The sequence below is a fragment of the Chanodichthys erythropterus genome, chromosome 14 (assembly GCF_024489055.1).
Source record: "Chanodichthys erythropterus isolate Z2021 chromosome 14, ASM2448905v1, whole genome shotgun sequence".
In the NCBI taxonomy this organism is placed as follows: domain Eukaryota; kingdom Metazoa; phylum Chordata; class Actinopteri; order Cypriniformes; family Xenocyprididae; genus Chanodichthys; species Chanodichthys erythropterus.
Window position 1 is genome coordinate 19,235,987 of NC_090234.1, and position 130,113 is coordinate 19,366,099.

Genomic DNA, 130,113 nt, shown 5'->3' on the forward strand with positions numbered 1-130,113 from the left:
GAGATTTCCTAGAAGGGGTATATTGTATGCACAGCTGGATAATAAACTACTAAGTACCATGCAGAATCGGCCTGTCTGATTCACTGCATAACAATGTGGCGATAAACACTGAGTGTTATGGACACAGTGAGCAGGAGATTTCATTAGACAGTTCTTAGGCTGCCCACAGGCCTTGACTGATCACAAAACTTCAGAATGATCTTACATTTTTACTCATTCTCTGACTTGCATTCAGTATTCGTCTCCTCAAATAAATTACTAATGAAAATGTTTGTTGATTAATAGTTTTTAGGTTTCATCAATGATAAAGAAGACTAGACTAAAAACATCCACCAGTGATTTTAATTGACCCTTCACCTGGTTGTTTGATTGACAGGCGATCTAACCAATCATAACATCGAATCCACCATTTTGTCTGACAAAGCAGTCAGGAGAGTTAGTAGATTAACGCCGGTGGACTTGAACTTGAAAAATTGTGTGTACTGACATCTTTATGATGTTGAAACAACATTCCTTATGATGTTCATTCATGTTTATTTTATGCTATAAATGAACTAGTAGGAAGAGATGATCGGTTCACAAGCCGCTTGAACTGAGGCGCTACAGCCGTCTGTCACGACACATTAAAGAGCCACAACATGGTATTTATTGTTTAAATGTCTTTAAAAATGACAAAATTTGAAATGTGAGACTTTGTTTCATATCAAAAGTAACCTGCTTTGTCTTGTCTGTCAACACATTGTCTTTGCTCTGCAATGTTTTTTTAACTGTGTGAGAACATGTGTGGCGAGAGATCGGCATGGCTTGTCGGACATAGCAACAGTAACTAAAGGGGGCGGGTCTTTGCGAATGGTCAATAGAAACAAAGTCCTTACAAAAATATTATGAAAAAAAAAAATTCTAATCCCCATGCATACAAATTTCTCATCCTATATTTTTTGTCTGCAGGTGAACTTGAACCAAGTTTACATGCTATTTAGAATATGCGCCATTGCAGTAACAACGTGCTATTTGTAATTCAATTACCTAAACCATCAACAATATGGAAAATAAACTTCAAATACACAAAGAATTTACAACACAGTAGCTTCTAAGCTATAAACAAGACATGTTCATTACATATTATTTCTAACGAAGCAGTTTTCGCTTGCTGATGTAGTTTGTTTATGTTGATACTATTGATTTTAAACTGAACTAATATGAATATGGCAATGACATAAAGAAAAACAAGGTTGTACAAGTCGCATTGCTGTTAAAGAAAATAATTCTTAATAGCTGCACACACCAGTATCCTACATGCATTTCTATTCCTGTTCAAGTCAAAACAAGCAGGCAGGCTTGTGCTAAATCATTCTGGAAGCTGAGAATAATAAGCCCAACAGGGGGTGGAATGAACAGTGAAATGTTGTCAATTATCGCAAAATGTAGAACAGTTGGGTCCAAATTTAAGCTGAGAAAGTTTTTACTCAGTCAGGTAGGTTTTAATCACAGCTCTCATACAACATATGATTTAAGCTGAATTCAAATGCTCTTGTAAGTTAATTCTAAATTAGTCGAGGGAGAGAGGGAGGAGGAGTGGATGGATGGATGGATGGGATATTAAGTATACTCAACATTTTTTTTTTTTTTTTACAGTAATAACACAGAGGAGTCTAAAAGTCTGAGACTACATTTAAAATCAAGAATTTAAAATCTAATTTAAGTGAAGCTCTTAAATGTAATTTCGGGAGGAGTGAATCCATCTAATCTTTCAATTAACTGCTGGAGTACATAAGCAGCAATTCACCTTGCTCTGGAATCAGCTGTTTTGGAATCCCTCCACCTCCCGATCTCCACTAAAATAATTTAGGCATTTTGCTACCATACTCATCTTCCAAGCATCAGTAGTCCAACTGGGGGGTATATCTAAGCTTGAGTCGAAGCTGCTTCCTCAAGTCCCTCCACTTTGGACAGCAAGCCAAATATGTTTAACCTTAATAGCTTGGCAAACAAACTCATCAACTAGGGTAAAATGGATGTTAAAAACTTTAAAACACCCCATCACCAAACATCACTGTAACACAGTTTGTATATAGGCGGCAACTGGCGAACAATCAACATAACTTTAATGACAAAATAAACAAAGAACAAAACGAAAGTAATGCCGGCAGACCCTCGCGGACGTCTGCCGGCCACACAAACATAATAAAACATAAAATAAAGTCCAGGCCTGGTCCTCTCTTGTCCTTCACTGTTGTCGCTCCTCCTTTTATGCTCCCGGAGCTCCTCCGTGAGAGACTCAAGGCCGGCACGCCTCGCAGGTGATGCTCATTATCACTTGCGTCACCGGCCTCGCACCGTTCCCTCACGGCTCTCGCCCGCCCTGCTCGTCACAATCACCAACCATTTGGTGTAGATTACTATGAAACTTGCAATACACATAGGACATTGGCTCAATTTTACCCACAATCAAACTGTCCCAACTGTCTATAGTATGGTCCTGTGTTTTATGCATGTCCCTATGCCATATTAGCTTAGTTATACCTTTGTAGTTGCAGTAGCGAAGCTCCAAATGCTTATATCCAGGTGTAAGTATGTATCACTGTTTTTAATTGTTGCAGACCCCATCTCTTTGGTATTGAAATAATCCTCTTCTCGTGTCTTAATTGATGGCGTATAGTATGTTTCATACAATAATGCATCATACACACTTTGGTGTAACACTGCACAAATTCTCCAAGCCACCATAAACATGCAAATACCATGTGAAGAAAGAGAGAGACCTTCCCTGCTCAAAGGTTCACACCTCTGATTGGCCATTTAAAAAAAAAATGGGTGTGAGAGGGCCTTCAAAGATCCCTACTAACACACACCTCTGCTCAATCTCTTTTGAGGCACAACGTTTCCTGACTTCTTCTGGCTACTTTACCTTCAAGTTAACTTTGTTGGATTCAACGTGGGCCATCCAGAAGAATCCAACGAATGCTTCAGCGCACTCCTAACAAAATCATCAAAAATGTTCGGACTCTATTGCATCTGGACTTGTTCAGCAACCAAAGTCAATGCAAGTATCTGTTTTGCAGCATGTAGATGCATCTTTAAGTTGTGCCCTTTTTAAGGTGACCCTAAATTTTTGATGTTTCTCATAGGCCGTGGTTAACTGATTGTAATCTTGCCATTGTCTTCTCTCTCTCTCTTTCTTTACTTTCTTTATATATTATGTTTATAATCTTTGCGTAGTTTAGTTGTATGCAGCTTGCCTGTTGTTTCATCTATTAAACCATTATATCCACGCTTTATTGCCTCTGTGTTTGCCACTCACAAGTCAAAGTCACTAAAGCCCGGAACACACCAAGCCGATGCTGACAAATTAGTGGCGATGAAAGCAGACTGCGGGGTTGGCTCACATTGGCAGTGTAAGGCCTGATTTTCCTGCTAAACAAAAACTGAGATAAAGCGTCCTGCAATAAAGTAATAAAACTTTAATCTGGAAAGAAGATCTCAAAGAAGTAGCAATGGACAACACCTTGCCCCCACTCCAAAAGGACAACGCCTCCCCCCACCACACCCACACACACACACACACACACACACAAACACACACACACACACACACTCTCCTTCCCCCTGCCTCAAGTCACTGAAAGTTATTCAAAACATATAATGTAACTTTTGTATCTATTGTTTTTCCCTTTTCATGTTTGGTATCATTTAATTTGTCTCAGTGCGATTGGTAAAACGGTCTCAATTTCATAGCAGTCACTAGAATTATGAAGAAGATGGAAAATTAAGGAAAATTCTGTCCTCTTTTTGGGTGGTGTCTCTTCTCCTCTCCCCCAAAACAGGTGTTGGTGTAATAAACATTTACGATCCTTTTGTTCTGATTCTGGTATAAAAGGTAAAGAGCAAAGCAGTCATGGGGGGGATCATCTGTAGGAGAGGCCCCCCAGAGATGGGTGAATGTCTGAGGACATTCACCCATCCCTGTGTATATGCATTTCTTTGAGTAATCGATGTTATGCATTTATCATTTCTGAATTGGCTTCTAATTGTCTAATTGTAATGTAATTGGCATGATATATTTTTACTTGACAAATAAAATGTTATATTTGGTTGATTCTGTATTATTCTTAATCCATTATTTCTAGTAGATCAAAGCGAAGGTATTACCTCAAATCTGTGTTCAGGATTGTTCATACGAAAGGTTTAATAGATGGAGCATAGGGCACGTCAATTAAGTCCATTTCGATTTCTGACAATCACTGCCTTAAATAAGTTGCAGTTTTCGTAAATATATCAAAACTATGCTTTTTGTTACGAGTAAGCAGAGCGCGACCGACTTAAAGGTAGATATTTACCCTGCATCCAATGTTTAAGGTCAGACTGACGAGTTTGTGTCCGGGAAGAGTGCTCAAATCGGCCGAAGTAACTCTTCTAAAGCGATACCGGGACTGCAGTGAACGAAATAATTTAAGATATAAGGTAATCAGAATAATCGAATATCTAAATTAATACATAACAAATGATTAATTTCTAATTGGAGACACAACCCTTAGAATAAGAATCATTTGAAATTGGAGTCAGATTAAACGAGTGAAATTAAGTGAACTTCACAGAGACGCTGAAAAGGCATACACGCTTAAACCTTCCCCGTCCTGTGGGAAACCGTCATTGGACCTATTAGGCGGGCCTTACAAAGTGGTGACATTCCCTCCGTGATCTCCCATCTTGTTGGCGAGTGTCTTTTCAGTGGAAAATTGGGATTTGCAACAAGTAAGGGGCTTGATCATCTTCTTTTTCTTCAGCTGTGGTAAGTCCATTCTTATTTGCCTTTTAGAAGTGTTGAGGGAAAGATAATTGCATCCTACACATTTGTAGAATGGGTCGGCATACCCATCGATTTAAGACCGGAGACCGAAATCCGGTGGGGCTGGAGAATTAGACAACCACGTTATCAGGGACATGATAGCAGCAGCATAGATGAGAAATGATATCCCTTGCTTTAACTTTAAAGATCTCCTTGTTTGCCTACGCAACAAGAGATTAACCTTAAATTGGAATAACATCATCCAAATTTTATTCTGGTATTCAACAGAGGGCTGTAAATTGAAACCTAAATTCTGAAGTAAAGAATGCCCAGCTACATGTTTATTTGTCTTGCTGCAACGACGTTGCAATGCTGAAAATAAGCAAATGGTCACGTTGTGAAAAAATCTTGTGATTGGATAAGCCAAAAGATAACAAGGGAGAAAATCTCACTGAAATCCTTTGTGTGTGGAATGTAAAGCTGGACAAAACAATGTTGTAAAACTAAAAAGTTTTCAAAATATAAGATTTGGACATAATTCTGTCTCAGTCCTGGAGAACTGCTGCCATGCAGAAGTCCTAGAGACTGCAACTGGGAAAATACACTAAATGTTAAAATTGATGTGTATAATGATAATTATGATATTACTGAGAGACTTGTAACCAAGCTTGAGGGTTTCACCCAATCAGAGGACATGCCCAGCTTGTCTTTGTTTCATAAAATAAATTTCAAGAGGTGCTAAGAAAGTTTACAACTGATGTCACAAATGGTGTAAACAGCACTGGTTAAGGCTCAGTCTTATAAAACATATATTTTACCTTGGTCTTATCAGACCTTAAAATTACTGCACTCTTGTACGTTGTTCAGTGTCTCAAAAAGAAACTGAAAAAACAAACAGACCAACAATTAATCTTTGTGCTCTCAATCAAACCTGTGTTTGTCCAACCTTTCTTTTCATATCCAAATAGATTCACAGAGGAGTGTAATTGATAACATCTTAGCCCAAAAATAAGAAAATTGTGTCCAATTCTATATTGTTGTCACAAAAATCTTAAAATGGAGCAAATGATTTGACCCAATATTCACAGCATCAAAGTCTATAACCGTTTCCAGTTTAGCCTGTTGCTGTGAACACAATGTAATGCCATCACAGCTGTAGCTGCAGGGCCAGATGCCTTCTAAAAGATCAGTGAGGTGACAAGTCACTCTTCACAAATTACTCAGCCAAGACCCTCTTGATACCAGCAAATAAAATTATTTTTAATTTATACTATTTTAATATAATATAATTTATATTATGATCACATCATGATATATTATATTATGATGGCCAGGGATGGCCTTTAATCTCATGATGATTCAAGCAATGGTTTGGAAGAAGAAAGGATTTTGGAGAGGAGCAGAAGGAATTAGAATGTAGTAAGATGGAACCAGAATGTAGACAGAAGTTGGAAGCACTATCAGTGCTGAAAGAACTATGAGGAATCAATGGAAGGATTCAAATTTGTAATTGTGTTAGACACATTGTTCTCATAGAACACACATTCTAGTTGTTTGTGCTACTACATGTGCACCTAGACTAGTTGAGTTTATTCTTTAAAACACATGACTGCTTTACTGTAAGTGATGAGTTGACACACTTAGGTTTAAGGTTGTAGATGCTATGCATTCTAGGCCATGTGTCTTGTGTAAGTTGGAATAACTAGTACTGAAATTGTACAACAATTTCAAGTTGTATGTGGGTCTATGTTGAATTAGTTAGTCTCCTAAGTGGAACACTCAGCTATCTTCCATATAGCTGCAGTTAAACCATGTACAGGAGCATAGAATTGCCATAAGGCTACAATGTGCTTCACAATTGCATTAAACTGTTAAGAAAGAAAAATGGAAGGAAGGAATCAAATTAATGGAAAATAACTTCTTTATCTACTATCTGTGCAAGAATCTTTAATGAGAAAATTACAACGCCCAGTATTTATTAACTAAAACAATCAACCCGATTGTCATATCTTGAATAGGCTAAATCCATTCAAGATCAAAACCTGAATTAAAAAAAAAAAAAAAAAATCGATTCTATTGATCTGTAACCCAGTGACAAGAGGAAGTATAAATTTTGATTTTCCTTTGCAACAAAACCACAAACAAAGTGGACAAGTGTTAGCAAACTCCTCTCTGAGGGCACTGGATCATATGGGATCTGATCAGGGAAGTTATTTTACTGGACATGTAATTAAAGTTGTGTGAAATGTTAATATCAGGCAGAGACTCTTCTGTTTTTACAGACCACAGAGGTCCAAATGGTCAAGTATTTGAATGACACCATAAAAGCCAACTGCTAAACAAACAGCACAGCACCACAAAAGGTGATCTGGTGTCCTAATCACAGATCTGATAAGTGTGAGATTCCCCCAGGAAACCCGGGTGTGATAAAACTCACAACACAACAGACTGTGTAAGCACGGCTGCAATAGCAACTCAAGGTGTAAGATTCTCTGACAACGCTTAACACCAGCAGTCAGATCTGACCACTAACATTCAGTTTTATCTGGCCTTTTCTTTGCAGAAACAAAATCATAATAATGATCTATGTCTCTGTAATCTAAAACACATTTTCTTCTAATGGCATACAATCTTAACAGATTAAAGCCATTTGCAACAACTGCCTGGATAAGACCATCTAAGAAAAATTAAGATAGCACCATCTATCTTAACATAATTTGTTTAAAGGTTCAAGATAAACTGTTTTTCCTGTGTGTCTGTTTCCTTTTCAGGATTGACAGCTGCCATTTTAAAGGCCATAATACACAACTTCACACACAGGAGATGGGGGTGTAGAAACTTCAAGAGGCCATCTCATGACACTAATAGATACATGGCCTCCCAGTGTAAAACTGGAACTAAATTATGCAACACAAATTATGGTAGGATAGACACCACCCATTTTCTCCACAAACATACAGAACACACACACTACAAACTCACAACATCTCTACCTGGAATAGATCATAAGACTATCCAGACGAAAATTATTCACATAATGCAAACCTAACATACATCATTCACCTTCATACATAGGACAAGGGAAATTATTGTTGTAATTTCTTTTCCTTTTTAACTGTATCCATTTTGAGGTATAATGGAAACACTGTAATATGCAGGACATGTGCATGGCTTCAGTCACACATCAATTAATAGAATTTCTGATCATTCAAATTACAAATTCAAAATTTAAATGAGACCTATTCAGTGATGTAACTGGTCTCTTTGGACAAAGCGTTTTGGCATTGTTGCAAACTAGGAGGGCCCCCTAGTTTCCAACACATGACTAATGAAAAATTGAACTAAACAGTTAGAACTGAAATGCAGGCATTTCTATAAATCAGTTACTCAATTCCCAGACCTCTATTCTTGAGTGTGACTTTGCCTGTACATCAAATGCACAGATAATGGTTGTAAAAGCTTAACAAGAGATTTTAAATTTCTGTTCCTGTAAATTCCATTCTCTAATTGACTTGATTGAAGCCTAAGTTCTGCATCAAGGATGTGCAGTTAAAACAACTATTATAGACAGTTTTATAATGGTAATTATGAAATTGTGTATTTCTATGTTTAAGTATGTGATATATTTAATTATTTATACCACTGGTAATATACTGGTTATTTAGACTCTTTGCTAATTGCCTTTAATGCATCCAGACCAAGTCTAAATTCCACTATAGTGAAGAATCTGGTGATTAAATGAGACCTGCTCACTAAAGATAGTACTCTGAAAGGGAGACCTTCTTTACCATTCGCACTTCTGACATGTTCATCATGTGTTATTTTGTGTTATTATGTTTTTCCAACAACCCTTTTCCTCATCTTATGATAACACGTATCATCATTGTTCAAGTATTGAATGGTCACTCAGAGGTTGTTCAGGTGTCCTGCACGCAATGGAGCATCATCAGATAAATGAATCCTTCACCCATGGAGATTTGACCTGCCCGGCAAACTAGACCTTCTACTTGAAGGTAACCGAGGATTTCTCACAGGATCAATTAAACCTGGGGCGGACACAGGTGTTTCCGCAAAGTGTAATGAGACTTTCCTGACACGTTCTGCTCATGCTGACCAACACAACAGACTTGGTACAACCAGTCATTCTACAGACAGAAAACCACCACAGCCAAGTGCAGGTGGAAGCAAACCTGACCAAGAGGATCACAGACATGTCCAGCTGCTACAGCATCCAGTCAGCACAGTACACATCTGAAGGGACTGTGTGCCACAGAGATGCATCCTGCTGTACTTTCATCTTAATGTTCAACCTGCCTTAATGATGTTATTTCAGGTGACGACTTGACTCCTGCACCCATCGACTAATGAGCATATGAAAGCATGCACCCAACATGTGGAAGCAGGAAATGTCCAAAAGTGGCCCCTCAGGGACTCATTGAATTTGCCCCAAGGGGCCAGGGGCCATCTGTAAGGCCTGATTTTCCTGCTAAACAAAAACTGAGATAAAGCGTCCTGCAATAAAGTAATAAAACTTTAATCTGGAAAGAAGATCTCAAAGAAGTAGCAATGGACAACACCTTGCCCCCACTCCAAAAGGACAACGCCTCCCCCCACCACACCCACACACACACACACACACACACACAAACACACACACACACACACACTCTCCTTCCCCCTGCCTCAAGTCACTGAAAGTTATTCAAAACATATAATGTAACTTTTGTATCTATTGTTTTTCCCTTTTCATGTTTGGTATCATTTAATTTGTCTCAGTGCGATTGGTAAAACGGTCTCAATTTCATAGCAGTCACTAGAATTATGAAGAAGATGGAAAATTAAGGAAAATTCTGTCCTCTTTTTGGGTGGTGTCTCTTCTCCTCTCCCCCAAAACAGGTGTTGGTGTAATAAACATTTACGATCCTTTTGTTCTGATTCTGGTATAAAAGGTAAAGAGCAAAGCAGTCATGGGGGGGATCATCTGTAGGAGAGGCCCCCAGAGATGGGTGAATGTCTGAGGACATTCACCCATCCCTGTGTATATGCATTTCTTTGAGTAATCGATGTTATGCATTTATCATTTCTGAATTGGCTTCTAATTGTCTAATTGTAATGTAATTGGCATGATATATTTTTACTTGACAAATAAAATGTTATATTTGGTTGATTCTGTATTATTCTTAATCCATTATTTCTAGTAGATCAAAGCGAAGGTATTACCTCAAATCTGTGTTCAGGATTGTTCATACGAAAGGTTTAATAGATGGAGCATAGGGCACGTCAATTAAGTCCATTTCGATTTCTGACAATCACTGCCTTAAATAAGTTGCAGTTTTCGTAAATATATCAAAACTATGCTTTTTGTTACGAGTAAGCAGAGCGCGACCGACTTAAAGGTAGATATTTACCCTGCATCCAATGTTTAAGGTCAGACTGACGAGTTTGTGTCCGGGAAGAGTGCTCAAATCGGCCGAAGTAACTCTTCTAAAGCGATACCGGGACTGCAGTGAACGAAATAATTTAAGATATAAGGTAATCAGAATAATCGAATATCTAAATTAATACATAACAAATGATTAATTTCTAATTGGAGACACAACCCTTAGAATAAGAATCATTTGAAATTGGAGTCAGATTAAACGAGTGAAATTAAGTGAACTTCACAGAGACGCTGAAAAGGCATACACGCTTAAACCTTCCCCGTCCTGTGGGAAACCGTCATTGGACCTATTAGGCGGGCCTTACAGCAGTGTCTGGGTCCAAAGTTGCCCTGACACACCAAATTGAAGCGCGACACCTGACAGTCAAGTAGCACGTCCGTTCTGCACCTGTCTAAGAAGAAATGCCTTTCCGTACCAGCAGGTAGCAATAGCTTAACAGCCAATCAGAATGATCAGATGGCCCGACTGACCGTCGAACTTTGACGATTCGATTGTCGAATCGGCCAAAAAAAAGCTGTCGAGGACCAACATCAGCCGACGGTGAGGAACACATTGAGAAAACTTATTTGGAACAAAAACTGCCCGATGGCCGGCGTGGTGTAGATGTGGTGTATTGCGGGCTTTAAACGTTTTGATTTTGCTACATGCTATTACCCTGAAAGTACTGTATACATTAGGAAAAAGTAATTATTTCTTGGCCAGGAAGATAATTTATTTCCTAGAATTGATAACTAATCATGTGGTTTGTTTGGTGGATGAACTGATTAAATAAGTGTAATATTATTTCTGCTACAGTCAATTCTGAAACTAGTCCAAATATTTATTCACTATGGTCTCAGACATTTGGACTCCTCTTCATATATTTAAAATTATGTTTCTAAATGGGAATAATCTCTTATTATTGCAAACAGAAAGCTTTTGAAGTAGTGTGTGCCTCGTGGCAAGATTCAAGTCGAGCATCTACGCATTCCCCAACAAAAGTAAGTTCATGAACTGCTCATCAATTTTAATGAAATATCAAGCACTACAGATGCACTACAGGAGCAGTTCGACCATATCTCAGTGATCATGCACATATTAACAGATCAATCCAGCAGCTGTGTGTTGTATTGACAGAGAGCCTTTAAAGTAGCTTTCCAATCAATGTAAGAGACACACATGTATGGGAGTAAAAAACACTTCTGCAAATATGTTCCTTAGCCAAAATCAACTGATTTCTTTGTACTCCATCCTAAAGGACAGGTTGCTAACTGGTCCAGGACTTGAGTGCAACATTATCAGCTTGCTAAATATAATATAAAATGGTTTATCAATCAAATTAAAATAGACAGATAGATACATAGATAGAATGACACATAGAAAGATATATAGACAGACAGGCAGACAGATAGAACGACACAGATAGAACAACAGATAGATAGATAGATAGATAGATAGATAGATAGATAGATAGATAGATAGATAGATAGATAGATAGATAGATAGATAGATAGATAGATAGATAGATAGATAGATAGATAGATAGATAGATAGATAGAATGATAGATAGATAGATAGATAGATAGATAGATAGATAGATAGATAGATAGATAGATAGATAGATAGAACAAAAGACAGACAGACAGATAGACAGACAGACAGACAGACAGACAGACAGACAGACAGACAGACAGACAGACAGACAGACAGACAGACAGACAGACAGACAGACAGACAGACAGATAGATAGATAGATAGATAGATAGATAGATAGATAGATAGATAGATAGATAGATAGATAGAACAAAAGACAGACAGACAGACAGACAGACAGATAGATAGATAGATAGATAGATAGATAGATAGATAGATAGATAGATAGATAGATAGATAGATAGATAGATAGATAGATAGATAGATAGATAGATAGATAGATTGAACGACAGATAGATAGATAGATAGACAGACAGACAGACAGATAGATAGATAGATAGATAGATAGATAGATAGATAGATAGATAGATAGATAGATAGATAGATAGATAGATAGATGATAGATAGATCTATTTCTGCATAACTAGTGACTCCACATGCAACAGCAAAAATAGTTCTCCTGAACACTCACCCTGACTGCTTTTGGTTGGATACATAGTCCTGTCCCAAACTCACCAATGATGCATCTGTGTCGAGCTGGATGCGGTGCTGAAACAAACAGAGCAATCTGTTGATAGCACCACGGAGACACAGTGTTCACAAAAACCCACCTGCATCACCTTGAGTGCCATTTGCTCTCCATTTAATCTCATTGCTGTCTAGGAGAAACAAATAAGATATTAACAAGATCCACTTTATGATTTTTCACTCCTGACTCAGGGCTAGAAATGCAGAGAGGAAAGGATATTTTAATCTAGAAGTCAAACTGATGATCAAGGGGTGAGAGTATATGTATGAAGGAGACAGCGAAAGCTACACTCAGAGTGTGTTTGTATAGTGTGTATGAGTGTGTGTGTGCGCAGAAGTGAGACGCACTGAAGGATGAGGCAGAAACTGCTGCTATTTATATCCCCCTCAGTAGCTACAGGGAACAGCCACCATCTGCATAAAGCAGGCAAAATCAGAGCCTAAATTTCCACCAAATACTCACGACTGGTATCCACACGGCTTCTGAAATAGCAGCGGGAGCCGATCTTAATAATGAAAAACAATGTTCAGTTATACTGCAGTGTTATTAAAATTGGATTCATTCACAGGGCTCCATTCACCTTTAGCTTAGATGGATAGCGTGCTCGCTTACATCAACAGCTTCCTGCAGGGAGCTGGCCGCAGCATCTAATACTGCCAGAGTCGTTGTTTATACGCATGGGCTATTTATACAGCAGCAGCAGCAGCTTTTAATAGCTTGTTTCGCCCCTGCACACCATCCTGCTGCTGCACTCATACACACTACTGCAGTGATGTATACTCAAAACAGTTGCACACTGAACGGAGGTGGGGAGAAAGATGGAGAGAAAACAGAGACGAAAACAGGCCAGAAATGCATTCAACAGTTTTTGCAGTGTATAAAGTGCAAAATGTGCAGCATTCAACAGATCATCGAGCACTCGCTATATCCCACAATGCAACGCAGTCAAATTGACTGTTCTATTTACAGAGTGAACATGAGTGAAGAAGAAAAAGGTAAATCAGTTGCTAAAGCAATTTAGGCCACATTCTGAATAGCATAATAATGTTTCTGTAGTTTCTGTAGTGCCCTGGTTCCGACAAAAACCCAATACAATTTTTCCATTGGTTTTTGGATTATTGCAGAAAATGAGCTGTGTGACCAAAAAAGGTTTATGATTCTTACAGGTTTTTTCATTGTGATAATCTTAATGAACACGACTTTTATGAATTTTTGAAGCCACTGTATAAGTCATTTTTTTTTTTTTTTTTTTGGCGCACCAAAAATATTCTTGTCGCTATATAATATTAATATTGAACCACTGTACTCACATGAACTGATTTAAATATGTTTTTAGTACCTTTATGAGGGCAGGAACCGTGATCGTAGAGAGGGGGCGGGGCACAGCAGCTCATTTGCATTTAAAGGCACATGCACGAAAACAGCATGTTGTCAACAAACAGTTGTGTTTGTGCATTATACAGACTGCAAGTGTTTAAAAATGAAAATAGCGACGGCTCTTGTCTCCGTGAATACAGTAAGAAACGATGGTAACTTTAACCACATTTAACAGTACATTAGCAACATGCTAACAAAACATTTAGAAAGACAATTTACAAATATCACTAAAAATATCATGATATCATGGATCATGTCAGTTATTATCGCTCCATATGCCATTTTTTGCTATTGTTCTTGCTTGCTAACCTAGTCTGATGATTCAGCTGTGCACAGATCCAGACATTATTACTGGCTGCCCTCGTCTAATGCCTTGATCATGGGCTGGCATATGCAAATATTGGGGGCGTACATATTAATGATCACGACTGTTACATAACAGTCGTTGTTATGTTGAGATTCGCCTGTTCTTCGGAGGTCTTTTAAACAAATGAGATTTACATAAGAAGGAGGAAGCTCAGTGGAGTTTGAAACTCAGCGTATGTCTTTTCCATCTACTGAACTCTTGTTATTCAACTATGCCAAGGTAAATTCAATTTTTAAATCTAGGGCACCTTTAAAAAGCGACTGTCATAACTGATTTATTAAAAAAATGCATTAAATATTGAAGAACATTAAAAATTATAATGAATATATCTATATTTATCAGAATGTTGCTCTGTAGAGTTCGTTTTTCTAGCTGACTGAGTTTACGGTCACTGAATATGTGTTTCTGAGGTAAATGTGACGTTACCTGACATTAATTTAAGCCGTTTTTGACGTCTTTCCGAGGTTGAAACACTGATTGAGCTATTACACGATACGTATTTCAGTAAAGGGGGTCGCACACCGGACGCGAAGCTCGGCGCCGCGCCGCGTCTCAGGTATCTCACACCGGCCGCGCACATTATATACGCGCGCGCTCAATTTTGACTCGACTCCTGATAGAAGAGCTGCACAATGGGAGTGTTTTACGTCAACAAGGAAACGTTACATGCCTATGCTTTAATATTTCGCACTGAGGTTAGTGTACATGGAAAAATGGCACAACAAAGCAAAAGGAAAGAAAATGCTACGTTTATTATACATTTTTAGACTTTATTCAAGCTGTTAAACTAAGAATGTGAAACTGATGTATCTTGCAGCACAGGGTGAAGTCAGTATGTACATTAACGATGATTTGAGAGAAATATAATATACATTTAATGTAAAACAATGTACATGGCGCTGTGTGGCGCGGCAGGATTTTAAACAACTTCCTGAGTCGTTGCTGGGCGCCGCGGACAGGCGCCGAATGTCGCCGCCGGTGTGCGTACTCTCATAGAAAACAATGCGTTCGAATTTTAAAGATTGCGCGGCGCCGAGCTACGCGTCCGGTGTGCGACCCCCTTAAGTTGTACTGTATATTTTAACATACCTTCAGATGTTTATTCAAGTTTATTTCGCGCTGTAACTGGTATTAAATCGGAGGAGAGGATGTTCACATGCGCTCCGTGCTGCTGTTTCTCTTTGGTGCTAATCTGGATCTTCGGATCTGTCACGCCACATTAAACAGTGCCAAAACTATATTTATTTTTTGAATCTCATAATAAGATGGAAGTCATCTGAAATCTGAGACTTTGCTTCATATCAAATGTAACAAAGCACAAAGATTATTGCGATTTATTGGATGGGAGGCGCTACATATTCTGCTCATTCATCAACTGAAAACAGACTAGACTAATCAATTCTTGGGATTAAGAATCGATATCGTTCGTAAAAATGAGAATCGATTAAAATTGTGAAATCAATATTTTTTACCCAGCCCTAGTTTTTTGAATGGGATTTTGGTTAAATGGCTGAAATTAGGTCTGTGGTGAATGCAAGCTCAAAACAGTTTCACGTTTTATTCTATGACATAAAATGCATCAGTATTACCCTACTTGTGATTTTTTAAGCTGTTGTGTTTTGAAAAAGGCAGTTGCTAACAAGTGGGTAAATGGGACTACACAGGCAGTCAGGGACATTAATTGTAAACACTCGGAAGGTAAGCTCAGTCTGCTTTTACAGCCTCATTATTCTCTCTTATAAACTATTCTAACTTAAATGTGCTGGGAAAATGTTTTTAGATAAAAACTGAAAGAGTTGTCGGAAGCTTAGTGATGGTGACGTTGAAGTCGAGTGACCGCGGTGTAGTTCGTTTATAGCCTAGGCTACTTTTAGCTTTTTACTTCTGGCATTTAGGCTTCAAACTTCATAAAAGTTATGTTCATCTGTGGAAATGATATTGATGGACAAAACGTGTAAGTATCATAACCCTTTTTAAACACAGAGCTTATTTTTTGTGATTTTCCAAAAGTCTATGGGAAAATTGCATAGGCTTTCGATCGAGGGTACCCGTGTGCCGCTAACTTCCCGGTTGGCCTACAAAGTGACATCATACCTGCACCACTCTATTTACAACATGTATTTATAAATGATCTGTGAAATATTTTAAACTGAAACTTCACAGACACATTCTGGGGACACCTGAGACTTAAATTACATCTTGTAAAAATGGAAATAATAGGTGCCCTTTAAAATGAGCTTTTGATTCAAGTAAAATCCCACCATTTTCTTTTAGATATGATTATGGATGTTCCTTGATATATTTATCTTATGATAAATGAACACTAGCAAAAATCTGTGCAAAACCTGAGCAGTTTCAGATCACACGGTTTAATGGCACAGCTGAATTTCTCTGGCCGCCAGCTCATCTTTTTAGGCAAACTAAGTTCCACAGAGAAGCCAGTTTTCACAACATAATGCCCTTTCAAAATGAAGTGACGAACATCCCAAAATAGTGTAATCCATTGTCGTTCTGCAGTGTAATGGGCTACAGTCTATTTTGGGTATACAATTTGTACCTTGCTAATGTAATTAAGTACCCATCCCATCTAAACTTGAAATTCTGGAACAATAATGTCTGGTTGTTGGCTAAAACTCTTTACAATAAACTAAAGCTAGAAAATGCTGCCATCTAGTGACAGGCCATGAACAGTTACCATTTTTAAGAATTTTAAGTGAACAGCATACAAGGTAGCAGTATTAGTTTGGGACACAAACTGTTTTTTGCAAAACCATTTGGGTTGTCAAGTCTGACTACACAAGACCTAATTCTGGCAGCATGATGTAAACTCATGCATCTGAAGGGGGTGGATTCTGGAATCTTCTGTCAATGTATATCTTTTGATTTATAATAAAGTAATATTCAATATAAACCTAAGTAGTAAATGGATTTCAATGACTTCCAGCATGATTAAGTAGCCATTTTTACTTTGTCTTTAATCGCTAGACTACCAAGATAGATACTTATCAAGATGTTTTGGGGATGTATCCCGTTTAAGCCGAGTTCAGACTGCACGATTTTACCCCCGATTTTGGCTCGCCAACAAGTTGAGAAATTGCCGACAAATGCCCTAAATCACAGGCAAATCAGTGCTCGTTCACGCGAGTGACAATCACGCAGTGTGAATGAGCAAAGACGCAATCTGAGAGAATCGCAGACGAGTCACCGACACCCGATATTTGGCATGCTAAATATCTGGACCTGTCGGCAATTCAAAATCCTGCAGTGTGAAAAGTGTTCTGACTGAAAACTACATCGGCAATGACCGACAGCCAATGAGAGAGCAAGATACAGAGCAGCGGGAGTTCGAATTAAGAGTTATAGACCAAAATATCAGCAAGCATGGCTTCGTACACATAAACATTACAATTCTATCAAACAGAAACAAAGCACAAACATTTGCTTGACCATCCGCAACAGCAGCACATTGAAAAGTTATTTACCTCCAACTCTCGTTGCAGAACACACAATCCACAGTCTCCCCAACCATTTCCTCCTCCAAATTCTTTTGTTTTCGCTGCAAATCAGCGCACAGGCAATTCGTATTGCAAGCTTCTTGCGGGCTACCGTTTTTAATAACTCAGGTCTTGCACTTGTGATATCGCGTTGTTTCCTTGTCACATCTCGCGTGTGTTTGGTTGTGAAACAGTTTGTGTGCCAGACAGAGTTGTCGGCGATTCTTCCTATTGTAAAGTCATGCAGTGTGAAACCTGTCGCCGATCCATCGTGCAGTTTGAACAGCAGCGACTGAATGCTGGCCAAGATGGTCATGCAGTGTGAAAAGAACAGTGACCCGACTACTTTGAAAATCGTGCAGTCTGAACTCTGCTTTAGTGTGAGCTCACCAACTTCAAACTTGAAGTGGCAATATATCTGTATGAGTGTTGGTATTGTTACAGAGCAGTATTTGTGAGGTCACTCTGACTAAATTAGGGTCGTCTTTTCATCTGTATAATTTGAGATGTGCTTCTGCCTATCAGCCCATGTGGACATTTCAGCTTATTTCTTAATCAGAATCAGTCAACCTGAAGTAATGACAGTGTGTTCAATGTGTACGCAGGATGGCCTATGAACTCCTTGGGAGTGTTGAAGCAGACTACTGAAACTACTCTACAGGAAGATTCTCGTCGATATTTTTAAACCTTGGCTCCGGGTTTGTATTCATCATCTGGTCTCTAACTGTAAATTCCACTACACATCAATACCATATATTACCAGGAAGACCTTGTGCAGTAGCCACAGCTTTATTCAGAGTTGCAACAGAGGGGACAGACATACAGCAAATCAAGACACAGAACAGCAAAAGGATAGTCATTAGACCATAACTTTTCTTGTATAGATACAAGAAATACAGTCTCACTCTAGTTTCTTGACCGCCTTCCTCTTAAGTTTCTTTTGTTGGAGCAGAAGGTCAACATACAGACAGTGATCCACAACACTTGAAGCACAGAGAAGACCACCATGCAGAGCACCAGAGTAGCCACCAGAAAAGATATCTTGTCCTGTCAGGGGGAGGGAAGAGATACATGTATACACATTTTAGTTTTATATAGAGTATACAGCCAGTCATATGCACTCAAGTAGGCAAAATAGCTACCCGAAGAAACCACTTTTAAACAAAGTTATACGGATTATTACCTGACAGGTAGAGGTTCTTGACGGGAGTGTTGCACCTGATCTTGGCAATGTTCAGAGGTACAAATCTCTCCAGACTGTGTTCTGCAGACAGCATGGACCCATATGTGGCCCCCAGCCCATGCATGTTGATGGGACTGACTGCATGCAACATCACCAACTACAAAAGTTGGGAAACAGATCAGTAAAGGTACATTTGTCACTTTAGTTAATCAAGCAGCACTCATAGGACAGGACAAAAAGTTACCTTCTCTTTCAGCTTGGGAAAGTGGACACAAGCCCAGTCAAAGAGATGATTAGCAAATCTCATCTTGTATCTTTCATATTCTTCATCACTTTCAGTCTCACTGAGATTGTTCCACTGTCCAAACCACTTTGGATTGACCATAGTATGGATCACCATCCGTGACTGCCCTAAAACAAAACCAATAATAAAGTGACACTATAGTTGGTTTACTTTGATGGTCCTGGGTGTACAAAACACAGAAGAAATTAACCTGGGAAACGAGTGCATGAGGTGGGATCCTTTGCAGAGGGGAAGGAAAGGTACATCATGGGGATGCGGTCAGGTGCGTCCCCCTTGTCGGAGTCGAAGTACTCCTCCATGCTAAATAAGAAAGTCAATTGTTAGAGTTAATGGAGTGTATAAAGATGAACTTAACATACTGAAGAAAGTGATTGGACTGAATGCCTACACTTCATCCATGTTGTTGCTCTTATAGAGACGCATGTTGGTTGAGGAGATTCCCAGTTCTTCCCTAGTGGCATTAAAGCCTGCAAACACCTGGAAAAAGCCTTTGCCTGGCTTTAGAATATGAACATAATCCTGAATCTCTGCAAAAAGCAGAAAACGCTTATTAAAACATGGGGGGGGGGGGGGGGTTGGGGTTAATTAAGTACATTAGACCACTTGAAGACATGTTACTTCGATTTGCTTGGATCTCTGGAGTCAGAAGCTTCTTGAAGGTGGTGAACATGCCAGCATTTGAAATGATCACAGGAGCCCAGATTTCAACATCTTTACCTCCAGCCTTCACAGCCACTCCTAAGCAAAGAGACAGTCCTTGTTTGTGTCATGCATCTGAAAGTAACTGGAGCCAAATATATAGTGGGTGCTACCACTTTTGTTAGGCCATTTTCAGTACAAATAAGCTTACTGCCAAAAGAGCAAGACAAAACATTGCAACACGACCCTAGTTCACAACTCACCACATGCACTTTGTTTTCCATCAACTAAAATTTTGGACACAGGAGCATTGACCAGGACTCTTCCTCCATGCTTCTCCAAAACCTGAATGATGTGGTATGGTATCTCACTAGCGCCACCCTTAGGATAATACACACCACGTTTGGAGTGGTGCAGGAAAAGGGCATCAATCATGAGGCTGGAGTTTTTGGGTGGGACACCTTGAAGGTAGAGTTAATTCTATTTAATCTCAAATGCATTAAAAAGGTAAAATAAGTTGGGAACACAAACGTTTACCATAAAATATTTGAGAAAATACAGTGAGGAGGTCCTGGTTGCTGGTAAAAGTCTTGACCATGTCTGTTGTACTGGTGCGGGAGTATCTGAAAACTGGGGAGATCAAGTCAGCGATTCCACTCCACAATATGAAGCGAGCAAACCAGAGTGGGACCATCTTCAGCATACACAGCAGATGGATCTTCTTGGAACAGATCTATAAGGAAAAGACAATTCGTAACAAACCATACTCTAATGCCTGATAAGAAACTTCAGAGCCATCAGCTAAATACCTTCATGATTTTGAAGAACTCCTCTACTGCTTTAGTATCACTGGGAAACTGCTTCTTCAGATGAGCCTCCATCTGTTTCTTGCCACTGTAAATAGTGTATTCTTTACATTGAGTTCCTTTACCAATAACTACAGTGTCCACATGGGAACCCTGCTCAGCAAAATCCACCTGGCCATCAGTGATCAGATCCAATACAACTTTCAGGAAGCCATTCTCATGAAGTTGTCCAACATAATGGAAGCCTTTGACAAATGTACATTGTGTAAATAATAGAAGATATTCAACATTTGTTCACTTATGCAACTCCATGAACATCACTGAGGTTCTTACCACAGTCAAACTCAAAGCCTTTCTCAGTGAAGGTCTTACACAGGCCTCCTGCCTGCTTGTCTTGCTCCAACACCAGGACTTTCTTTCCTAGTTTGGCTAAAGTTGCTGCTGCAGTCAAACCACCGATACCACTGCCAATCACAATGACATCCAAGTTTCTGGGTACTTCAAATTCATCAAATTCTGTAGGTCGAGAAATTTTATTGGTTAACAATGGACACCTCTCATTTGCAATCAGCTTGGTTCACTTGCATGCAACACCTCTAAAGTTTATATACCTTTCCGGAGCACTTTGTACTTTTTCTTCTGGTCTACTAGTGGGCCAGGAGGACTGATAGTCTCCTTGCACAGTCCACTTCTCCTGCCAAACAAATACCAGAACGTGCCACGAGTCCAATCCACCAGCCATTCTAAGACAAGCAGAATCCACCACATCTTTGATCACTGGAAAAAGAGCAGTTGGTGTTTTCAGTTTCAAGAATAACTGCTGGAGATTTCACACTTTATAAGATATTAAAAGCTCAAGCAGCAGCTCTTTCCAGAGACTGCAGGCAGCTGTTACTGGTGATTGAGATAAGGCCCTATTTACTAGTCTAAGTTGTGGGAGGAGACACTTAATTCAATCAGACCTGCAAACTGACTGCTTTACGTTAGTTGTTTATAACGATTAACTGCTGTTTTGCATAAAATGTGAACTAATGTATGTGGATGTCTGCATCTCAAGAGAATGCAGAATTCAACTGACAAAATATGTTTTATAAACAAAGTTTGGGAGAAACCCATTCAAACGGTCTTTCTAATCAGCACGTGAAGAGGAATAAATACACAGACGAGATATATATATATATATATATATATATATATATATATATATATATATATTTTTTTTTTTTTACTCTATTAAATTATTTGTAAGTGTGAACCCATGAAAACCATTGCCACAGGTAATCAGACAATATTTATTTATTTGTTAAAGATTTATTTTTGGTGTCTCATTGTAGATTCAAATCTATAAATCAAAATGTATTTCATTTATGAAGAAAAGGTTTAGCACCCAAGGCTCTGTCGCTATTGTCTCAATGGTGTACAGTGTCTTTGGGTGGATTAGGACTGTTTGTGATTTGGTCTCAGTGATTTAGGAGTCCTCTTGACTACTCCTAATGTTTCACAGATTTAGGAGCTAGTTTTAGCGCTAAAATGCTTTGTGAAATACTCTTAGAGCAAAAATTTAGGAGTCCTTAAATTAGGATTGACACGCCCATTATTTTTAAGAGTTTCTCCTAAATCGGCAATTTAGGAGCTACTTTTAGCCTTAAGATGTTTTGTGAATACGGCCACTGGTCCAGTAAATAAATCAGCTTGACATTTTGTATTGACTTGGAGAAATGTTTCCCTCCTTATCAGCTTACTCTTATGTAATCTTTATAATATCACTTCATCTGTACTTGGATCAATGTTTGTAAGTTGTGTTGGTGATAAATCAGATAGTTCATTGATGTACTTTAAAAATATTTTAAGAATATTTTAAAAATATTTAAAATATTTTTTGTAAAGTGATAAACTGGCACCATTGATTATTATGGAAAATGAGATTGAGCTGACTTTAGACAATAATGCTTATAAAGCAAACTCTTCCTCAGGATAATCGACTCTGAGGTGGGCAAATGTGTTTATATTGTGAGTTACTGCATTTCATCATGCAAATATGCATGTGTAAATACTGGCCTACTGGCTGCATTTGAAAGCAAAGGAATTGCTTTGCAGCCCATTCAGTCAGTGGCAGTTGTGTGTGTGAAGGCAATTCAGGCATCCAAAGCACCAAAACATATACAATGAACAATATATCAAGCAAGTTAGATCACAAAGCAAATTTTTAGTGATTACAGTAGAGTCATACATTTAAAAAAAAAGTCAATTATACACTTTTCTCCATTCTGATGAAAAAAGGGGAGATGAAGTGAACTTAATATAACAATAAACATAAGCTAGACAAGTATAATTTGCAATCATGATTGATGGATCAATAATATCTTGCCATTTTTTGGAAAAAAAAAAAGTCTTTAAGCACAGTAGCTTATAAATTATGCTTTTGTGTTGTCTTACCTGTTGTTTAAAAACAAGATGTGTTGATTTAGCTGATGTCCATTCAATATCTGTACTTTAAATTAGATAATTCAATGTTGTTTAGACTCAGTGAACAACCCATAATAAATTGAGTGACTGATTCAAAGATTCCCTCACAATACTAAAAAGCAATATAATTCAGTAACAGTTTTAGAGCAAAAAAAAAGTTCCACCTAGAAAACAGGTTTTACAACAATGTGCAACCAAAACAAAGGGATGGACATCCCAAAAATAGTGTAATCATTTTAATTCTGCAGTGTAATGGGCTGCAGCCTATTTTGTGTACAGAATTTCTTGCTAATGTAATCAAGTACCCCTCTCATTCCCAAATGAAATTCAGGAACAGTAGGGTCCAGTTGTTGGCTAAAACTCCCTAAACTAAAATGCTGACATCAAGTGACAGACCATGAAAAGTTACCAAGTCAGTGAATTAAGAACTTTAGATGAATTTTGAGACACAAATTGCAATTTTCTCCAAAATCATTTGGGCTGTCAAGTCTGACTACACAAGACTCAAGAAGACCTAGTTATGGCAGCTTGATGTAAAGTAAACAGTCAATGGAATATGCACGGTTAGTTCCTGGTTGTTAAGCCAGCTCGGGCATTTCTGGTGAATTGTTAGGGGTTCATTCTGTAGTCACTGTACATTGACACAAAACCCATCAATGGTTGACTTTTTAATGTTGTATTCATATTTTAATGCACTCATCACATTTACCTAGTTTTCCAATAAACCAGTTTTATTGATTGCAATAAAGACAAAGCTACTGGGACCATTTAAAAACGTTTTCCATCAACTAAAATTCTGGACACAGGAGCGTTGACCAGGACTCTTCTTCCATGCTTCTCCAAAACCTGGATGATGTGGTATGGGATCTCACTAGCACCACCCTTAGGATAATACACACCACGCTTGGAGTGGTGCAGGAAAAGGGCATCAGTCATGAGGCTGGAGTTTTTGGGTGGGACACCTCGAAGGAAAGAGTTAATTCCATTTAATCTCAAATGCATTAAAAAAGGTAAAATAAGTTGGTAACACAATATAGACCTTTTACTATAAAATATTTGAGAAAACACCATGAAGAGGTCACGGTTAAAAGTCTTGACCATGTCTATTGTACTGGTGTGGGAGTATCTGAAAATTGGGGAGATCAAGTCAGCGATTCCACTCCACAATATGAAGCGAGCAAACCAGAGTGGGACCATCTTCAAAATACACAAAAGATGGATCTTCTTGGAACAGATCTATAAGGAAAAGAAAATTCGTAACAAACCATACTCTAATGCCTGATAAGAAACTTCAGAACCATCAACTAAATACCTTCATGATTTTGAAGAACTCCTCTACTGCTTTAGTATCATTGGGAAACTGCTTCTTCAGATGAGCCTCCATCTGTTTCTTGCCACTGTAAATAGTGTATTCTTTACATTGAGTTCCTTTACAGATAACAAAAGTGTCCACATGGGAACCCTGCTCAGCAAAATCCACCTGGCCATCAGTGATCAGATCCAATACAACTTTCAGGAAGCCATTCTCATGAAGTTGTCCAACATAATGGAAGCCTTTGACAAAAATGCACATTAAGTGAGTGAAAGTAGTTGAGATACTCAGCATTTGTCTACTTATGTAACTCCATGAACATCATTGAGGTTCTTACCAGCATCAAACTCAAAGCCTTTCTCAGTGAAGGTCTTACACAGGCCTCCTGCCTGCTTGTCTTGCTCCAACACCAGGACTAGAGTTCCTAGTTTGGCTAAAGTTGCTGCTGCAGTCAAACCACAGATACCGCTGCCAATCACAATGACATCCAAGCTTATGGGCACTTCATATTCATCAAATTCTGTAGGTCAAGAAATAACATTAGTTAACAATGGACACCTCTCATTTACAGTCAGCTCATTTCACTTGCATGCAACACCTCTAAAGTTTATATACCTTTCCGGAGCACTCTGTACTTTTTCTTCTGGTCTACAGCTAGTGGGCCAGGAGGACTGATAGTCTCCTTGCACAGTCCACAGTCCACTTCTCCTGCCAAACAAATACCACAATGTGCCACGAGCCCAGTCCACCAGCCATTCTAAGAAAAGCAGAATCCACCACATCTTCAATTGCTGGAAAAAGAGCAGTTGGTGTTTTCAGTTTCAAGAATGACTGCTGGAGATTTCACTCTTTACAAGATATTAAAATCTCAAGCAGCAGCTCTTTCCAGAGACTGCAGACAATGGTTTAATACTAAGGCCCTACTTACTAGTCTAAATTGTGGGTGGAGACAATTCAGTCAGATTTGCAAACTAATTGCTTTGCGTTAGTTATAACGATTACCTGCTGTTTTGCATAAAATGTGAACCAATCTGGAAATGCAAGTATTTGTTTTTTAATAATCTGGTCGAGTAAATAAATCGGCTTGACCTTTTGTGTTGATCACTTTATCTGTACTTGGATCAATGTTTTAGAGGTGATAAATCAGATTAATTACTTTGTTCATTGATTTACTTTAAATATGTTCTGATTGTTTGTAAAGTGATAAACTGGTACCATTGAATTGAACAAGACAAGTATTATCCTTGTAAAGCAACCTCTTCCACACACTGATAGGCTATACATTCAGACCAAATCCAATTTTTGTGCATATCCTGTTTAAATCCGATCAGATTTAGCAAGTGTGAACAGCAAAAAATCATATGAAATGCAATTACATTCACATGTGGTTTGAAATCATATTCAAATCGCATTTCTGGATATTCGTTTCAGTCTGACTGTTCTGATTCGGGGGGTTATGTGACTTTCTCATACCATGTAAAACTAAAACGTCAGATGTTTTTTATCAAGTTAAATACTGAATTAGTAAACAATTCAGAACCATATCTAGTCCAGAACGAGTCTTTTTGCTGAAAAGAACCAAAAGATTCGAGTTACTGACAAGGCTCTACTGATCACGTGTAAGACGACTCAACGCCTCAGAATCAATTCCAGCCCTACTTTGGATTTATTTACTTAAGTAAAGTCTCTTTTACAAAGCTTACAACGAAACAACAAACAAAGATATTTAAATATTTATAGAATATTTCACGTAACTCCCAGTGATTCAACTCAGCTTTCAAAAATAATCACCAGGATGCGATGATCATGATCATAAATGGAAAAAATTAATTTAAGTCCGCACCCCCCAGTGCCGTTCAAGGGGTGCAAATACAATTTGAATTTCCTCCACTTCGCTTTGGTTTGCTTTCGCTTTTAGTTCGCGTCTAAAAGCTTTTTTTATGCGCTTTGACAGTTCAAAATCGTGTTACACTTAAAACACTATCCTAGAGCAAGTCTTTGGGGGATCCCAGGAGAGCCTTAACAGGAAGTGTTAATCATTCCACTGACTCAACTATATATTCACCTTGATTCATTCAGTGACGCTTGGTGACCAGTTCGTGTCATTTGTATTATGAGGGAATTTTTTTAATCAGTCACTAAATTAGAGTTTTTCACCGAGTCAGTGGTATCAAGACACATTCTGACCTGACTAGTACTAGGTATTCTCCCAACACAAACATTATTTTTAGAGAATAAAAGGCCTATTATGTAGACTTCCTTTTGTGTGCTAAGATATTGAATAGCAGAGCCTATGTTGTCCTGGTTGGCTATATAAGTATAAGTAAGTAAAAATGTATTTAATAATGTGTTTGCAGTTGAAAAGTCATTGATGTAGTAGTCTTAGGTAGCCCATAGTCCATGCATGTACTGATCACATATTGCACACACAATGTCAAAACACTGGCTGTCTGGTCATTTGCACATTTTTAAAGGAGGGGGCCACAGATAAATACCCAAATATTAAAATATTTTACAACACCTTTTAAATGGTAAATCATTCAAAGCTTTATTAAAATATTGCTATAGCAAAGATAACTGCAACAGAATTTGCAGCACAACAGACAAATGTACATGAAAAGAAATGGTACTAATCTAGAACATTGTATGCATGGAGAACAGGGCTGCATTTCCAAGAAAGCATCGAAAGCCTAAGTAGTTTGTAGAACCATTGGCACCAAAGGTCTCTAGCTCGCAATGTTTTCGAGAAACACAAACACATTGCTGCAAACATTCAGTACATACAAATGTAAAACTTAGTTTTTCTTGTTCATTTTTATTCTTCAGAATGATCACTGTGTGGATGATGTACATGTACAACTATAATAAAGAATGAGATTAAAAACATTCAAATTTTGTACTTAAGATTTACCTTGATTTTATAGCATTTTGATCAAAGCAAGCAGTTGATGTCACTGAATATATGAGGTTTAGATAATGAAACTGACAAGCCCTCACTCTTTGATCTTCTGTTTTGACATATTTAAAAATGCTAAAATGGGAATTAAATAGTTTAACAATTGATACATTCATCTGAGCAACAACTCACTTCTCAGTTGTTTTACACTTTTCTCACTCTAGTTTCTTGACCGCCTTCCTCTTCAGTTTCTTTTGGAGAAGCAGAAGGTCAATGTACAGACAGTGATCCACAACACTTGAAGCACAGAGAAGACCACCATGCAGAGCACCAGAGTAGCCAGCAGAGAAAACATCTTGCCCTGAGATAAAACACAAGAAAAGACATGTATAAGTACATTTCACAAAACATGCCACTGTCTAAATCCATTGATGCACTATTAAATATGCAATATTATTGTAAAGGTGATGATACACAGGGCATCTTTTTGAGCAATGCTGCCGGGCAACTTTGCCAAGCGATGTTGCTTGCGCACTTTCCCATTGAGAATGGGCAACAAATTTCTATCTGGATACTTTAGGTCGAAATTTGTTGCCCATTCTCAATGGGAAAGTGCCCAAGCATCATCGCTCGGTGACACTGCCCAGCAACACTGCTCAAAAAGTTGCCCTGTATATCATCACCTTAAGGCTCTCTGAATAATTCTGACTGGTCAATCACGGCATTAAGCAGTCAAATATTTCTGAATAATGACAGCTGATCCAAGAAAACCGATTTCCTACATAGCTGTGCTTATCTAATGTCTTAACACTCAAACTTGGAATATTACCTGACAGGTAGAGGTTCTTGACGGGAGTGTTGCACCTGATCCTGGCAATGTTCAGAGGTTTAAATCTCTCCAGACTGTGTTCTGCAGACAGCATGGACCCATATGTGGCCCCCAGCCCATGCATGTTGATGGGACTGACTGGATGCAACATCACCAACTACAAAGGACAATAAACACAGATAACTTATCAAAGCTTCCAGCTTTATTACAGTTTGGTTATTAAGCAGCACTCAAATATGACACAGGACAAATTTACCTTCTCTTTCAGCTTGGGGAAGTGGACACAAGCCCAGTCAAAGAGATGATTAGCAAATCTCATCTTGTATTCTTCATATTCCTGTCCTCTTTCAGTCTCATTGACATTGTTCCACTCTCTAAACCACTTTGGATTGACCATAGTATGGATCACCATGCGTGACTGCCCTAAAAAAAGGAAAAAGGTATTGAGAAATAATTTTATTATATGGTTCTGGTTGTAATAAAAAAGAAAAAAAATGATGAGAGTATGCAGAAAGGACATATGGGAAACCTGGGAAACGGGTACGGGAGGTGGGATCCTTTGCAGAGGGGAAGGAGACATACATCATGGGGATGTTATCAGGTGCGTCCTCCTTGTCTGAAGCAAAGTATTCTTCCATCCTAATCATTATGAACACATATTGTTATGGTATTATTCACTGTAAACATAAATACTTAAACAGCACTGAAGACTGACTTCAGTGGACTTATACACCTACACTTCATCCATGTTGTTGCTCTTATAGAGTCGCATGTTGGTTGAGGAGATGCCTAGATCTTCCTTAGTGGCATTAAAACCAGCAAACACCTGGAAAAATCCTTTGCCTGGTTTCAGAGTATGAAGATAGTCTTGGATCCCTGTAAGGAGCAGGAGATGAATGTGTTACGACAGACCACCATTTAATTTGCTGTATGGTTCATAACACTGTTCGTAGTTGGAAGATGTTCACTCCCTTACCTTGATTTGCCTGGATCTCTGGAGGAAGAAGCTTCTTAAATGTGGTGAACATGCCAAGATTTGAAATAATCACAGGAGCCCGGATTTCAACATCTTTACCCTCTGTCTTCACAGACACTCCTAGTCAGAAAAAAACAAGGAATTTTAAGAATGCAACATAAGAAACAGAACTGGGTTTATTGAAATGTACTGAAATATTAATTCAGGCCTCAAGCAGTGAAGTCATCCCAGATGGCTAAAGTGCTAAGTAAGTCCCATTCACTAGTACCAATCACCCAAACACATGGGTAATTATTTGTTTCATCTGTCTGCTAGTAATGGAGAACCCATTGGTTTCCAGTGTAGCTTTTGAATGTCCACTGTTGTTTAACAATCAAATAACAAACTCACCATATGCATTTCGTTTTCCATCAACCAGAATGCTAGACACAGGAGCATTGACCAGTACTTTTCCTCCATGCTTTTCCAAAACCTGGATGATGTGGTACGGGATCTCACCAGCGCCACCCTTAGGATAATACACACCACGCTTGGAGTGGTGCAGGAAGAGGGCGTCGATCATACAGCTGGCTTGTTTGGGTGGGACACCTTCAGGAGAAAAACAATGATTCTAGTTAAAACTTCTCAAAGAATGCAAAATTAGTTGGGAACAAAATTGACATTCTACTCTCTTACCATAAAATATTTGAGAAAACACAGTGAGGAGGTCCTGGTTGCTGGTAAAAGTCTTGACCATGTCTGTTGTACTGGTGCGGGAGTATCTGAAAATTGGGGAGATCAGGTCAGCGATTCCACTCCACAATATGAAGCGAGCAAACCAGAGTGGGACCATCTTCAGCATACACAGCAGATGGATCTTCTTGGAACAGATCTATGGGGGGAAATGGAGACATTGATAAATAATTTTAGGGCCATAATCTGTGAAGTCTGCAAAACTTCATCTAAATACCTTCATGATTTTGAAGAACTCCTCTACTGCTTTAGTATCATTGGGAAACTGCTTCTTCAGATGAGCCTCCATCTGCTTCTTGCCACTGTAAATAGTGTATTTTTTACATTGTTTGCCTTTACCGATAACAACAGTGTCCACATGGGAACCCTGCTCAGCAAAATGCACCTGGCCATCAGTGATCAGATCCAATGCAACTTTCAGGAAGCCATTCTCATGAAGTTGTCCAAGATAATGGAAGCCTTTGACAAAAATGTACATTGTGTAAATAACAGAAGTTGAGATACTCAGCCTTTGATCACTTATGCAACTCCATGAACATCATTGAGGTTCTTACCACAGTCAAACTCAAAGCCTTTCTCAGTGAAGGTCTTACACATGCCTCCTGCTTGCTTGTCTTGCTCCAACACCAGGACTTTCTTTCCTAGTTTGGCTAAAGTTGCTGCTGCAGTCAAACCACCGATACCGCTGCCAATCACAATGACATCAAGGTTTCTGGGCACTTCAAATTCATCAAATTCTGTAGGTTAAGAAATGGAGAATGAATTAGTAGCACACATAGTTGTATTAAAGTTGTTTTACCATTCAATCCTTCTGAATTAAAGCTTACTTACCTTTTCGAAGCACTCTGTTCTTTTTTCTTTCATCTATATCAAGTGAGCTTTGAGGACTGATGGGCCTCCCGCACAGTCCACTTCTCCTGCCGAACATGTACCAGTATGTGCCACGAGCCCAGTCCATGAGCCATTCACAGAAGAGCAGAAACCACCTCATTTTTAGTTGCTGGAAGAAGAAGAGCAGTTAAAGAGCAGCTGGTGGTTTCTTCTGGAAGATTTGCGCTTTGTAAGGTGATAGGAGCTCAAGCAATAGTTCTTTTCAAAGCCAAGAGTCTAGTGCTGATGGTTGAGTGCAGATCCTTTTTATTCGTCTAAACTGTGGGTGGAGAGAATAAACATGTTTGATCAACACTGGTGTACCTTGACTCGATCAGATTTAAAATGTCAATGTGAGAATACAGATTTTTTTTTGTTGTTGTTATCTTTTAGGTAAATACGTCAACTTGACTGTTTGTGTTGATTTGTAGAATTGTTTCACTCCGTATCAGCTCCTAGTAAGCTGGGGACAGATCTCAAAACAACAAACATCAACCCATGTACTTTCTCAGTATCACTTCATCTGTACTTTGTTCAATTATTGTGAATCGAGTGAGTTGTGACAGATATCGAAAGACTACATTCAAGATACTTGTGTTTTGCAGAATCAGGCCTGTTCCCTCTACCAAACATGAGAAACCAAATCAATGTTGTTGAGGACAACGGCCAAACTGATCTTCCATATACTGACTCCATGCATATATGAGAGTTTAAGAATATTAAAAATAATAATGGGTTTTGGTATCAGAAGCTTTATAACAACTAGGAGCTTTTTAGTCATTTCAGAGGTGAATGACTTCATATAATGGCATTACTTTGATTTTTTTTCTCTAAACCACACAACCTTTCTGAACAGATTTTAAAAACACTAGACATCATACATTTGCTGACTTTGTAAATGATTACAGAGAAAAACTTTTCTCACGCTGATTCATAACGCTCCGAAGCTTCCTGAAGCAGTGTTTAGAAATCGGCCATCACTATATGTCGTTTTTTTTGTTTATTTTTGGCGCACCAAATATATTCTTGTCACTTTATAATATTAATACTGAACCACTGTACTCACATGAACTGATTTAAATATGTTTTTAGTAAATTAATGGATCTTTAGAGAGGAAATGTCATTGCTCCCTATGCAGGCCTCACTGAGCCATCGGATTTCAACTAAAATATCTTAATTTGTGTTCCGAAGATTAACAAAGGTCTTAAGGGTGTGGAACGGCATGAGGCGAAAAGTCAAAACGTTTGTCATCTTTATCTCCTGTGTACCATGATTAAAGTGCTTTAGAGTGCAGACCTTTTTGGGGTTTTTATATTGATTTATAGGTCTCAGCACCTAATTAGCTTGGACAGCGGGGTGAATGCTTTGATTAGGCTAAATCTTAAGAAATGTGCATTGTGCACTAGTACTCAAAAAAAGTTTAATTATAATTTTTATATCATATATAAGTCTCAAGCGACATGTTATATGAAATAAATGTGTTATATGAAATAAATATATTACTTTTTTACTAGGGAGACTGCACTTTTTTTTTGACCACATACTTCAGTAAATCTCTACAATACTGTTGTATATTAAAATTAAACTTTGTAATCCACTGGGACCATGTCCTGATGGTCGTTGGATTGCACTAATTACAACTTTTAAATTCTTAAGCTTAGAACTATGTAATATCGTGTAGTATCCTTCCATACTCATATGCAAATCGCACCCTGCAATGATATCGATGGTCAACTAAATCGCACAGTGACCTGTCAAGAAAAGTTCAGATTTCATTAATTCAGAAAAATCATGAATGAGTCTGCTTGCACAGTCTGATAGATCGCCTTATTGTTTGTTGCCAAAAATAAAATTTGCACTACCATTTCACCCATAATTTGCAGGTGTATTCATTTATTACTCACCCTAATGCCGTTCCACACCCATAAGACCTTCGTTCATCTTCGGAACACAAATTAAGATATTTTAGTCTTAGTTCATTCTCCGCTATAAAGGCAAACATCAGTTTTTAATGTTCTTTTCTCTCATAAAGACAAACACATAAACTTGTATAAACTAAAGTTCTGATAAAATGTGTACTTACTGCAGTTTGCCTTTGCAGTTTAACCTGTATGAAAGATTATGGTGATTGTACAGCATTTAAAAGAATTGAGATACTTTTAGAGCTTATAAAGTGGACACTATTATGTTCCTGTAAGAGAGACAGTTTGAGACAATCAGTGTTGCCTGAAACCAATCAGAAAATGAAACATCTCTTTAATATCACTTCATGTGCACTAAGATCAATTACCTGTGATTAGTTCATTCAAGTCTGACTGTAAAGAGATAATCTGGCACCACTCATTGTTTGCGAAACGGGGCAGAGCTGATGTAAGACACAAGTATCATGAATGCAATCTCAGTATTGTTGAGGACATTATCCACACTTGCACTCAGTTATCAATACAAGTATTATAGGAATCATCTTCAAATTCAAGTTTTACTAACACGAACATTATGACTGAAAGGCTTTATCTTTTCAGATGTAATGCCCTTGCTTCTCAATAGATGGTGCTATTTCCTCAATTCAGAAACATGCAGAAACACCCAGTTTGTGTAAACTGAAGTTCAAAAGTTTGTTGTGATCTGGGGGTGGGTCTCATTTTTTTCCACAGCCCATCGGAGATAAAGGTCATAATCAAAAAGGTCACAGTCAGAATCTTACTGACAAACCGATGTCTGTGGTTTGCACATTAGGGCAGTGTTGCAAATTCTTGGGGGGGAGGGGGGGCTGTTTTGTGCTAGACAGGCAGATTTTTTGTTAGTTGTTAATGATCCACTACAAATAAAAGCTTTAAAGCAAGTAAATACTGACTGTGAGTTCTGACATAAACAGTCAAAAAAAAAAAAAAAAAAAAAAAAATCTAAAAATCTACCCAGCTCTACCCAAACTGTTGCAGGATTTTTCTTTTTTCTTTTTGTATGTAGGCATGCATACACATTTTTAACAAATTACACACTATATGGTTTAGTAAAAAAATATATTCATAAACGTAATTTAACAGAAAATGTTGCAATAGATATGTGACTGTCAACAGCTCTCCACCCACTTTTTAAAATATATTTAGAAGAGAACACCAGCTTCCCTCTTTGTGGTTTAACTTCCTTGTTCAGAAACTGGTAATCATCATTTTCAAACCACCACAAAAGGAGACAGAAAGACGACTAGTTTAAGATGATTTAAAGTTAAACAAACACGGTCCTGTTTTGCTGCGAGGTGTAAAAACTTCACAGGAAGTCAGCAACAAGAGTGCTATGTCTATCTCGCATATGCCTGCTGAGAATTTTGCCATTAAAAATTCATAAAATGAATCTCAAATTTTCCTTGATTTTCAGAAATAAATGAGTACTAATGGAAAAAATGTAAGAGAACACAAAACTTCCTCCCTAGACCAAAAAGACCATAAAAATAACCTAAGCTGCAAAAATTGGCAAGTTACAAACCTCCACAACTTACTAACAACAAATAAAAACATTAACACAGTGGTTCTCAATCCAGTATGAAACGGAAGTTGTGATAGTCATTTCTTCACTATTGTGATATATATATTTGGTCAAACAGCTTCTGGAATAAGAAAAATGTAGGGCGGGTTTTGATTTCATCATTCGGGATTAATTGGAAGTAAGTTGGGTGTTGCAGACTAAATGAAGGCGGATACCAGTTTGCAGTCAGTTGTGGAGGATATATATATATATATATATATATATATATATATATATATATATATATATATATATATATATATATATAGCCCCACACTCAACCGAGAAACGCGTCATGAAGAAAACAGAGGTGGTTTCGAGGGGGTGGTTAACGTTTTTGATTAAAGATTACAAGGGAATTTTATAATAAGCACAGAAACATTCTGAAATAAATAAGAATTGTCCATTTTGATTTCATGGTGACTTTAAGGACATTTAACAGCATACACAATATTTTGATTACCAATATTGTTCCAGTAGTCACCTGATGCTGAAACTCTCATGAATTCCTTGATTGGCTCTTTGCAGATCTGTGAAAGATACCAAAGCAGCATCTTAAATTAACACAGATTAAGTTATGCAATAAAATTCAAACATATTATTTCAAAAAGCATTTCAAATATTGCAATCCAGTTTAAACACACCAATAAAACATCTTTCTCATTCATTTATTAATAAAATATTAAAATGTAAAAAGGTGTAGTCATATTGGTGCATAAAGTTGTATTAATATCAGGGGTGTAATGATACTCTGATCACGATTCGATACATTTCACAATAGTAACATGGTTACTATTAGTAACATTTTCACATGGTAAAGGTTAACAAAAAATTAACTGTTGACATTACATTGGGAGTGGAAATGAATAGGCTTGGACTTAGTGCTGGTCACCAATGGTTAAACCAGAATAAAAATATTCAAAAACTGAAAATACAGAATTATTTTGCACTAATATACTTGCACTCAGTCGCTGACGAGATATATTTAATATAATGTAGGCTACTTTTACTGGTAACCAGACTGCAACTAAAATAGTATATGCAACCATTTTTTGAGAATGTGCCAGTTAAAATTAGATGTGGTAGCATTTGTACGAGTTTCGTGCGTGCGCAACAGAACGGCATTGTATCAGCAGCTGCTGCAGTCCGTAACTTTTTTGTGCTCAAAATGAAGAAAATTTATATAATGAACGAGTACATCATGAATCTATTTTCCAAACCATGCTTTTTTCTTATCCTGAATCACTACGGCACGCCTATAATAAGTGTTTATATTCGGACTATTTTAGACCGGTCGGCTCGGCTCCGCTGCAGAGTAGCACAGTACCTGCGTGACTCGTCATAGACATAAATAGAGAGAAGTAGCTCCGGCTACAATGTTCTTCTGCAAGACACATGCAGTTCTATTTATTAACTGCTAGAGAGCCAATCTACATGCGCATTGCACAGAGATGATGAAACGTGCCAGTTAGGAATTCGGGAAATTTAGGAATTAAAGTCATATTAAAATGAAAATCGCTGAATACTTTAAAAAGCAAAGTTTGGAGGTCAAGGATGCTGGTGGAAGGACGAGCCAACAAGCCAGCATACAGACACAACTGATGATGAGAGCACAGGTGCGGACATGGAGGAACCGAGTGAGCCAAGGAAAAAGAAAAGGCACAACTTCCAGCAGCAATGGCTCAGACCAGTGGTCGCCAACCCATCAATCACAATTACATATTGTAGTTTAATATAGTACTGACACTAAAACTCTGTAAACTTGATTTTTTCCTCACACAGTAATTTTCATTTCGGGTGAACTATCCACGATACATATTGTTGCATTTTTGTATTGCGATATATTGTGACATGATATATTGTTACACCACTCAATAATGTTAGGACATTACAAATAAAACTTAAACAAATAAATAACAAAACATTTTGAATGAGATGTATATTTTATTTTGATGAATTTCCTACCACTACCACAGTTTCATAGTTGCTGTAAAGTGTTCAGTGTTACTGTAAATGTTGGCAGATTTGGTTATATTCAAAGCAATCACAAATGAGGAACATCAATGGGTTTTTCATACAAAAGCCAACAATACTCACAGTACCACAAAATTTCCTAGTAAGCTAAAGGAGAAGTAGAAGTAGCAGAAGTTGTTTTTTTCTTTTTTTTTTTTCTAAAAGGCACAATAGCAAGAAACCGTCTGTTTAAAAACTCTAAGTCACAAAGAGAAGATGGAAAATGGAGATGAAAAAGTAAATTATGGCAGTTTCAAAAAATGGGTATAGTAACGTGCTCAGTAACATTTTCTATTGTAAAACTTCCCACTTTATATTAGATGGCCTTAAAGGATTAGTTCACTTTCAAAATAAATTTCCTAATTTACTCACCCCCATGTCATCCAAGATGTTCATGTCTTTCTTTCTTCAGTCCAAAAGAAATTAAGGTTATTGATGAAAAAATTCCAGGATTTTTCTATATATAGTGGACTTCAATGGACTCCAAATGGTTGAAGGTCAAAATTAGTTTCAGTGCAGCTTCAAAGTGTTCTACGCGATCCCAGACGAGAAATAAGGGTCTAAAGGCTTGTGACTAAACAAAGGGCGCCAATGTGAGTGTGCACACCGATACGAAAGACGTGAGGCTAAAAGCGTCATTTAAAAAAAAGACGACTCTGGTTTGTTTTTTTGGTTTGACGCGCCAGTTAAAATGCTGAAGTTACAGTAAATGGAGATGCTGAAGTTACAGTAAAACACGACTTGGTGGTGCTCAAGCACAAAACGGTCTTGCCGAGCACACATTGATACAAAGATGACGAAGAGAAAGTAAGTAGACGAGGAAGACCCCTACAAACTATCCATGCGTCTCAAACAGCTCCCTAGCTTCCTATAGGTCGTATCAGTATACCGTGTAAATGAATGTGGGAGCCGATTGAGATGCATGCTATGGGTGCTCTGCCACTTCTTGGCCACACCAATAGATGTGTATTATTTCTGTATTTTTACTGTTTGTTTTTTTCTTTTACATTCAAGAAATTTAGTTGAGAATGTGTTTCATAAATATATTTATTTGCACTACCGTTTACTTGCACTGCTGTCATTGTGACTCATTTGCACTACTGTTTCTGACTACCATCTCTCATGTCATATATATATATATATATATATATATATATATATATATATATATATATATATATATATATATATATGCCATTTTATATCTGCATTTTTATCTTCTTTAACTTTTTATTAATATCATAAATATGTTTATTTGCACTACCATTAAGCACAAACACCACATACTAAATGGGAATGAATTTTCATGTCCACTCTGCGCATCGCCAGTGAAAATCACTTGGGTATGAACACAAAAAACGTCTCGAAAAACGCTGCGATTAACGCATGCGATATTCGTCCTGGTGTGCACAGGCTTTTATCTTGAGAAACCATCACTCATTTTCTAAAAAAAAAAATTATACATTTTAACAATAAATGCTCATCTTGAACTAGCTCTCTTCTTATTATATATATATATTTTTAAGTACAATGTAAAACATGCATGTACACAATAAGTACATTGTATCAAATGATTAATTTAAATATAAGTACATAGTAGATAAGGCCACCTAATATGGCATACAAATGGGACCAAAACTTTTATTGTGAAATAAACTCTAGTTAGTTCCAACTCTAGTTGAACATGTGGTTTTGATTTGCATTATCTCAGCTCCCCGTTGCCCCAACGCCCATTATTTTTCACAGGACTTACATCATGTACATCCTCTCTGCTTTCCTGTCATGTGTGCAGAAGTTTGCTAACTTTCTCAGTTCTGAAGCAACTGCATTCGGTTTGAGGAAACCAAACTTCTCATAGCCACTTATGACGGTTTTATCTTTCTAGGGCGTTGCATTTCAAAAACAGTAAGTAAGGCTTGTTAAATACTTGTTTTTTTAATGGTTATTTTGGTTTTAAAAAAAAGAATGTGCATGACTATATAATTTTGTGAAAATTCTTATTCTTATCAGTTCTTTTTTGTTTTGTTTTTGACGACAGTTACTGTAGCTTTAAGGAGCAGCTCTATATTTCTATCTGCGTAACCGTTAGTTCACTAATCCACTCAGAATAAGTATTATCATGAGGTTGATTTTACAACATCATTGTTATTTAATTGTTATTGATATTTGGGTTTATGTAGATCTCAGAAATTCAGTCTAATTTAAATGGACTTACATTTTATCACTTTATACAAGGAGAATTTCCCTAAAGAACTATATAATGGCTATATCAACTGCATTTACTGAATTTGTGGAGGAATCCGGTAGAAGTTGAAGACAGAAATAATCACATCATAACCAAAAATGAATATTCTGTCATGTCGTACCAGCAGAGTATTATTTTCTTCCTTCTGTGTAAAACAAAATAAGATATTAGGCAAAATCATCAAGCTGCTTTTTATCATTAAAAAAATGGATGGTTATTTATACAGTCAAGCTCAAAAAATGAGTAGTACAAAGTTGTACAGTTTGCATGATATGTTTCTGAACTGAACTTGACAGTATACATCAAAACATCCATTTTATGGAAATCAGAAAGCCATTCTGCCTAACACTTTCTCTATTGTTTCACGGAAGAAACAAAGTCTTGCAGGTTTGACTTAATATGAGGATTACAAAATGATGGCAAAATTTTCATTTTCAAATTAAATATCCGTTTAGGTCACTGCACGGAAAGTGGCGGATAACACTTACATCTCACTATAGAATTTAAATATACATACAGCTCTCTGTATAGAGAGCATGTTTCATTGGGTGATGTGATAAAACCGTGACGAACCAATAAATTGCAAGCACACAGATCACTCGACCATCTATGGCATTTATAGACCATTTTTATCATCCACTTCTGAGATGTGTCACCCGCACATTATATTGACTTCTGCTAAATACATCACCTGCTTTTTTTCAAGTTCACACTTTTTCTGTGCAGCACCTTGCACAGCTTCTGCAAAACTACACAGGAACAGAAAAGGTTCATTTGCAATTTAAAACAGAGAGCAACCGCAAATTAATTTCAATTTCAATAGTTTTCAGTAGTTGTTTGAGATGCTGAAAATAAGGAACTGTGATGATAAAGAATGCTGTTTTACACTAGGAAATGCTTCAGTCAGTGTGTCTGAGGGGACTTCTGCTGTTGTTGGTGGGAAGACAGGGTAGGTACATGAAATACACCTAGTGCAAATGTCCTTAAATTGGATTCACAGCTGTGTTTGAAACCTGAAAAATACTGCCTGTGCAGGTGGAAAGTCATTATGCCAATGTTTGCGAGGCCTCTTTTGCTGCCTATATTATCCCATAATTATGCTAGTTTCTCGCAGTTGCGAGTTTATAACTCACAATTCTGACTTTTTTCTCATAATTGTGAGATATAAACATAATTGCGTGTTATAAATCAGAATTGCAAATTATAAAGTCAGAATTGCGTGATATAAAGTCAGAATTGTGAGATATAAACTTGCAATTGAGTGTTAAAATGTGCAATTGTGGGGGGAAAAAAGATGATTTTTCTCAGAATTGTGAGCTTGCAATTGCATGTTATCAAGTCAGAATTGCGAGATATAAACTCACAATTCTGAGAAAAAAAGTCACAATTATAAAATTACTTTAATGACTTTATATATCGAAATTCTGTTTATATCACGCAATTCTGACTTTATATCTCGCAATTCTGTTTATAACTGTTTATAACTGACTGTATATCAAGCAACTGCGAGTTTATATCACGCAATTCTGACTTTATAAGACGTAATTGAGAGTTTATATCATGCAATTCTGACTTTTATAACTCGCAATTGTGAGTTTATATCTCGCAGTTCTGAGGAAAAAAAAAGTCAGAATTGTGAGATATACCCCTGGTTTCACAGACAAGGCTTAAGCTAGTCCTAGACTAAAATGCATGTTTGAGCTGTTTTAATTGGAAGTAACTTGCCCTGATATATCTTAAAATATGTCAGTGTCATTGTTTTGTCTCAAGATGCACACCAGTGATGTTTTTTTATATAGGCCATGTTCATAAAAGCTACTTAGATGCCCTAATTAAACTAAGGGCCTAATCCTGGCTTAGTCTAAGCCTTGTCTGTGAAACAAGGCCATAAAGTCAGAACTGCGTGATAAAAAATTGCAATTGTGAGAAAAATTTTATAATTTTTTAATCTTTATAACACGCATTTCTGACTTTATAACTCGCAATTGCAAGTTTAAATTTCACAATTCTGAGAAATGAAGTCAGAATTGTGAGATAAGTCGCAATTACCTTTTTTATTTTTTATTTAGTGGCGGAAACAAGCTTCCATACATAATCCTGTGCCAGCAGTTCATACAAAAACAAAAATGGTGTCTGATGTCATGGTGCATTGGAAGCCAGTCTAAAAACCATTTCAGGAGAGCACAGGGCAGCTAACTTCAGATTTGGACACAGCTGTCTATCTAGGCCTCATTTAAAGAATTGTGCCTCTGTTCCAAAACCTAGTGAGCTGCAAAGAACAAGACTCTCATCTCACAATTGATTTCTATAGTTAGGCATTAAAAGTTTGTGGTCAGTAAGATTTTATTTTTTACTTTTTAAAAAGATATAAATACTTTTATTTAGCAAAGGCACATTAAAATGATCAAAAGTGACTAATGAAATTTAAAATGTTAAAATGTTTCTGTGGTAAAGTTCGTAGTTGTGGGAGGAAAGAGGACAGGGATCGGCTTTTAGCTGCTGACAGTCGCTTTATTCTTTCTCAAAGAGAAAATGTCACACAAAGAACACAACAAAACAAAAGCTCGGTGCAACGCACACTTCAATTCTCCACATCCGAAGACGGGCTTCACTCCAATAGACCGGACGGCATACACGACTGTCAGCAGGCTCTCTCTCTCCTCCACTCCTGCTTCTCCTGGCGTTTTATCCTGTCTCCACGCCAATTACTGGAACGAGAAACAGGTGTTCGTAATTTGCATCTAACCCGTTCAATCACCGCGCCTCCCCTGACGCTCCCTCCTGTTGCAGAACCCGCTAAACCACCCCCCTTGCCACATACCCCCACCGCCCGACTCAGGCCGGGGAGCCGTCCGGCCTGTAGCCCCCCCCCCCCCCATTTCTGGAGAGGAAGTCGGCCACAGCCATCTGAACACCCGGCCTGTGGATCACTTTGAATTTAAAAGGCTGTAAAGCAAGATACCAACGAGTGATCCGCGCGTTGGTGTCCTTCATGCGGTGGAGCCACTGCAGAGGGGCATGGTCCGAACAGAGGGTGAACTCCCGCCCCAGGAGATAATAGCGGAGAGTGAGGACGGCCCACCTGATGGCTAAACACTCTTTCTCCACGGTGCTGTACTTAGCCTCTCTCTTGGAGAGCTTGCGGCTAATGTACAGCACCGGCCGCTCCTCACCCTCTATCTCCTGGGACAGGACTGCACCCAGCCCCCTGTCCGACGCATCTGTCTGCAACAAAAAAGGGAGAGAGAAATCAGGGGAATGAAGTAACGGCCCGCCACATAAAGAAGCCTTCACCTGGGTAAAGGCCTGCTGGCACAGCTCCGTCCACTGGACCGTATCTGGTGCATCCTTTTTAGTCAGATCAGTCAACGGGCTGGTGAGGTCCGAATAATTAGGAACAAACCTTCTGTAATATCCCGCCAGCCCGAGGAACTGTCTTACCTCCTTTTTGGTCTTGGGACGCGGACAGGTTGCAACCGCTGCTGTCTTATCAATTTGGGGACGCACCTGTCCATATCCCAAGTGGAAGCCCAGATACCTTACTTCCACGCGCCCAATTGCGCACTTCTTCGGGTTGGCCGTGAGCCCAGCTCCTCTCAGCGATCTCAGTACAGCCCTCAAATGCTGCATATGCCGCTGCCAATCATTACTAAAAATAATAATGTCATCCAGATAGGCAGCCGCATACGCAGCATGGGGCCGTAACACTTTATCCATGAGTCGCTGAAAGGTAGCCGGTGCCCCGAACAGCCCGAACGGAAGGGTCACGAATTGGTGTAAACCAAACGGCGTCGTGAAAGCGGTCTTTTCTTTGGATAATGGAGACAAGGGGATCTGCCAATACCCTTTAGTTAAGTCCAGTGTCGAATAAAAGCGAGCTGTACCAAGCCGGTCAAGCAATTCGTCCACGCGCGGCATTGGATACGCGTCGAACTTCGACACTGCATTCACCTTGCGATAATCCACGCAGAACCGCACTGAGCCGTCCGTTTTGGGAACCAAAACTATCGGGCTCGCCCAATTACTGCTGGATTCCTCTATTACCCCCATGTCAAGCATTGCCTCTAATTCTGCCTGAACCACTTTTTTCTTGTGTTCAGGTAACCTATACGGCCGGCTGCGAATCACCACGCCCGGCTCGGTCTCGATGTGGTGCTGAATGAGGTCCGTACGGCCCGGTACGGGAGAGAACACGTCGGCAAACTCAGCCTGTAATTTAGAAACCTCAGTGAGCTGTGAGGGCGAAAGGTGATCTCCCCCTGGGGCCAGAGCGAGGGATTGTTTTTTTACATTCGCCTCTGGCCCAAGATCATCCTCTCCGCTAATCACCGTCGCCAGCATCACTGATTCCGCCTCACTCCACTTTTTCAGGAGGTTGAGGTGATAAATCTGACGTGCCCCTCTCCTATCGGACCGTATTACCTCATAATCGAGATCACCAATTCGTCGTGTGACCTCAAATGGTCCTTGCCACTTCGCCAGTAATTTTGAGCTTGACGTGGGAAGTAATACAAGCACTTTCTCTCCCGGTGCAAATTTACGTAGATTCGTTCCCCTGTCATACAACCGGCACTGTCTGTCCTGGGCTTGTAACAAATTCTCCATAGATAGCCGCCCCAAAGTGTGGAGTTTTGTTCTCAAGTCCAGCACATACTGAATTTCATTTTTTGATTGAGACGGTCCGTCCTCCCAAGATTCTCTTAGGACATCCAGGACCCCGCGGGGGTGGCGCCCAAAGAGAAGCTCAAAGGGGGAAAACCCCGTGGAGGCTTGCGGAACCTCTCGCACAGCGAACAACAGGGGTTCCAACCATTTATCCCAATTTTTGGCGTCTTCTTGCACGAACTTACGAATCATGGATTTAAGCGTGCGATTAAAACGTTCGACCAACCCGTCCGTTTGTGGGTGAAAGACGCTGGTTCGAATCGATTTAATGCCCAACAATTCGTACAGTTCGCGTAACGTACGTGACATAAACGCCGTGCCTTGGTCAGTGAGGATTTCTTTCGGAATCCCCACCCGGGAGATTAAACTGAAGAGGGCGTCCGCAACACTCTTAGCAGAAATGTTGCGGAGAGCCACTGCTTCTGGATATCGGGTTGCATAGTCCACAATGACTAGAGCAAACCGATGTCCTCTCGCTGATCGCTCTAATGGCCCGATGAGGTCCATACCAATTCGTTCGAAGGGGACCTGCATTAATGGAAGGGGGCGCAAAGGCGCTTTTGGGGTGGCCGGCGGATTTACCAGCTGACATTCACGACAAGACGCACACCACCTGCGCACGTTCTCGTGAATGCCCGGCCAAAAGAATCGGGTCATGAGGCGATTTAGTGTCGCTGTTTGTCCTAAGTGTCCAGCCATTGGGTTAGAGTGAGCCGCATGGAAAAGCATTTCCCTGCGGCTCTTTGGTACTAACAACTGGGTTGTATCTTGTTTTGATTGAGCGTCTTGGGTCACTCGATACAACCTATCTTTAATAATCGCAAAATAGGGGTAAGTCAGTGGTCGTCCAGGCTGGAGAGACTGACCGTCGATCATGCTGACCCTCTCAAACGCATTTTTCAGCGTGTCATCGTGAGACTGCTCCAGGGGAAAATCATCACGGTCCGAGAGAATCAGTCTCCCGATTCCGCTCGGTTCCCCTGAAGCAGACACCACTGGTCCCTGATCAGTCTCCCCCGCCTGCACTCGCACTTCCTTCCCCCGCGAACATCTCTTCCAAGAGGCACCCGAACATAAATGTCCCAATAATTTATTAAACGCGGGCCAATTTGTCCCCAAAATTATCGGGTGCCGGAGGTGGGGATTAACTGCCACCTCTACACTATGCTTTTGACCCCTAAATAGAATCCTGACCGACACCAACGGATAACTCGCGATATCCCCGTGCACACACCGTACCCTAACCATGCGGCCTGTATCCAATGCCCCGGATGAAATCAGGCTTTGATGCACCGAGGTTTGGTTACAACCCGAGTCCACCAAAGCCTGATATGTACCCCCTTGATACTCACTGGTATCTGGTACTGACCAGCTTGACCGGGGGCAACCTGCAGGTCGTCCGGGACCCGGATCAATGTCCCCACCTCCATCATTGGACACCGGTCTAAAAAGTGATCCGGGTCCCCGCAACGCCAGCAGGCCGGCCCAGACCTGCCCGCCGCTCCAGTGGCGGAGAACGGGCCGGATGATTGGCGTGGAGAGAGGGGAGAAGCAGGCGCGGGGTCCGGTCCGGCGGTGGCCAGACCCGCCCCCTGGGCGGGGCTCTCGGAGCCACGAACGGCCGGAAATCCGTTCCACCCCGCCCCCGGGGTGGACCACGAGGCGGGCCGGGCGGACGGGACCTAGGAACAGGGACAGGTCGAGAGAGAGAGAGAGAAGGGGGAGAGGGGGAGAGAGAGACAGATGGTAGGGGCTCGCCGACCCCTGGGCACGCCACCAAGTGGTCCTCCGCCAGTTGGATGGCCGAATCCAGCGACGTGGGCCGGTGGCACTGGACCCACTCGGCGGTCTTCCTCGGGAGCCGAGTGGTGAACTGCTCCAGCACCACACGATCGATGATCTGCTCCACGCCACCTCCGTCGGCCATCAGCCATTTGCGGCACGAGTCCCGGAGCTGTTGGGCCAACACGAAGGGCCGGCCCGCTTCCCCCAGCTCCAAAGACCGAAATCGCTGACGATGCTGTTCGGGGGAGCGGCCGACCCGCTGCAGGATGGCCCTCTTCAGGTCGTCGAAGACCAGGAGGTTCTGGATGGGCAGCTGCTGGGCTGCCACCTGCGACTCGCCCGACAGCAGGGGGACGAGCCGCATGGGCCACTGGTCCCGGGGCCAACCGGACACTTCAGCTGACTTCTCAAACAAGTCGAGGAAGGCCTCCGGGTCATCGTGCGGGCCCAACTTCTGGAGTGGCAGCTGGAAGGAGGCAGCAGCTGCCTCGGTGGTTCCCATAGGAACCTCCCGGTCTATCCAGCTCCGGAACCTCTCGCGGTCCTCCTGCTGGCCCTGGATGATGGCCTCGAAGCGGCGCTCCTGGTCGTTGCGAAGATCCACCAGGGCCCGATGTTGTTCTTGGTGAAGGACCGCGAGGGATGCGATGATGTCCGCAAACGGCTTTCCAGCGGCGGGGGCTGCCTGCATGGCGGCGGCTTCCGTCTTTTCCTCCCGGGTTTCGGCACCAGTGTGGTAAAGTTCGTAGTTGTGGGAGGAAGGGATCGGCTTTTAGCTGCTGACAGTCGCTTTATTCTTTCTCAAAGAGAAAATGTCACACAAAGAACACAACAAAACAAAAGCTCGGTGCAACGCACACTTCAATTCTCCACATCCGAAGACGGGCTTCACTCCAATAGACCGGACGGCATACACGACTGTCAGCAGGCTCTCTCTCTCCTCCACTCCTGCTTCTCCTGGCGTTTTATCCTGTCTCCACGCCAATTACTGGAACGAGAAACAGGTGTTCGTAATTTGCATCTAACCCGTTCAATCACCGCGCCTCCCCTGACGCTCCCTCCTGTTGCAGAACCCGCTAAACCACGCCCCCCTTGCCACAGTTTCTATTTCAAATAAGTGCTGTACTTTCTATTAAAGGTGCTAAAGAGGATCTTTTCGTCGACTGAGAAACCAAAGACTGTTAGTGACTGATTACGTTCTCTCACAAGGAACGTAATGGCAGTGATTGACAAGCCAGAGGGCCAATCGTTTACGGGATGATTGCATAAATGATTGGCTGATGTATTTAAGGCCCTACCTCGTGCACAAATGATGTATATTACTATTATTACTTTCAGTGCACTTAATAAATAGTCTTTTATCAGTTAGTAAAGACAGTTTCAAGTAATATTGCAAAAATGTATAAAACAAAACATCCTCTTTAGCACCTTTAATCTTAGAATCCTGAAAAAATATCACAATTTCCACAAAAATATTAAGCAGCACAACTTTTTTCAACATTGATAATAATAAGAAATGTTTCTTGATCACCAAATTAGTATTATATTTCTGAGGGATCATGTGACACTGAAGGCTGGAGTAATGGCTGCTTTGCCATCACAGGAATAAGTTACATTTTATAATATATAAAAATAGAAAACAGTTCAACTGTTATAAAAATTTCACAATATTTCTGTTTTTTACTGCATTTATTGAAAACATTTTAAAAATAAAAATCGTACCATCCACAAACTTTTGAACGATAGTGTACTTATTGAAATTTCTCTTTAGAATTTGAAGAAGGTGTCATAGAAGGTATAATACTGCATACCTTATGGAAAAGTCTTCAGTCACATGCTATAAAATGCTGCCTACACCAGGTTTTGGAACAAAGCATGTGTCTCACAAATAAATGGATTTTGTGTCTTTTAACTACACCAATCACAACAGATCAAATATCCAGGATGCTGATTCATGCAAACAAATTGTTTAAATACATAACTGATGTTCAAACTGTTTGTTGCAGTCTACACTCAGGATCAATGCTTAAAAGCTTCAGTAAACACATGTGGAGACTGTATCAAGTCCGGGCCCGGCTGTGCCTGGTGTAAAGACTTGGTAAGCCCTGCTTTATGGTTCAATTTGTTTGGCCTTCAGAAAATAACTGGCTGTCTGAACTCATTCCAAATGTATTAATACTACTCATGCTAATCAGGGGCTGTGTTTACATATGGCAGAGTATGGCACTTGCCATACCATGGTATTCAGACAAAACAAGGGAAATAAACCGCTCATGATGCTGCTTGTTAGTTCTTTTCTTGTATTGGCCTTTGGCAGAAATTGCAAATTGAAACAACCTAACATAGTGTCCTGACCAGATGCGATGCGATAAGATTCCAGTGGCGAGCATTTTATCTGTCCAAACTAGTCTCAACTTGAGTTGGACAATATCAATCAAAAATCACAGCCAATCAAAAGAGCGTGTGGGCGGACTCTATGCAAGCACACTGCACTCGCAACTAAATGTATAAGTGCATTATAAAATTCCTAAATCTTGTAACATGATTAAAAATTCATACTGATTGACTGATCTGATCATTTTTATCATAGAATACACTTCACCTCAAGTTGACAGTTTGAACATTGCTGTTTCCTTTAATTTATTTTTAAGATCTGAGGTGATAGCCCAAAGTATAGTGCACTTTTTATGTGCACGCGAGGGACAGCGTACAGTGCGCGTAAAGCGAATTTCGTCAGAAGAGTATGTGCAGATCGCACATGCATTTTTTTTGCAGTAATTAGTTTATCCACAAGGTGGCAACCGTGGCCTGGGGGCATCGATTCACAAGGTAGTCAAAGAAAAACTGCATAAACAGAACAGACCAGAACGAATGCAAGCTACAGCGACAACGGAGGCCTACAAAGACGAGAGTAGTACCCTCATTTGTACAACTCTAGCATGAAAGAATACAAAAATGTTTACATGGGTTGTAGCTCATGGCGAGAGACTGCTCAAAACTGCACATGCATCGAGCGCCTGTGTATGCGTATGGGTCTAATGAAGTATAGTTTCGCGTAGCCAGACCTTCAGACTGACGGCAGAAGGTCTGGACTCTACTGCAGCTTTCGTTGGCCAAGGACCACCAAAGAGGATTTTTGACTGACATGCCATGCAACCAATCACAGTTCGTTTTGTTACGAGTCATGTTTAGGGGCGTGAAAATGTAAAGTCGATGTCCTTACAATAACAGACCGGCGTGCATCTAATAAAGTGGCCTGTTTAGGTGCATGTTTATCAGAAAATACCACACTAATTGACTAGCATAGAAAATGATTTCATAATACGGCACAGCAGTTCGGAAGTAACAAGTGATGATAAGTTCTGCTCATTTAGCTTGCTACTTAGTGCCTTAAGCAGAACTCCAGTGCAAGCACTTATAACATCAACCCAATAACTTTTAAAAGCTATTTTATTAAATGATAAAAACACAAACTCTCAAAGTTTTATCACTGTCAGACAGTCTAATTGGAGCCAGCAACGTTCAAATGCCTTCAACTTTTGTTTGCAATATATTTCAGATGGTCAGTTATTTGATCTTTATCATTGATTATCTTGTGTTGGTTCTCAACAGCCTTTTCAATTAAAAACCTACTGAATTCCACATTGCGTCTCCTTCTAATCCTGCTGTTTGTCTTATTTAAACCACAGAATTTCACCAAGACTGGGGAGCAGGAAGCAGCACGTTGTGACACTGTTAACGTGCTTAAGGAAAGAGGATGTCCCGCCGATAACATAATCAATCCTAAAAATTATTATGAGAAAATATTAGATAGGCCCTTGACTAAGGATTTACCTCCAGTGCAAATCAAACCTCAAGAAGTACAACTACATCTTAGACCAGGTATGTTATATCCTTACAAACTATTGTATAGACCAAAACTATGACTTATTTGTTTAATGTAAGTTTGATCCTGACTTTCAAAGAATAGCAGTGACTAAGTGTGTTTTTTTTTTCTTTTTTCTCAGGGATGCCCCACACTTTTCAACTAAAATTTAAAAGGGCAGAAGGCTATCCTGTAGATCTTTACTACCTAATGGATCTCTCATACTCTATGAAAGATGATTTGGAGAATGTGAAAAAACTGGGAAATAGTTTACTTGCTGAGCTCCAAAAAATTACTGGCAATGCCAGAATAGGTAAGCATATATGTGTATATATATATATATATATATATATATATATATATATATATATATATATATATATATATATATATATAATTTCAACAAATGAAAAAGTCATCCAGCTATTTATTATCATCATGTTAATTATTGTGCCTTTTGCCCCAACAGCAGGGGCGCCTTTCACCACAAATTCCATACTTTTACATATTCTTCTGTGAAAAACTGTCGCTTTAATTACCTTAAACAAAACCGAAATACATTAACAAGACCTGTGTCTCAAAATATATTCAATAACTTTAGCGATTCTCATTTGCTACTTAAAGCGCTGCGGCAAGTTTTTGGGTCATCTAATGGCTTAGAGGAAAATAAAATCAAATGCACCTTTTACCCCAGGGCGCCTTCATATACAGTGTTGCTCAGAATTATTGGCACCCTTGGTAAATATGATCAAAGATGACTGTAAAAATAAATCTGCATTGTTTATCCTTTTGATCTTTAATTCATAAAATGAGTAAAAATCTAACCTTTCATTGAAGGAAAAGAATTAAAAGTGGGGGGAAACATTTTTATGAGTAAAATATCTCTGAAGTATATTCCCAGTCATATTTACATTTTTTTTTAGCACACCAGGGTGATCATAAACATGAAATTGTCCAGCCATGACTTCCTGTTCCACAGGAGTATAAACATGAGGAAACACAAAGGCCAAATTCCCTTAATCAATCATCACAATGAGTAAAACCAAATAATGTAGTTCAGCAAAAGATTGATGAGCTTCACAAAAAAAAGTAGCTGTAAGAAAGTAGCTAAAGCATTGAAAATCCCCATTTCCACCATCAGGGCAATAATTAAGAAGTTCCAATTAACTAAAGATGTTACAAATCTGACTGGAAGAGGACGTGTGTCTAAATCGTCCTAATGCGTGGTGAGGAGGAGAGTTTGAGTGGCCAAAGACTCTCCAAGAATCACAGTTGGAGAATTGCAGAGATTAGTTGAGTCTTGAATCTCAGAAAGCCTAGAAAAATGATCAAACAGCACCTACATCCCCACAAGTTGTTCAGGAGGGTTTCAAGAAAAATCCTCTGCTCTCATCCAGAAATAAACTCCTGCATATTCAGTTGTCAGACAAGACTGGAACTTCAAACGGGACCGGCTTCTATGGTCAGATGAAACTAAAAAAAGAGCTTTTTGGCAGCAAACCCACCAGATGGGTTTGGCGCACACATGGATAAAAAGTACCCCATGTCCACAGTTAAATATACTGCTGGATCTTTAATGTTGTGGGCCTATTTTTCTGCTAGAAGTCCTGGACATCTGGTATCATGGATTCCTCCAAATATCAACAGATAAAAAAATCAAAACCTGACCGCTTCTGCTAGAAATCCTATAATAAGCCATGGTTTGATCTTCCATCAGGACAATGATCCAACACAAAAATGTGTCACTGAGCACAAAATGAAGCTTCTGCCATGGCCATCCCAGTCCCCTGACCTGAACCCTAAAGAAAATGAGTGAAGTGAACTGAAGAGAAGAAGCACCAGCATGGAGCTGGAATCTGAAGGATCTGGAGAGATTCTGCATGAAGGAATGGTCTCTGATCTCTTGTCAAACTCATCAGGCATTACAGAAGAAGACTCGGAGCTGTTTTCTTGGCAAAAGGAGGTTGCAAAAACTATTGAATAAAAGGGTGCCAATAATTGTGGCCAACATGTTTTGGATATAAACATTTATTTCATAATGTGATTTTCCCCCAGTTTCAATTCTTTTTCTTCAATGAAAAGTTAGATTTTTGCTAAGTTTATGAATTAAAGATCAAAAAGGATAAACAATGCAGATTTATTTTGACAGCCATCTTTGATCATATTTACCAAGGGTGCCAATAATTCTGAGCATCGCTGTATATTTAGAGAGAGAGAGAGAGAGAGAGTTCAAATGTTATGGCAATGGCTTCATTAACCAACTTTTCTGATGCAGGATTTGGTTCGTTTGTTGACAAAACTCTTCTTCCATACACCGACACCAATGAAGCGAAGCTCCAACGGCCATGCACGGATAAAAATGAACCATGCCAGCCAGCATTTGGCTTTCAGCATGTGCTTCCACTAACAAAAGACGGGAATAAATTTAGAGATATGGTAGCCATGCAGCATATATCTGGAAACCTGGACCCTCCAGAGGGAAGTCTGGATGCCATCATGCAAGCCGCTGTCTGTATGGTGAGACTTAGAACACTTCACACCACATGCATAAGTAGCACAAATTTATTTTGGCAACCATATTGACAGACTGCATCATCCACACTGTGTACAAAAGAATGTGAATTTTATGTCATGCTGTGTGAAACAGGCTTGAATACTTACATAAAACCTGTTTACCTTCATTATACATAATGCAAAGGAGCAAGAGGTTATATGAAGCCTGATTCATGCATGACGTTCTATATAATATATGTAAATACAAAGCAAAATGTGTTACCTGTGCACAGAAAGAGATTGGCTGGGGAAACAGCACTCGGCTGCTGGTGCTGGCCACTGATGACGGCTTCCACATGGCAGGGGATGGAAAACTCGCTGCCATTCTGGAACCAAACAAAGAAACCTGTCAGATGGTCAACAATAAGTACACAATGAGCAACATCTGGGTATGATTTAATACTTCTGAATATTTATGTTTAAAAAAAAAATAAAAAAATTAAGTACACCAGAAAGTCCAAGGCAGGATTATAATCATTAAATAAACTTAAAGCATAAAAATAATTTAATTACATTAACTGGAATAAAAATTGGTCCAAGGTGTACATGTTTGTACATTTGGATAGACACTAAAGCCATTTACATTAGTAAAACTTTAGGGACATTATACAATACATGGTCATATTGATAAATTATACTGTACAATCAACCTTTGAATTCCACTAATTCAGTACATCCAAAACCTCACCCAAATTGCAAACATGTGCATCTCTAATGTTTTCTACATATGCAAAAGGGTTTATGTTTTAGATGCTACTTATCTTGATAAATGTGAAAATATAATATGATCTATGTTTTCAGGACTACCCATCTGTTGGACAGATAGCTCGCAAGCTGGAGGAGCAAAACATACAACCAATTTTTGCTGTCACTAAAAAAATGGAAACTGTGTACACAGTAAGTAAATCCTGCTTAGCTAAAATAAGCAAATATATTAAATGGGGGGAAAAGGCTATAATAAGTGTAAACAAGTGACTCTGTGTCACTTTAAAAAAAAGTGCCCAGCCACTGGCAGATTGGGAGTGTCTGAGAGTGATTATGTTCGTAGTTCTGTTTGGTGAACAAATGATAACACCACTTTTTACTTTGTGTCACTTACGCACAATCCACATTAATATTCCTAACAGTGGAAGTACAATGGTGTACCTAACCACAGCTGTATGTTCTTTAATAGGAGCTGAGCAAACTGATCCCTAAATCTGCAGTAGGAGTGCTTTCTGACGACTCAAGCAACGTTGTCAAACTAATTGTGGACGCATACAATGTGAGTGCATGTGATTTGGACAATCCTTGTCTTTTTAAAGTCTCCCTGAAAAACTTACATTTTTTTAGTATGAATATGATAGCCTTAAGGTTATATGGTCCGTGTACCTTTAGATAATTTGTTTTTTAGTTTTTGTTTAAAAAATGTAGGGTTTGTATTGAGCTATTCATTAATCTGGTTGTTTGATGAGAAATAGACCTAGATGAAATGTCCGAGTTAAGAATCCATACAACAGTAACTGATGAACAATTCAGTTGCGCTGAACTGAGAAAAAGCTGCTGACAGCTTATCTCATTTTACGAGATTAAATGTAGTTGCAATAAACTCTAATAATCCGTACAAATGTATCGGATAGATATAGGCTACTATTCTGTTGCGCAATGCGCGGAGCTGAGTTCTGGAGCTAAGAACTGATGCCGCGGCTTGATCTTTGGTTGACCAATCAGCGAAAGGGGCGTTTTATTCCCACCCATGTAGAGATCGAATATATTCAAGCTGTTTATCCATTTTGGGTTTATTGTTCTTACATTTGGTGGATTAGAACAAAGTGTGATTAAAATAAAAATATGAAAAAACGACTCAAGATTTGTTTATGTATGCTCATGAGGAGGCTCGCATATGTGATAAATTAATGCTTTCTCTGTTTTTCCATTTAGAAGACAAAAACGAAACGACAAATTATCCGAAGGTACACGATGAATAAGCTGGTGATAAGATATGAATAAGCTGGTGTGTTCCAAAACAATGACAAAATTCGAATTTAGGAGATATAAGCATTCAAAACTTGCTGTCTCTCACTTCCGCTAAAACGGATCACGGATTTTCATGACTTCACATCGCACTTCGGCTTCTCGTCAGATCTTCTGTCCAATCAAATGCTCTCTAGAATCTGAAATCCCGCCCCCAACACTATAAAAAGACGCTGAAGCTGTGGCTGAAATCGGACATTTGTTCACACATTTAGTTTCTATATGTTGAATGGCACATAGTGCACTATATAGAGAATAGGTAATGATTCAGACAGTGTAAAAAGTGCTTTCCACCGCAAATGAAGTCTGTTTTCGTGTTAGTGTCATGTGATCCACAGAGTGGATCATATCTGCGGACCGTGAGTCGGCTCAGACCACAAAAGGTATCGGACACATTTGAATTCTGCACAGAATTCTGTATTTTAAAGTGATATAGAGGACATTAGGAGGAGAAACGGTTAGAGATTAGAAGGAAACTGATGTTTTACCGAGTTTAACGGCCCTGGCCGAGCTGTGGTATAAACAAAATGCTATTGGCTATTTTAAAAAAAGGGGTGGAGCTGTTCGATATGTCCCACCCTGTCTTCCTTTTTCAGTTGAAATTACATCAACACATTGAATAATGCTGTGCGTTCCATTGCAATTCAGTGGACCTTTACAGGCTAAAGAAATAAAAACATTATGATGTGAGAGTTTTTCTGTGTTTAACGCTTTTATTATTGTCTCGTGGGGTTTGAACAGAACTTAACCTCTGAAGTGATCATGGCTCATGATAACCTCCCAAACTTCGTATCTGTGAAATACACATCAACCTGTCCAGGTGGAGAAAAACCCAGTGACAGGGGGAAGTGTGATAATGTGAACATTGAACAGGAGGTGAGTAAATACAAACTAAAGATAGAGAGATAATTAACGCAAGTGCAGATCTAAATCTTGATTTATCCTTTTTGCAGATTTAGCAAATGCAATAATACATGACTTTACACTGTGTAAATAACCTTACTCTAATCCTTAATCCATTCAGGTGACTTTTACTGTGACAGTAACAGCAGAAAAATGCATTAACAGTCAGAGCTTCTTCATTGGGCCATTGGGCTTTAGTGAAAAACTGAAAGTAACCGTTCATACTCGATGTGAATGTGAATGTGATGATTCCAAGGACCTTCATCCTCACTGTGGGAATCACGGTAAAGTCGTCTGTGGCAGCTGCAGGTAACAGAAAATTTTATTATACATATATACAGACACACACTGTATATGTGCATGTATATGGCTATGACTATACACTTCACAGGAAGCTATCCCTAAACCTATCCATCACAGGAACCTAATGTGATTTTAACATTCTTATATTCTCATATACAGTAGAACCAAAATTTATTCAGACACCTTGAACATTTTATTCATTAATACAGTTTATTCACTATTGTTTTAAAAAATGGTAATAAAATATGACAAAATCTCTGAGTTAATCTGTGTCAGAAAAAAATAATCTTAATGTCAGATAACACTTAAGCAAAACATGGTCAGGTCAAAGTGTCTGAATAATTTTTAGTTCCAAATGTTTATCAATTTTACTGGTAGTCCACTGTATGAAGAATTTTTGGGTATAATATGTCACAGTTTACTTTATTTTGTTGTCCTCACTTACATAAAAACGTACATGTTAAAATGTTAGAATTATGTTAGGTTCCTGTGACAGGATGCAGATGCATACATTGACATCCAACAAACCTATTTAGCCTTGTTTGAAGTACACAAATACTGACTGTAGTGACAGACAATCCATTACACATGACTAAAATTAGCCACCTCCCCACATCCACAGGTGTGAACCTGGTTTCTTAGGACAGCGCTGTGAGTGCCAACTAGGCCAAAAGGACGAGGCCTCACTGAAAAAGCAGTGCCGGAAGGAAAACGGGACCGAATGCGAAGGGAAAGGAGATTGTGTTTGTGGACGGTGTCAGTGCCATATCACAGAGGGGGGTGGCAATTTCTATGGCGAACACTGCGAATGTGACGATGAGCACTGTGAAAAATTTGACAATAAACAGTGTGCAGGTGATTTGTGTAGAAATGTTTAAGTGATTTATAGTTTGTTTTTTAGAATAAGTTCTTACGTGTGCTGTTTTTACTTTTTACAGGACATGGCAAGTGCAAATGTGGTAAATGTGAGTGTGAACAAGGCTACGAGGGCACGGCGTGTCACTGTGCAAAATCCGACGAGGACTGCAAGATAGAAGGGAGTGTTTGTTATAACCGTGGTAAATGTGAATGTAACCAGTGTGTATGTGAGAGAGGATACAAGGGGCCCTACTGCAAAACATGTTCTGCTTGTCAACCTCCGTGTCAACAGTCAGGGTAAGAAAACTTGTGTGACCTTGACATTTACAAAGCTGCCCTATCAATAAAAATTTTTTACTAAAAATACACGTTTTTCCATAATTTCATAACCCCAATAAGAGGATTACAACCTAAAACTACTAGCTTAGAAACAATAATCTGATTAATTTAGTAAATCAGTTCATATGGATGATTTATTTCAATGAACCATTATTCTAATGATAATTTTCTAGTTTTTTTTTGTTGTATTTAATACAAATGTATTTATTTTTTTGCAATATATAAGTAATACACATATATTTAAGATAATAATATACAATTTGATAACATACGGAACACATATAAACTATTCACTATGACTTTTCCCTCAATAAACCCCTAATTTACTGCTTATTGATAGTTAGTAGTTAAGTTTAGGTATTGTGTAGGATTAAGAATGTAGAATATGGTCATGCAGAATAAGGCATTAATATGTGCTTAAGAAGTACTAATAAATAGCCAATATTCTAGTAATATGCATGCTTATAAGCAACTAGTTAAAAGACCCTAAAATAAAGTGTTACCTGCAATTCTATATATTAAATTAGATTTTTTTTTATTTTTCTATGTATTTATATATTATTTAAATATAACTGACCTATTGCAGGAGTTGTGTTGAATGTCTGGCCTTTGGGACCGGTCACTTTGAAAAGAACTGCTCTTTAGCCTGTGCCCATTTGGAAGTTACGGCGGTTGAAAAATTAGTCAAGAGCGACTGTCGAGTCAGAGATAAAGAGGGCTGCTGGATGACATTTACAATGACAGAAAGGCTTGGATTTGACACATACTCTATCAATGTCCTGAAAGACAGAGGTATAGACACAGACACCATACCTTAAATACTGTAACATATACTAGTTAATTGAGTTCTTTCATCATTCACCCTCATGTTGTTCCAAACCCTGCAGATTTATGTGTGTGTGTGTGCTTTAGGTACACCCTATTTTACGGACACAAAATCTCCACACAAAGATGGCAATAACTGAAATCCTTGTCCTTGTGGGCAGATTTTTTGGTCCCCATGACGAAAACAGCTTATAAATCATACTACGTGATGTTTTCTTGAAAATATAAAAATGCAGTTTTCTGTTTGAGTAGGTTTAGTTAGGGGATAGAATATACAGTTATAAAAATCATTATGTCTATGGAATATCACCATAAAACATGACAACCCAACATGCATGTTTGAAGAATTTTTAAGGTACAGTGTGTACATTTTGGCAGCATCTAGCGGTGGGGTTGTGAATTGCAATATAAAAGAAGCAACGGTGGCCAGCACAGGACAAAGATGTCGTCATCTGAGACAGCAGAGAGTTGCCAGTCAAGCAAATGCACTCTGTAGAGAAGTTTGTCCATTTAGAGCTACTGTAGAATCATGTCGGTGCAAAATGGCGACTTAACTTGCAAGGGGACCCGCGGTGTACGTAGATAGAAATGGCAAAAACATAACGGCTCATTATGTAAGGTCTTTATACACCACTGAAAACACAGTTCTGTAAATTATATTGCATTTCTGTCAAAATTTACACATTGTGCCTTTAAAGGGTTAGTTCACCAAAAATGAAAATTCTGTCATTACTCACCCTCATGTCATTCCAAACCCTGTTTTTTTTTTTTTTGTGCACAAAAAGTATTCTCGTCGCTTTATAAAATTAAGCTTAAACAACTGCAGTTATGTTGACTATTTAACAATGTCTTTAGTACCTTTCTGGGCCTTAAAAGTGGTGGTTAAATTGCTGTCTATTGAGGGGTCAGAAAGGTTTTGGATTTCATCAAAAATATCTTAATTTGTGTTCTGAAGATGAATGAAGGTCTCACAGGTTTAGAACGACAAGAGGGTGAATAATTAATGACAGAAATTTCATTTTTGGGTGAACTAACCCTTTAATATTTCTTTTACATACAGTAAGTAGTTTATAATGACAAAAAAGTAAAACTGTAAAAGTAGTTTTTATGGTAGTAAAAGTAGTAAATGTGGACTTTTTATGATGCTTGACAGCATAAGAAACAGTATAGATGTTTGCAACAACATGATGGTGTGTTTTTGGACAAATATTCCATTTTAAACAAGCATCACATTTGAAACGGCAAAAAGAAAAGCATTCTACCGTCATGTTTCTTGTGTTAGAATGTCCTGAGGGGCCGAACATAGCAGCCATCATAGGAGGATCTCTGGCAGGTGTGGCGTTGATTGGTCTCCTAATCCTCCTCATCGTCAAGGCAATTCTGTATGCAAGCGACCTTAGAGAATGGAGGAGATTTGAAAAAGACAGAAAACATGAAAAAACATCTGTAAGTTCTGTTTTCTTTATACATAAACCCCCTACCCTTCATATTCAGTCAAACTGCCAAAAGCGGTTCATTATTCACAGTTGACTTTTTTAGCAGATTGTTTTCCTCTCCTCCCACAGGGTACCAACCCATTATTCCAGAATGCTACGACCACAGTTCAAAACCCAACATTTTCTGGAGATTGAGAAAACTTGTTGGTGCAGAAACACAGATGAATGTGTGGTAAATAATCTATAGGTTTGATACATGATCATGCAAAAAAAAAAAAAAAGCTTAAAATGTCCATTGCAATCTTTGTGTGAAATGATAAAACCATACACTGATTTTATTGCATTAGTAATTATTCAGATTAAATGTTTAACTGGATTAAATAACATAGTTTATATTTAACATGCTTTTTTATTTTCTGTTTTGTCTCATTTATAAAGATTTTTTGTCTCATTTATAAAGATCACAATTTTTTCAAATTTTGTATAGAGGGAAATACAGAGAAATCCAATTTTATACCCGCTGAGCTTTGATTATTGTCATTTAAAGAGTGCAAAATTTACTTTTATAACAAATTCCATCTGGGATTAACTTGTAAATAAATGTGTCATTATATTTTTGTATCGCTTAATGATAAACAAGAACCTTCAATTGTACTGTTTTCTGAGGACTCTTGGAATGGTTTTGGCAATTTGAATTCACAAAGGCCTCGTAAACATTTCTGTTTCTACAGTTGTGCCTTTGTAAAAGCATTTACATTTTAGAAAACTCTCAGTACCCTAATATTGTATGTTTCAATGTCTGTCCAGATGCAAATCCCTATGAAAACTAATGATATCTCTATGCAATGCCTCTATACTACATTTCACATATTCTCCATTATGAAACATGAGCACTGAACACTGAAAGCTGGCTTTCCACAATGTTCATCAATGTTCATAACATTCAACTTAGGTTATATAGGATATAGAATATATAGAATATGTGTGTTTGTATATAAAGGCTCTGTAAATGTCTAAAATATAAATAAATTACAACTGTACTTTGCTGTGTTCTTTCATGAATTTGAGCTATGCATTTGGGTCTCTGATGGCACAATGCCATTTTAACACTGAAAATAAATCAAAAAGGTACATCCTATGGCTTCAGACTGGCTTCCAATGTCCCATAATGTCATGTTTCTTGATCTAAAAAAAGAAAAGGGAAAAAAGGTTTTAGACACAAACAACTAAATATTTAATGGCTGCATCACTTAATTCTCAGTAAAAACTGAATCATAAGTAGAAAACATTGGCATACAGTCCCTCAGATGCCATTTTTATCCTTTCTTGCATAGAATAGTTGGATATTGTAGGCAGTTGTGAGCATCTATGCAGAATTGTTGCAAATTTGTAAAGACATAATAAAAACATTTTTGATTACACTGATCAAAAGTGACAGTAAAGAAATGTATAATGTTACAAATTATTTCTATTTCAAATAAAAGCTGTTTTTTTTTACTTTCTATTCACCAAAGAATCCTGAAAAAAAAAACATCACAGTTTCCAAGAGATAGTTCACCCAAAAATAAAAATTCTGTCATCATTTACTCACCCTCAAGTTGTTAGAAAGCTGTATGAATTTCGTACTTCTGCCAAACACAACAGAAGATACTTTGAAGAATGTCAGAAAGCAAACAGTTGATGGATCCCATTGACTTTCATAGTATAGAAAACAAAATCTATGGAAGTCAATGGAGCCCATCAAATGTTTGCTTACTGACATCCTTCAAAATATCTTCTTTTGTGTTCAGCGGAAGACAGACATTTATTTTAAACTGTAATAATATTTCACAATATTTCACAATATCTATATAATACTCTTTTACTGTATTTTTGATCAAATAAATGCAACCTCGGAGAGACTTATTTTAAAAAATGTTACCGACCCCAAACACTTGTGTATAAAAATATTATTTAATATTTAATACAGATTTTTAATATTAAACATTTAAATATGTGTAATTATTTTTCTTTAATTAATAAACTTGAATCTAAAAAAAAAAGAACTGAACCTGACCAGAAACCCTATCACCCTATCAAAAATTTTGGGTTGTTTCAACCCAAATTTGGGTCATATATGGACAAACCCAACCGCTGGGTTAAAAATTTTATTTAAAAAATTTAACCCAACGGTTGGGTTTGTCCATATATGACCCAAATTTGGGTTGAAACAACCTGCCCTAGATCTTTGTAGACATGCTGTTATGCAAACATTTGGACCTGCCTTGATGCCGTCCTACTGCCTTTACCTGTAAAGGCAGCATTTTTTTTTTTTTAGATTTGAGAGCACATGGTTGAAGCCCAACCTCCACTGAGGCCTAACTCACTCTGCAGCACAATCACAAAAGCAGATTCATTGAGCTGAACTAACACCATGTTACCATGTGTCCTGGATTATGTAAGAGAAGGGGGTGAGTTAGAACTGAAGTACTGGTGGCTGGCTGCTTTCTCCCTGGGCAGCAGCGGCTGGTTAATGAGTTTGAGGAAGGACAGGGGAGCGGCCGCATTCTGGAGGCTGAAGTTCACCTAGAGACAATCTGGAAGTAAAAAGATAGGAGAGGAGCCCAACGCTTGGCTATCAAGGACAGAAACACACTGCCTAAAGAAGGTAGGCAACATTCCCTGGCAATGCATAGTTTTACAGTACTTTTAACTGTAAAAACAGAACAACTATTGATGGGAGTTTAGATGATTTATAAGGTAAACGTTAGTCTACCATGCTTTATGGATGCTTTATCTAATGCAAGAGCTTGTGCAGCCATTTTATGGCGTAATGTGTAAGGGAAGTCATAAATTAGTAAATTCACAGAAATGTCATTCTCAATTTGCCCTGTTTCCCATACATTCTTCATAATGTCCTTCACAAAGGCTCTACTGTTGGTTGCAAAGGGTCGAGCACAGCACAACAAACAGTGGTCACTGGTAGACTAACAGTGAGCCACTGTACATCTCACTAATAATCACCAACCCACTTTTGATGGTCTGTTTAACTCTCAGAAGATCCAGCCAGCTCATTGCTGCCTGTGCATTTTGTAACCTACTTCACTTGCCAAATTAACGCAGAAAAAACTGCCTGCATTGATGCTATACACAACATTAATGCACTGAAAGAACTTGCTGAGATTCACCAAGGAAGTTCCATGACCAAAGAGGCTTTAACTAGATCACAGCACAGGAAACATTTGACTTAATTACTGCAGATATATTTTTAAACCTTTTTTCCCAAGTTTCATGGCATACTTGATTCATTCAGTAACTATGCATGGACTTTGGAGTTGTAGTAAGATAAACTACCAGTCAAACGTTTGGACACACCTACTCGTTATTTATTATTACTATTTTATTACATTTTATTATTACAGTAAAAATGTCAAAACTATAAATGGAAATACGGAATTATGCAGCCAAAAATGTTAAACAAATCAAAGCTATATTTTATTGTATCTTCGTTTAACTCTTAATAATAAAGGTTCCAAAAGGGTTTTTTCACAGCGATGCCATAGAAGAACTATTACTGGTTCCTCAAAGAACCTTTCAGTGATTAGTTCTTAAAAGAACCATTTTTTTCTTAGTGTGAGGAACATTTTAAATGTCTAAAGAATCTTTTTCCCTATGAAGATCCTTTTGTGCATTGGAAAGGTTCCATGGATGTTGAAGGTTCTTCATGGAACCATCAATATGCCAATAAAGAACCTATTTATATTTACAAATATAAATGTAATTATTTCATTATTAGACTTGGTCAAAAGGGTTTTAACATCATGAGAAATATAAATTCAGTCAACTGTTTCCAGACATTTGACTGGTTATAGTTGCATCTAATACCACAAAAGTGAAAGAGTTAACCAGTAATACATTCCAGTCCAGATTAGAGCGTGTTTCCTCACTCTTTAAATTTAAGCTTCAAATCAGGGTTATTTTGGTTGGAGAATTGTTTTTGTCTGGAATCCTTGTTAGAAGAGGAGTTTTTGCATTAGCTTTTCATAAAAAGTCCACGACATGAAAGGTCTCCAGTTTAAAGTGTATTTCACTCAAAAAATCCTGTCATCATTTACTCACCCTCATGTCATTACTAACCTAAAAACATCATCATAATATATTCTTTTGTGTTCTGCAGAAGAAAGCCATCGTAAAAGTTTGGAATTACATGATGACAGGGTTTTGCTTTTTGGGTGAAATATCCTTTAACGTTTCACAGTCATATAAGCTCATCATATAAACTCATCTTACTAATCGCCAATATGACCTCATGCTTTGGAGCCTCTCTTTCTCTTTAAATGTATATTTTTCTGAGCAGATTAGATATGTAGTATGCAGAACTAAAGGGAATGTGTAACTTATGAATTTGTAAAAAGGTGTTATTCTTCCCAGAAAACAATTCAATCTGCTCAAGCAAAGAAATACAGACTGCACTGGTTTCCTGGGAAAAAAAAAAAAAAAAAAAAATCAGGCAAAAGACATGGACCTCTTTGGAATATATAAAAATATAAAGGCATTTTAAAATGGATTTCAAAATGACAAAATGAAATTTAAAGACAGACCAGAATTGTTTTTAATAAACTAATGTGCAAAGTGGTTTCTCTGTGGTTTTTATATATAATCCCTGAAAAAGAATATGGAACTCGCCGGAATATCAGAGAATTGTAAAATTGATTTTCATATGAATAAAGCCAATAAATGTCATGCCTGGAAATTTTTATAAAATCATTAACATTTATATAGTGCATATCATTTTTAATCATCATAGTGCATAACTATTTTTACTGAATGAAAAAATTACAGGAAAAGAAATTAATTGGTCAGAAGGAAGAACTGGTCGGTATACAGTACACAGTCATTTCAACACATTAAAGTAAAATGCAAAGGAAAAGTATGTGCAGCACCAGAAGGGCTGGGGGTGGAGAGGTACACAATAAATTTCTTTTGCTTTATTGCTCAGAGAGATCTACTGGGGAGGGGGCTGAGATAAACACCTCATGCATGTAACTACAGATATGACACACCTGTATGCATATCACTTGCTCTTGCCATATATGGCCCTGAGTGAATGAACAGAGAGAGAGAGATAAAAGTGCAAGGGTTGTAAAGTAGAGAGGGAGGGAGTTGTACAGTCTCCACCATTGTCTGTGAACCAGCAGCACCTTTACCTGGCTGCGTCCTTTTCAATTGCTCCGGTGGCAGGTGAGTTCCTCTTACTCTCACTCTTTCCATTGCAGAAAAGACATTTAGCTTTGAAGATGGCCATTAAAGTGATTCATTAGCCAAACAGACTGTAAAAGTTGACCCTGTGAAAGAAGTAAAGGGAAAACCAGTTGTAAATTTGGTGAATAATACAACAGTGCTTCTTATTTGAAATATATAAGCAAATTATTCTGTGAATATTTATCATGAATAACTATTTTTAATTACCCTTCTAACATTGGCGGCAAAAAATATTCCTGTCTTCTAACATCTATTGAATCAATTAACTGATTCATTTGAAGCATTTGATATAAAGGGACATCATGTACATTTATATCTAAAATATTTCCCAAAAACTTTCCTCAAATCAATTTGTTTCTGACTGTCCCTTCCCTTCTAGGATCAAATGTCCTTATGAAATGTCCTTCTCTTAATATTGTACAGTGTATCTGGCAATACCAATGTCTGTTTGGTGTTTAAGCTTATTTGCTGCTATTCATAGTGAAAGGTCATGGCAAACGAAATCAACCAAAAGCATCCGTTTTATATGCTGGCTTTATGCTTGAATAATGCTATTTTAGCCTATATTACATTATACATTATAAGTTTGCAGTGCATGTTCTGATGTGCTTAGGACTGAAACAGAAGCTTGGATATGGAAGAGTTGGAAGAGTTTACAGGAAGAATATTAATCAAGGTTATAGGGAAGGAGGTGGAGATGAGCCATGTACACAGCACTGTCAGGCCTGATCAAACATCGGGCGATTACATAAAAACTCGGCACACTTTCCTGTTTGTTCTGACACACCGCATCTAGTAATACTGGAGGGCAGATAATTCATGATATGCTGTTATAATTGTAACAGGGTTACAGAGCCATTATTGCACCAACGACATAACTTTTAGGATTTAGTTAGGAAATATGGACCTTTGCACTGGGCAGAGGGATTGTGATCGGTGACTTAAGGGTCAGTGCAATCTGCTCACACTAGAGACAGCGATACAACCCCCTAATAAAACCCAACCATCCAATCAAACATGAGAGATTGAGTCATCTGTATTATCACACCATATCAACATGTACGCTGCAAGGTACCAGGCAAACATAAAAAGATGATGATAAGGAAGCTCATAAATTTGGGATATGCAAACAGAAAATGATCTTCTAGGGCGTGTGTGTAGATACATAAAGTGTGTGTATACTGTATGTATGCATGTATGTATATTATTTGTTGATAATGTACATGAGCTGACGTTTTACATGGCTTTGGTCCTGGCGGACTGGATCTACTTCACTGTTGATTATTGTTGAGTATGGACTTGCTACTGCTAACAGATATGTAAGATACACTGCTGCTGCATAAATAGACATACATAAATCATGTAGCAGATCTAGGCAGGTGGAGCTGGGGAGGTGGAGGGTTACTCTACAGCAAACACTAAAACAAATTTAAATGTTGAGAAAGCAATCTTATTGGCTGCAGGATTAGCAGAGGCCAATCAGCTTGTGGCATATGGCAATCATGTGATTGCTTGCAGATGACTGAACTATATTGTGATGATGAATATACATCACATTGGCTGAAAGGCATCATTAAATTACAATAATGTTTCCTGTAAGAGCTATTATCAGGTTCGATGACACCCCATATAGTAGCTTCCTGCCTCATTTGTTTAGCATAACACTACAGAAATGCTGTTGTCTGAAAATAGATGATAGCAATCAAGCAATGGAAAGTTTTTTAAATCAGTGGAACCAGGATGTGGAAAAAGCAGAATGTGGAAATGAGGATAGAGATAGTGGAAGTGAGGATAGGATAGAGAAGATTTGGTTAATGCTTTAAGATGAGATGCCATGGCTTTGAAACAGAGACACTATATACCACACTAACCACATCGTTTGCAACATATTTAAACAGAGGGGTAGTACACACACAACAAAGACAAAGCAAACACAATATAATCGAATTTGTATAGTCCCCTGACTATCATTAACCATGTACAACTTCCTTTAGATTAGAACATAATAAGCATTTTTTACCTGGGTCAATGTAAAGAATATTCATATAATAAATAATAAAAGTGGATTGGATAGAGCAACAAAAATGATTGGAATCTTTACCATTAAATTATCCATTAAACAAGATTTGAAACCAAAAAATACATATTTTGATTTATTTTCAGAGAATATATCTCAAGTTAAAAATAAAATTATGCATTAAAATTAAATAAATATTGTGCATAAAAATGAAGCCTATTTTTAGGAAGCTTTTTGCTGTTTGAATTTATTTTCATAACAATTAAGGACCTTTTATACACCTATAATATATCATGAATTAAGCTTTTTTTAGTTTTACCACATGCATAAATCTCAAAAAACACTTTATAAACAAAAGATGTCATTTTAAACAGTTTTCCTTCTCAAGTAAAAAGTAAAAATAAGTTCAAAAAAAGATTATTTGTAGTTAACAGGGTTTGAACTATGTGCTCACTTCCGCAGATTAAGTGAAGGATTGTAGGGCTTGAACACACCCTGACATCTCAACCACACTTAATGATAACTGCCGCAGATGTGAAGGCGTAGTCTTTACTACAGATTTGCATGATATATGACAGGAGGTTTTCATTTCCTTTCCCAGGGGTGGCTGACTATCTTTCTTCCGTCAGCAAGATTTCAACTGTTGCTTTAGTGTCTTGGTTTACTAATACATGAACTGAAGCACACAGACTTCTGTTTAGGCCGCACCCACTTTTGTCTTTGAATGACACTGAAGAAGCCTGACAGGAAAGAAATCATTAAGCAACTATTTATATGGAGACCATGGCCATAAACAACAAAAAACAAGTCATCTGAAGCTGCTTTACAGCTTTGTGGGATGAACATAATTCATTGATATTTCAAAAAGTCATTATTCTTTGGAAATCTTTACTTTCATTACAAGTCTAATATCGAATACAGCATTTTTTTAACTGCATAGCTGAATGACATGAGGGTGAGTAAATAATGACAGAATAATCTTTTTTTTTTTTTTTGAGAACTGTAACTTTTACTATAGTATACTTTGCTATACGGTGAGATCAGGAAAAGTGTAGATACAAAAAATGGGTTTGGTAAACAGCTTGTTGCTTTGCATTAGATATAATCCAACTCAATGTAATATTAGATGCATACAAACATTTATGAGGAAATAATATACACAGGATATGTAATTCTAGGAAACATTTTGTCTCACTGAATTCAAGTAATTCCTATCCAACCCTCCCTTTTTCTCTCTTCCAGGTATTTCATTGAGACTTAAGCTGGCACCATGCCACAGGACCAAGTCAAGACCGATGTTCCCAAAGTCCTCAATAAAACCACACCAGGACTTCAGATATGGAGAGTGGAGGTAAGCAGTAATGATAGACAGCACAGCTACTTTGTCAAAATTAACATATGAGATACCAACATCTTTAGCAAATCACTAATTAGTCTTCTTTTTAATCAATGGTCAGAACATGGAGCTCGTGCCCTGTCCATCTAAAACATTCGGACAGTTTTTTGAGGGAGACAGCTATGTAATACTCTATGTAAGTATCAGCACTAAGTGCCCTTTAATTACCTCAAGTGCTTTCAAGCTGACAACCCTTTATAGATCAATGAACAAATTGTTGCACTAATAAGAAATAAAAATCATTTTCAGACTCACAAGACCAGCAACAACTACTCCTATGACATTCACTATTGGCTGGGCAAGGCCACCTCCCAGGATGAGCAGGGAGCAGCAGCGATATACACCACACAGATGGATGAGCACCTAGGGGGCGTTGCTGTGCAGCATCGTGAGACCCAAGGCCACGAGAGCGCCACCTTCCAAGGATACTTTAAACAGGGCATTGTGTAAGCCATCTTGGATTACCTTGGATTAATCTACGGAAGAGGATTAGGGCCAAGCAATAATAAAAAAATAAAACCAGCTCTAGAAAAAAGTCGAAATAAAATGTTGAGAATAAACTTGTTAAATTACGAGAAAAAACTCGTTAAATTATAGGAACAAATTTGTAATTTAACAACTTTTTTCTCGTAATTTAATGACTTTATTCTCAACATTTTTTCATGAAATTTTTTCTATAAATTTAACAACTTTTTTCCATAATTTAATGAGTTTATTCTCAACATTTTATCTCGACTTTTTTCTCGAAATTTAACGAGTTTATTGTCAACATTTTATTTAAACTTTTTTTCTCAAAATTTAACGAGTTTTTTCTCAAAATTTAACAACTTTAATCTCGAGATGGTTTTATTTTTTATTACTGCTTGGCCCTAATCCTCTTCCGTATTAATCTAATCAAAAATTATATATATATATATAAAAAAAAAGTCACACTTTTTATCAAATAAATTTAGCTTTAGCACCATTAGGATTCATGGCTAATAAATCAAATAAATAAATATAAAATGTTGCATGAACAAATGAAGCCTGTTTTTTAGAGAAATTTTTGTATTTTGACATTAAAGGGATATAGTCAAAACAAAATGTATTCAGACACCAACATTCCATTTCATTTATTACTACAGTTTATTCACTATAGTTTAAAAAAAGGGTAATAAAATATGACAAGATCTCAGAGTTAAACTGTGTCAGAAAAAAAATCATCTTAATTATGTCAGATAACACTTGAGCAAAACATAGTCAGGTCAAAGTGTCTGAATCATTTTTAGTTCCAAATTTATTTATTTTTTATCAATTTTACTGGTAGTCTACTGTATGAAGAATTTTTGTGTATAATATGTCACAGTTTACTTTATTTTGCTATCCTCACTTAAATAAATGAACTATAGTGTCCTGCACCCACTAGTAAAAATATACCAAAAATATCAAAAACATCTAAATAATTTTTGGTTTGACTGTAGTTCACCCAAAAATGAAAATGCTGTCATTAATTACTCACCCTCATGTCGTCCCAAACCGTGAGACTTTCAATCATCTTCAGAACACAAATTAAGATATTTTTGATGAAATTTGAGAGCTTTCTGTCACTCAAAAAGGTAGTGAATACATTATAAAGGTAATCCATGTGACCCCAGTGATTTAGCCTCAATTTTATGAAGCGACACAAGTGCTTTGTTAAACATAATTTACCACTTTCTTTACAAAATATTAATCTCCAACACACTATGATGCATACGTGTTGTGTTGATGCAAGAGCTGATCTCACTGAAGTTTAATATTTTGTAAAAAAGTGGTAAATTATGTTTTTTTGCTCTAACGAAGCACTCACGTCACATCGCTTCATAAAATTGAGGATAAACCAATGGAGTCACATGGATTACTTTAATGATGTCTTTACTACCTTTCTGGGGCTTGAATGTGGTAGTTGCATAGCTGTCAATGGAGGAACAGAAAGCTCTCAGATTTCAAAAAGATCTTCATTTCTCTTCCGAAGATGAACGAAGGTCTTAGGGCAGTGGTGTCCAAACTCGGTCCTGAAGGGCAACTGTCCTGCAGAGTTTAGCTCCAACTTGCCTAAACACACCTGCCTAGAAGTTTCTAGCCTATAGTAAGACCTTGATTGGCTGGTTCAGGTGTGTTTAATTAGGGTTGGAGCTAAACTCTGCAGGACAGTGGCCCTACAAGAGCAGGATTGGAAACCCCTGCCTTAGGGGTTTGAAATTACATGAGGGTGAGTAATTAATGACAGAATTTTAATTTTTGGTGTGAACTAACCCTTTAATTTAATAACAATTAAGCATATTGCCCACATGTTCACCCAACTGTACTTTGCTCGCCAAAGCAGATGTTTTTTGACCGTTCAAGTGCAAAAAGACACGAAAGAGCAAAATTCAGCATATTTCAGGGATTGACACACTTATCATTGAGGTACTATAGTGTTTGTCTAAAATTTTATTAGATTTGATTTTTAGTTTTAGATTTTAAATTTTTTGTGTTTATGTCTTCTAGTTTTCACTTTTAAATGTTTAAGTTTTTATTTCTGTTATTTTAATACCTCAGGTTAAGGTAAAGCTTAGAAACTAGATGAAATAAAATAAGTTTACATTTTTTATACATATTTATTTTTTATTTCAGTTAATTTATTTCAAATAATGAAGATTTCTTTGGTTTTAGGTTTAGTTAACTATAATAACCCTTATATTTGTAAAATATATTGAATAATATGTCAAATAATGTTCTTAGTCTTTCCTTTCTGTGACAGAAGATGCAGTAGTTTACTATGAATTATATAGAAATTAAATTAAATACAGTTTATTGTGTAAACAAAATAACAATAATGACCAGGAAAAAAAATAATAATTATAAACCATCCCGAAATACACCGTGACTCTTATTCTGAAATGTCTGCAGCCTGCGTTGTAGCCTATTGTAGTAGCAGGCTACTAATGAGGGAGATAAATATGCATTCTTACAACCTACAACACATTACCACATAAACATAGTGTAGTAAACATTGTCGTAATTCATCAATATTTGTTTATAAGCAATCTCTTGGCATAAATGTGCGCTATTCATTAATTACTAAGCAGTCTGAAGTGCTGCTGGGCGAGCCTGTAGAGCGCGCAACAGCGCCGCGTTTCCCGCTGTTAGATCAGCTCGTTACACTTCAAATGTGCGCATCTTCCACACAGGACAACATTCCTGACTGGATATCTTCCCAAATCTTCCCTCTCTTTCATTTTCGTCTCGTTTTTATTCGTTGGCGAATATTAGAGTAGATTTTAGTCATAGTTTTAGTCATTCAAAACACATTTTTATTTAGTCATCGTCTCGTTTTCATCTGTGAAAAAATGTCGTTGGCGAAAATTATGATGGAAATTATTCATAAACGAAATTAACACTGGTTTCCAGATGTTTTACTTTTGACGTTTTTGTAATTCTCCCATTATTCCCAAATGATCTCCTGATTATAGTTTGATTTTATGTTAAAATAAGAATATTTTAAAGGCTTTACCATTTAAATAGTATGTATGTTACATTACTGTTGCCCTGAAAATAATGTCAAAATGCAAAAAACTTCAACGATCCGAAAAAATACCCTTAATTTTATTTATGCAAACTAGAATTTCTAATTTATTTCGGTGAAATTTGACCCTAACATGATCTTGACAGGAGTCATCCCTTTCTGTAATTTATGATGTATAAATGACATTTTCAAGGAGAGTTCAAATTCATGTTATTTCATACGCTTTGTATATATTTTCCATCAATAGTAATTTCCGCAAATGCCGCAAATTCCGCCTATTTATTTTAAGATGCTGTGAGAAGCACATGACTTTAGAATGCTTCTCTTCTCTTAGTCACAAACAGTAAAAAAAAAAAAAAAAAAGTGGAAGATTACAAAAAGTTTCCAAGAAGTGATAAACTTTGACTGAGTGAAAATGAGTAACAATTAATCACCCTGTTAATCTCTAGATACAAAAAAGGTGGAGTCGCATCTGGGATGAAACAAGTGGAGACGAACACGTACAACATTCGCAGACTGCTGCATGTTAAGGGAAATAAGCATGTGGTTGCAGGAGAGGTAAGAATAGCTCCAGTCAGACTGCAACAGAGGAACTCTGACCCACTACAACACTGCATGCTGGTCAGTGGTGTAAAAAGCCGCCTCCTAGACTGTGACATTTTACTACTCCTTTTTTTCATATGTCAACCACACAAAAACCAACTACTCAGATCATGCCTAAAGTATTAAAACCCACAATGGTTTAAAATCATCCAGTTCATGTTGATTTTAAACACATTTAAGCACCTCGGCATTATTATTGAAGTAATTTACATAATATCTAAATGATTTCAGGAATAAGATCCATATAAATATTAACATAATATGCACGCACATGAATTAATTAGTATTATATTGATTATGTGAATGTATTAGTATTATATGCATTATGTGTCTTAGCTTGAGAGGCAGTAAGCATTGTTGTCTTTTAAAAGAAATGCGTTACAATTCTGCATTACTCCCTATAAAGTAACTAATTGTATTACTTAGTTACTTTACAATGATTAATAAAGTGAGATTAAATACATAAAGTACATTTGTATGGAAAGACTTACAGTACCTATGGGAACGTAGTCGCGAGTCGCAAAAATACGTACCAATACATATCACTGCAGTTTCCAACAGAAATAAACACTAGAGGCACTTTTAATTGTTTTCATACACAGTTATGATTACAGAGTCAGCTTATGGATTAATAAAGGCTTGTTTTCACGTGTCCTTGCACAATATTATGTTATTACTTCAAAACGCTTTTTACCAAAGTGCACGATTTGTAAACAAATATATTTTGGACTTTGCATCCTTAACCAGCTCCATATGTTTCGCTTTTCTGACATAACAGGCTTGCCCGGTTGCTCAGCTGATACGGAGTTGTATGAGAAAGCGTTGGGTACGAATCCAGGGAAAAACGAGTCACAGTAAAAGAGCTCAAAGATAAGAGATAAAAACAAGCTAAAACGGCACGATTATGGATGTTACGTACCATATTCATGTTTATCTGCTCTGGCAAAAAAAAAAAAGCACACACTTTTAGCGTCACTCAATGGACATTTCACATTGAAACTGCAGTATTATGTATGTATTGGTACATATTTTGCGACTTGTAATGCGTTAACCCCAACACTAGTTATAAGTAAGCTGATTTACCATAAGAAATGTAAATAATGAGGCTCAATTCCTCTGTGTTCAGGTGGAAATGAACTGGAAGAGCTTTAATAAAGGTGATGTGTTCCTGCTGGACCTGGGGAGCCTGATCATTCAGTGGAATGGCCCCAAGAGTAACCGAATGGAGAGGTTAAGGGTAAACAGTTAGAATTGATTTGCCATGCAAAAAAGCCCAATTTAGCATTGTTAAGAATCACATTCTTGATGCTGAAGGTCTATATTACCACATCTGCACAGTGTTTACTGATGGCTTTTTCTAGGGAATGAACCTAGCGAAGGACATTCGTGACCGAGAGAGAGGTGGTCGAGCACAAGTGACTGTAGTGGAAGGAGATGATGAGAAATCCTCTGAGGAAGCCATGAAAATGATGAAGGAGGTACTGGGGGACAGAAGAGAGATCAGAGATGCCATCCCAGATGAGATTGTTGATGAGAAACTGAAGACTGCCATTAAACTCTTTCAGTGAGTTAAATTTGAAACCGTTTTAAATCACAACTTGGAGTGCATTATTGTGCTGAAAAATATGTACTGCATCTAAAACAATCTTGTGTGAAAAGTATTTCAGATGCTGACGGTAACCTTGTAGTTCAGGAGGTGGCAGTGAAACCTCTCACACAAGACCTACTGAAAACTGAGGTACGATTAACCCTGACACCTCACCCAAAGCAATTCTGTATAGAGGCCAAGTTGATAGCATAGTGAAATATATATATATATATATATATATATATATATATATATATATATATATATATACACACAATATAAAGTGTCAAAGTGCACAGGTGCATTTCACTGATCACAGCTGGGAGGGACATATGTGATAAGGGTAATCTGCATCAGCATAACGTGCAAGCCTAAAAACAGTAGTGGATGTCTGTTAAGATAAGACAGAACTATCAGGAACACAGTCATTTTCACTACTCAGTTTGACCTGCTCAAGCGGTTGTGATGCAAATATAACCGACTACCATTCAAAATGTCACCAGGAAATGCTCCTGGCAAACCATTTTGCTTCTGTAATCTGACATACCCTCAAGACAAATGAGAGAAATGTATTGCAAGACTTGATTTTATTTATCAGGAATCGATTAGATAGTGAAACGTGAGAGTTGAAGCCAAGGATGGAGTAGTTGGAGGAAATGGGCTAAAAAGAAAGAGGAACTTGTTTGAGCAAGTTCTTACGTTATTATTGTTATGCAAGGTTATGAAGACAACTATTTAAAAAAAAAAGAAAGTATGCACCAATAAACTGTGCACAATATGCATTCAAAATTAAACAGAATCAAATCTGATTTCATGTTGACTTGAAATGGAGAAGCAGGACCAGTAAAGAAACAAGCAAGTTGTATGCATGATGAACAGCTATTCAAATGCAAATTGAGTGTATAATTCTCATTTTGGTACACAAGAGACAAAGGAGATACTGCTAAGTAGCTGCAGTATAAATGTATTGAAATCTGATTCCTGTGGCAGGACTGCTATCTGCTAGATCAAGGCGGAATAAAGATCTTTATCTGGAAGGGCAAAAAGGCATCAAAAACTGAAAGGGCAGAGTCTCTGAAGAAAGCAGAGGTGAGTCCAGACCATTTACATACACCAATGAAGCACTAACCAAACTATTTTTTTACAATGTGCCTCATACAAATGTGCATATGCACGTATTTGTGTGGATGCTGTCATGCAGAAATCATGATTTATCATCAGCTAATTGATTCTAAAAGTCCTTAAAATTCAAGTCTTTAAAGCACTTTAGAGATAAATAATTATCTGACATATTCTGGATTGTTTTTTTTTGTTTTTTTAATTGCTTGAGAACCATTTCTGCACACTTAAGAACATTTGTACACAATTATATGTGAATAAGGCCCAATATTTCTAATCTTAGCATAGTATACTGCACCAAAAGTTAATGTAATCACATCTCACAAACACTTCCTCATCTCATGTAATGTTCTATTGTTCTAGGCCTACATAAAGGCAAAAGGATATCCTTCATCCACCTATGTAGAGACCGTGAGTGAAGGAGCAGAATCATCAGTGTTCAAGCAACTCTTCCAGAAGTGGACAGACAAGGGACAGACAGTTGGAATGGGCACCACACACAGTCCAGGGAAAATAGGTGAGCATGGTGTACTAGAGTGAAGACCCACACTAAAAGACTACTGACGTAGCTGAAACACTGGCAAAAACAGAAGTCCAGGAGAAAATAAATGTGTTATTTTTTTGTAATAATTAAAAATGACAACAACAATAAAAAAAAATAGGCAGTTCTGCAAGTGTTTGGGGAGTTACTTTAAAGCTCATAGTTCGTCCAGCTAGAGTTTAAGTTAAAATACAGTCAAGCTCATCCTTTGAAATAGCAGTTAGCTACACTACAATTTGCTAACAAAAAGTAGCTAACCATAACTATACAGTGCCACTTGAAAGTTTGTGAACCCCTCGGAGAATCTGTGAAAATGTGAAAAAATGTCACCCCCTGGCTCTTAATGCATCGTGTTTCCTTCTGGAGCATCAGTGAATGTTTGAACCTTTTTTAATAGTTGTGTTTGAGTCCCTCAATTGTCTTCAGTGTGAAAAGATGGATCTCAAAATCATACAGTCACTGCTGGAAAGGGTTCAAATATGCAAAAGATGCTGGAAAATCAAAGAATCGGCAGGACTTGGAGGATTTTTCTGAAGAACAGAGCTCAGATTAACTGTTCAGAACAACCATCACAAAACATAAAAACAGTCATAGACCATCCAGCTAACCACACACAGTATTGAGAATCAACGGTTCACAAACTTTTGAGCTATTTTTTATCTTGTGAATTGTATGTAAACATCTTTTATGTAAAATATCTTAATCCGGACAGTACTTAATAAAAAATAACATGCATTTTGCACAATCTCTCTTATTTTGTTAAAATTTTTCACATTTTCGCAGATTCTGCAAGGGGTTCACAAACTTTCAAGCAACACTCTATATCTGTATATCTGTGTTCTGCTTTGCTACTTTTAGTTGTCATCTTTTCAACACTGCTGAAAGAACATCTATTTAAGAATAAGGCAGCATTCATACAGGAAGTGTTATTACGTTTAAAAAAAAATAGCTGTGGTGAGATGCTGATTAAAAAAAACCACACTTTCGTCTGCCATTAAAAAATAGCACAGACAAAACCGAAGAATGCATCCTGTATAAACACCCCCTTACAGACCCATCATATTTTACATGACTGACTCTATTAATTTTATTTATTATTTGCTTTCTGTAGCCAAGGTTGAGCAAGTCAAGTTTGACGCCACCTCTATGCATGCCAGACCTGACTTGGCTGCACAGCAGAAAATGGTGGATGATGGGTCAGGCGAAGCCGAGGTCAGTGAAATGACCTTTCATTGCCTTTCATTCATCTTAGTGAAACAGAACTCATTACATGAACGTGTTCATCCCACAGGTTTGGAGGATAGAGGACAATGAGCTCGTCCCTGTGGAAAGGAAGTGGCTCGGCCACTTCTACGGTGGGGACTGTTACCTTATTCTCTACAAATATGAAGTCAGCAGCAAAATATACTACATTCTGTACATGTGGCAAGTAGGTGTATCTTCCTCCCTCATTTACTCACTCCCTGTACACTACAGAAGGCTACATTTATTTAATCAAAAAACAGTAATATTTTGAAATATTATTACATTTTAAAATAACTATTTTCTATTTGAACATTTTAAAATGTAATTTATTGCTGTAACTGATTACTCCAGTCAGTGTCACATGATCCTTCAGAAATCATGAAATATGTTGACTTGGTGCCCAATTAGAGTTGTGCAGCTTAATACTTTTGTGGAAAGATTTTTCAATTAATAGAAAGTTCTGTAACACTTTATTTTAGGGTCTTTTAACTAGTTGCTTATTAGCATGCATTTTAATAGAATATTGGCTATATATTAGTACTTATTAATAATATTAATATTAATATAAAAAATATTAATGCCTTATTCTGCATGACCTAATCCTACCCAATACCAAAACTTAACAAGTTAATAACTATTAATAAGCAGTATATTAGGAGTTTATTAAGGGGAAAAGTCATAGTTAATAGTTGTTTCCTATACTAAAGTGTCCCCAAAAGGGTAACACTTTATAATAACTGCACACTATGAAGCATTAGTTAAGCATTAGTTAATAGTTATTTCATCACTTATAAAGCATTAATAGACATTAGTAAGTAGTTTATAAATACAGCTATAATTGCTTTATTCTTGATTTATAAGCATATATATAATGTGTTTAATAATTGTATTTTCATACTTTATTAATAATCAATTTATCATTTCTAAATTAAGTATTACATTATTTACAGACCAGTTATTTAGGAGTTGTCAGTGGTTCATTTAGGAAGTGTAAGTAAATGATTAATAAACTATTTAAACATTCATTTATACATCTTATTATTTAGACACATAATAATAGTTACTTAGTGTGTTAGTAAATGTTTTATTAACACATATTCCTACTGCAATTCATGATTAATTCAGGTAATTATAAAACATTTAGAAGTAGTCAGTTAACTATTTTTGTGAGCTCATCTAAAGTGAGGACTGTTTATGCTTTCTAAAGCTTTTATAAATGAGATTTAAAGGTTCAGTGATCTTCTGCACTGCTGGTCTCTAATGTTTTAAAGTTAGTACCGAGGTAGTTTTGACACTAGGAATATGTTAATAAAGCATTTATTAACACACTGAGTAACTAATACTATATGTATAAATAATAAGATGCATAAATGTACATTTAAATATTTTATTAATCATTTACTTACACTTCCTAAATGATCTTATGAACCACTGACAACTCCTAAATTACTGCTTTGTGAATAATGTAATACATAATTTAGAAATGATAAATTGATCATTAATAAAGTATGAAAATACAATTATTAAACTCATTATAGATGCTTATAAATCAAGAACAAAGCATTTATAGCTGTATTTATAAATGGCTTACTAATGTCTATTAATGTTTTATAAATGATAAATTAACTATTTACTAATGCTTAACTAATGCTTCATAGCGTGAGTTATTCTAAAGTGTTACCGAAATCTCTTGTAACACTTTTGATCAACTTGATGTATCCTTCCTGAATAAAAGTATTAATTTATTAACTGATCCAAACCTTTTAATGGTAGTGAATGTCTTTGAATTTCAATTAACTTTTAATTCTACTTTCTTACATTCACATTTGAATTGGAATTCTACAGCTTAAGGCTAATTCACACCACACAGACAGACGCCAACAAACACCAACAGATTCGTTCGTTGGGATTTGTCGGATCAGTGTGTTACCCCTGTCAGCGTTTGTTGGCATCGATCGGGGTTTGTTTTCACCCAACTAAACATGTTTAATCGGCATTTGTCGGGTCTTGGAATGTCTGAGCATTGGGATATGATTTTCCAACAAATGGCAACAAACTCTGACGTACTCTAATGTAAACATCCTTTATTGATATGAAAATCACATAGAAATCATATACTGTCGTAATCATGTGTTTATTAGCTTCATGTTACATGTTTCTGGGAAGTGAAAACAAAAAGCGCAGGAATCTGCCAATTGTCATCAGATCGCATAAATCAGTGGATAATGAATAGAAATTATGATTCTGTCTAATCTTGTGTAAATATATCAATAATTCTCCAAGTATGCACACTTTTGGACTAAAAACCCTAACGTGAACACAAATAAACCAAAGCAGATGTGACTGAATATGCGTTTTAAAATATCATAAGTTTGATACCAACTGATTATTTTGCACTCCTGGCATAAATTAAGAAATTACTGTCACTGCAACCAAATTTTATCATAAACAGTGAACAATTATCGAAGCTGGAGTAGTTAATCTTTCTAATGAAACAATACATCCAGATCACCTGCAGTTCTCTGCATAAATTCAAGTAGGCTACATGCCCCGCCTTTCCCGTCGCAGCAACCACAGCTTCACCCACAACCTCATTATTGTTGTATGGCCTCTTTTCATGTGAGAACCTTACATTTAAAGACATTCTGACTCGAAGTTTGTCAGTGTCTGATGGCATAGCGTGAACATGACAGCTTCTTTTCAAGAAAACCAACAGCCAACTTGATTGTTTGCGTTTGTTGCCGTCTGTCTGTGAGGTGTGAATTGTCCTTTACAACTGAATTAAAATTCAGGAATTTAACTGTAATTTAAAAGCAAAAGGATATTATTCTCAGTTCAGTTCTAAATGCTGAACAACCCTGGATCTCAAAGAAACCAGCATTTGATGACAGCACAACCAATGCTATTTTCCCGAAATCCTGAACTAGAAACTCTGTTGATGACATTTTAGGGTCGCCATGCAAGCACAGCGGAGCTGACAGCCTGTGCATATCAGGCAGTGATTCTGGACCAGAAGTACAATGGAGAACCGGTGCAGGTCCGCGTTCCCATGGGAAAGGAGCCCATGCACCTAATGGCCATTTTCAAGGGCAAAATGGTTGTTTATGAGGTAGATCTGTCAGCCTGTTCCTCTCTATAAGAAACACTTGGGCATGTTTTCCGTTGCAACAACGGAAACCCAAAACCCAAACATACTTCCTGTTTTAATAATGATTCGGTTTCTGTTCATTAGAACACTATCAAAAAAAAAAAAAAAAAAAGAGCAGAAAATAAGAAGTGCAACAGCTTGCCACCTTAAAGATACAACTTTGTCCCCCATCAAATCAGGGTGCATATTATCGTATTTCCTTAAGATAATAATATGCACCCTTTAAGGGTAGATTTGATGCAAATGTGTACTTCTGAGGGTACTGCTCCAATGATGAACTAAAACTATAATTTTTTGCAATTTTTTTTTTTTTTCTGAGAGTGTAAGAATGATGGTGACGTGTAATTTTTGCTGTACAAATACCTTCACCTATCCAAGTTTAATTTGCAAAGAAAATAAAAGTAAGCTAATCACAGCCCGACAAGCGCTAAATGTGTGGCGCTTTCAAAACAATTGAGGTGGGATGGACAAAGGTAAAATTAGCAAGAGTGTTTTGAAAGCAACTGGCGCTACTAGAAGTGCAGAAATTACAAACTTATCTTTAATCCTCGCAGTGCATGCCAACTCATTGTTGTGACTGGTTGTGATTGAATATCAGGAAGGAAGTTCCAGAGAAGGCTCCACCCAATCTAAGCCATCAGTAAGATTGTTTCACGTCCATGGAACGAATGAGTTCAACACGCGTGCGATTGAGGTGCCTCCACGCTCATCTTCTCTGAACTCCAATGATGTGTTTGTGCTCAGCACAGATAAGTGCTGCTACTTGTGGTATGGCAAGGTTGGTAGAGTTTAATACTGAAAACATATGGCATATTTCAAAAGATGTTTCTGCAAAAGAGTATAGGGGAGCACCAGTATGTCTTACGTCTTACCTATCTGTCCTAAATACTTGACTTAAATATTAAAATGCAGGGCTGCAGTGGAGATGAGAGAGAGGTGGCCAAAACACTGGCTGACATCATCTCCAAAAGGGAGAAAAATGTTATTGCAGAGGGTCAGGAACCAGCTGACTTCTGGGTGAACCTTGGTGGAAAGTCACAGTATGCCAGCAGCAAAAGGTACAGTAACATTTGCACACTTGTCACTGTAAATGCACAAATTGATATGGCTCTGTCCCAAAACCTGTTGAGCTGATTTGCTGTCTACATAGGGCACCTTGTGCACCTACATTCTAAGGCTGCATCCTAACTGAAATGGAACCCTTATAAATGGCCAATCTAAAATGCTGTACATACTGTAGTAGAGAATGCATAATACAGAGTGCAACAGTCGGATTCTCAAAGTATTTTTTTTTTTTTTCTCCATAGGGAAATTGATTTTTAACGTTAAATTATAAACCTTTAAAGACATACCTGTTGTGAGCTCTGAGATTGTTAATCAATGGTATAAGCTTTTGTTGAAGCCAACAGTTTGCAGTATTTCAACTTATTTTTTAAAGAATCATGTTTAACAGTAAAATTCCTGGTGGAAAAACTACATTACCCATGATGCTGTAAAAAATTACACCAATCAGAGAGTCGAGCAAGAAAATCATGCTAAAAGAGCTCAGCAAAGGAACTCCAATGAAGCACTATGACGTAAATGACGTAATTGGTCAGCCTTGATACACTTTTGAAATACTTACTATATACAGTATATATATTTCTCAATCGTTTTAAATTCGGTTATGTCATTTGCAATGCTTCATGGGATTGTAGTTCTTTCCCTTATTAAAACCATTAAGTACTCTGCTTTGTCTTTTTTCCTTCAAATAAAAGCTTGCAATTTTATGTAATGGTTGGTGTGGTTCATGGCTTAAAATGCTTTAACAAATGGACTGGAAAAAATCATTCAAGAGCCAATACCAGAGGAAAACGTTGGCGGGCATTGCTACACTCTATAGCGCTCCTCACGTGTAGAACACTTTGGCACTTTGGAATTGCTTTCGTTGCAAAGGATATATATTATTCTACATAGACAGTTTGCAAGTTTTGGGACACAGCCTATAAGTTTCTCCTATTCTCAGACTTCAGGATGAGAACAGCAGTGTTACGCCCCGGTTGTTTGAGTGCTCCAACCAGACGGGTCGCTTTATAGCGACAGAGATTACAAACTTTAACCAGGATGACCTGGATGAGGATGATGTGATGTTGCTGGACATCTGGGATCAGGTGAATGTCAGGGTGGTTGTCTCTCTTCAGAATTGTTCATATCTTTTCCAGACCACTAGAAATCACAGCGCAATTATGTTCTGTCAGGTGTACCTGTGGATCGGCAAAGGTGCCAATGACACGGAGAAGCATGACGCAGTGGTTACAGCACAGGAATATCTGAAGTCCCATCCTGCAGGGCGTGACCTGGATACACCTATCCTAGTGGTGAAGCAAGGGTTTGAGCCGCCCACCTTTACAGGCTGGTTCCACGCCTGGGACCCACAAAAGTGGAGTGTAAGTGATATATCTTTTGGCATGACAACGCATTTTAAAAATGTATGGTACAGGTGATTAATGTTTTTTATTCTCTTTTAGGGTGGGAAATCCTATGACCAGCTTAAATCAGAGCTGGGAGATGCAACTGATCTCATCAAAATTACTGTGGTAGGTTCAGGGCTTAAATGATAAAGCGTGTCGCTAGCAACGTCAAGGTCATGGGTTCAGTTACCTACAGGGAACTGATAAAATGTACAGTATAACTTGAATGCTCTTTAAGTTGCTTAGGTCAAAAATCACCTGCCAAATCCATAAATGTGACATGAAAATGTCTTGACATCTTGTGCACAGGATCTGACCCAAACAACCTCAAACCAAACCAACTCAAGTAGCTCAGGTAGCTCAACTCAAGGGACTGTGATACCCCATCCTGTCACGCAAACCTTCCCTCCAGAGAAGCTGGTGAACGTTCAAAAAGAAGACCTGCCGGATGGAGTCGATCCCACAAGAAAAGAGGTAAACTCTTGATCTACTGATGTCTTTTTTCACACACTATATCAAATGTAAAATACACACTGCCAAAACGCAATTAATTGTCCCCAAAACAATAAAATGTTACTGTTAACACATACAATAACAGGGAATAAGAACATTTTATTCCAAACTACACTGCCCTCCAAAAGTTTGGAAACGCCCTAGAAAAGCGGGGTTTTGGACAATATTGGCATGAATCCTTTTTAATTTGTGATAATTTTGCACTGATAAGGGACAACGCAAACTACTAAAACATATTTTATTACATAAACAGTTTATACATAGAAAAAAAAATAATTTTTGATTCATCAAAATATCCACTATTAGCAGCTATCTGACCTAAACTGGGTTCTAATTGGTTCATTGTATTCTAAACTGAATTGGCAATCAATTGTTGAAGCTATTAAGGTTTGCTGACCCAAAAATCTTTTACAAACCTCGGCCAAGTTTAAACCAGTAACCAGGCATCACAGCTGGCAAGGGGCATGTCTGACTTTGACATGTATATATTGCCATTATTATGTAATCAAACTGAAAATTATTATTGCTGGTCTTCAATGATAATGTCGAGTTACTTTAATGTATTTGCACCAAAAAATGATAAGGATTTATGCTGATATCGTCCAAAACCACATTTTGCCATGAGTGTTTCCAAACTTTTGGAGGGCAGTGTAAATTAGTAAATAAACAACATAAATGTGAAAACCTGTGTTGAAAAATATGAATATGTCATATTGCACCTAAATTAGAAAAAAAAAAAAAAATATATATATATATATATATATATATATATATATATATATATATATATATATATTATATTACTATATGTTATATTACTATATATGTTATATGTTTTCGTGTGAATTATAACACATACCTCTATCATCTATGCAGGACTATCTCTCAAACGATGACTTCCTCCTGATCATGGGGATTTCTCGGGTGGATTTCTATGCTATGCCGTCCTGGAAGCAGCTGAACATAAAGAAAGAAAAGGGCCTGTTTTAGGATGGGCACAAATACAATCCTGTGCTACAAAACAGACTTCATTTTATGCTAAACTGTATGAATGCCAGTAGTGGTGCCATGCAAAAACACTACAGTCAGGATCATTTCTTTTTAGAGTTTATAGATTTACATGTTTACATATAATTACTTTATTTAAATATATTTTTGGCACATGCAATTTGATTTATTTGAAATGGCTGTATTTGAAGTTAATGTTTTAAAGCAGTAATTACCTTAGAGTATAATTTTACAACAGAAAATATGGGCAATATGGGAAAATGAAGTTTGCAGGTCTTTTTTACACAGCGAGTATTGAAGCTGCTTGGTGAACTTCAATTTTAATCTTTCCTTAATGCATCTCAATGGGATACCTTCAAGCACTGACTAAAAGCTGCTTTTTAGTGGCTTAAGCACTAGAATAAAATTTAATATATTTGAACTAAGGTAAAGATGTTTATATGAGGTTAATCATGTATAGTGAGTGTTAATTACTGGACACTGTCTACTGTCTAATGTGTAATTTCCATTGGTATTAATCATTTACTGTATACAAGAGGCACACCACCTGTCTAATGGAAAAGTCAATAAACAGAAAAAGACCTCATTGTAATGGAAAATCTTTTGTTGCCTCTTTGCTAATGCAAATATTATACATTAACCCATGCACAAATTCAATAAGGTATTGCAGAACCCTTTTTGTGGCCCCTGGCAAAGCATTTGCATCTTAATCTCACAAAACAGCAAACTTGTAAGTACAGTTTCTCATGTAAATAGCATAGAGATCAAAGCCTGAAAATGGTAGTCAAATTATGGCAGCCAACTAGTTACTCAGGAAAGCTATCAGATGTTGAAGTCATCCTAGCTTGTAGGAGAAAAGCCCAGTCTAGGCTAGTTTGCTGGTATCCAAAACCAGCAAATGACCAGCAAACGATCTAGGCTGGTTTAAGTTATGGGATTAGTTATCAAGAGTTTTAAAGAGTTTAATCAGGGACGTAGTGTAACTGAAAAAGCCTTTGAAAAACATAGGCAGTCAATGGTAGAATTACCTCAGACACCTCGTAGTACAGCAGACCAATGATTAAATAGCCTATACTAATAAATATTTCTATTATGATTCATGAATAAGTTTATTCGCGAGACTGCAAACAGAGAGGCAAATACCAACCTTGATATGGTTGCAATAGCTGCAGTAAACTAAAGATGGCGTTTGTTAGGTAGACACAGATTGACCTATTTTCCCTTGTGATTGTTTGGCGCATTTTCCTTCGATCATTTCTCGTTTTTGTTGATTTATCTGTTAGGAGATGGATTCGTTGTTTGGTGGTTTGTTTAAGTATTATAGGTCATTTCATAAATAGTTGATCGTGAAGTTTGGGCGAAGGCAGCCACTTTTACCTCAGGAAGCACAAGTGAAGAACAGTTTACTAGCGCCATCTTCTGCATGAGCTGAATTGGTGTTATCTGTATTTTATCCAGAAAAAAAAAAAATCTAAGCTATTTTATGCCTGCTAAAACGTGTAGCACGATGTCTCTTAAATATGGCAAGCCGTTTTGACTTTTATTCATTCTCAGGATATGAATTATTGATATCAACAATTCAGTTCTTGATATCTGTAATTGTATTTTCTCTAGTGAAATGTCACCATAGGCTGCCAGTCAAATTCAAATGTTGATATCAAGAATGGATTTCTTACTAGTTGAAATTCCAATTTCACATATCAGAAATACAATTCTTATAGTAAAAATCATAATTTTTGATATTAATAATGACATTGTTATACTAGTAAAAATGTGAATTTTTGATATCAAGAATTAATTTGGCACTAGTTGATATCAGCTGAATTGCTAATAGTAAAAATATTCATTTTTGATAACTGAAAATGTATTTCTTATATCAGTATAATTTCAAATATCTAAAATGTCTTTCTTTATAGTATAACAATCACATTCATGATATCAGAAACTAACACTGTCACTATAAAAATCATATCATTGATTTTAAAAATAACAGTTACTAGTAATCCAATTCTTGAAATCAAGAATACATATTTGCATTAGTAACAAAGTAATTAATGATATCAAAAATTATGATTTTTACTATAATAATTGTATTTCTGATATGTGAAATTGGAATTTCTACTTGTAAAAAATCAATTCTTGATATTAAAAATTGAATCTGAATTACAGCCTATGGTGACATTTCACTAGTAAAAATTCAATTACAGATATCAAGAATTGGAATTGTTGATAAAAAGCATTAGCCTACCATTCACGGCAGGTTTACATGTATGACAAATCGCAAACATATATTTAAAGGTGTACTACTCAGTAATTGTTCCCACATTCATAAAAGTTTAGCACTAAAGAAATTAATACAGCAATCTGTGTTTTTATTGGGATGATTGTTTTGCAGTTGTGAAGTGTCATTCATATTTGTAGCAATAGCCAACAATACATTGTATGGGTCAAAATTATTTTTATGCCAAAAATCATTAGGATATTAAGTAAAGATCATGTTCCATGAAGATATTTTGTACCGTAAATATATCAAAAAACTATTTTTGTGAGTGGATATGCGAAGGTCTTCATTTGGACAACGTATTTAGTTTTATAAATGAAGGAATTAATTTTTTATTTCAGTACAAGGACATTTATTTTGAATTCTCTCATTGGAAAACATTTTAAATGTCACTGTCTTTACACTGTCATTACCATCAAGGCAGCAGTATAAAAACAAGAATGTGTTTGTAGTTTTACTCAGCAGCAAATCAATTTTGTGAGAATCATACAGCCTCAAAAGTGCAAACGAGATGAGAGGTCATGCTGAATGTATTGTATTAGAACCTTCTTCTGCCATTGGATGTCCCATAATCACCTGATCTATGTAAACAATGATACTGTGAATTGTATGGGTTACAAAGGTCAGGTTTTACAGGTATTACAGGTGTTTAAGCACTATATGAAGGAAGCTCCTTTAGATCATCGTTCACTACACTCGTATTTGTTATTTGCTAGCCTATTGCTGAGAAAGAGTTGATTTTTGTTCTTACATCTACATTTGTACATTTTCTGCTTTTCTCTCTCTAAACAGCTCAACTAAGCAGCAAGAATGAGCACTTCTTCGGGACAAGAAAATGGCAAAGTTGTAGTGATAGGTTCAGGTTTTGCAGGTTTGGCTGCTGCAGCCAGTTTGGTGAAGGCAGGATTTGAAGATGTCCTGGTAATTGAGGCAAAGGAGAGGGTTGGAGGTCGAGTTCACACCACTAAACCGTTCACTGAGAATGTAATTGAAGTTGGAGCTAACTGGATCCACGGGCAGAAAGGAAACCCCGTGTTTAAGATTGCTAAAGAGAAGAACCTGCTATCCGAGGGACCATCTGCACGCAAAAGCATGCGTCTGCCCCGTTCTGTAACCACTGAAGATTACTTTTTCAAAGAAGATGGGAAGCAGGTCTCCACAAAAGTTGTAGATAAAGTGACTTCGTACTTCAGCAAGCTCACCGACAAAGCTTTTGATGATGAACTCAAGAGCAGGCACAGAAAACTAACCCTAGGTGCTTATCTGGATGATGCCTTTGGTGAATCTCCTTTAGCTGCAACAGAAGACAGCCAGCAAGTTTTTGAATGGTGCAAGAGGAACGAATGCACAGATGAGGCTTGCTCTAGTCTCTATGAGGTTTCTGCATCCCAGATTAGCAATTACACTACTCTAGACGGAGAGTTTTTTAATACTTTGGGAACTGGTGGCTATCGAGCAGTCTTGGATGTTCTCCTGAAAGATCTGCCTTCAGGAACTGTCCAGTGTAATGCACCGGTCAAGAGCATCCAATGGGAATGTGGTGAAGATCAAATGTATCCTGTTAAGGTTGTATGTGAAAATGGAGAGAGCTTTGAGGCAGACCATGTGATTGTCACCGTATCTCTGGGGGTTCTCAAAGACAAAGCGACAACCATGTTCGAACCGTCCTTACCAGAAGAAAAGCTATCTGCAATTAAGAATCTTAGCTTTGGGATAGTAGACAAAATTTTCCTGTTTTTCGAGAAAAGTTTCTGGCCAGATGACTGTGCCGGGGTTCAGCTGGTGTGGAAAGAGGGGCCTGAAGATAAAGATGTTTATGAGTCTCTGTCTGAAGGAGAAACCTGGAAAAAGACGTGGTTCAAGAAGATCACCGGATTTGACACAGTGGCTCGTCATCCCACGGCTCTCTGTGGCTGGATCACAGGTAGAGAAGCACTGTATATGGAGAGTCTTCAGGACAGTGAAATTGCAGCTATCTGTGTGAGGTATGGTAACATAATGATGAAATACATGATCATTTTACCGTGGTCAAATATCTCTCTCTGTCAAATATCATGTGTCTCTTCATATATAACAAACTCTGTTTATGTCTTACTCAGGTTGCTCAGGTCTTTCACAGGCTGGTCAGTGCCAGAAGTCTCAAAGACCCTGATCACCAGATGGGGCTCTGATCCCCATGTCCGTGGCTCCTATACATTTATTCCTGATGGTGTCAATGGAGTGGAAGCACACAAGGCATTAGCGTCACCTCTTCCCCCTAAAGATAAATGCAGTGGAAGGAAGGTAACTCTTCATATTTTGTATAAGAGTTCTATTATTTTGGTTGTATGAATATATATATATAGTACAAAATATAATGAATCTTTAGTAGATTTAGTAGACAAAATAATTTTTAATAGCTTTTGTTTTAGATAACAATAACATTGCACATATCCACAATAACAATACTCATATCCACATATTCTGCTGTCAGTTGCGATAGTGTAAAAGATAGTTAGCAGATTGCATTTTCCAAAATCAAGCAGTGATGAAGTTATTAACAAAATGATAATTTTTCTCTGTGTTTTTGAAGCACCTTCAGGTGTTGTTTGCTGGTGAAGCTACACATGAGAAATTCTACACCACGACCCATGGAGCGTACCTCACAGGCATCAGAGAAGCAGAAAGACTCATAAACTACTACAACGATTGAACATACAGTCACAAAAAGAAGAGAACATACACTTTGGTTTCATGAAAATAAAATTTTATGAGTGTTTAACATTTTATAGACTTGCTCTCACACCCTATAGATTTACACAAGTTGTATGTTTAAATTACCCATAACTGCAAATGCTTACTTCCAACTTATCATTGTACCGTGTAAGTCTCTGTCTGGTTATTTGTTAAACTCCAAAGTGTTGTGTACTACTGATGACGAAATATTATTTCCCACACACCAAGCAATGTTAAATAACGTTTTCAAAAACATTTATATTAATTAAATTAATTCTCAAAATTTGATACACATACAGAGCCCTCAGGTGGTGTGCAGCATGATCCTTGAAATGTACACTAATCAAAAAAGTTGTTCTAAAATTGCCTTGAATATTTTTTGGGGAAAACATTGAACAATACAAAATATAGAGGATTTTTGCAATGAGACTGTGCCTTGATTAAAATAAATTGTTACACTGGGAATATAATCTGAGCACCACTTGCTTTAAAGGGGCTATGTAGAATTCAGGAACTTTTGGTATTAGCAATACCGGTGGCCGTTAAGTGAACTGCACCCAAGCAACTTAATCCCAAAGTTTTTTTTATTTTATTTTTTACGAACGTTAGCGCGTGCATACATTCAAAATTGTATCCTTTCGAAATATACTCCATTTGATAGTGTGCGCAAATGCAGGTGGTCGCATGTGCTCTAGAAAGTTTCATCTTTGTCCAGTGTCTGTGCTATTTTTATGCAGAAGTAATGACCAATAAAAATGTCTTTTTATTGTTTTAAACTAAAGTTGTGGCTATATCATAACCCCCTCTCACACGTATGTTGTTGTTGCAGTCTCTGGTATTTTGTTGTTCTATCTCTTTAGTTTCATTTTCTACTGTGAAACAAGGACCCGGGCCAGTGTTTGCCACCTTGTGGAACAACTGATTAGTGCAAAAATTTTAATGTGCATGTGCAACCTGCATGTACAAAGTGCACAAGTGTACTATTCTGGTGATGAAATTTGTGTCACATGTAAAAACCAAAACATACTTTAGGCTTTACGTTGAATTTCCACTATAGCTATGCTTTTTTTCAGCACAGCGAAGTTTGAAGAAAAAGAAGTTGGAAATACCTTTGCAATACCTTTGGTAACAAACATCCCAATGCTGTCCACTGCCAAGAGCGACATTTATGGTGAATGTCCAATACTGTGGCAAAACTCCACTCAGTGACTCAGATAATGCTAAAATGCCTCTGCTTTGGGGTGTGTTTGTAGCGAGTGTGTTTAATCTATGCTTTTTTTTTTTTTTTTGAAAAAAATAAATAAATAAAATGATTATGCTTTATAAAGAAGAAATATAGGTAAGCAATGTACTGTAAGTTCTTTTTATAAAGGTCAACTCACAGTCGCACAAAAGATGCATATAAATGTATACCCAGCAATATGCATATTTATTTATTGGTTGTAAAATACCTATTTTGTTAAGCATTCCAATGGTTTTATTCGCATTATCCACTCACAAAATAAAGCTGAAGCATAGCTTGGGCTACGGTGTGTGATATGTAACATCTACGATAATATAATTGTCTTTCTAACAATAAGCGAGCTGACATTATCAAGAAGCCTATGTCACTCACTTTGCAAAAGACATACAAAAACATGTCTTGAGAGACCAAAAAAGTTCACTGCATGAAAAAGCCAGTTAGAAATCCCCTATTTTTTATATTTTTAACATATCACACAAGGAAGAGTACAGTTTTCCCGAATATCATGATATATTTTGGACACAATATTGTCTGTTTTTGCTCTGTTTAGCCAACGAAAATAGTTCCAAACAAAGATGGGGCAGAACTGCTGTGCATCTCAGAGCAATACTGCAATATTTCATACTTGAATTAATCTGTTTTTTAAAACCAAATATTTGAGTCAATGATTCAATGAACTATTCCTAAAGACAATGGCTGCATCCGAAATCGCACACTTCCCTACTATATAGTAGGCAAAAAAACAGTATGTGATAAAAGAAGTATGTCCAAATTCACAAAAGAGTAGGCAAAAAAGTACCCGGATGATCTACTACTTGCTGAGAGATTTTGAAGTGTGCATACGATGGAAACTTTACTATCCCATGAGACCACGGGAGGGGATTTGTGAATGGCAGTGAAGCGACGCAACTGAAACTGGTAGGTAACATGATAATGACAGCATGGCGACTGTAGTACGTCCGGATTAGATTCGTACTACTACACATACTCACACTATATAGAACATATTTTTTAGCGGTCCTGAAGTAATTACTTATTCAAAAAAAGTACCTGCTCAAGAGAGTATGCTATTTCGGATGCAGCCAATCATTTGCTTTGTTTCTAAATGAATCAACTGTTTTGAACAAATCATTTAAATGAATGATTGAATGAATCACTCACTCATTAAGACTAAGTAGGCTGCCACCTACTGGCAGTTTTAGGCAGGCCTAAAACAGCCATGGTACCGGCACAAAAACACAATTAGCAAAATATTGCCTATTTGCCTAATTATCCTTATTGAGAAAAAAAAATTCCCCCAGAATATCAAGATTTCGCACACCCTAATTTGGGCTTATATTGTTTGTTTGTCAAAAATGGTAGGTGTATCTCATTGCAGAACAAGAAAATCCACGTCAAGGCGCACACATAATTAGAAGCTAAAAAGCTTTTATTGTAAGACAGGGCTACATTCGTCAGGGTGCGCCACTAGGAACGTCACTATGTGAGTGCCTGGACATGGATTTTCTTGTTCTGCAACAGGATCCACCTACCATTTTTGATATTTTGTTCCCCACCCAAAGCACACATAGTTCAGGAGAGCCTGACAAGGTATGACCCCGCTTGGTCAATAGAGCGATCAACAACGTGAAACTGCTCATAACTCCTAGACCGTTTGTTGTAGACACAAGTGTCTTATATCATTGGAATCCTTGGCTCAATACGAACAAAACGTTTATCTCCGCATTTCCGTAGTTTCCGCCATTTTTAATTTTCTTAAAAATCTACTTTTTCGAACTCCTCATAGGCCGTTTATCCGATTCACTCAAATAAACTTGATATACATTATCTAGAGACCTTCCTGGCAAAAAGTTACCATACCAAAAAGTTCGAAGTAGGCAGGGCCACTTTCACTTAAATGTATATAACTCTTGAACGAAATTAGATATTTTCACCAAACTTTTGTGCGAGTTTATTCTGTGGTCATACAAAAAAAACCACTTGGTGGCACTATACTATGAAAAAAACACAAAAACAGCCATAACTACGCAACTGTTAGTCCAAATGCCTTGACAATTGGCATGCACTGTCTTTGTCTGAGATGATTTATGATGACATTCGTGTATCTCGAAAAACATTGCTGCCATTGGCCTATAAACTTTGAGCACCTCTTAGACCAGGCTAACGGAGGTCTTATTACTTATTATCATAAAGGTCTTAATACGCTTGAACCCCGTTAATTGCTGCTTGCAGCTATATTCTATAGCTATATGGAAAATTAAAACAATCATGATGGATAAAAAAAAAAAAAGAAATACATTTTAAACCTCATTTTATCAGAGTGACAATTAGCCTAATGATCATGTAGCTGAACTTCTGCATACATGCTACAGTGCATACAACACCAAAATGGCATGATATTTTGTCTGGTAAATGTTATCATTACCAGGCATGCTGACTTGCACCAAGGTTTCTTAAAGGAGCCACTAGTGTGTTTTCTTTGCTAACTGAATTGTTGTGCCATCTCCCGGAAATTTTTGCAGGGTGAGGTTTCTGAAACAGCAAACAACTAGTAACAATAGCATAGATATCAAAGCTTGAGAATGGTAGTCAAATTATGGCAGCCCACTAGTTACTCAGGAAAGCTATCAGATGTTCAAGTCATCCTAGGTGGTATCATACTATCCTGACTGGCCTGGGACTGAGGCTAGCTAAGGCCAGCAAACGACTTTATTCTGGTTTAAACTGTACTGGGATTGTAGTTTTCAAACTTAAAAAGCCTTTGAAAAACATAGGCTGCCAACAGGTTACCACAGACACATCGTAGTACAGGCTACGGCACATGATTACATAAATTCTAGTTAATAATTATTTCTAATATATGATTCATAAATATGTATATTTGTAAGACAGTGCAGACAGACACAGATACTAACCTTGAGACAGTTGCATAGCTGCAGTAGCTAAACTATAGATGGAGTTTGTGAGATAGGTGATATTTATTTTCCCTGTCTTGTGATTGTTTAGCGTATTTTTCTTCGATTATTTCTCGTTTTCATTTGTTTATCTGCTTGTGAATTAATTCGTTGTTTGGAGGTTTTTGTAATTTTATAGGTAATTCGTAAACAGTTTGGGAGAAGCCACTTTTACCTCAGGACACACAGTGGCAAAAGAATAGTTCACTAGCGCCATCTTCTGCATTAGCAGAACTGTTATTGTATTTCATCAAAGAAAGGACTTTGATTTCATCCAGAAAAAAAAGGAATATTAAGAATATTTTATAAATTCATTTTATTTGTTTGGTGGAACAAGTGTCATTTTTAAAATGCATTTAGTTTTATTATTTTTAATTTATTTATTTATTTATTTTTATATATACACAGACATTTAATTTGAATTAGTTTTGAAAAAACGTTATCGTTGATGTCTTCACACTGTCATTCCTGGTCGCCAAGGAAGCTGTATGAATTGAAAACAAAAATGTGTTCGCTTATGTAGTTTTACAGGGCAGCAATTACATTTTGTAAGTATCATACAGCCTCCAAAATGTCAGGTGTTACAGGTGTTTATAAGCACTACATAAAGGAAACCCCTTTAGAGCATCGTGCACTACACTTGTGTCACATGTACTCTCTGTTATTTGCTACTTATTGCTGAGCAACGGCTTTTTGTGGCTACATTTAAAGATTTCCTGCTTTTGTTCGGGACCAGAAAGGTAAGCATTACTATGTGCCACCCTGTAGAAGCAACAGAAATGTTCTCAATTCAATGTGAATCCAAAGGATCTGTGGCCTGTCTCTAAACTGAAACTATTAAATTTAATTTGTGCCTGTCCTGCAAGACTTTAACTTTTGGCAGCTGGCGTTGGACATGTTTGCTCTCTATGAAGTCCATTACGTTAGGGTTTGATATTGCTGTGATCTCATGTGAGTGACAGGTGGTAATAATAATAATAATAATAATAATAATAATAATGTGCATGGATAGATCATGTATAATAAACACTTTAAATGGCTGTTTTTAGGTTAGGCTTAGTGTTAGGTTAAATTCTCAATCATAGGTAGAATATTTGTTGCCTCAGTCATCAGTTTAGAAACGGGCACCTCAACCCCTGTGATGTGTGACAAGGTTCATATTTATAGACAAGTCAAACAACAATCTCCAGGATGGCTTGAGCATCCAATCATATGACTTAAGAATCAAACCTTACCATGTATGGTGTTTCAAGAAATTTTCGTTATATTTATATAATAACAAATAAGAAATGTGTATAAATGTGTGTGTGTCTTCAACTTCTGGTTGTGTGTGAGAGTATCACTGTGTCCAAGGACTACTACTTCTTGTTTTGTCACATGGTGTGCACAATGGAAAAATCCGAAGACACAAAGAAAGTCAAAAAGTAAAGCTCAAGAAATAAGAAATTATTTAACAGTTAGGAAATTAGTTATGAGAGTTTATCGCAGTAAAGAAATTCAACAATATAAATTGTGCATAGTGACAACATGTATTGTGTATAATTCAGCCGAAATGAAAATTACTGTGAAATAAAAATTCAAATTTAGTGTCAGTTCAACCTTGAACTACTATAATGTTGAATATAATGTATAACAATGCATTTTGTGGGTCCTGATAATGCCAAATGTCTTGTGTTACCTGCAAAAGCTGGCCTACATTATGTTAAATATATCTAGTCGATGACAGTGCAAGCATGTTCATATTTTATTTCGGCATTTTCAGCTTCAGAATCATGAATGTTTTTATTCTGGTTTCATCATTGTCCTGTGCATTGGGTTACCAGCACAGCAAGTCCAAGCCTACTAATTTCCACTCCCAAATGTAGTACCAAATTTAGCATTTTAATCACCAGTTAATTTTTTGTTAACCTTTTACCATATGCCTTGAAGTATCGCAATAATATCGTATTGTGAGTTCAGTATCTTGATATGTATCAAAGTGTGACACGAGGGTATTGTTACATCCCTAATATCAATATATGTCCTCACAAAGATAGCTATACAAACAGGTGTGTGTGTCTGTGTGCATGTCATTGTCAGCTGTAGATTTAAAGATATACCCCTGGTTTCACAGACAAGGCTTAAGCTAGTTGTAGACTAAAATGCATGTTTGAGCAGTTTTAACTGAAAGCAATTTGCACTGACATACCTTAAAAATGTCAGTGCCATTGTTTTGTCTCAAGATGAACACCAGTTATGTTTTTTTTTTTTTTTAAGTGTATGTTTATAAAAGCTACTTAAATATCCTAATTGAACTAAGGTCTAATCCTGGCTTATTCTAAGCCCTGTCTGTGAAACCGGGCCTTTATGTTTACAAGACTTGTAAATCAGGTCAAATATATGTAAATATAATAATGCAAAAAATATATATCACTATATAAATAGTTTTTGTGAGAACTTGCCAACTCAGCTTACAAGTCAACTCTGTCACATAAAAACTGATGGAGTTGACATCTGACGGAGCTGACAAAATTGAATATTTTTGTCTATATAAATTGAATATGCTTATATTTATGTGTTGTACAGTGGAGCCATTTTGTTTTTCCTCAGTTTTAGCTTCCTTAAACACATAACAAAAATGCCAAGATTTATCCCACAACTATATATAATATATATATTAGTTGTGGGATAAATCTAGTTGATAGGACTTTGTGTCCTACATCCAAAATAAGCAGGAAATAGGAAAGGGTTCCTAACAGTTAAAGTTGACCATGGCATTGCCTGATTTATTCAGAATTATAAAATCCTAATGGAGTTGATGCAAAATGAGGACACATCTTTGATAGGCATTTTTTTATGGAAAATATAATTTAAAACGTACCTTTTGTATTACTGCCTTTCAATTTAACTGTATAATATTGAATTTGTTGCTGTTTTAAACACTTTGTTAGGCAGTTTTACATTGTTACCCTTATGCAGAGGACAGGTTAAATTACATGTGTTTTCCAAGTATAGAGAAAAATTCAAAATAATACTAAAAAATTATTTAAAAATATAAGGTTTGCATTAGATGTAAGTTTTTTAACATTTTTATGAATTTCCTCATTTTTAACATAAAGAGGGCTTTAGTGTGTAGGACACGTTTTGTCCCTTATCTCAAGAATCAGTGGACTACAAAGGTCAGGTGTTACAGGTGTTAAAGCACTGGTACATAAAGGAAACTCCTTTAGAGCATAGTGCACTTCACTCATATCACCTGTTCTCTCTGTTATTTGCTACATATTGCTGAGCAAGAGTTGATTTTAGTTCTTATGATATATACATGTTCTGCTTTTCTCTCTTTAAACAGCTCAACTAAGCAGAAAGAATGAGTACTTGTACAGGACCAGAAAATGCCAAAGTTGTAGTGATAGGTTCAGGTTTTGCAGGTTTGGCTGCTGCAGCCAGGTTGGTGGAGGCAGGATTTAAAAATGTTTTGGTTCTTGAGGCAAAGGAGAGGGTTGGAGGTCGAGTTCACACCACTAAACCATTCACTGAGAATATCATTGAAGTTGGAGCTAACTGGATCCACGGGCAGAAAGGAAACCCCCTGTTCAAGATTGCAAAAGAGAAGAACCTGCTATCCGAAGGACCTTCTGCACGCAAAAATATGTGCTTACCCCGTTCTGTAACTCCTCAAGATTACTTTTTCAAAGAAAATGGGAAGCAGGTCTCCACAACAGTTGTAGATCAGGTGTGTTCGCACTTCAACAAGCTCACCGACAAAGCTTTTGATGATGAACTTGAGTGCAAGCACAAAAAACTAACTCTAGGTGCTTATCTGGACGATGCCTTTGGTGAATTTCCTTTAGCTGCAACAGAAGATGGCCAGCAAGTTTATGAATGGTGCAAGAGGATCGAATGCACAGATGAGGCTTGCTCTAGTCTCTATGAGTTTTCTGCATCTCAGATTAGCTATTACACCGCTCTAGAGGGAGGATTTTTTAATACTTTGGGACCTGGTGGATATCAAGCAATCTTGGATGTTCTCCTGAAAGATCTGCCTTCAGGAACTGTCCAGTGTAATGCACCGGTCAAGAGCATCCAATGGGAATGTGGTGAAGATCAAATGTATCCTGTTAAGGTTGTATGTGAAAATGGAGAGAGCTTTGAGGCAGACCATGTGATTGTCACCGTATCTCTGGGGGTTCTCAAAGACAAAGCGACAACCATGTTCGAACCGTCCTTACCAGAAGAAAAGCTATCTGCAATTAAGAATCTTAGCTTTGGGATAGTAGACAAAATTTTCCTGTTTTTCGAGAAAAGCTTCTGGCCAGATGACTGTGCCGGGGTTCAGCTGGTGTGGAAAGAGGGGCCTGAAGATAAAGATGTTTATGAGTCTCTGTCTGAAGGAGAAACCTGGAAAAAGACATGGTTCAAGAAGATCACCGGATTTGACACAGTGGCTCGTCATCCCACGGCTCTCTGTGGCTGGATCACAGGTAGAGAAGCACTGTATATGGAGAGTCTTCAGGACAGTGAAATTGCAGCTATCTGTGTGAGGTATGGTAACATAATGATGAAATACATGATCATTTTACCGTGGTCAAATATCTCTCTCTGTCAAATATCATGTGTCTCTTCATATATAACAAACTCTGTTTATGTCTTACTCAGGTTGCTCAGGTCTTTCACAGGCTGGTCAGTGCCAGAAGTCTCAAAGACCCTGATCACCAGATGGGGCTCTGATCCCCATGTCCGTGGCTCCTATACATTTATTTCTAATGGTGTCAATGGAGTGGAAGCACACAAGACATTAGCGTCACCTCTTCCCCCTAAAGATAAATGCAGTGGAAGGAAGGTAACTCTTCATATCTTGTATAAGTGTTCTTATTTACATTATATACATGCATTTAATTTTCATGTATATAGAACAAAATCTTTAGTAGTGTTTGATAAGTTTTTCATTTAGCTTATATTTATATTTTCAGTTTTCATTTTAAGTTTTAGTAATTTTTTGTTCTTTTAATCATTTTTATTATTTTTTATAATGATTTTTTTGTTTGTTTTTTTAATTATTTTAGTGCTTCAGCTTATTTTTAGTTTTGTCAAATCAATTAATCTTGATTAATTGCATCTAACATAAAAGTTTGTATATGTACATACATATATGTGTGTGTGTGTGTGTGTGTGTGTACATATGTGAACGCACACACACATATATATATATATATATATATATATATATAGGTGCTGTCAATTGGTTAAAAAAACTAATTAATCACATTTTTCTGTAATTAATCATGATTAATTACAGTTAACATTAAAGTTTTTATATTTATTTTTATTTGTATTTTATATTGTAATAATTTCACATTCAATCTCCAAATTAATGTAGAAACAACATAAAGACAGTTTATTTTAAATATTTGATATAACCGGTAGGAAATATACAGAAATTTAATAGTTATCAAACACAACAGTTTTCACTGTATAAATTATAAATTAAATATAGATTAATTTTTATTAAAGCTACAAAAGTTATTCAGTCTCAGGTTTATTAGGCTGCTGTCATTTTAAGACCCGACACACATGACGCAGATCTGACACATCCTATTGTCATAACTCTTTACATTCGTTTAAGACTTTATTTGACTCATTTAAGACTATGCTTATGAGCATACTCGAAAAGAAAATGTATGTATGTGTGTGTATAATATATATATATATATATATATATATATATATATATATATATATATATATATATATATATATATATATATATGCACTTACATACATACACACTTACATACAGACAAACTTTTATGTTAGATGCGACACTACTTATTTTACGGCAATTAGTTGACAAGGCAAAATTTTCATCTAACATATATATTTTATTTCAGTTACTAAAATAATTAAGTAAAATAATTGTAATAGCTTTAGTTTTAGTCAACAATAACAATACTGTAAAGTGTAAAAGATAAGTAGCAGATTGTATTTTCCAAAATCAAGCAGTGATGAAGTTAAAGGGTTAGTTCACCCAAAAATGAAAATTATGTCATTAATGCCTCACCCTCATGTCGTTCCAAACCCGTAAGACCTTTAAAATATTTTCAATTTAGTCCGAGAGCTTTCTGTCCCTCCATTGAAAATGTTTGTAGTTCAAGACAATGTAGAGAAGACAATGTTGAATAAAGTCGTAGTTTTTGTTATTTTTGGACCAAAAACTAACCCACTGATGTCACATGGACTACTTTGATGATGTTTTTATTACCTTTCTGGACATGGACAGTCTACAAACATTTTCAATGGAGGGACAGAAAGCTCTTGGACTAAATCGAAAATATCTTAAACTGTGTTCTGAAGATGAACGGAGGTCTTACGGGTTTGGAACGACATGAGGGTGAGTCATTAATGACATCATTTTCATTTTTGGGTGAACTAACCCTTAAACAAAATTATTTTATTTCTCTTTGTTTTTGAAGCACTTTCAGGTGTTGTTTGCTGGTGAAGCTACACATGTGAACTTTTACACCACCACCCATGGAGCGTACCTCACAGGCATCAGAGAAGCAGAAAGACTCATAAGTTATTACGCCGACTGAACATACAATCCCAAAGAGAGGGTAACATATATATATATATACTTTGGTTTTATGATTGTATAACGTTTTATAGACTTGCACAATTTTCGTGTTTAAATGATCCAAAGGCTGCTTGATAAACAGCAAATTCTACATCCAACTGATTACTGTACCATGCATATCTCTGTCTGGTTAATTGTTAAACTCCAACGTGTTGTACGTGTAGTACTGATGGAGAAATATTCTTCCCCACATGCCAAACAATGTTAAATAATATTTTCTAAAATTCATACAGTGCCCTCAAGTGATATACCCCATGATCCTGGAAATTTACAGTAGAATCATTTTAAAATTGTCTCAGGTTTGAAGAAAATTTGACCAAATAAAATATGGGAGATTTTTGCAATAACACAGTGCCTTGATTAAAATGAATTGTTTCATTGTGAATATCTATGTTTGGTAATTTAAAATAATAAACCACCATTGGTCAAAAGTTTGGACATCCCTACTTATTCCTTATTATTACTATCTACACTTTTATTTATTATGGTTTAGAATAATAGTAAAGTTATTAAAACTATGAAATACCACATATGATGATTAGGGAATATGTAGTGATCAAAAAAATAAATAAAGTTCCCTTATATTTAAGCTTCTTTGTCTAGATTTCAGCTGTTTGTTTGTTTGTTTGTTTGTTTGTTTGTTTGTTTGTTTGTTTGTTTGTTTTTTCTAAAGCAATTTCATGAGATTCATCCTGGGACATTAAAGGAGCGTGTATGTTTTAAACTCGTTGGCTCATTTTCTTCACTATCCACTCCAAATAACCCATTCTGATTTTAATTTTAATTTTAAATTAAAATATTTAATTGTAAATAAATGTACACGTAGGCACAGTTTATAGTAGTCTAAAAAATTAATTTCAAGTATTTAAACATAAAACATTTAGGTCAAAACTTTAAGATTTTTTTTTATTATTATTGCAATTTTAACAAACAGAACAAGTTGGTACATGCAAAAAAATAAAAAACATTACAAAAAAAATATGGTTCAATAGTAAACAGAAGAAACATGTAAGAAACTAATCTGAAAATTAGAGAAGAAAAAAAAGAGGGCAAATAAATAAAACAAATATGTTAAGGAAGAATATTAAACATGGCACAAATTCTGGATGTTTTCATTGCTTTCTTGTTAACAAAATTTTTATGGATATAAAACTTTCCAATAAATAAAAGAAAGTTTGTACAAAAACTTGCATTAAGTAGATTCTTGTCTTTAACATAAATCCCAAAAAGAATGTGTCTATATGGTAAAGAAAAGTTACAATAAAACATTTTGGACAATCAGAGCATCAATATTATTCCAGAAAGACCAAGTAAAGGGACATTCCCAAAACAAATGATCAACAGTTTCAGTGGAAACTTCACAAAAAGAGCAGGATGTATCAATGTCACATATACATTTTTGTAAAAAGTACTTAACTGGATAAAATCTTTGAGATCATGAGAAAGAAATTCAGTAATATCGAGCACGTCTTTTATTTTGAAAAATTCGTACTTCCGGGGGGTTTGTTGTTCTCTCTCGGCCTCTTTCTTCACACTGCTGCAGACACACCGGCGATTCGGTGAGTAAGATCATGAATTAAGGGAGAACTAGTGGAGTGATAAAGAACATTTAAGAATAGGTAAGACAATATACACATTATATCGTAATACAGGTGTTAACGTTACTCATATTTATCTCGGGGAATCACTTGTGGCTTTTGATCAAAAGTTTTGGACTGGAATGCAGTAATTAGCCTGCTGATGATATAACAGCTTGTGTCTGTAATCTCACATAAACATTCACTAACACACGAAAATGAATTAGTATGGATCTGAACTGTTAAACTAAACCGACTAGTAGTTTGCAGCTTTAGCTTTGCACCTAACGTTAGTTGATCTCTACACAATACTAAAGCTTTAATTTAACGTATTTAACGAAAAAATATATTGTTTAGTGTGTTTTATGTATTTGTATATATATTTTTCATGACAACTGTAATATGTATAAGTTGTAAACAAGCACACATCATTGTAGTATTTGTTGAACTGCCTTTAATTATAATGTATACACTGTGTTATGTTACTACTAACGTTACAGCAATGAGAATTGAGATTAATGAGATATTTTATTTAATTATGTATTAAAAGTCATTTTATTTATAAAAAAACAAAAAAAAAAAGGTTAGAGTGATGTGAATTATTTCAGAGATGGCAGGAGAAAGTAGCTCCGCCCTCTGTAAACACCTACGTGTTCATTTGAGATCTTTCCTCTTTCTCTTTCTTCCACTCTCTTGTCATCACTTACAAGGTGTATTGATTCAGGATGATCATCACACTCCTGTAAGCTGATCTCCAACCTTGAAACACTGAAGACCCGCATCGACAACAACTTTCAACAATGGAGTCATTCCAAAATCATTTGAGACCTTCGAGGAAGTCTTTGCTGTTTGCTTTCATCGCAGTATGGCTTTTCGTTTCCATTTCCTCCGATGAAGATTACTACAAGTTATTGGGTATCTCGAGAGAGGCCAGTACGCGTGAGATTCGGCAGGCTTTTAAAAAGCTTGCTCTCACAATGCATCCAGATAAAAACCCTGTGAGTAGATTTGTTATGGCATGCCACCTAGGCTGTGTGTCTTCTTTTCTTGTGACACTCTGAGAACGCTGCTATTGTCTTTTTAGAATGATGAAGCGGCCCACGACAGGTTCTTGAAGATCAATCGTGCCTATGAGGTGCTGAAGGATGAGGACTTGAGGAAGAAATACGACAAGTATGGAGAGAAGGGCCTGCAAGATGAACAGCAGGGAGGAAGATATGAAAGCTGGAATTATTACAGATATGATTTTGGTAATTCAGTTCTCTGCATTATGTTTTGTGGCTGTTATTTCATAATGTAAGTGCATAGGAAGATATGGCGTACTCGTCGCTATATTGGAGGAAAAAACCATGAAGTTGTGTTTTTCAGGAATTTATGATGATGATCCAGAAATTACTACACTAGACAGAGGGGACTTTGGTAAGTTATGATCTTAAATTAACCAGATTATGTGATTATATTTGTTTCTAGGCAAATGGAAAAAGCATTTGTATGCTGGACTGAATCTCACACACACAGAAAAAGTCATATTTCACCCTGAAATCAAAAAGATAAAAAAAATATATTTTTTTTTTCATAAAATAATTTAAGAATTTGTGCAGTGACATTATTTCTATGACAATTTTCCTCCAGTTTTTCAAATTATGCATCCAGATGTTTACTTTATATTTTTATTTGCGCAATTTTCATTATTGTTAATGGTGATTGTCATTAATAATAACAATAATAATGATTTTTTTTTTTTTAAATAATTAAGAACAAATTAAATGCATTATAATAAATTTGATTATATATACTTAATACTATATAAATGATCTTGAGATTTAATGTTTTTTTTTTGTTTTGTTTTTTGATTACTTGAAGAATTGGAAGTGGATTATAACACAAAACGCCTAAAAATAGACTGCATTTTTTTATTTTAAATTCATTTTTTTATATTGAATTAGGGTGAGATATGATCTGTCTTTTTTTATATTTTATTCACCCCTTCAGTGCTTTTCAGCTGATCTTGTATTATTCAAATAGAGGCCTAACCTGTTTTTGCCAATGGTGGAGTGTTGTGACACCAGTTTTGTCTTTTTCCATAGATGCAGCTGTAAATTCTGGAGAGGTCTGGTTTGTGAATTTCTATTTCCCACGCTGCTCACACTGTCACGACCTTGCCCCCACGGTACGTAACTCTATTTTCTCCTTCTCTTAGTCAATTCCACCTCTCACCTCTTTATTTGACTGACAAGTGAACACACCCCACAGTGGCGCGAGTTTGCTAAGGAAATGGATGGCGTGATTCGGATCGGTGCCGTGAACTGCGGTGATAATGGCATGTTGTGCCGTAGCAAAGGCATCAGCAGCTACCCCAGCCTCTATGTGTTCAGAGCGGGAATGGTGAGAACATTCTGTCTTTATTAGAATGATATACATAATATATGTGTACATTTAATATCTAATAAAATGCAATCATGCCAACAGAATCCAGAGAAATACTATGGCGACAGAACAAAATCAAGCCTCACCAAACATGCAATGCAGTTTGTGAAGAGCAAAGTGACGGAACTATGGCAAGGTATTGAATTTTATTTGTTTATTTTCCTATTTAAATCAGGAAATAATAAAATAGATATTCAGGACGTTCATGCAGCTCAACTGCTGCTCTCGAAAAAGCAAAAGGTGAATATACTAAATAATAAGATTTATGTATTTAGATGCATTTTCACTTGTGGTCTGTGCCCACAAGAGACTACCATGCTTTTTTTCATACATTAAAGGGTCATGGCATGAGAAATCAAGTTTGCCTTGATCTTTTGACATAGAAGAGGTCTTTGTACCATTAAAACATCCTGCAAATTTCATAGCTGACTGATTAAAATCTCAATCATAGGTAGAATATTTGTAGTCCCAGTCATCAGTTTAAAAACAGGCGCCTCAACCCCTATGATGTGTCGCAGCAGCAGCGCAAGATCTTGGGAGAATGACCAATCAGACACAGATCAAGTATGGTACAAAGCATTCTACAATTTATTCAGGAAGAAGGATCATATTTATAGACATAAGTCAAACAACATTCTCCAGGATGGCTTGGAGCATCCAATCATATGACTTAAAGGGATAGTTCACCCAAAAATGAAAATTTTATGTTTATCTGCTTATCCCCAGGGCATCCAAGATGTAGGTGACTTTGATTCTTCAGTAGAACACAAATTATGATTTTTAACTCCAACCGTTGCCGTCTGTTAGTCGTATAATGCATGTCAATGGGAACTCCAACTATAAGAGTAAAAAAAAACATGCACAGACAAATCCAAATTAAACCCTGCGGCTCATGACGACACATTGATGTCCTAAGACACGAAACGATCGGTTTGTGCGAGAAACCGAACAGTATTTATATCATTTTTTACCTCTAATACACCACTATGTCCAACTGCGTTCAGCATCTGATGCCCTGGGGGTAAGCAGATAAACATTAAATTTTCATTTTTGGGTGAACTATCCCTTTAAGAATCAAACCTTACCATGTATGGCATTTCAAGAAATATAATAACAAATAAGAAATTTATGTGTGTAAATGTGTATCTTCAACTTCTGGTTGTGTGTGAGAGTGTCAGTGTGTCCAAGGACTACTACTTCTTGTTTTGTCTAGGTAGGTACAAAATGTGCACAATGGAAAAATCCCAAGACACAAAGAAAGTCAAAAAGTGAAGCCCAAGAAATATGAAATTAATTAACAATAGCTTAAAACATCCTCCTCATTATAAACAAAGCATTTATTTAATCAAGCTCCAGAAACGACTCGTTTAGATATTGTGGAATTTGTGATGTCTCATGGGCAAATACATATGCATATCCCTGCCTCCAGAGCAACCACAGGCTCCACCCACGGGCATTCAGTCACTTAACGTTTGCCTACACTGGATGTGAGCGTTGCGTCAAAAGCAATTAAAACCCATTATAATCTCTGACGCTGCCTACACTGGATACAGTATACAGATGCACATTCACTATGCCTTGAGTCTGCCAACAACAAGACAAATGGAAGAGTAAATGAAAGCATAAAGGAATGTTCGCTTGGATATGTGCCGTTTAAACAGCTGATTGGCTCATTTCTGTTGAGACTTCAGAAGGATACCAGCTTCAGGGACAAATGGATAGTTTATTGTTAATGGAGTCATGGATTGTGTCAGGATTATATGCTTGTTTGGAGGATTTGCCCCTTAAAGGAATAGTTCACCCAAAAATGAAAATTATCCCATAATTTACTCACCCTCAAGTCATCCTAGGTGTATATGACTTTCTTCTTTCAGCCGAACACAATCAGAGTTATACTAAATAATATTCTGGCTCTTCCCAGCTTTTAAATGGCATTGAATAGTGGATTAATAAAAGCCTTCTGAAATGAAGCGATGGGTTTTTGTAAGAAAAATTCCTGCTTTGCATGTTCACGAGAGAGTTACATGGTTTGTGCCAGAGGTGTCTATTCTGACCTAAGCTTACGCTACGCCTACGTCATACGTCGGGTCGATTTTAAAAAGTATTAACGTCTGGATCTGTGCACAGCTGAATCATCAGACTAGGTAAGCAAGCAAGGACAATAGTGAAAAATGGCAGATGGAGTGATAATAACTGACATGATCCATGATAACATGATATTTTTAGTGATATTTGTAAACTGTCTTTCTAAATGTTTTGTTAGCATGTTGCTAATGTACTGTTAAATGTGGTTAAAGTTACCATCGTTTCTTACTGTATTCACGGAGACAAGAGCCGTCGCTATTTTAATTTTTAAATGCTTGCAGTCTGTATAATTCATAAACACAACTTCATTCTTTATAAATCTCTCCAACAATGTAGCATTAGCCGTTAGCCATGGAGCACAGCCTCAAATTCATTCAGAACCAATGTAAACAATATAACGGTATACAATGCTCACATAATCCGACGCATGCATGACGAACAATTTGTAAAGATCCATTTGAGGGTTATATTAGCGTAAAATTTGTGTAAAATTTGTTTAGGCACTGTTTAAGGCAAGCGCGAGCTCCGTGGGCGGAGAGCACGAGATTTAAAGGGGCCGCAACCTGAATCGGCGCATTTTTAATTATGCCCCAAAATAGGCAGTTAAAAAATTAATTTAAAAAAATCTATGGGGTATTTTGAGCTGAAACTTCACAGACACATTCAGGGGACACCTTAGACTTATATTACATCTTGTATAAAAACGTTCGATGGCACCTTTAATTCCATTAAAATTTAAGCATGTTTCCACCCAATTCACATTACAATATTGTGTGAATATATTGTTGTAAAGTATACAAAAGTTTTATATAGTCTTGTATACTAATTATATAGTCTTTAATGTTGTACTGCCTTTGATTTATGCTGAAAATTGTATGTAAAATGGATTTTCATTTCCAGGGAACATTTCCAATGAGATTGAACAGGCCTTTGCTGAAAGAATCGGCTGGTTGATAAGTTTCTGTGCAGACACTGGGGGTAAGACAGCAACTAAAGCATAAGGTTAGGAATGCAAATCCAAAACCTTGTTTTCTTAAAATGTCACTAATAACTTTCTTTTCAGATTGTCTGGAACCTCAGACAAGACGGAAGCTAGCTGGAATGTTGGTAAGCGTTGAGCTGATCATGTTTAACCAAATTCAATTCAAGTATCACATATCGTAAACAAAGCATTTAATAAAGCATGTTATTGTTGTGAGCATGAATGAACATGTGTTTCTCTCTACAGGATGGTCTGGTCAATGTAGGATGGATAGATTGCTCCAAACAGGCAGATTTGTGTGAGAGCTTTGAGATCACCACTAGCACAACAGCCCTCTTTCCCCCAGGCAGTTCCCTTGCTCAGAAAGGCAGCGTATTGGTAGGGAACTTCTTTCTAAGGGGGTGTTTACATGACACCTTTTTCAACTAAAAACAGAAAACTTTTTATGCGTTTTTGACCATTCATTTACACGACAACAGGGTTTTGGGGGTCTGAAAATGCAAACCTTTGAAAATGGGTTTCAAAATGCAAGTTTTTGAAAATTATACCGTTATTGTCTCCATGTTAACTATAAAAATGCAAATTTGTGAAAACGGTGACGTCCTGCATGTGCGTATTACATGTTCAGTGAGTTTATTAACGCTTCTCCAGCAAAGTTAAGTTTGTATTCACCACTCTGTAGAAGAATGCCTATGTGTAAGTTTGTAGTGTTTTTTTTACAAAATGACAGTGCCAACTACTGGTCTGGAATGCATAATACAGCATTTTTAGTCGTTTTCGTGGATCTGTGTGAACGGGGATCATTTTGACAAAAACCTCACCGTTTTTAGTACCTCGTTGTCGTGTAAATGTACCCTTAATATTGTGCATCCTGTTGTAGTAGTTCTTAATAAAGCAAATCTGATGAACTGGTTTTCATTTTGATTTTATTAACCTTGCAGTTTATCCAGAGTTTGGATACTAGAGAGATATATGCACAAGTGTTGCAGCATCTGCCTGACCTGGAGATTCTTACAAAGAGCAGCTTCGAGGTAAGAGTGCAAGTGACTTTTAAAGAAGTTCATAAGAACAAGGAAAAGCTGTAGAAAAAGTGTTTGTTTGCACTGAACTGTACCGCACCCTGAACTACTTGCAGTATCTCTGTTTGCACAATAACTGTCGCGCTGGATGAAATATGATTGCGTGGCATAATTATGTGCATCTGTTTGGAAATGTCATGAAAGGTACCATACTAATGAGAAAATTTTTTTCTGATTTTGTCATTTCAGCATAAATTGGCTCATCACCGATGGCTCGTCAGTTTCTCATTTGGACACAACAATTTGGCAACACATGAGTATAAAAAACTCAAAGCTCTTCTTAAGGATTCTCACATACAGGTTCTTGATTATTTTATTTTATTTATTTTTTTTGTATGATCTTGACTTTAGTTATAGTTAGCTTAAATAAAATTATGTAATTTACTCACCCTCATGTCCAAAACTCGTATGACTGACTTTCATCCATGAAACACAAAAGTAGTAATTTTGAAGAGTGGTCATTCTGCTTACCATTTCAAGCAAAAATTATAAAAAAGCACCATAAAAGTAGTTCATATGACTTGTTCGCAATATATTCTAAGTGTTTTAAAGCTATAAGATTCAGTCTGTTTCTCATATAAAGTTATTGTATGGCTTCAGACAACTTTAAGCAACTTTAGGCAAGTCATATGGACTACTTTATGGTACTTTCATGGTGCTTTCACCTATTTTTGAGGCTGAAAATCATACAAGTTTAGAACAACAAGCGTGAGTAAATGTTGACAGAACATTTTCTGTTTCTACCGTTGTTTTATGCAGTACATAGGTCATATGAGATTTGGTATATGGTGCTGTTGTGTTGGATTCATTGCGTTCATCTGTTTGCACAGGTGGGGAAGGTGGACTGCGTCTCAGATTCAGAGCTGTGTGCTTCTCTGTATATCCAGAAGCCCTGTGTGGCTGTTTTTAAAGGGGTTGGAATTCATGATTTTGAGATTTACCACGGTGAGTTTTAGTAAGATCTAAATATCAACAAAGACAAGTGTTTTTTAGCCCTCTGATGCATTAATTATTAAATTAAACATTTAAATGCTTGTAACACTTTTCTTTTCATAAGGTTATTTGTCACAGAGAGGGAGAGGGAGAGTGTGAGTGAGTGAGTTAGAAGTCATGTCGAATTTGTTGTCATAAATATACAAATGCATATGAAACACCATATACACCTTCATTCAAAATTTTAAGGTTGTAAGATTTTTTGAAAGACATCTATGTTCACTAATATTGTGAAATATTAAAATTTAAAATAACTGTTTTCTATGTTAATATATTTTAATTTATTCCTGTGGTGCAAAGCTGAATTTTCAGCATCATTACTCCAGTCTTCAGTGTCACATGATCCTTCAGAAATCATTTTAATATGCTGATTTGCTGCTCAATAAACATTTATCATCAATGTTGAAAACAGTTGTGATTCTCAATATTTTTGTGGAAACCATATTTTTTTTAGGATACTAAGACTAATAGGAAGTTCAAAAGAGAGCATTTTTTTTTTAAATATAATTTTCTTTGTAACATTATAAATGTCTGTACTGTCGATTTGTATTAATTTAACGCATTAATTTCTAAAAAAATAAATAAAATCTAACACCCAAACATAAATACTAATGTAGTAAATAAAGGTCAAATGTCGTTTAGATATAACTTCACACACTGAATAGCAAAAAAATGGCTTTTAAAGATTTCCTGTATCAGAGGGTTAAAGACATTTAAACCTGTAAACATTCGTCCAAATTGGGTAAAATTTAGTTTGGTATTAGTCTAAAATGTTTGTGATTGTACTTTGTGTTAAATCTCCAGGTAAGGATGCCCTGTACAATGTTGTGGCCTTTGCAAAAGAAAGTGTGAATGCCCACGTCACCACCCTCAGACCTGAGAACTTCCCCAGCCACGAGAAGGAGCCCTGGCTGGTTGATTTCTTCGCTCCTGTGAGTTAATGCATCTAAACCTCTGCTGAAGCCTCCATTTGAATGCTAATGATTATCTGCTAAGCACATGCTGAACTTACATTACCATGGTAACTTCCTTGATACAGTACATCAAGCTTAGTAGGGTGAGAAATGATCAGCGGAGGCAAGCACAGTGAACATTACTGACACAGTGTGAAATTCATACATTAAAAGCATCATTTGAAATTTGTCTCCTTTATTATGGGTAATTATTCTGTCCTACAGTGGTGTCCGCCATGCCGAGCTCTTCTCCCTGAGTTGAGAAAAGCCTCCGTCCAGCTCTTTGGACAGCTGAAGTTTGGGACTCTGGACTGTACCGTACATGAGGGGCTCTGCAACATGGTACTAAGATATTCACCTTCGCTCAAATGTTGCAGAATTTGACAGTTGATTGGGCTTGATTGAAGGTTGATTTGAAGCTGGTGGCATCATGTGTTCGGTTTCTCTAGCGTAATAATGTGGTTTCCTGCAGAGCGTGTACTTAATAGGGATTGAGATCCTCATTAGCTTCCTGTCTCAGGTAACAGGTCTGTTTATAGAATCATCGCAAAACTTCCTGAATCTTTGCTACAGGAAACCACAGCATTTAACTTGTTACTTTCTCTTCGTCAGGTGAAGGGTGTCATTACTGTACCGCTAGCAACAAAATCGCAAAACATTTTATAATAATAAATAATAACTTATAATAGTAATTATAATATTTACAAGAGTATGAACGTTCAGGTGATAGCCTGTTCTCATCTTTTGCATCTCTCCCTTCTTCAGTACAACATTCATGCATATCCAACAACTGTAATCTTTAACAAGTCCAGCATTCATGAGTATGAGGGCCATCACTCTGCAGACGGCATCCTGGAGTTCATAGAGGTAAGAAAGGACTGAGGCACAGATTATGGTTACACTTCTTCATACCCTCATTCATAATTCATACACTACACATGCATTTGTTTAAATGAATAGATTATGGTGTCTATTGCAGGACCTGGTGAACCCTGTGGTGGTGACTTTGACCCCAGAGTCATTCCAGGAGCTGGTGAAGAGACGCAAGTCCTCAGAGACATGGATGGTGGATTTCTACGCTCCGTGGTGTGGCCCCTGTCAGGCCCTGCTGCCAGAGTGGAGGAGAATGGCACGGGTATCTGCTCTCATATATTACACTGACAGCCCATCTGAGTGCTAAAGCATTACCTTTTTTTTTACTTTTTATTACTGCTTTTTGCAGTTGTATATGATTTTGATGTGAAAGCCCTTATTGCACAAGCACCTGTCCACAAAGGTTTGATTTAATCATGATGTGTGATAACCACAATCACTGTGCACTTGTAACTTATTTTTTTTTGATTTTCACAAATACTAGAAAAGCAAACTAATGGAGAATTCTAGGTGCACTTTCCCTCATTTGTGTAACTATCCACCTAACAACGCAGAGGACAAGATTTTGTCCAAAGTGTAATTAGAAAAAAAAAAAAAATATATATATATATATATATATATATATATATATATATATATAAGCAAAAAACTAAAAGATCTTCCTTCATCCTAAGCTTAAAATCCTGAATGTTCATATGAAGTCCAGTTTACTATTGTTAACTATACTATTATACTTATAAATACTAATTCATTGGTATATTAAATACCAATTAAAATATCATTATTATTATTATTATTATTATTATTATATTGAAATACTTAGTTTATAATATAAGAAAATATAATTAAACATATGTTATATTTTATATTGAACAAGCATATATATACAGTACAGTCCAAAAGTTTGGAAACACTACGATTTTTTATGTTTTTAAAAGAAGTTTCATCTGCTCACCAAGGCTACATTTATTTAATTAAAAATACAGTAAAAAACGGTAATATTGTGAAATATTATTAAAATTTAAAATAACTCTGTACTATTTAAATATATTTGACAAAGTAATTTATTCCTGTGATGCAAAGCTGAATTTTCAGCATCGTTACTCCAGTCTTCAGTGTCACATGATCCTTCAGAAATCATTCTAATATGCTGATTTGCTGCTCAAGAAACATTTATGATTATTTTCAATGTTGAAAACAGTTGTGTACTTTTTTTTTTTTCAGGATTCCTTGATGAATAGAAAGTTCAAAAGAACAGCATTTATCTGAAATACAAAGCTTCTGTAGCATTATACACTACCGTTCAAAAGTTTGGGGTCAGTAAGAATTTTTATTTTTATTTTTTTGAAAAGAAATTAAAGAAATGAATACTTTTATTCAGCAAGGATGCATTAAATCAATCAAAGGTGGCAGTAAAGACATTTATAATGTTACAAAAGATTCGATTTCAGATAAACACTGTTCTTTTGAACTTTCTATTCATCAAAGAATCCTGAAAAAAAATATTGTACACAAATATTTTGTACAATTGTACACATTAAATGTTTCTTGAGCAGCAGATCAGCATATTAGAATGATTTCTGAAGGGTCATGTGACACTGAAGACTGGAGTAATGATGCTGAAAATTCAGCTTTGATCACAGGAATAAATTGCTTTGTGAAATATATTCAAATAGAAAACAGTTATTTTAAATTGTAATAATATTTCACAATATTACTGTTTTTATTGTTGTTGTTTTTTATTAAATAAATGTAGCCTTGGTGAGCAGATGAAACTTCTTTTAAAAACATTAAAAATCTTAGTGGTTCCAAACATTTGGACTGTACTGTATATATATAATAATATAAAATTTTATATTTTATATTATTATATATATATACAGTACAGTCCAATATATATATATATATATATATATATATATAATATATATATTGGACTGTAATATATAAATAATAAATAAATAAATAAATAAATAAATAAATAAATAAATACGCACACACACAGTGGATATAAAAAGCCTAAGCTCCTGTTAACAGCTGGTTTTAGTGATGTAAAAATATGAAACACGAATGGTAACACTCTACATAACCTTATTGGTAACACAATAAGGTTCATTAGTTAACTACATTAGTTAACATGAACTAAGAATGAACAATACTTCTACAGCATTTATTAATCTTTGTTATTTCAACATTTAGTAATACATTATTAAAATCAAGTTGTATTTGTTAACATTAGTTAATGCACTGAACTAACATGAACAAACTATGAACAGCTGTATTTTTATTAACTAACATTAACAAAGATTAATAAATACAATAACAAATGTATTGCTCATGGTTAGTTCATGTTAGTTAATGCATTAACTAGTTAACAAATTAAACCTTATTGTAAAGTGTTACTAGATAAATCATATCAGAACTTTTGCTCACTGAATGTAAAAATTACAACCTATGCTATGCCATTGAAAACAAAAGTGACATTTCAGAGACATTAAGAGAAAAAAACGTATAATAATATAACTGCATAAGTATGTACACCCCTGATCTAATACATTATTAGTTATAATAGTTGAAGCACACATTGATCTATCAGCTTGGCATAATACTATGCTCACGTTCAATATAACAAGTAATAATTGTACTGGATTTAAAAGGTATATCTGGCCTAAAGATTTTTTTCTTTAGATTTCTTTTCTATTTCTTTTAGACTTCTAGATTAATTTTTATTTAATGTTAAGATATTCTATATTTTCATATTTAAGAATTTAAATTTAATTGTATATAATATTTAGTATTTGAAATATTACTCATATAATTTGAACCTGTGTAATATCTGTTTTGCGCAGCCTTACAGGTGTTCATTTTAAATATTTCCAAGTTCCGTGTGAATAAGTGACTTTTTCTTAAGATTTTAAGATTACACTTTACGTGAACAAAAAAGACAAATTTCTTGCAGTCATTTGGCAATTAATTCCTTGTAAAAATGTCAAGATCATAACTACCCTACCGCTGTGTCTGTTCTAGATGCTGAGTGGGATTGTAAACGTGGGAACAGTCGACTGCCAGAGACACCACTCCTTCTGCCAGAGCGAGAGTGTCCGTGCTTACCCAGAGATCCGCCTGTTCCCTCAGAACAGCAACCGCAGAGACCAGTACCAGTGCGTGTGCTTTACATTCTCTACCTCATATACAGTTACACTTCAGTTAAACGAGTTCTGTTTCTTTCTCCCATTGTTAACAGGAGCTACAATGGATGGCACCGGGATGCCTTTTCACTCAAGTCTTGGGCCTTGAGGTGAGCCAGATTAATTCTCACAAAGTAATTCACCAGCGTTTTAATTAGCTTGAACTATTTTATTGATCATTTTCGTAAGCATGCGAGAGATTTGATTAAATTGATTTCTGTAAAATTTTAGCATGTGGCTTTTTTAACAAAATATGATTTTTATTCGCAGTGAATTGTGTCATATTGCTATATTGCATAACCCCTAACCCATGGACTCTTCTGTCTGCAGCTCGCTGCCTCGTGCCTCAGTAGATCTGACACCTGAGGACTTTAAGAGAAAGGTTTTGGGCGGGAAGGATCACTGGGTGTTGGATTTCTACGCCCCATGGTGCGGCCCATGCCAGCAGTTTGCCCCTGAATTTGAAGTTCTTGCCAGGGTAATACTTTTCATTAAGACAAATTTCATACTTCATTAAAGTTATACAATTCTAGTACCTTTGTCTTTTTTGTCCATTTTTCGAATACTTTTTTGCTTAAAATCAAAGCTTGTAATATTGTAATTCATCAAATGATTGGTTTTGGGAAAAATGAATGGGGAAAATACTTCCAGAACAGAGTTTGCACACCTGCACGTTTTGTAGTCTTGTGTATCTGTGTAATCTCAATAAGCAAAAGGCCAATTCAGTTGAGACTTTTCACTCATATTGAAAATTTAAAAATGCAATAAGTGCTATTGTAATTTAAAAAATGCAACACAGGAACATTTTCACTGGCTCTTGACTAGCTTCAATCAGTGCAGGTGCTCGGATCATGAATAATTCACCAGCATCAGACATCTATTCCTCCCTTCTGCAGATGATGAAGGGAACTGTGCGAGCTGGCAAAGTGGACTGCCAAGCACACTACCAGACCTGCCAGAGCGCTGGGATCAAGGCTTACCCCACTGTCCGATTTTACCCCCACCTAGGGACCACACGGGTACGGCACAAGCTCTAGCCATCATATTGTTACAGGTGCACTCTGGGTTATTTCTGAACCTTACTCAAACCTCTCCATCTTTGTGTCCCAAACTCTTTTAGCGAGATCATGGAGGAGAGCATATTAACAGCAGAGACGCCGCCGTCATCGCAGACGTTCTCCGACAGAGACTCCAGCAGCTAGCCGTACAGGGAAAGTCCTCCAAGCTTAAAGTAAGATACTCGCTGCCTATTGGATCTCGATGCTTTTGGTTTAGGAATAATTTTGCTATGATTTTAAATAGAGTTGCAAAATTCTGGGAATTTTGGGAATTCTGGGCTATTGAGTCCACACTCCCTGCATGCACTGTGCATTCCTCCAGATAATTTGTAGAGTCCTAGGCCTCATTTACAAAACGGATTTCACTATAGAGTGTGCATACACTAAAATCCACGCCAACGTTAATTAGGGGCCATTAACAAGGCGTAGATCTGAACCCATTCAGCTGCACACAATTTCAAGATCAGTTGTGATTTATAGACTTGAAATATTGAGAGAGATGTGTACGCATGTTTGTTGTGCGGAGGTTCGTTCTCTGAATCACGTGTATGCACATTTGAGAAATGATTGGAAGATCAAATGTAAGATGGTTGAATCTGAAAAGTTGTGTTGTAACAATTCCAGTTTCAATCAAGGGCTGCTCAATTATGGCAAAAATCATAATCACGATTATTTTGGTCAATATTGAGGTCACAATCAACTAGACATGTGCCGATATTCGGTAATGCGATATATCACTATAATGATATTGTTATCGTGGGCACTTCAAAATACCGTAAATAATAATTTATAAAAAAAATGTATAATGCATTAAGAATACTTTCCCCATCAACCGTATAAAATGCACAACATGTGTCAAAGGGACACGCGCACTCATGTAAACAAGCCCAACTTGCATGAGAAGCATGCAAGCGTTCACTCTCTGACAGCAGAGGGCACTGATGGAACAGCAGAAATGCAGCGGTTACCCCGGAAACCCCGCAAACAAAGCTACTGCGCTAGTGTTTTTTGTAATCTCAATGTTGTTCATCTCATCACCAAATTCTTAATACTTAAAGACTTAACAGGCTATTTATTTTCAAACTTAAACATTTTTATATTTTAGTCTGGACTACAACATGCCCTAATGATTAGAAATGTTCTGATTATTTGTTATTGTTCAGTAAAACTTTGAGACATATAGCTTCATTAGTTAACTTGTTAATTCATTATTGCCAAGCATTATTTTAATATCGTGATAATACTGTATACCGTTATAAAAGCTTCAGCAATTAATCGCAACATGAAAATTTGATACCGTCACATGCCTACAATCAATATGATTACTCTTTGACCAAAAAAATATTTTTAAAAAAACTAACAGTGGATTTCCTTGAACTTTAAAGGTGTCATTGAATGAAAAATTAAATTTATCTTGGCATAGTTGAATAACAAGAGTTCAGTACATGGAAATGGTATACAGTGAGTCTCAAACTCCATTGTTTCCTCCTTCTTATATAAATCTCATTTGTTTAAAAGACCTCCGAAGAACAGGCGAATCTCAACATAACACGGACTGTTACGTAACAGTCGGGATCATTAATATGTACGCCCCCAATATTTGCATATGCCAGCCCATGATCAAGCCATTAGACAAGGGCAAAACGTCTGGAAGTGCACAGCTGAATCATCAGACTAGGTAAGCAAGCAAGAACAATAGCGAAAAATGGCAGATGGAGCAATAATAACTGACATGATCCATGATAGCATGATATTTTTAGTGATATTTGTAAATTGTCTTTCTAAATGTTTCGTTAGCATGTTGCTAATGTCCTGTTAATGTCCTGTTACCATCGTTTCTCGTTTCTTACTGTATTCACGGAGACGAGAGCCATCGCTATTTTCATTTTTAAACACTTGCAGTCTGTATAATTCATAAACACAGCTTCATTCTTTATAAATCTCTCCAACAGTGTAGCATTAGCCGTTAGCCACAGAGCACAGCCTTAAACTCATTCAGAATCAAATGCAAATATCCAAATAAATACTTTACTCACAGGAATCGATGTATGCATGATGAACACTTTTTAAAGATCCATTTTTAGGGTTATATTAGCTGTGTGAACTTTATGTTTGCTGTTTAAGGCAGTTGAGAGCTCGCGGGGGCGGGGGAGCGGGAGATTTGAAGGGGCCGCATGCTTAATCGGTGCATATATAATTATGGCTCAAAATAAGCAGTTAAAAAAATTAATTAAAAAATCTATGGGGTATTTTGAGCTGATACTTCAGACACATTCAGGGGACACCTTAGACTTATATAACTTATATATATCTTTTGAAAAGGGTTCTAGGGCACCTTTAAATATAATTAAAGCTGCAAGCAGCAATGAAATGGCCCTCGCACCTGGGCTCACCGCCACCCGTTGGGCTTAGGAAAACAGTGGGCAACATGCATGTAAGTGAGTTAATACAGGAGAAATATGACAAAGTCATTTCGATGTGCCACACTTCCTGCTGCCAACAGGTGGCGCTTTGACTATTACAGAATATTGCCATGTAGATGTTTTTTAGGCCAGGACTTAACATAAAGTTTGTTCCTGGTGAAACATCTGCTCCAATCTTAATTATGTGTATTTATTTAATAGCATCTTTTTTTATTTTCTTCCCTACAGGATGAACTCTAGGACACATCTTGCGATCCACAGAAGCTGTTGTTTGTTGCGTGGTGAGAGTGATGGGAGAAAACGCACACTCATGAACTCACTTGATGAGCACGAGAGATTTGTTAGTTTTTTTTAACTGCCAAATGGACTGTAGAAAGGAGCGGCCTCACCTCATCTGTTTCAGAGAGGGTTTGAGGAGGGAATCAGGATTCAACATGCACCTCTAAATGTGTTACTGATTCAAGAAGAGGTCACCACAGTGCAATTATTTATGATCTTCTGTAATCAGTGAATGTACTGTCAAAACGTGTCTTCATATACTTACAGAGACTGTATTTATGACTGTAACGATAGATGTATTTTCTCACAGCTGCTCAGTTTTCAATTGGATTTCTGTGATTAAACGGTCTGGTAAAATGTAAAGAATTTTTGTAAAGAGAGATGTATTTTACTTGGTGAAATGCAATTTGGAGTTGCGTTTCTGAGCAACATTAGAAGACTTCTTTCAGTGTGCTTTTAGAACTATCATGGAATTTGTTAAACCAAATTATTGTAGAAAGCATAAAACTACACTGGCTATAGATGAACTCTGTAGTTAAATTTGTTTCTCTGCAGTCATGTTCTGTTTTATTTGTTCTCTTTGAACTATTTTAGTGTCCAGCAGCTATATTTGTTTGCAGAGATTCGTTGTAGAATACACTTTTTTTCTGTTTACTGATCTTACTGTATTAAAGGTGTGTGAATGGTCTCCATGTGGCCACTAGGGGGCGATGATTTAACATCAAGTTCTCATAGGCCTGTTGAATTGAACATTTGCATTTATTCAGAGGGATATTCACCATTGTTTTGTAGAAACAACAGCTTAATAAACATGACACAATGCCCTGTTTATGTGAAATAGTTCTTTCTGATATTTTTTAATGTTGGGGATTTAATTAAACAAGTTCTATATAGTACATATTAACCACATTTCTAATATTTGCTGAGAAAATGGTCAAATACTGTCCGAAATTTCTAAGGATTACTTCAAGTTCTATGTGAAGTGGGTTACTTTATAATGTTACCAGTAAGAATGCATTTTTATGACCATTTAAATTATACAGGCTTTATTCCATAGGTTTTATCCCCCTTCTTTTTGGACATTTTCCATTAAAGGCACAATATGTACGATTTTTGGATGAAAACAGAACGGTTATATATTGTGTACTTTCATTATCCCAAATGTTTAAATCCAGAGAAATAAGTAATTTAATTTCTATCATTGACATCATACCCGCGTTACCCTCGATTCCTGGTTTTATTTTTGTAAAAAACATGGAAACACTAAAGACACTTTAATATATTATGTTTATTAGACAAGGGAACAACTGTTTGGATACATTTATAGACAGAAAACTAATCATTGTTATATAGCTCAACACGTTTTAGTCTTATTGTAGGAATCTCCTTTTTCTTGATTAAATTAATATGATATTCTAATATCAGTCTAGCTTACTGCAGTGTGCAACAAGTGTCTCATAGCAGCTGCCGAGCCAATGCACAGAGTAACATTATAACATAATTTTCAACACGCTCAAATGTATCTAAAACGATAAACAGCGCTGCGTTACCCCACATGCACTTGACCGGAAGAAGCGACTTTGGCATAATAAAAGTTCTGAGCCGTATGTCGCGCTCGTCTCTCATTAGCAAGCCCTACCGTCTAGCCAAAACAAGTCAAACATGTTGTAGTCTGAGACAGCAGAGAGTACATTAGCCAGTCAAGCAATGAGGTTTCTTCTTACTTCTAACAAAAAACGGTCTCTGCTTCTAATAAAACAGACGACTACTACTACTTCTTCATGCGTATTCAACGTAGTGATGATGCAAGCTGCCTCTAAAAACACCAACGATTTAGAAGAAGAACAACAGTGTTGAAACGCGCTTTGTAGAGTGTATGTTCGTTTTGGCTGGTTGGCATGGTTAGCCTCTGCTGGTACATGTCAGAACTACAGCATAATGGGGCCAAAAATCCTGTTTCTCCATGTTAACATTTTATTTCGAAATTTAAGGGTTAGTTCACCCAAAAATGAAAATTCTGTCATTTATTACTCACCCTCATGCCGTTCCACACCTGTAAGACCTTCGTTCATCTTCAGAACACAAATTAAGATATTTTAGTTGAAATCCGATGGCTCTGTGAGGCCTTCATAGGGAGCAATGACATTCCCTCAAGATCCATAAAGGTACTAAAAGCATATTTATTTCAAAACACTGCTTCAGGAAGCTTCGGAGCGTTATGAATCAGCGTGTCGAATCATGATTCAGATCGCGTGTCAATCCGCCAAACTGCTGAAATCACGTGACTTTGGCGCTCCGAACAGCTGATTCGACACACTGATTCATTTGTGCTCCGAAGCTTCCTGAAGCAGTGTTTTGAAATCGGCCATCACTATATAAGTCATTATTTTGTTTTTTTTATACATTCTCGTCACTTTATAATATTAATATTGAACCACTGTACTAACATGAACTGATTTAAATATGTTTTTAGTACATTAATGGATCTTGAGAGAGGAAATGTCATTGCTCCCTATGCAGGCCTCACTGAGCCATCGGATTTCAACAAAAATATCTTAATTTGTGTTCCGAAGATTAACGAAGGTCTTACGGGTGTGGAACGGCATGAGTAATAAATTACATTATTTTTAATTTTTGGGTGAACTAACCCTTTAAGCAGCCAATCTCTTCTAATTCTCTGGTAGTTGGCATGTAGTTGCAAAGTTATTAGAATGTTTTAAGTGGACCTTCTTCATTGGCAGCCATTCAAAAGTACCTGTGCAATCTGATGAAAAAGAAGCATAATTTATTATATTATAGCAGATGTTTTGCCAGTGCCAGATTTATTTTTGAGGCTTTGAGGGCTTCATTTTTTAGCTGTCTGCTGTTACGATAGTTACTAGTCTGTGATGTCTGCGTAGATGGCTCAAAAACATGCCCAGAAGAACAAGAGCAAAGATGACATCAGGCAGGTCGTGTACTGTACAATGAATGGGAATGCTATATAAGGGTTATTTCTGTACAGGTATTATAGATCTACTTATTTGGGTTTTGAAAACTGCACCTCTCTATTTGTTCTTCCATCTCTACAGGGGCCCGTGCGACCGTGTCGCCGCCTCCAGTCTAAGTTCATCTGAACTTCCTCCATTTTAGCAAGGGAGAAGAGAAAGGAGGTGTTCAAAGGGTTCGGCGGCCCCGTACGCAGATGTTCGGAGGATGAAATGTCCAGGGGCTGTGGCAACACATCAAACTCTTTTCTTCCCCTTGTCTGTCAGGAACTCCCTTCATAGTGCATAGTGTGTGTCCTGGCATGGGCGTTGGAACAGGGCTCACCCCCGCGCGGACACCAAGGACACGCTGCTTTCCTTGGATGAAAGCTTGCACGGGCCTCTCGCATGCGGGCGCTGGAAGAAAATCCCTCAGTGGTGTGACCCCACTGTACCCCCCTAACCGCCGGGTCCCATCCAGCACTTATGAAATCATGGGTAACGCGCAGGGTGGGGAGAAGGCCATAAAAAAGCAGCACACCCCAAATTAAAGCAAGGTTCAGTAGTAATTGTTCAAGGTCATTTTGACCATTAGAGAACATTGGAAAGGAATCATGGGAAGCGTGTGAACGTCCTGCCCAGGTGAGGCAGTGTTCCCAGAGCTGCGGTTGCCCTGGTGATTTCTGGGGAACTGGGCGACCCTGCGGGATCGCTACATGTTTGTTTTCTTTCATTCTGAGGTGGAAAAATCCCACCTGGGGCCGCTGGACAGGCTCTCTCGGCTGGCAGCGCTTTTCCCAGTTCTGGCGTCAGCGCGTTGTAGCACCTTGTAACCACAATGTGGTTTTTATGAGAGGAACACTGGAGTTCACGGAAAACACACACTATATGCTTTTAAAAACCAACGTCATTTTGGACAACCATAAAAATGTGTTTTGAAATTTACACCCTGATTAAAATTTTACACTTTTTTTTTATTAAATATCACACCAAAATAATACTTTTTCTTTTTCTTTTTTCTTTTTTAAATCGAGTCTTTTATTTTGCTGCAGTTGACGTTCGCACACATTAGGGAGTCGAGGTGAAGGCTTTATGAAGCCCATGTGGCAAGAGTAATGATTTTTCTCCATCAGGTGCACAACTCAACTAAAATGACTATAAAGCTCCCTGATGACTATAAATTCAGATGCAGATACTGACAAGGGGAGAGTCTTGTAGATGTGTTGAGCATTTCTATTATATTTTTTATTATTATTATTTAGCATCTATTAAGTTGCAGTTGTCACACAGACAGTGACTTGAATGCACTGCTTTTATGGTCAATATGTTTCAATTAAAGGTCATTTTGATATTCTAGTGGGTTTTAAAGTAAAAATGTCTAGGTGGTGTAACCACAGAGATTTTAAACAGATTTTTTCACTTATTAAAAAAAAAACGTTATTAGTTAAAACGATATTTTAAAATGTATTTATAACACGGTTCGTAAATGTGGGAAGAAGGAGGCGGGAACCGGCGAACATTCCACAAAACTTTAACATAAAATAAACAAAGAACAAAACGAAAGTAATACCGGCAGACCCTCGCGGACGTCTGCCGGCCACACAAACATAATAAAACATAAAATAATATCCAGGCCTGGTCCTCTCTCGTCCTCCACGGTCGTCGCTCCTCCTTTTATGCTCCCGGAGCTCCTCCGTGAGAGACTCGAGGCCGGTGCGCCTCCCAGGTGATGCTTGTTATCACTTGCGTCACCGGCCTCGCGCCGTTCCCTCACGGCTCTCGCCCGCCCTGGTCGCCACAGTATTATTATTATTAAAAAAAAAAAAGATTTAGTTCATCTTTTCAAATATTACATGAAATAACCACAAAACATAATGATAGTCATAATTTAAGATGTTTATGAAAATATTTTTTACCTTAAAATGCTTGGTAGTTAAGGTGTGAAGTACTATGCATCAAAAGTGTAAAGAAAATATTTTATTATTAATATTTAATTATTACTTGACTGTTAAACTACATTTAAAATACATTATATATATATATATATATATATATATATATATATATATATATATACAGTCAAACCAGTCAAACCAAAGCAAAACATGGTTAATTTTTGGTTCCAAATTTTTATCAATTGTATTGGTAGTCCACTGTATGAAGAATTTTTGGGTATGATATGTCACAGTCCTGCACCCACTACTAAAAATATATCAAAACTTAAAAAATGCCTGAATAATAATAATAATAATAATAATAATAATAATATATATATATATATATATATATATATATATATATATATATATATATATATATATATATATATATATATATATATATATATTCAGCCATTTTTCATATTTTGTCCAAATGAATAAAACATTTTAAAAGCTGAATGTTCCGCTTTGGGAATTAGACAAGGACTCTAAATCCATTAAGTCTAATCAACTTTTTTTGTGTGTGTGTGTGTCTGTGTGTAAATGTGTAAATCTTCTGCTTGATGTGTGTAGAAGTCTTTGGTGTTAATGATTAGGTAAATAAGATAGCTAAAATGTAAAGTATCTATTTGTCCAGACAATGTAAACATGATAATTGGGAATTTGTGAACAGCTCTATATAACATCTAATTGGCTTTACAGAACATCCAAAAACAGCTTGCGGCTGCTTATCATTCCAGAGATCTTATCATAACGAATTCGTCTGTACGTGTATTCAGTCCTCAAAACCTCACAGCAGGTTCTGTATTTGAACAATTAGCACTGACATTTCCCTTGAGAGGAAAAGACTTCTTTTCAGGTAATGAATCAATTAGTACACAAAGTTAACAAGAAAAATGCAAGACAAGGCATAATAGTTCTGAAGAATGGAACTGTGGGAGTTTTGGAGAATGTGGTGCTCAGAGGGAATCTAGTGTGAAGTGAATTACTACTGCAGGAACCATGACAAATATATTTATATATTATATTATATTATATTATATTATATTATATTATATTATATTATATTATATTATATTATATTATATTATATTATATTATATTATATATGTTTTTATTTTTATAACATTGCATAATTATTGAGTTTTATTAACTTTGATTTACTTATTTTCGTGCTGTTCCAAACCTGATGAGTTTTTTTCTTCTATGAACCACAAAAGAAAACATTTTATACAGTCTTTTTGGTGCTTTTGCATCCATTGTAAAGTTTGAAAGTCTCCGTTCATTGCATTACTCCGTTCAGAGCGACTGGCGCAAAATTTCTCCTTTTGTTTTCCCAGAAGAAATAAAGCCATAGAGGTTTGGAACAACACAAAGGTGAGTAAATGATACCAAAAATGTTAATCTGTGCATGAACCAACCGTTTAAGACTAACTGGCAGTCTGTCCGCACCCCACAAGGCTGCTGTTCACGTTCTGACGTTCTTCTGTAAGTGCCCACACGGCTCAGGAAGCCTCCACTTGTCTTTGGCCTCATTAAAGGGCAGAGTTGTTTTTCTGTGGCAGAGGGCAATGAAAAGAAGCTGTAAATGCGTGCAGCACAGATGTTTTAATGTTCTGCAACAGCAACAGTGAGGCAGACTAAATCAGACATCTGCAATGCATTTGAGCTGGATCTCTATTCTTCAGACAACCCTTCATCATCCACCACTTCGCACCTGCGGAGGAGAATCACAAGCACGGCCCTGTGTGGGTGCATAATATAAATGGTAACATACAGTAAGTGTCGCTGATTCTGTCATGGATTTCTTTTGATGCTTAATTGGAAACAACAGGCTTGATTTCAACAAAATAGTCTAGCGCTGTTCTCTGCTGCATTGTGCAATTCATGTTCCAGAAACAAGAGTGATCAGAATGAGGCCGATCACACGGCAGAGATCCAGGCACATATGAAAGTGCTTTGAGTCAGTTATCTGCACAGCCACATGGAATCAGAACTTCTCAGAAAGTTCCACAGATTTCCAAAGATTTGGAATTCCTGGCAAAGTTCTACGCATCTAATATAACATCTGTTTAACTTATAACATGAAAGTAAGGTTAATAATAGAACTTAGATGACATATTTTTTAGTTTTACTAAAATTAGGGTGATGCAAAAATGAGTACACCCCACAACAAAAACGACTTTTTCCATTGTTCAAGAATGACCTCTTTTAGGGACTAGATGCTTGATGGAGAGTGATGCTCAACTTGTCTCTTCAGAATTCCCCATAGGTGCTCGATTGGGTTCAGATCAGGAGCCACTGAATCACTTTCACCCTGTTCTTCTTCAGAAATCCAACAGTGGCCTTAGATGTGTGTTTAGGATCATTGTCATCTTGGAAAAGTGCACGATGACTAAGGACACGGAGTGATGGTAGCATCTTCTCTTTCAGTATAGAGCAGTACATCTGTGAATTCATGATGCCATCAATGAAAAGCAGCTCCCGACACCAGCAGCACTCATGCAGCCCCACATAAGGACACTGCCACCACCATGTTTCACTGTAGGCACCATGCATTTTTCTTTGTATTCCTCACCTTTGCGACACCATACAGTTGTGAAGCCATCAGTTTCAAAAACATTTATCTTGGTTTCTTCACTCCAGAGTATAGAGTCCCAGTAGTCTTCATCTTTGTCAGCAAACTCTAGACAGGCTTTTTTGTGCCTGGGCTTTAGGAGAGGCTTCTTTTGAAGGACCGCACCCACACATGCCATTCCTCTGCAGTGTACGATGTATTGTGTCAGGGGAAGTAGTCACCCCAGTTTGGTTTTATACTTCTTTAGATAACTGGAGTGAACTTGCATGCCGATTTTCTTCAACCCTTCTAATCAGAAGATGCTCCTGTCGAGGTGTTAACTTCCGTGGACGACCTGGATGTCTCTGTGAGATGGTTGTAGTTCCATCTTTTTTAAATTTTTGTACCACTTTTGCTACATTATTCTGACTGATAAGTAAAGCTTTGCTGATCTTCTTGTAGCCTTCAACTTTCTTGTGTAAAGAAATTATTTTCTTTCTCAGGTCTTGTGACATTTCTCTTCCATGTGGTGCCATTGCTGACAGCATGAAATGGGAAGGGGTTTTAACACCCTTTTATAGCCAACTGTCTGCTGGACACCTGTGTAATGAATAATTAGACTCACCTGTGGCTGAATTCTAGTTAAATTAGATAGATAGATAGATAGATAGATAGATAGATAGATAGATAGATAGATAGATAGATAGATAGATAGATAGATAGATAGATAGATAGATAGATAGATAGATAGATAGATAGATAGATAGATAGATAGATAGTTTTGCTTAAGTGTTATTTGACATAATTAAGATTATTAAGGAAACACGATGCATTAAGAGTCGGGGGGTGAAAACTTTTGAACAGGATGAAGATGTCACAATTTTTCTTATTATATTTAAATATTGTTGTTTTTCATTTAGTACTGCCCTTCGGAAGCAACAGAAGATACCTGCATGTTTCCCGTAAGAAAAATGAAGTACAATTTACCTTGATATTTGAATTCAAAAGTTTTCACCCCTCGGCTCTTAATGCATCGTGTTTCCTTCTGGAGCATCAGTGAATGTTTGAACCTTTTTTAATAGCTGAGTTTGAGTCCCTCAGTTGTCCTCAGTGTGAAAAGATGAATCTCAAAATCATACAGTAACTGTTTGAAAGGGTTCAAATATGCAGAAATGCTTGAAAACTGAAGAATTTGCAGGAGCTGGAGGATTTTTCTGAAGAACAGAGCTCAGTTTAACTGCTCAGGACAAACAAGAGACTCATGAACAACCATCACAAAACATAAAAACAGTCGTGGATCATCAGGTAACCACACACAGTATTGAGAATCAATGGTTCACATACTTATGAATGGGGTTATTTTAATAAATTCAGCTATTGTTTTGTCTTGTGAACTAAATGTAAACATCTTTTATGTAAAATATCTTACTCAGGACAGTACTAAATAAAAAATAACATGCATTTTGTATGATCTCTCTTTATTAAAATTATTCACATTTTCACAGATTCTGCAAGTGGTTCACTTACTTTTTCTTGCCACTGTAGGTTTCTGCTTTTCTTAACTTTTTTTTTTTTTTTTTTTAATCTATATGAAGTACTGATTTGTGGTCTGAAGACAAATCACATTCTATAGGGATCATCTTAAAGTAGAAATGTTAATATTTTCAAAACTACTTTGTGCCATCAATGTCTAAAAAAATAGATTATGTAGATTGGACACTGAGTCCCAAAATGTGTTAAATATTAAATAAGGGTTTCCTCTGCTGTAAAAGCCCAAATTATGTATAAGCATAACTGTTGCCTTCTTTGAGAAAGGTTATTGCTAAGTGACTCTTGGCTTTGCTGTGCCCGTTTCATTCCCTTTGCGTGCAAAACTTAATTAGCATTGGAATATCTTTTTCCCTGTTAACACATACTGAAGAAACAGAAACCAGAAGAAAATATCAAGGAGCATTTTAAAGGTACACTCAGTACTTTTTTCCTCATTAAAAATTGTTTTACACATAAGGGCACAAATAATAGTTTTGAAGTTCAGTCATATTAGATATATGTGAATGCAGATATATATATATACAGTGGGTATGGAAAGTATTCAGACCCCCTTACATTTTTCACTCTGTGTTATATTGCAGCCATTTGCTAAAATCATTTAAGTTAATTTTTTTTCCTCATTAATGTACACACAGCACCCCATATTGACAGAAAAAACACAGAATTGTTGTAGAATTTTTGCAGATTTATTAAAAAAGAAAAACTGAAATATCACATGGTCCTAAGTATTCAGATCCTTTTCTGTGACACTCATATATTTAACTCAGGTTCTGTCCATTTCTTCTGATCATCCTTGAGATGGTTCTACACCTTCATTTGAGTCCAGCTGTGTTTGATTATACTGACTGGACTTGATTAGGAAAGCCACACACCTGTCTATATAAGACCTTACAGCTCACAGTGCATGTCAGAGCAAATGAGAATCATGAGGTCAAAAGAACTGCCTGCAGAGCTCAGAGACAGAATTGTGGCAAGGCACAGATCTGGCCAAGGTTACAAAAAAAAATCTGCTGCACTTAAGGTTCCTAAGAGCACAGTGGCCTCCATAATCCTTAAATGGAAGTAGTTTGGGACGACCAGAACCCTTCCTAGAGCTGGCCGTCCGGCCAAACTGAGCTATCGGGGGAGAAGAGCCTTGGTGAGAGAGGTAAAGAAGAACCCAAAGATCGCTGTGGCTGAGCTCCAGAGATGCAGTCGGGAGATGGGAGAAAGTTGTAGAAAGTCAACCATCACTGCAGGCCTCCACCAGTCGGGGCTTTATGGCAGAGTGGCCCGACGGAAGCCTCTCCTCAGTGAAAGACACATGAAAGCCCGCATGGAGTTTGCCAAGATGGTGAGAAATAAGATTCTCTGGTCTGATGAGACCAAGATAGAACATTTTGGCCTTAATTCTAAGTGGTATGTGTGGAGAAAACCAGGCACTGCTCATCACCTGTCCAATACAGTCCCAACAGTGAAGCATGGTGGTGGCAGCATCATGCTGTGGGGGTGTTTTTCAGCTGCAGGGACAGGACGACTGGTTGCAATCGAGGGGAAGATGAATGCGGCCAAGTACAGGGATATCCTGGACGAAAACCTTTTCCAGAGTGCTCAGGACCTGAGACTGTGCCGAAGGTTTACCTTCCAACAAGACAATGACCCTAAGCACACAGCTAAAATAATGAAGGAGTGGCTTCACAACAACTCCGTGACTGTTCTTGAATGGCCCAGCCAGAGCCCTGACTTAAACCCAATTGAGCATCTCTGGAGAGACCTAAAAATGGCTGTCCACCAACGTTTACCATCCAACCTGACAGAACTGGAGAGGATCTGCAAGGAGGAATGGCAGAGGATCCCCAAATCCAGGAGTGAAAAACTTGCATTAAAGAGGAAAAAAAATAACTTAAATGATTTTAGCAAATGGCTGCAATATAACAAAGAGTGAAAAATTTAAGGGGGTCTGAATACTTTCCGTACCCACTGTATATATATATATATATATATATATATATATATATATATATATATATATATATATATATATATATATATATATATATATATATATATATATAATATTTAATATTATTTTATTTTATATTTTATATAATATTTATTAAGTTAGTATGGCAGTAACTCATTCCCAAATAGACAAAAACAGATTAAATTGAGAAAATTATCATTAAATATGAATGACTGTGACCTTGAAATATTATCAGCATGTAATTGGGACTTGGACTGCACTGCACACCTCAAATTTGAAACATTTCCCAGATTTTTCACACACGTGTTTCTGATCACAGTTCATATTCATGAATGCAGACCCTACGGTGTGACAGGAAATGTCTAAAAAGAGAAAAAGAGACCCAAAAGGCCAGTTTCTCTTGTCAGCAGTTCTTTATGGTGTGATATATGGAGGTCAGTAAGTCTTTGATACTTTCTCACCATTCAGTGCAGGGAGGTCCCGTTGAAGGGTCCAGGGACAGTTATCATTGTCAGCGGTTCTGGATAGACTGGCCACATCAAATAGGCCTAGATCAATTTTAAGAGTTGTTCTGCTCAGCAATGTTCCCTAAATTTTTTTTTTTTTTTTTTTCTTGCTGAACAAATCATATTTTTATTGGTACTCTTCTAAGCACCAGACCCAAGCTGTGTGTGCTGTGCCAACTAAAGACTTTTGGAGAGTTTTGTAGCGATAACTTTTGCAACAAGATCTTATAAAATAGACAGATAGATAGATAGATAGATAGATAGATAGATAGATAGATAGATAGATAGATAGATAGATAGATAGATAGATAGATAGATAGATAGATAGATAGATAGATAGATAGATAGATAGATAGATAGATAGATAGATAGATAGATAGATAGATAGATAGATAGATAGATAGATAGATAGATAGATAGATAGAATGTGAAATTAACTAGTATTTTCTTTCAAATCCTTGAGTAAAGTATGTTTTGGGCCTCAAGTGTTGCTTGTCTCTGCAAAAGACTTCTCACAGTTTTATACTGAGAATGCATAAAAATGGAACTCTACGGAATTTAAAGTCTGTCTATCCATTTAGAACTAGATTTTCTTCACACATTTTTGTCACCTTGCTGTGCAGATTTGGTCTGTATATCTGTTCTTTTGCTCTGTATGGAAGCAACACCAGAGTGAACACTTTTGCTCATCATCATAAAATGAATATATCAGCCATTCTTTCCCTTCTCATGCATAATGGATGTCAAACCTGCTCAGTGATGGTGCGTAAGCTGATTTTAAATGGAGAAACTGTAGTTAGGCCTCACTGAAGTGCTCCTCTGGTAGTCATTACAGGCCTGTTTTGTGAAGTCAGTGATATGTTTTGGGGAAGCTGGCCATCGGTTTGACGCAGGGCCAGATGCTGAATGAGCAGAGACGTGACCCCACTCCTCCTCCCGGCAGCTCTAGAGAAACGGAAACAGGAGATTTACATTGCCGCTATGTTGTTTGATGGCTCCCACATGTCGCATAATTTCAACAAGTTAAAATATGAGGGCAGCAGGACAAACTGATTGTGGGAGCATTTCATTAGTCGGTTACAGTGGCTCTTAACATAAGATCCACAGGCCAAGACAGGCTGGTCAATTTATGTCACAATAAATAATCCATTTCATGTTAATTCTCCCATAAACCCCCTGCCTGTGATTACGCCAACCCTTCACGTACATAAATTTGTTGCGGAGTAAATTTTTTCGGCCGACAGCATGACATAACATGGGTCAGCACTCACTGGATGGATGGATGGCCTATAGCAGAGACAGGCAGAGGCAGAGAAAGTTATAAATGTTAAAGTTATAAATGACAGATCTTTAGGGCAGGGACTTGGTTTTATGTGTCACTTACTGATTGGATGTTGAGATGTGGGGGAAGATGAGCTTTCAGAGGCGGGGTTTAAGTGGACTAAATGATTGGAGAAGTCCTGCATATGTCACCAGAAAGAACTTTGTCATTTCACCAGAATAAGTTATGATATTTTGATTAAATATTACAAGGTCAAAAAAAAAAGAATTTAAAAAAAAATAAATTTGCACGGATGATATGTTCACAGTAAAATAAGTAACATGCATTTAGAAAATATAAAAATGCCGACCAGTTTTATTTCATTGATATATTTCATTGTCATAATATTGTTGATATACTATTGTTGTTTTTGTTAATGTTAAATTAGATTTTTTTTTTATATTTTCACTTGAATTTAAGTTACTTTTACTAATTTTGTTGTGTTGTCATTTTTTTCTTTTTTTTAAATGTAAAATAGTTTTTTATTAATCAGTCTTAGTTCATTGATTTTTAGTTTTTAGTAGTGCTGTCATAAAAGTTTGTAAATATATAATACAGTGCCCTCCACTAATATTGGCACCCTTAGTAAATATGAGCAAATGTGGCTGTGAAAATAAATCTGCATTGTTTATCCTTTTGATCTTTCATTCGAAAAATTCACAAAATTCTAACCTTTCATTGAAGTAAAACAAATGAAAATGGGGGAAAAGCTCATTATGAAATAAATGTTTTTCTCTAGTTCATGTTGGCCACAATTATTGGCACCCAATTATTGCAACGTCCTTTTCCCAAGATAACAGCTGTGAGTCTTCTTCTTTGATGCCTGATGAGTTTGGAGAACACCTGACAAGAGATCAGAGACCATTCCTTCATGCAGAATCTCTCCAGATCCTTCAGATTCCAGCTCCATGTTGGTGCTTCTTCTCTTCAGTTCACTCCACTCATTTTCTTTAGTGTTCAGGTCGGAGGACTGGGACTGATTTTTATCTATTGGTATTTGATAGAATCCATGATGCCATGCATCTGAACAAGATGTCCAGGACCTCCAGCACAAAAATAGGCCCACAACATTAAAGATCCAGCAGTAGATTTAACCGTGGGCATGGGGTACTTTTTATCCATGTGTGCACCAAACCCATCTGGTGGGTTTGCTGCCAAAAAGACCTTTTTTTTTTTAGTTTCATCTGCCGATAGAAGCCGGTCCCTTTTGAAGTTCCAGTCGTGTCTGA

The 130,113-nt window shown here is 37.0% G+C and overlaps 7 protein-coding genes and 1 pseudogene across 11 annotated transcripts; 5 read left to right on the plus strand and 3 right to left on the minus strand.

The window, feature by feature from the left end:
• Nucleotides 1-18,410: 18,410 nt before the first annotated feature.
• On the minus strand, nucleotides 18,411-23,776 carry LOC137036044 (inactive all-trans-retinol 13,14-reductase-like). Its single transcript, XM_067409970.1, has 12 exons — nucleotides 22,995-23,776; nucleotides 21,170-21,335; nucleotides 20,892-21,074; nucleotides 20,562-20,803; nucleotides 20,290-20,485; nucleotides 20,016-20,213; nucleotides 19,732-19,851; nucleotides 19,502-19,640; nucleotides 19,304-19,413; nucleotides 19,054-19,220; nucleotides 18,810-18,966; nucleotides 18,411-18,673 (listed from the first exon to the last, which is right to left on the minus strand). Exons 2-12 carry the CDS (start codon nucleotides 21,324-21,326, stop codon nucleotides 18,528-18,530), a joined length of 1,815 nt encoding a protein of 604 aa, XP_067266071.1. The 5' UTR covers nucleotides 21,327-21,335; nucleotides 22,995-23,776; the 3' UTR covers nucleotides 18,411-18,527.
• A 40-nt stretch (nucleotides 23,777-23,816) lies between these two features.
• Nucleotides 23,817-25,118, minus strand: LOC137036045 (inactive all-trans-retinol 13,14-reductase-like; annotated as a pseudogene).
• Nucleotides 25,119-26,876: 1,758 nt separating this feature from the next.
• Nucleotides 26,877-37,170, minus strand: LOC137036043 (inactive all-trans-retinol 13,14-reductase-like). 2 transcript variants are annotated; one of them, XM_067409967.1, is made up of 13 exons: nucleotides 36,548-37,170; nucleotides 34,647-34,692; nucleotides 30,601-30,769; nucleotides 30,324-30,506; nucleotides 29,987-30,228; nucleotides 29,713-29,908; nucleotides 29,428-29,625; nucleotides 29,038-29,157; nucleotides 28,799-28,937; nucleotides 28,591-28,700; nucleotides 28,318-28,484; nucleotides 28,062-28,218; nucleotides 26,877-27,593 (listed from the first exon to the last, which is right to left on the minus strand). In XM_067409967.1, exons 3-13 carry the CDS (start codon nucleotides 30,758-30,760, stop codon nucleotides 27,448-27,450), a joined length of 1,818 nt encoding a protein of 605 aa, XP_067266068.1. In that variant the 5' UTR covers nucleotides 30,761-30,769; nucleotides 34,647-34,692; nucleotides 36,548-37,170; the 3' UTR covers nucleotides 26,877-27,447. The 2 variants fall into 2 exon arrangements, with proteins under 2 accessions (XP_067266068.1, XP_067266070.1); XM_067409969.1 differs by having other exon boundaries at nucleotides 34,626-34,692.
• Nucleotides 37,171-37,931: 761 nt separating this feature from the next.
• itgb2 (integrin, beta 2) lies at nucleotides 37,932-59,005 on the plus strand. Its single transcript, XM_067410603.1, has 16 exons — nucleotides 37,932-38,080; nucleotides 39,312-39,369; nucleotides 46,877-46,968; nucleotides 48,560-48,752; nucleotides 48,878-49,048; nucleotides 51,011-51,252; nucleotides 51,522-51,677; nucleotides 52,090-52,185; nucleotides 52,463-52,552; nucleotides 54,043-54,177; nucleotides 54,326-54,513; nucleotides 55,130-55,362; nucleotides 55,446-55,662; nucleotides 56,291-56,496; nucleotides 57,812-57,975; nucleotides 58,095-59,005. Exons 2-16 carry the CDS (start codon nucleotides 39,315-39,317, stop codon nucleotides 58,158-58,160), a joined length of 2,304 nt encoding a protein of 767 aa, XP_067266704.1. The 5' UTR covers nucleotides 37,932-38,080; nucleotides 39,312-39,314; the 3' UTR covers nucleotides 58,161-59,005.
• Nucleotides 59,006-60,402: 1,397 nt separating this feature from the next.
• vil1 (villin 1) lies at nucleotides 60,403-82,953 on the plus strand. 3 transcript variants are annotated; one of them, XM_067409066.1, is made up of 20 exons: nucleotides 60,403-60,612; nucleotides 66,466-66,574; nucleotides 66,681-66,755; nucleotides 66,869-67,065; nucleotides 70,595-70,703; nucleotides 71,875-71,985; nucleotides 72,110-72,312; nucleotides 72,408-72,486; nucleotides 73,327-73,425; nucleotides 73,819-73,972; nucleotides 75,108-75,208; nucleotides 75,288-75,425; nucleotides 78,192-78,350; nucleotides 78,988-79,167; nucleotides 79,302-79,447; nucleotides 80,395-80,539; nucleotides 80,627-80,815; nucleotides 80,897-80,965; nucleotides 81,149-81,313; nucleotides 82,229-82,953. In XM_067409066.1, the coding sequence occupies exons 2-20, from the start codon at nucleotides 66,494-66,496 to the stop codon at nucleotides 82,340-82,342; spliced, it is 2,514 nt and encodes an 837-aa protein (XP_067265167.1). In that variant the 5' UTR covers nucleotides 60,403-60,612; nucleotides 66,466-66,493; the 3' UTR covers nucleotides 82,343-82,953. The 3 variants fall into 3 exon arrangements, with proteins under 3 accessions (XP_067265167.1, XP_067265166.1, XP_067265169.1); XM_067409065.1 differs by lacking the exon at nucleotides 60,403-60,612 and adding an exon at nucleotides 63,051-63,185; XM_067409068.1 differs by lacking the exon at nucleotides 60,403-60,612 and adding an exon at nucleotides 66,039-66,178.
• A 2,455-nt stretch (nucleotides 82,954-85,408) lies between these two features.
• Nucleotides 85,409-87,526, plus strand: LOC137036413 (spermine oxidase-like). Its single transcript, XM_067410569.1, has 3 exons — nucleotides 85,409-86,626; nucleotides 86,741-86,924; nucleotides 87,214-87,526. The coding sequence occupies exons 1-3, from the start codon at nucleotides 85,452-85,454 to the stop codon at nucleotides 87,331-87,333; spliced, it is 1,479 nt and encodes a 492-aa protein (XP_067266670.1). The 5' UTR covers nucleotides 85,409-85,451; the 3' UTR covers nucleotides 87,334-87,526.
• Nucleotides 87,527-94,505: 6,979 nt separating this feature from the next.
• On the plus strand, nucleotides 94,506-98,505 carry LOC137036226 (spermine oxidase-like). Its single transcript, XM_067410261.1, has 4 exons — nucleotides 94,506-94,518; nucleotides 94,895-96,074; nucleotides 96,189-96,372; nucleotides 98,003-98,505. The coding sequence occupies exons 1-4, from the start codon at nucleotides 94,506-94,508 to the stop codon at nucleotides 98,120-98,122; spliced, it is 1,497 nt and encodes a 498-aa protein (XP_067266362.1). The 3' UTR covers nucleotides 98,123-98,505.
• Nucleotides 98,506-99,673: 1,168 nt separating this feature from the next.
• Nucleotides 99,674-116,901, plus strand: dnajc10 (DnaJ (Hsp40) homolog, subfamily C, member 10). 2 transcript variants are annotated; one of them, XM_067410419.1, is made up of 23 exons: nucleotides 99,674-99,722; nucleotides 100,451-100,738; nucleotides 100,825-100,990; nucleotides 101,109-101,159; nucleotides 101,828-101,910; nucleotides 101,994-102,125; nucleotides 102,210-102,303; nucleotides 105,153-105,230; nucleotides 105,316-105,359; nucleotides 105,481-105,612; nucleotides 106,176-106,265; nucleotides 106,503-106,613; nucleotides 107,144-107,258; nucleotides 108,111-108,238; nucleotides 108,485-108,601; nucleotides 109,025-109,126; nucleotides 109,239-109,394; nucleotides 112,160-112,293; nucleotides 112,377-112,430; nucleotides 112,651-112,798; nucleotides 113,217-113,339; nucleotides 113,441-113,551; nucleotides 116,030-116,901. In XM_067410419.1, exons 2-23 carry the CDS (start codon nucleotides 100,541-100,543, stop codon nucleotides 116,039-116,041), a joined length of 2,379 nt encoding a protein of 792 aa, XP_067266520.1. In that variant the 5' UTR covers nucleotides 99,674-99,722; nucleotides 100,451-100,540; the 3' UTR covers nucleotides 116,042-116,901. The 2 variants fall into 2 exon arrangements, with proteins under 2 accessions (XP_067266520.1, XP_067266519.1); XM_067410418.1 differs by having other exon boundaries at nucleotides 99,694-99,782.
• The last annotated feature ends 13,212 nt before the right edge of the window (nucleotides 116,902-130,113 follow it).

Excerpts from the sequence above, each read along its gene's own strand:
- LOC137036044 (XM_067409970.1), bottom strand. The coding sequence starts at position 21,326 with ATGTGGTGGATTCTGCTTGTCTTAGAATGGCTGGTGGATTGGACTCGT. Across the intron at positions 19,641-19,731 it reads AGAGATCCAAGCAAATCGAA|AGATTCAGGATTATGTTCAT; the intron begins GTAACATGTCTT and ends TGCTTTTTGCAG. Across the intron at positions 19,414-19,501 it reads AGCAACAACATGGATGAAGT|CATGGAGGAGTACTTCGACT; the intron begins GTAGGCATTCAG and ends TTTCTTATTTAG.
- LOC137036043 (XM_067409967.1), bottom strand. The coding sequence starts at position 30,760 with ATGAGGTGGTTTCTGCTCTTCTGTGAATGGCTCATGGACTGGGCTCGT. Across the intron at positions 30,229-30,323 it reads AGGCTTTGAGTTTGACTGTG|GCTTCCATTATCTTGGACAA; the intron begins GTAAGAACCTCA and ends TTTTTGTCAAAG. Across the intron at positions 28,938-29,037 it reads AGAGATCCAGGCAAATCAAG|GGATCCAAGACTATCTTCAT; the intron begins GTAAGGGAGTGA and ends TGCTCCTTACAG.
- itgb2 (XM_067410603.1), top strand. The coding sequence starts at position 39,315 with ATGCTTCAGTCAGTGTGTCTGAGGGGACTTCTGCTGTTGTTGGTGGGA. Across the intron at positions 46,969-48,559 it reads GTGCCTGGTGTAAAGACTTG|AATTTCACCAAGACTGGGGA; the intron begins GTAAGCCCTGCT and ends TTTAAACCACAG. Across the intron at positions 51,678-52,089 it reads ACACAATGAGCAACATCTGG|GACTACCCATCTGTTGGACA; the intron begins GTATGATTTAAT and ends CTATGTTTTCAG.
- vil1 (XM_067409066.1), top strand. The coding sequence starts at position 66,494 with ATGCCACAGGACCAAGTCAAGACCGATGTTCCCAAAGTCCTCAATAAA. Across the intron at positions 73,426-73,818 it reads AGTCTCTGAAGAAAGCAGAG|GCCTACATAAAGGCAAAAGG; the intron begins GTGAGTCCAGAC and ends CTATTGTTCTAG. Across the intron at positions 79,168-79,301 it reads GCTACTTGTGGTATGGCAAG|GGCTGCAGTGGAGATGAGAG; the intron begins GTTGGTAGAGTT and ends ATTAAAATGCAG.
- LOC137036413 (XM_067410569.1), top strand. The coding sequence starts at position 85,452 with ATGAGCACTTCTTCGGGACAAGAAAATGGCAAAGTTGTAGTGATAGGT. Across the intron at positions 86,627-86,740 it reads ATTGCAGCTATCTGTGTGAG|GTTGCTCAGGTCTTTCACAG; the intron begins GTATGGTAACAT and ends TGTCTTACTCAG. Across the intron at positions 86,925-87,213 it reads ATAAATGCAGTGGAAGGAAG|CACCTTCAGGTGTTGTTTGC; the intron begins GTAACTCTTCAT and ends GTGTTTTTGAAG.
- LOC137036226 (XM_067410261.1), top strand. Across the intron at positions 96,075-96,188 it reads ATTGCAGCTATCTGTGTGAG|GTTGCTCAGGTCTTTCACAG; the intron begins GTATGGTAACAT and ends TGTCTTACTCAG. Across the intron at positions 96,373-98,002 it reads ATAAATGCAGTGGAAGGAAG|CACTTTCAGGTGTTGTTTGC; the intron begins GTAACTCTTCAT and ends TTGTTTTTGAAG.
- dnajc10 (XM_067410419.1), top strand. The coding sequence starts at position 100,541 with ATGGAGTCATTCCAAAATCATTTGAGACCTTCGAGGAAGTCTTTGCTG. Across the intron at positions 105,231-105,315 it reads TTTCTGTGCAGACACTGGGG|ATTGTCTGGAACCTCAGACA; the intron begins GTAAGACAGCAA and ends CTTTCTTTTCAG. Across the intron at positions 113,340-113,440 it reads CCCACCTAGGGACCACACGG|CGAGATCATGGAGGAGAGCA; the intron begins GTACGGCACAAG and ends AAACTCTTTTAG.